This window comes from Pantherophis guttatus, chromosome 5 (genome assembly GCF_059756535.1).
Source record: "Pantherophis guttatus breed Tessera chromosome 5, ASM5975653v1, whole genome shotgun sequence".
NCBI classification, from domain to species: domain Eukaryota; kingdom Metazoa; phylum Chordata; class Lepidosauria; order Squamata; family Colubridae; genus Pantherophis; species Pantherophis guttatus.
The window spans coordinates 56838719-56982897 of NC_142067.1; the positions used below are offsets into that span (position 1 = coordinate 56838719).

General features: G+C 38.4%; 4 protein-coding genes and 3 long non-coding RNA genes across 9 annotated transcripts in view; 1 reads left to right on the plus strand and 6 right to left on the minus strand.

Annotated features, from left to right (window-relative positions):
- Positions 1 to 12154: 12154 nt before the first annotated feature.
- On the minus strand, positions 12155 to 14854 carry LOC148113387 (uncharacterized). Its single transcript, XR_015734482.1, has 2 exons — positions 14770 to 14854; positions 12155 to 12601 (listed from the first exon to the last, which is right to left on the minus strand). It is a non-coding gene; the product is annotated as an uncharacterized LOC148113387 (long non-coding RNA).
- Positions 14855 to 26794: 11940 nt separating this feature from the next.
- On the minus strand, positions 26795 to 44438 carry TFF2 (trefoil factor 2). The gene is made up of 4 exons (XM_087871544.1): positions 44325 to 44438; positions 43335 to 43481; positions 28205 to 28351; positions 26795 to 27287 (listed from the first exon to the last, which is right to left on the minus strand). The coding sequence occupies exons 1-4, from the start codon at positions 44407 to 44409 to the stop codon at positions 27115 to 27117; spliced, it is 552 nt and encodes a 183-aa protein (XP_087727670.1). The 5' UTR covers positions 44410 to 44438; the 3' UTR covers positions 26795 to 27114.
- Positions 44439 to 48822: 4384 nt separating this feature from the next.
- On the minus strand, positions 48823 to 52237 carry LOC148113389 (uncharacterized). The gene is made up of 4 exons (XR_015734481.1): positions 52170 to 52237; positions 50966 to 51162; positions 49755 to 49887; positions 48823 to 49285 (listed from the first exon to the last, which is right to left on the minus strand). It is a non-coding gene; the product is annotated as an uncharacterized LOC148113389 (long non-coding RNA).
- A 6519-nt stretch (positions 52238 to 58756) lies between these two features.
- On the minus strand, positions 58757 to 79538 carry LOC117669383 (integumentary mucin C.1-like). 3 transcript variants are annotated; one of them, XM_087895186.1, is made up of 9 exons: positions 75149 to 75281; positions 74911 to 75025; positions 72520 to 72672; positions 71320 to 71475; positions 70152 to 70298; positions 67248 to 67289; positions 65716 to 65862; positions 61426 to 61575; positions 58757 to 59203 (listed from the first exon to the last, which is right to left on the minus strand). In XM_087895186.1, exons 2-9 carry the CDS (start codon positions 74990 to 74992, stop codon positions 59196 to 59198), a joined length of 885 nt encoding a protein of 294 aa, XP_087751312.1. In that variant the 5' UTR covers positions 74993 to 75025; positions 75149 to 75281; the 3' UTR covers positions 58757 to 59195. The 3 variants fall into 3 exon arrangements, with proteins under 3 accessions (XP_087751312.1, XP_087751311.1, XP_087751310.1); XM_087895185.1 differs by lacking the exons at positions 58757 to 59203; positions 61426 to 61575; positions 65716 to 65862; positions 67248 to 67289; positions 75149 to 75281 and adding exons at positions 68725 to 69217; positions 79402 to 79538; XM_087895184.1 differs by lacking the exons at positions 58757 to 59203; positions 61426 to 61575; positions 65716 to 65862; positions 67248 to 67289 and adding an exon at positions 68725 to 69217 and having other exon boundaries at positions 75149 to 75408.
- A 489-nt stretch (positions 79539 to 80027) lies between these two features.
- LOC148113390 (uncharacterized) lies at positions 80028 to 83340 on the minus strand. The gene is made up of 3 exons (XR_015728302.1): positions 83113 to 83340; positions 82596 to 82742; positions 80028 to 80327 (listed from the first exon to the last, which is right to left on the minus strand). It is a non-coding gene; the product is annotated as an uncharacterized LOC148113390 (long non-coding RNA).
- Positions 83341 to 94713: 11373 nt separating this feature from the next.
- TMPRSS3 (transmembrane serine protease 3) lies at positions 94714 to 117433 on the minus strand. The gene is made up of 13 exons (XM_034423942.2): positions 117416 to 117433; positions 116235 to 116379; positions 114601 to 114708; positions 113255 to 113371; positions 112331 to 112454; positions 111630 to 111755; positions 110887 to 110930; positions 110304 to 110469; positions 108547 to 108716; positions 107448 to 107543; positions 105411 to 105553; positions 100980 to 101132; positions 94714 to 95101 (listed from the first exon to the last, which is right to left on the minus strand). Exons 1-13 carry the CDS (start codon positions 117431 to 117433, stop codon positions 95075 to 95077), a joined length of 1437 nt encoding a protein of 478 aa, XP_034279833.1. The 3' UTR covers positions 94714 to 95074.
- Positions 117434 to 121893: 4460 nt separating this feature from the next.
- Positions 121894 to 144179, plus strand: part of UBASH3A (ubiquitin associated and SH3 domain containing A) — a 28220-nt gene continuing 5934 nt past the window's right edge. The window contains exons 1-11 of the mRNA XM_034423941.3: positions 121894 to 122006; positions 128802 to 128855; positions 131546 to 131732; positions 132527 to 132725; positions 133056 to 133225; positions 134782 to 134990; positions 135986 to 136103; positions 140759 to 140867; positions 141221 to 141343; positions 142280 to 142372; positions 143043 to 143187. Of these exons, the coding sequence (XP_034279832.2) occupies positions 121894 to 122006; positions 128802 to 128855; positions 131546 to 131732; positions 132527 to 132725; positions 133056 to 133225; positions 134782 to 134990; positions 135986 to 136103; positions 140759 to 140867; positions 141221 to 141343; positions 142280 to 142372; positions 143043 to 143187 (1520 nt within the window). The remainder of the gene's footprint in view (positions 122007 to 128801; positions 128856 to 131545; positions 131733 to 132526; positions 132726 to 133055; positions 133226 to 134781; positions 134991 to 135985; positions 136104 to 140758; positions 140868 to 141220; positions 141344 to 142279; positions 142373 to 143042; positions 143188 to 144179) is intronic.

Consider the following 144179-nt stretch of genomic DNA (forward strand, 5'->3'; position numbering starts at 1 on the left):
TCTGCTGGTTCTAGGTGGTTCGGCCGAACCGTTTGTTAAATTGCTGGCTCGCCCCGCCCCTTGCCCCGCCCCTCCACACCACTATTTATTGCCAGTAAATAGTGGTGGGTGAGGGGCGGGCGAGCCAGCAATTTAACAAACGGTTCAGTGTATTTTTGTAATTTCATTGGCCCGCGGAGCTTCAGCATAAGCTAATTAGCCGGTTGATTAGATCGGCCTCCCAACTCTCAGCTGATTTGCTCTCAGCTGTTTTGCTCAGGGCTCTGCTGCTTGCTTGCAAAGAGTGCTGGAGAATATTTTTTTCCCCCTAGCTATGCTGAAAAGCGAAACTGAAAGTAAAGCAGGCTGTTGGCTTTGCTGTTGCTGCAACGTTGGAAAATTAGGCAGGCAGATTTGTTTTCTTTTTCCTCACCAAAAAAGGTAGGTGCAAACAATGGGAAATTTAGAGAAAAAGAGGAGAGTTCAAGATTTTAAAACACAAAAGAAAAAAAAGCTCTATTTAACTAGGGAATTGTAATAATTGAGATACTATTAATTGTATATTGTGTTGAAAGCAGAAATGATTTAAGTTGTGGTTTGGAGGAATATATGGGGGAAATTATTTGGTTTATTATTATTGGTAAATATAATTAATTGATTTATAAGAAATTGGATTGCATGGAAATAATTGGAATATTCATGTTCATATTGATTGATATACAAAAAAGGTAGTTATATAACTAATTGATTTATATTAAAATGTTGAATTTGTATTAAACAACTGTAATATTACATAATTAACCAATGTGAGGATGGATATAAAAATAGATGACAATGAGAAGGGGTATACTATAGAATAGAAGGGAAAAATTGAATTTGATTAAGATTAGAGATGAGGATGAAGAGTAATATTGGTTTTTTAAAAAAATAGATAAGCAATAAATATGGCAAAAAGGAAATATAGAAATTGTAAATTTAATTGAAATGACTAAACACTGTTTAAATTTGTGAACCGGCCAAATACTCTGTTCAAAGAAAATACATTGTATGTTTGTATGTGTGTTTCTAATTATTGCTATTTATTCATATTTGTTCTCTTTTATTCTTTAAAGTTTAACAATTCATTCTTTATCTTAATAGCTTTATATTTCTTTGGAGTTGCCTTTCTTCCATTTCATCTTTTTTACTGTAAGCAATCTTTCTCCTCAACCTACCCCCTCTCTCTTTTCTTTCCTTCTTACTTTCTCCCCCCCCGCTTCTTCTCCTCCCTACTTCCTCTTCCTTTCTCCTTCTCCTCGTCTCTTCCTCCCTCTCTTACCCTCACTGCTACTCTAATTTCCCTTCCCTTTCTTCCTCCCTTCTCTTCCTTCCCCCTCTCTCTTTCTTTCTTCCATCTCTCTTCTCCTTCCTTCATCCCTCTCTATTGCTGTATTCTTTTGTGCATATGGATTACTCAGAGGGCTGAAAAAGTTATTTTTGACTGATCCTCGCACTTTTGACCATTCCTCGAACTTACAACTGTCCTCACATTTTACGTTTTTTGCCCTATCTTGTCACCATGGTGAAGAGAAGCAGTTGTGAAATGAGTGACAGATTTGTTAAGAATGCTACAATGGGCATAAATGATGACCAGTCATAAGTGCAAGGACCGGTCAAAAATGTGAGGACCAGTCAGAAATGACTTTTTTCAGCCCTCTGAATAGTCCCTATGTGCATATGGACAAGTCAGAAGGCTGAAAAAGTTATTTTTGACCAGTCCTCACACTTTTGACCAATCCTTGAACTTACGACTGTCCTCACATTTTACGTTTTATGCCCAATCTTGTTACCGTGGTGAAGAGAAGTAGTGGTGAAATGATTGATACGGTTGTTAAGAATGCCGCAACGGGCATAAATGTGAGGATGGTCATAAGTGCGAGGACCAGTCAGAAATGACTTTTTTTAGCCCTCTGAGTAGTCCCTATGCACATAGCCACGCCTACCCGGTCACATGACCAGCTAGCCACTCTCACCCAGTCACATGACCACAAGCCACACCCCCAACTAAGCAACGCCCACAGAACCGGTTGTTAAAAAAATTGAATCCCACCACTGGACAATTCATATAGGCATATGGTAAGGTGACCAGATTTTAACATTGGTAAAGAGGGACACCATTATGGGCGTGACTTATTTTGTGGGTGTGGCTTATTTTGTGGGCGTGGCCTGGAGATCATGTGACCGGGTGGGCGTAGCTAGCTGGTCATGTGACCGGGTGGCCATGGCTATGTGTATAGGGACTACTCAGAGGGCTGAAAAAAGTCATTTCTGACAGGTCCTCGCACTTTTGACTGGTCCTCACACTTATGACCATCCTCACATTTATGCCCGTGCAGCATTCTTAACAACCATGTCACTCATTTCACAATTGCTTCTCTTCACCATGGTGACAAGATAGGGCAAAAATGTAAAATGTGAGGACAGTCGTAAGTTCGAAGACTGGTCAAAAGTGCGAGGACCAGTCAAAAATAACTTTTTCAGCCCTCTGAATAATCCATATGCATAAAAGGATACAGCAATAGAGAGGGATGAAGGAAGGGAAGGGAAATTAGAGTAGGAGTGAGGGTAAGAGAGGGAGGAAGGGAGGAGAAGGAGAAAGGAAGAGGAAGTAGGGAGGAGAGGAAGAGGGTGGGGGGAAGAGAAAGTAAGAAGGAAAGAAAAGAGAGAGGTGGTAGGTTTGAGGAGAAAGATTGCTGTACAATAAAAAAGATGAAAGGGAAGAAAGCCAACTCCAAACAAATATTAAGATATTAAGATAAAGAATGAATTGTTAAACTTTAAAGAATAAAAGAGAACAAATATGAATAAATAGCAATAATTAGAAACACACATACAAACATACAATGTATTTTCTTTGAACAGAATATTTGGCTGGTTCACAAATTTAAACAGTGTTTAGTCATTTCAATTAAATTTACAATTTCTATATTTCCTTTTTGCCATATTTATTCCTCATCTATTTTTTTAAAAAAACAATATTAGCCTTCATCCTCATCTCTAATCTTAATCAAATTCAATTTTTCCCTTCTATTCTATATTATACCCCTTCCCATTGTCATCTATTTTTATATCCATCCTCACATTGGTTAATTATGTAATTATGTAATACAGTTGTTTAATACAAATTCAACATTTTAATATAAATCAATTAGTTATATAACTATCTTTTTTGTATATTAATCAATATGAACATGAATATTCCAATTATTTCCATGCAATCCAATTTCTTACAAATCAATTAATTATATTTACCAATAATAATAAACCAAATAATTTCCCCCATATATTCCTCCAAACCACAACTTAACCATTTCTGCTTTCAACATAATATACAATTAATAGTATCTCAATTATTACAATTCCCTAGTTAAATAGAGCTTTTTTTCTTTTGTGTTTTAAAATCTTGAACTCTTCTCTTTTGCCCTAAATTTCCCATTGTTTCTACCTATCTTTTTTAGTGAGGAAAAAGAAAACAAATCTGCTGCCTAATTTTCCAACGTTGCACCAAATAAGCCAACAGCCTGTTTCACTTTCAGTTTCGTTTTGAGCTTGGTTTGCACAAGGAGAAAAAAAAATCTGCGCGAGCAATTTAGCAAGCAGAAGAGCCCTGCGCAAAACAGCTGAGAGCAAATCAGCTGAGAGTGGGGAAGCCGAGCTAATCAACGTGCTAATTAAGCTACACGGAAGCTGTAAGGGGCTGTTTTTTCTATTTTTGCAGGCATGGGTCTACTCATTTGTTTTCTTTTAACACAGAACAGCTGTAGGGCGGCCCTTTGAAGCCCTGCGGCGAGAGTTTAAACAGTTTTTTCCCTCTAGCCATCAGCTGGGACTCAGGAGGCAGAATGAAAAATCGGGACTTTTTAAAACCGCTGCGGGACGCGGGACAAATTGCTAAAAATCGGGACTGTCCCGCCAAAAGCGGGATGTCTGGTCACCTTAGCATATGGCTTTCAAATGTTATGAAAGAGGAACATAATTGCAGAATGAGCTATTGAGGTCACCTTAATAGTCTCAAAGCTATAAAAACATCTAGAATTGCTGGCTGGCTTATGTGCTGGTCTAGGACTGTGCAATGGCTCAGTGGTTAAGATACTGGTTTGAGATCCAAGTGTCATGCAATGGGGTGAGTTTCCAACCTTGCTCTAACTCCTACCAATCTAGCCATTTGAAAGCGTGTAAATGCAAGCAGATAAATAGGTGCCACTTCAGTGGGGAGGTAGCAGCGCTCTGTGATGTCATGCTCGACACATAACTGCAGAAACATCTTCGGAAAGTGCTGGCTCATTGGCTCTTGATGAGCCCCACCCCTAGAGTCAGCAACAACTAATGGGGTAAAATCTGCAGGGACTCCTTTACCTGTACGTGATGGTCTACTTGGTGGTGGTCTAGGTCTAAAGGGTATTCTAGCATCTGTCAGAGAGCTGAATCCGAATATCAGAGCAATGGCCAGGAACCAGAGCCATTTGCAGTTCATTTTGAATGTCAGTCTTCACTAAGAGTCAAGTTTATTGAAGAATTCAAGAGTATTGGTCTCTCTGTGTGTGATCCGATTCCTGCAAAGAAAGTTGCAAAATATTTAAGCACTTTTCTACTACTGGAATTCCAGAGGGAGGGAAGTGGTCTAATGCCCAAGTAGTTATTCTCAACAACACTTAAACACCTTAGAGTTAAAAGATTCCTCTATGTGTCCTCTAAATACACAAAGGAAACCATATGAAAATGTGCATATAAATGGGCTTTGGGATAATGTGGAAGTTGTGGTACGTAATGCGATTGCAATGAAGGAAAAGAGAGGGAGGGAAGAGCTGAGGGGTGCATCTTCTATGATTTAAATACCAAACATAGTAATTGCAGATAAAAATTTGCAAAGTAAATTTTGATCTAAGTTCAGCTGTCTTTATAAAGTATTAATTTTGCAGTGCTTCATACTCTCCTAACTGTAACCCTTGTAAGATTTCTATTTAAAAACTCAGTTACGTTATTCTCTGTATGGTTGATGGAAGAACTAAGAAAGAGATGATTGTCAGTGCAGAGATCAGAGTTAAACAATGGACCTCCTAATTCATTAGGGAGAAGATGAACAAGAAGAACATAGGATGACTGCAGAAGCACCAGAGCAAACCAATTTCTGAATTATACCCAAGAAAATTACTAGCACAAAAATACTAATACGTAAAAGTATACAAAAGTATTCAGCAAGGCCAAAGAATATACATTTTTTTCTTGGCACTTGAGCTTTCTTAATGGCAAGAATAAAAACTGGAAATAAAATAAAGTTCACAAGTATATAGTCTTTTAGGAATTCAAGACAAAAATATATCTGAAAGGAAGAACCAATTTGTGTTACAAATATATGAAAAATTATGCCACGCATACATTAAATATTTGAACAACAACATCAGGTCCTCACAAATGTCCTAGCCTATTTAAGATACCCATGATAACTTATTTCTTGATATAAAACTGATTGAGTTGGATTAATCTGTTTCTGCCAATGCAAATCAATCAAATGTGTTATAAAATGCTCACCTAATTCATTGTTGGATTGTATATAACTTACCTCTTTTGATGTGGGTATTCAGAAATTCAGGGAGAGCTTCATACCCCAGAAGGAAGGTAGACATGCTCCTTTATATGGTTCAGAAAGCCCTCCTTCTTCCTGGTCTAGTTCCACAAATTGGCCCCAAAAAAGAGACATAGATTACCAAAAAGAAAATCATATGTAACAGTTTATTGCAGCAACGTTTCTGTTGATATCTTATATAATTTCCAATATGTTTGTGGTCACGAGAACCCATTGTTCCCCTTATTTTGTTTCCCCCTGAACAATGCCTGAAAACTGCTCTTCACTTGCAGGTTCCTCAGGTGAGGAAGAACTAGCTGAAGAAATATGTTTGGAATTGCTTTCTCTTATTAGCTTTGCTTGTTTTAGTTTACATGGCAAATATTTTGAGCGCTTCTTGAGAAGGACTTGCTAAAATGCTACCAGTTCGGACCAGTTCGGCTGTACCTGTAGCGATGGCGGCAGGAGGTTTGGAGAACTGGTAGCGATGGCAAGGCGAGGCTCTGCCCATCCGTCCAGTCATCATTACTTCCTGGTTTTAACCAGGAAGTAACCTTTTTACCCTCTGCACATGTGCAGAAGGGTTTGTGCATATGCAGAGGGTCCGCTCACACCCATGACGTGCAGGCGTGCGCGGGGCATGTGCACTTCCGAGCCAGTAGGGAAGATAAGTAGATTTCACCCCTGGTCTTTATTCATCTCATCTTTTAAAGCAATGCTCTGTCTTGACAGCAAGAGGTGGGTTTCTAGAAATTCTGTACTTCATTCTTGCATAACTGCAAAATATTCAAACATGTTGCATAAATTGTCATTTTATCATTCATCCATTCTCTTTCTGTACTCTGGATGTGTCTATCACCATTTCACCTTTCAGGTTCTTCTTGTGGTAATTATTTTCCACAATCACATATATTCTAAGTGTTTCATTTACAAAATGAATATTTACAATAAGTAACTCTTACTACTACTTTATTAATACTTTGTATAAACAAATTGATCCAGACAATACACTGTTTATTAAGCATTTATGTATTTTAAAGAAGAAAAAATGTATAAATAAAAGGTTTTTTTAAAAAAGGAAAGGCCACCCAATCACTTTTGAAGATCATATCTAGCTTTCTACCAGGTTTCTCTCTTTTATATGGCCCTGTAAGAACTGAAATTGAAGGGGATTTTTTGGACCATTCTCGTGACAGCAAAATCAGTCCTTTATCTTTTAAACTGTAACTTCTGGTCATACTGACGAGGCACTAGTTCATTCATTCCTACTGCAAGAACATTATCCAGTCTCCCTACCCTATCCTCCCTTCTTGGTACAAGGTGGGAAAACATTTGAGCTAGAGCATGTAAGATAGGGGGCACAATGAAGAGGCAGGATGTGGACAGTCTTTCAGCACCTTTATTTGGTACTCATGATCAGACAGACTCGCCGGCAGGCTGCTTGGGCTTCCTTTTTAAAGAGCTTCATCAACCTTGCCTGTCACTGACAGCAGTTTATTTTTCCCGCCACTAGTTAGACCAATCAGTGGCGGGTATGCAAATACTGTACTTCGTAACACCCCTCCCCTCCTAGAAACTTTTTACCCAATCAGCGTTGCTCTAAGCCACTTAGTCACGCAGGTAGGCGGGGCGCTTGAGGGTGTGCCCGGACCTGCGTGGTTCACCTGCTCCAGCTGTGGCGGCTTGTGCAGTCAGGTCCGCTGCTTCTCATGAATCCTCAAAAGGAACCTCCTGGAACTTCTCCATGGGCATGGTGGACTCTGCCTCAGCCAATTCTTCTCTAGTTCCCAGATCTCGTCGCTGGACTCTTGCTTCCTCAGATAAGTGTGCGCGCGCCTCCCTCAATGGTAAGAATAGAGTCTCGGTGTTGATTGAAGATAGGGCCGGTTGTTCGTTTTGACTGTTGTTTGGTGTTGCTTTGTATGCTCCTCGGGGTGGAGTATCGCTTGGTTCTCTGACTGGGCTGGGGTCTATTTGGGACAAGGGATCATCTAACTGCCTTAGCCTCGACTCTTTTACTCTACTCCGGAGTTGGTCTATGTGCCTCCTCTATATCCTTCCATCCTCGAGTTCAACTTGCTATGACTTGGTGCTGGTAATTGTAACTATCTTTGCCCAAAGCCAAGTAGGGTAGCCTGCATAGTTATGGACATATACCAAGTCTCCCACCCCGAATGCTCTGGTCTGTATGGTTGACTCTAAAGGAGTATCTGGGTGATAGTGAGGGTGTAATCGATCTAACTGAGACCTCAGTTTCCATCCCATCAGTAACTCTGCTGGACTTCAATTTGTTATGTGCTGTGCTAAGAGAAATTGGTCTATTTTTTCTTGCCAATTCCTGGTGCCCATTTTGGTTAGGGCTTCTTTGGTTGATTGCACCATTTGTTCTGCTTGACCATTACTCGCCGGATTGAATGCTATGACTAATGCATGCCTGATCCCTTGTCCCACTAGAAATGATTCAAATGGTTTTGCTGTAAACTGAGCCCTATTGTCTGAGACCAGGATGTCCAGTAACCCATGGGTGGTGAAAATCCTTCACAGGGCTCTGATGGTTGCTTCTGAGGTTGAGGTGAGCATTGTAACTACCTCCAGCCACTTGGAGTATGCATCCACAACGGTTTGTCCGTCCGCATCAGGTTTGCGAAATCAATATGTATTCTTGACCATGTTCCCTTTGGATTCTTCCACTCCCTGATGAGTGCCCTGGGTGGTGCTGGCCTGGAGTCTTGGATGGTGTGCAGGTAGCCATATCCTTGTCCATATCTGGCCACCCTATATAGCTCCAGGCTAATGGACATTGTCATTCGGACAATGCCTGGGTGCCCCACATGCAATGTTTCCAATATTTGTTTCCTTAAGCAGTGAGGTACAATCACCCTATCCCCCCATTTTTCCTTGTGGCACCCTCTCAACACCCAGTTCAAAACTTGGGACAATGTTTTGTCTTTCGTCGTATATTCTGCTATTTCGTTTGTGGTGACTGGGCTGGCTGCACCGATATCTATGAGCAGAATGTGTGTGATGGGGGCAGGGTCTTTGACGAACTCAGAAAGGGGACACCTGCTGAGTGCGTCTGCATTGGTGATGCTTTTCCCGGGCTGATGAAAGAGTCTATAGTCATATGCTGTCAGGACAATTGACCACCTAGCAATTCTCGGGGACATAAAGTTTGATGTTTGTTGATCCTCAACAATGATACCTAGGAGTAGCTTGTGATCAGTAATGAGTTCAAAAGGCCTCCCATATAGATATTCATGGAAACGCTTTATTCCCGCCACAGCAGCCAATGCTTCCCTGTCCAAATAGCTGTAATTCTTCTCTGCGGGTGACAGTGTATTAGAGGAGAATGCAACGGGGGCCTCAGTTCCATTCAGTAGCCAGTGGCTGAAGACAGTCCCAACTCCAAAAGGTGAAGCATCACATGTCAGCAAGAGGGGAAGAGTCTTGTTATATTGAATGAGGACGCTATCTGGTGACAACAGGTCCTTAACATCTGCAAACGCATGAGCTTCCTTGTGTCCCCAGGTCCATGTGGCCATCTTGCCTACCAGACTATGTAAAGTTTCAGCAATGGTGGCCTTCTGTTTTTAAAAAATACTATAAAAGTTTAATAGCCTGAGGAATGCCTGGAATTCAGTTTTGTTCTTGGGGATGGGGGCTTCTTTGATTGCTTTGACTTTACTGTTGAAGAGGGGTGTCCCTGAACCATCAATTAAATAACCCAAGAATTTAACTCGTGGCATGTCTATTTTGAATTTCTCTTTTTTTGACTTTGAGGCCCCTTTTTTGGAACCACCCCAAAGTTTCTTTTAGCTGGCTGATCAGTTGTTCTTTGTTGTCTCCAAACATGAGGACATCATCAAAATATAGTATCACCCCCAGAATGTTTTGTAGGAGGCGTTCCATCATGCTCTGGAATAACCCTGGTGCCATGTTTAACCCAAATTGCAGACAGTGGCATTTAAATGTCCCACAGTGCATCACAATGGTTTGCACTTCCATGGTGGTGGCATCTACTGGCAGTTGCTGGTATGCCTGTGCTAAATCTAATTTAGCAAATATCTTTCCATTGCCTAGTGAGTGCAGCAGATGCTGTACGACAGGTACCGGGTAAGCGCTCTGTTGCAATGCTTTTTTCAGGGTACATTTGTAGTCCGCGCAGATGCGGATTGACCTGTCCGATTTAATTGGGGTGACTATTGGAGTCTCCCACTTGGCGTGGTCACCTGGTTCCAGTATACCTTGGGCAATTAGTTTCTCTAATTGCTCATCTATTTTAGGCCGGAGAGCAAAAGGAACCCTTCAGGGCTTGAGCCTGATCAGGGTAACATTGGGACCTAGGTTAAAAGATTTAGGTTTCCCTGTATACTTGTCTAGGCTTCCGTCAAAGATGTCCCCAAATTCTACGAGCAGTCTCTCAAACTTATTTCCTTGGACCTTGTGGATGCCAGTTACCCCTAAGCCCAGGGGTTTAAACCATTCGATACCGAGTAGACTAGGTCTGTTGTTTTTGACTACGGTCAATGGCAATTGTCCACAAAAGTTGTTGAATGCAACTTGCACTGCTGCTCTTCCCAGCACTGGGATGTTTTGTCCCTGAAAGTCATTCAAAGTGATCCTCTGTGGTTGGAGTTGTTTTTTTCTCCATTGTGCGGATGAACTCTTGTAGAGTTTGCCAGGACACGATGCTGAAGAATGATCCCATGTCCAACTCCATGCTGCATGGTGATCTCTCGATGTTGAGGGTGAGGTGTGAGACACATCTGAGTGTCCCACTGTCATTTGTTTTATTTCTCTCACTTCTGGTTATTGCTATTCCTGCCGTTTATTTCTTTGAAATCCTGGTCTTTGGTTGCTTTGCTTCCCTTGAGTAGCCAAATGCCTGAGTTGGTAGGGAATCAGTTGTGTAGCCCTGCAAGCCTCTGCTACATGTCCCTTCCACTGGCATCACCGACAAATGGCTTCTTTAAACTACAGACTGCTCTGGCATGGAAACCCATACACCGAGCACACCTGGACTGCTTAGGGTCAGCCTCTTTGTAGCTTACCCTTTTCTCAGTCTGGATGCAGTGCACTTCGTCTTCTCCACCAGACTCCCTCTCTGATTCTGGGTCCTCCAGTTGCTTCTCAGTTCTCCCTTGGGTGTGAGGGATGCTGCCTGACTTTTGGATGTTGGCTGCAGAGTTATCGGATGATTCTGTAGCCCAGGCTTCTTCGACTACATCTTTGAGCGTGGCTCCCCTCCTGATTAGCAATTTTTTCTGCAAGCTTAGGTCCTTCATTCCTAAAATTATTCGGTCCTTAATCATCTCCTCAGGGTTTATGAACTCGCATTTGGACTCTCAGTCCTGGAGGAATTAGCTTGAGAATTTGCTTCTTTGGAAAAGCTATTCACACACCAAAGATTCCAGGCAAAAAACTCAGGAGCCTGGTAGTACCTTTTCTAATAACTTTTATTAAAATATGGATGCTTTTATTAGAGGCAACCTACTTCATAAAGGGGCTGGACTGCTGTAGGATTTAAATTGGGTGGGATGGAGGAAAAGAAATGGGAAGATAAGTTGATTTTGTAAATGCCATTTACCTGTGAGACAGGTTGTTAGTATGCATCAATTAACATTTGTAGCATGTTTAAAAAATCATGTTGGGACCTTCTGAGATTGTCTGAACTGTAGTGATGCATGTGAGTTCAACAATTTCACAGTCTATGCTTAAAGCCATGCTTTCTAAAGCAGTAACTTGGAGGTTTGCTATAGAATATTCTGGGAGATTAGAGACCTCTGAAATTATTTTGTTTATATTTGAGTCCTGATGTCAAACTTATTTTCATTAATTATTTTGTGCAAATGTTACTCTTTTGTTCTATGTAGAATACAGAATGGCATTGCTGGCAGCTGATGACAGATATCACATTGGAGGAAAAACATGTAAAGGTGTTTGTAATCCTGAATATATATTATTGGGGCTTGTAATAGTGCTGTTGGTGTAGACATCTTGGTCTGTTGAAGACTCTGGTTTCCATCTTGGCATCATGGTCATGTTCTTTTTTGTTGCTTGTGAATGGTTGTCTGTATATAAATATGGGTCTGCTACTCAGTGCCTGATATATTCAGATCACTTCTTTCCCATTTCTCCTTTCAGCATCCTCACAAACCCACACTGCTTATATGGTTGCCCAATAAGTCTTCTGCAGATGGTAACAGAAAACACTGAGAAAAAGAGGAACTTGGCAGGTGGAAAAGAAGTTGCAGGTTGGGTAATTGAAGAAGTACAGGAGAAACTTCCTCCTTGCCTCTTGATTTCCAGATTGTGTAGAACTGCCACCTCAGAGCAGAGAGAGTTATGAAATCCATTCATTCATTCATTCATTCATTCATTCATTCATTCATTCATTCATTCATTCATTCATTCATTCTGTTATGTAAGATATAACCAGTGTGCCTACCATCCCTGTCCTAATGTTCTCTTTTATTCGTATCCATTTCATGTATTCATAATTATGTTTATACTTATGTCTGTTATCTAATACATGCCTGATGAACATAAATTTTAAAAAAGATGTCAGAAGCCTTTTATCATTGACAAGGATTTATACTAAAGCTTATAAAGCAAACTAGATGTTCTATTAGCACAAGCAGTTATGTTCAATTTATTTTGCATGATTTAATAGCATATTTTTCAGATGGTATATTTCTAATCACAGGAGCACCTCACAAATGAAATTTTCAGTTACAAAAAGCTAATATCTCATGTGTAGGCTATATCTGGATATCAGTACAAGAGGCAAATTTATAATGCATTCATAAACATAAATACATTGCTTTTTTATCATCACAATTGCCTTTAGCAGATGTAAAGAAGTGTCAAAATATGTAATTAACTGTTTACTATAAAGATGCATTAATGTATCATGGAAGCCAAAATTACTACACCACATGGGATAACGTTGTGCTTGAATAGTTCTGTCAAAAGCATGCTCTTTGTGAAAGTTCCTCCTTGACGCATCATTTTAATACTCTGAAAAGAAAGAAAAAGAAAAAAGTTTTTAAAAATCAGCTTTTCTCTTTTTTTCTATTTCTATCAACTCCTCCCAAAGTAACAAATATTCTACTAGGACCATAATTGCAAGTTTTTGTTTGAATTATTTATCACGCTAATTTCCTTCTTACTCTGGTGCTGGTTTCAGCCCTAGTAAGTTAGACCCTCTTTTGTCTGCAATATTCAGAATTGGCTTATATCAAATTTATTAACATCACAACTTAATGATGGTGCCTTCCAATTGGCTTTACATTACTCAGTGTTTTCCAGTATTGTGTCAGGCACTTACGTGGAAAGTCATCAGAGGTGGGTTTCAGCAGATTCTGACCAGTTCTGGAGAACTGGTAGTGGAAATTTTCAGTAGTTCGGAGAACCAGTAGTAAAAATTCTGTCTGACCCCTCTCCCATCTATTCTCTGCCTCCCAAGTCCCAGCTGATTGGGAGGAAATGGGGATTTTGCAGTAACCTTCCCCTGGAGTGGGGAGGGAAAGGAGATTTTACAGTATCCTTCCCCTGCCACGCCCACCAAGCCATGCCACGCCCACCAAGCCACACCCACAGAACCAGTAGTAAAAAATTTTGAAACCCACCACTGGAAGTCATGTATATATGTTCAAAAGTCAAATATGAATCCTGACATCATAACACAAACCCCATGATTTACTGATAGTCCTCAACATACAACCATTTGTGTAGTGACTGTTCAAAATGGCAATGGCAGTGAAAAAAGTGACTTATGATGGGTTTTCACACTTGCAATCATTGCAGCATCTATTTAGCACATGGTGATCACATGTATTTAGAAAATGGTGATTACATGACCCCAGAGAGTTGCACTTTCTCAGGATCCTGTGATCACCGTTTGCTTCCGACCAACAAAATCAATGGGGGAAGCCACATTCACTTAAGGATCACATGATTTACTTAACAACTGTGGCAAAAAGGTTATAAAATGGGGGAAATCACTTAACGTGCCTTGGAACTTGAATGGAAATTTTGGACTTCATTGTGGTTGTAAATTGAGGACAACCTGTACATAGTAGCCTATAAAGTTAAGATGCAAAAAGTTTGGGGTTCAGAACCTCCCATTGCAGTACACCTTGCATTACATTTTGTCATCAAAATTTGTCCCAGACACACATGCCACTCATCTGTAATGACCTGTAGCATTTGGAACACCAAAAGCATAATCAGAGATAGTGGTCTCATTGATATTTTACCACTACGATTCTTAGTCCAGGATCAGTTTTCCCATTCAATCCCACCCATAATTCCACTGTAGTAAGACATATATCATTGCCTGCAATTCTGGGGCTGTTCTCAAATGTAGGCATAAAATTGATGCTCTTAAGCGAATCTAGCTGCATTCAGAATCATCAACCATTGCTTTTTAATGAAAGCAACCAGTGGTATGTCAGGGGTCTCCAAACTTGGCAACTTTAAGACTTCTAGACTTCAGTTCCTAGAATTCCCCAGCCAGCTGGCTGAGGAATTCTGGGAGTTGAAGTCTACAAATCTCGAAGTTGTCAAGTTTGGAGATTCCTGGTCTACCATGTTTTAAGGAAATGGATCATATATTGCAGACCACATAGCAGTTTCTGAATAAAATGAAAATGAAAGAAAATATTTTTCCTCTTTTTTTTCCTTCCAGAATAATCTGAAACCTGTGTTTTGAGATGATAAAATGCCTGGGAATCCCATGCAGACTCTGTTTTTATTTTGTTTTGTTATTTTTTATGTGCAATTCCCAGGCTATAATGATTAAAATTGGTGACATTGTGTCCTGTCGTTTTGAGATGGGAATCTCTATCCAAACTGTAGCATAAGCTCTAAAACAGACTTAAGATAGTATAAAAATGATAATAAATAATAAAAATAATTTCCTTCCCCCAATAGTAAGACAAAACACCCCCCTCCCAAAAAAAAATTCTGAACAAATCATAAACTAGGAAAAAAGGGAAAAACATTGATCTAAAAATAAATGTACATGCATCATTTTAATTCTAAGCAACTGTAAGCAAATGCAATTAAATGAGGAATTCTACTCACAATGGAAAGCTACTCTATGCCAGAAAGTGTCTTAGCATGTGTCTCCTATAAAAGGTTGTTGCATTCATCAAAAGGACAAAACCAATACTTGTTCTTACCCTCATCCACATTGATACGAAAAAAACACCATGGGACACCAGGTGGTTTGCTCTTAAAACAGCACTTTCTCATTGCACATTCATTGGCAGAGATTTCTGGGTAGCCACAATCCTTCCGGAATTCCACATCTGCAGGACACATCTTTCTATCTGTTTTGAAAGTAAATTAAGTCAGGATTAGTAGGACAAGGCTAGCTGTAAATTGGTTCTGAATATGCTATATATAGTAGATTCTACATGCTATAGCTGTACATACTGTCTATCTTGATAACAACAATAGGGATGAAGCCATCAGGGTGTTGGGTGAAACCATCTGGAGGTGCTGTGTTTTCCATAGACAGATAAATGTTGCCCCCTATTTTATTAAAATTTGGATTCCATGAACATATTTACCATGGATTTCTCTGACCATAACAGAGACTGATTTAAAAACTCAATTTAATGTACCATTCAGAAGAGGAAATCTTCATTTGTTCTGAATGATCATTAAATCTGAAAAATAAATAATTTACATTATTTGTGTATTAGAATCATTTTGCAAATGAAAATTGTATCTTTTGTGTCAATGTATATTATTTACTATTATGACATAACTAAAATGACATAGATTGACTTCCAGCAGTGATGTCATTGTGCTTGGAATGATGAAAATGGAACTCCATTCTTGAAGTTCCAAAAGTCCTGATCTGGAAGCCGATTAAGGCGCTATTGATCCTGAAGAGATCAATAGAAAAAAGAGGAGTCTTCAAGGACCTTGGAGAGCAAAGCAATCTCTCCGAAGGTTCAGGAGAACCTCTTAATTCCGATCAGGAAAAAACCAGCCATTTTGGCTGGCCTGAAACACTGATACACCGAAGAGTGGGAAGCAAAAATTGAAGTATGAGAACACATTGGTAAAGGATTGAACGAGAGAACGAAAGATCTGAAAGAGGTACAGCTATAGTGTGGAAACAGTGAGCGGAGAAAGTGTGACTCCAAGCAAGCGGCAAATGACAGCCAGACGAGCGGCGAGCGATCAGTGCAAGGAGCAGGAAGTAACTCGAATACACAGTGACAGTGCAGAAAAAGAAGGTGGTGGAAAAGGAGAGATTTCAGAAGACATACCGGCAAAAGAATCATAAAATACAAAATAAACGGACTATATAGAAGAAACGATGGGATCCAGAGGGGTGAGCAACAAGAGTGAAACCGGAGAACAGGAGATCACTGAGTGCCAAGAAGGGGTGAAGAAGACGAACAGGCAGCGGTAGCGGAAGCGGTATTTGCAATTAGTGTATTTGGTTTTTTTACAACTAGTATTCAGATTTGAAAGAGAGCCAAACTGTAAAATCTTAAATAAACTTTAAAGTGACTGTGAAGGAGGACAGAATCTAAGAAAAGGAATCGGCGAGATCGACGATAGTCAAGAACATCGGAGACAGGAAACGGAGGACTAATTAACATCGGTGATTGGGAAGTGGGAGTTAAAATGAGAGACTCACAGACAACACCTTTGGTTTAACTATAAAAAAATTCTTTTTCCTACCTGTGGATATTTTGACTCTTGGATACTGGGATATTTGAAACAATTAAGAGCAGAGACTTTGAAAACAAATTGACAGTGACAAGAAGGTGATGCAAGAGTGAAAAAGATTGCAAAGCGGAAGGAGAGTGACCATTAACTAATGTAATATAATATATAACTGCTTAAATCAAACAGAGATATTTACTGATTATTAAGAACTATTAAGTGAGGGAATTTGGATCACTAGTCTCTATAAAAGTTGAGATATAACGCCTTAGTGTTGTAGATATTAACTATTAGTGTATATACTTAATTACCTACTATAAATGTCAAATTCTTATTTATTTAATTATAGATCTCAAATATAGACATTGTTTAGAAGGTAGAAATTTTATACTTCTGATATATTTTATACCAACTATACTTATTAACTTAATTTTCTTAGAGTGATTATATAGATCCATACATTTATATTTAGATACATAGATATAGTATTGAATATATTTAACATACTTGTTTGTATATTTAGTTATTGACCCCGTATATTGATACAGTTTAGAAAGTAGAACTTTGGACTAATTATAGTTACTATTCTAATGTGTTTAGAGTGATTATATATATTTTATTATCTAGATTAACTATTGATATCCACCTGTTTCAGCATCTTATATAGTAAGTACTAGGTACCTTATATATTAAATATTGATTTAGTAGTATAATTAATAATAATAAGAACAAATTAATGAATTGTTAAAATATTAGATTTCCCCCCCACTCCCTCAACTGATTCTCTTACCCCTTATATAACGATATCGAACACTGAAATAATTGTACAGAACTTTGAATAACGATATTAGAAACGACTTAGAAATAGTGATCCTGTGATAGAAAAGTAAATTATAGACTAACTTAGATATAGATTAACCAGGACACTTCACACATTGACTTTTAGCGTAATCTATACATACCAAATAAGTTAAATATCAATATAGAAGTAGAAATACAAAGACCTCATAGAACAGACAAGTGTATGAGAATTTGGGAAAGTGTGAAACAGAAAATAAAAATGACAACAACAGCTCCAACAATCATAACTAAGACAAGTAAAAAGTTAATTTCCAACCAGACATCATTAATAGCCTCACCAGCACAGCAAAAAACAATTGATACAATGCTAACTACAAAGAAAGAAAAGACTTCCTCCACGTTCAACATACAAAACGTTCAATCAGTTTTAGCTATGATTCAGGAAGGGATGAATAAAACTCAAGAGTCCATAGCAAACAATCATGAAGAAACTAGAAGGAATCACGAAGAATTGAAAACAGATGCAGGTGAAATAAAAGATAACATTAAAAAAATGGATGACAAGATTGAGAAAATACAACAGAATATTGTGAGAAATGAACAACGGATTCAGAACATGGAGGCAAAAATGGAACAAACAGATAAGAAAATGGACAACATAGAACAAAACCAAGCAATAGTAAATAAAGAACTGGAGAATTCAATTACATACCTAGAGATGGAAAAAGTTTCTTTTTATCTCAGGTTCCAAAATATAGTTGAAAACAAAGAGGAAGATTTAGGAGAATTGATGGCGGGAATTCTAGTGGAAGCCACCCAGAAAGAGAAAGAAGAGAGCAGAAGAGAGATGGACAAGATTTATTGAGTACACACAAACTATGCCCGCAGGCATAAGTTACCCAAGGAGGTCCACATCAGATTCGCAAAAAAAAAAAAAAAAACGTAAAAGAAGAGATCTATAAAACAATGAGAGAAGAATCAATTATGTACAAGGGGAAGGAAATAATAATGTTAAAGCAGATTCCAAGGAGGATAAGAGAACAGAGAAAAAATTACAACTTTTTGACATCACAATTAAATAAGTACAAAATAATGTTTTGCTGGTTGGTACCAGAAGGGATTCTGGTCTCCTGGCAAGATAAGAAATGTAAAATTGACACTTTAGAGAAAGCACAAGAATTTTTTGACCAGCACTTTGTACTAGAAGAAGAACAGGAAACCAGATCAGAACCAGACAACAAGACCCAGGAACATTCCACAGAAGAATTGGAAAGAGAGCAAGAAGAAAAGAGAAGATTGGAAAGAGAGAAGATTGAAAGAAAGGGAGCGAGGGAAAAAACACAAATCATAACAAGAAACACAAGAAGGCTTAGGATAACGAACAGATAAGAAAGAAGAATGGAGCAAGAGTTAAGGTTAATTTCAATTAATATAAATGGACTAAACATACCAACTAAAAGAACACATACATTCAAAAAATTACAAAAATTAGATATAGATATTATAAACCTGCGAGAAGTCCACATTAAAAAGCAACACCAAAAATTATTAGAAAACAAAAGATTAGGAACATTATACACTGCATTAGCAGAACAAAAAAGGAGAGGGATCGCAATATACATTAAAAACACTTACAAGCTAAACAAATATACACGGACCAAGATGGAAGGATCTTGATGATAGAAATTAAGACGGAAACAAAAAATATACTACTACTATCGATATACACAGCAAATGGAAATCAAAATGAATACTTTAAAAGAATACATAATACAATCAAAGATCTAGAGTACGAAAATATATGTATTATAGGAGACTACAATGCAATCACAGATACGGAAAAGGACTACAAGAGCAGTAAAAAGAATAAAACTAGAAAAAAAACACTCCCAGACACATTCAAAGACATGGCCCAGAAACTGCAACTACAAGATGTATGGAGGGAAATGAACAAAAACAAAAAACAATATACATTCTATTCTGACCCGCATCTTTTGTGGTCTAGAATAGATATGGCCTGGATGACCACAGAACTCAGGAAAGATATAAAAGAAATTGAAATAGCAGCAAATACATGGGCAGATCATAACCCAATAATAGTAACATGGAAGGGACACAGGAGACAAAAGAGGTGGATAATGGACAAAGAAATCATAAAAGATAAAGATTATGTAGAAATGATTGAGAAAGAAATGAATATATTTTTCCAAATTAATATGAAAGAACAAACTTCACTTCAAAATTTATGGGATACAACTAAAGCATATATAAGAGGCCTAACAATTGCCTATAAAGCAAAGAAAAATAAAGATAAACAACAAAGGAAGGACAATCTATTATCACAACTCAAAAAATATGAATCGGACCTACAAAAAGAGCCCCATAGTAAAATGATTAAAGAAGGAATAAAGCTTACAAAACATAAAATAAATCTAACTACAACAACAGAAATAGCAAGGAAGATCAAACTGGCAAAACAAAATCAATTTGAACATGCAAACAAAACAGGGCGTTTGGCTGGCTTACAAACTGAAAAAAGAAAAGAAGAAGAGAACAATACATCAGTTACAAGATGAGGAAGGGCAAATATACCATAGGAACGAAGACAAAAGGCAAATAGCAAAAAACTTTTTTCAGAGTCTATATAAACAAGAAGAAATACGAGAAGAAGATATTAAAATATCTTCAGCTGGTACCATCACTGACAATAGGGGATGAGATCTTGCTCCCCACAGAGAGGGCCCACAACTTGGGTGTCCTCCTGGATTCACGGTTATCTTTAGAAGATCATTTGACGGCCGTGGCCAGGGGTGCCTTTTATCAGGTTCGCCTGATCCACCAGTTGCGTCCCTTTCTGGATCGGGATGCCTTGCGCACGGTCACTCATGCCCTAGTTACCTCCCGTATGGACTACTGCAATGCTCTCTACATGGGGCTCCCCTTGAAAAGCACCCAGAGGCTCCAACTGGTCCAGAACGTAGCCGTGCGGGTGATTATGGGCGCAGCTCGTTATGCCCATGTAACACTTCTCCTACGTGAGCTGCACTGGCTCCCGGTGGTCTTCCGGGTGCGATTCAAGGTGTTAGTTATCACCTTTAAGGTGCTCCATGGCTTAGGACCTGGGTACCTATGAGACCGTCTTTTGCCACCAATAGCCTCCCACCGACCAGTTCGTTTTCACAAGGAGGGACTACTCAGGGTACCGTCAGTCAAATTATGTCGACTGGCGATTCCCAGGGGGAGGGCCTTCTCTGTGGGGGCTCCAACCCTTTGGAATGAACTGCCCCCGGAGATACGGAATATCCCTGATCTCTGTGCTTTCCGCCATGCCCTCAAGACCCTGATGTTCCAACAGGCAGGGCTAAACATACAAACATGCGAATGATTTTTTAAATGTTATCTAATTCTGGGTTTTATTTAATTGACCAAACTAAGTAACAATTTTAATTAGCAATTTTATGATGTTTGTGTGTCTATATTTTTCTTGACTGTACACCGCCTTGAGTCCTACGGGAGAAAGGCGGTATAGAAATATAATAAATAAATAAATAAATAAATAAATAAATAAATAAATAAATAAATAAATTTAAGTAAAATTAACATCCAAGAATTAAAAGAGACACAGAGAGAATTATTGAATAGTCCAATTACTATGTTTGAATTGACAGAAGCAAGAAAAAAACAGAAAAACAATAAAACTCTGGGACCAGATGGTATACCATCAGAATTTTATAAAATATGCCAACAGTCAATGGATGAAATTTTATTACAGGTGTTCAATGATGCACTTTTAGAAGCCAAAATCCCCCAATCATGGACCGAAGCAACCATCACACATATACCCAAGGAAGAATCAGATCCCTCACAAATCAAAAACTACAGGCCAATATCACTCCTAAATGTAGATTATAAATTATTCACACTAATCATTACACAGAGATTAAAAAAAATTATCAAAGAATACATTCACCCGGATCAGAATGGTTTTATTCCAAGAAGACAAATCAAAAACAACACGAGATTAATAATTGATGTCCTCGAATATTATGAACAAAAATCAGACAAACAACTGGCACTCATCTTTTTAGACGGGCAAAAAGCATTCGACAATCTAAATTGGCAATTTTTTATATTACATTTAGAAGCAATGGGATTTGGTGACAAATTTTTAAACATGATTAAGAGGATTTATTCTACCCAAACGGCGAAAGTATGGATGAATGGAGAGATGACAGACCAATTTGAAATATCCAAAGGAGTGAGACAGGGATGCCCCCTATCCCCTCTACTGTTTATATTGTCATTAGAAATATTATTAAATGAAGTTAGGAAAGATAAAGAAATAAAAGGACTAAAAATCAAGAATGAGGAATACAAACTACAAGCATTTGCCGACGATATTGTATTTATTATAGAACATCCAGGAATGAAATTTTTGGCAAAAATAGAACAATATGGGAAAGTAGCCGGACTTAAAATAATCAAACAAAAAACAAAAATACTAACGAAGAATCTCACAAATACACAAGGAAAAGAATTAGAGGAGAAATTGGGAATACAAATAGTCAAAAAAGTAAAATATTTAGAAATCTGGCTCACCAACAAAGGATCAACAGTTAAGGAAGACAATTACAACAAACTGGCAAAACAGATAAAAAAAAGACCTAGAAATATGGAGTAAACTGCAATTATCACTTTTAGGAAAGATCGCATCCATCAAGATGAATATATTACCAAGAATATTATACTTATTTCAAGTAATACCGATAAACCCAGGGAGAGCCTTTTTCAAGGATTTTAATAAAATGATCGTGGACTATATTTGGCAAGGGAAAAGGGCAAGAATTAAATTCTCCAGGACACACGAGAAAAAGGTGGACTAGGATTACCAGACTGGCAATTATACCATAAAGCAACATCACTCATCTGGATAAAAGACTGGATAGAACTTAAAAACAGACGGATACTGACAATAGAAGGGTTTGACTTACTGAAAGGGTGGCACACATTTTTATGGGAGGAGAGAGATAAACAGCATGAATACTTTTGGAGACAAATCATTAGAGAAGTGCTCTTAAAGACTTGGTCAGAGATAAGAAAAAAACATTATGACAAAATTCCAGAATCGCTCTGAACGATGGAAGCGCAAACATACCCCAATGCAATGGACATAAATAAAATGAGAACCTATAAAGAATTATTGAACAGTAAAGGAGAGCTAAGATCGTAAGAAGAATTGAAAGAACAGGTTACAGGCATTGATTGATGGCCGTATTTACAAATAAAATCTAGATATAAAATGGACTTGACACAATTTGGATTTCAAAAAGAACCGAATGATTTAGATAAAATTCTATTGGGAACAAATGACAAATTAATAACCAAAATTTATAATTATTTATTAAATTATAAATTAGAAGAGGAGGTGGTCAAGGAAAATATGATTACATGGGCAAAATTTTTTGGTTATAATATCGAATTGGATAAATGGGAAAAATTATGGAAAGTAAATAGTAAACTAACAATGTCTGTAGCCTATAAAGAAAACATTTACAAAATGTTTTACAGGTGGCACCTCCCTCCAGCGCGCCTAGCGAGAATGTTTCCCAACACCTCCCCAGACTGCTGGAAATGTAAAATAGAAAAAGGAACATATTACCACATGTGGTGGTCCTGCCACAAAGCGAAACAGTTCTGGAAAATGGTTAAAAAACAAATAGAAGAAATCACAAGTCGGAGAGTACCAATGAAACCAGAAACCTATTTATTAGCAATATTTACAACCCAATATGAAAAAGAAATACTATATTTAATTACTCATATTTTAACAGCAGCAAGAATCGTTTTTGCTCAGAGTTGGAAATTGGGAGATACACCACCAGAAGATAAAATAATTTTAAAAGTGATGGAGTGCGCAGAGATGGATAAACTTACGAAAGAAATGCAGGAGAAAGAAGATACTGAATATTACCTAGTATGGCAAAGATGGTACGACTGGCTGGAGAAAAGGAAAATAAAATAGAACCAAGAACATAAAAAAAAAAAGAAAGAAAGAAAGGAAAAAGATAGAAAGGAATTAAATATCAAATAAGAAAACAATAAATCAGAAAGGGAAATTAAGATATCATTATATAGGTAAAGGTGTAGAGATATATATAGAGGAATATAGTTTACTGATGTGAATATCTAAAATACAAATCGTAAGACTTAATATATGTTTATTTGTTGTGTATGTTGTATTGTCGTTTTTGTGTATGTTGTTTTTGTTTTGTCTTTTAATCAAAATAAAATAATAATAATAAAAAAAATAAAATGATGCAGATTAACAGAAATGATGTAAAAATTTAACAAAATGTTTATAAATGTGAGTACCTTGTTTAGATTATTCAAATCTAATTATTTCAGAGAGTTGCTTGGATGGAATTTTTGTCTGCTGCATTCAAAATCCATTAAAGAGAGCATCATGAAACTTATATTTTATTATGTTCCATCACAGTAATTCTCAACTCATCTGAGCAGAAGGAATAAGAACTAAAAATATTGTGGCAGTTAGAAGTAATAAGTTTAATGAAATATGTAACAAATCACTGAGAAATTCAAAACAAAACTTTATATTCTTCATAACATGTGTTGCAAACTACGCTGTGTTGTTTAGGAGATCATTTCAGAAATGTGTTGAAGTATTTAAATGTCCCACCTTAAGGAACCACTGATTAATAACTCATCTAACTGGGCTTGTATTGTAATGATTGTCAAAAGCAGTTTGGGTTCTGTTACTTCCCCAAAAAAACTTTATCATATAGCTGTGTTACTTTTAAGCAATGTTCTAAAAAATACCTCTTATCCAGAAATTACTAACAGCCAAGAAAATTATTTATTTAGCAGACTATAACCTCTAACGTACATGAAATGATAGGATAAGAACAAATACTGTATTCAGACAAAACCTAGTAAGCAATCTGTACTAATAATGAAAATTGTAATAAAAATTACAGTGGCCTGACATAATAAAGAATGCCAATAGTTCAAAATGCATTACAACACTTTTAAGATGCTGACTCAGATTTAAGTAGTAGAACTGCCCATGGCCTCCTGCTTCATTTCTCTTTCAAAAGGTAAAACCAGCTGTGCATGTTTCAGTAGCATTCAAAATGTAATGTATAGCTTTTAAGAGTTCTCTTGATGGATCCTGATTGTAACAATTCAATTTTAATTAAATTTTATTGTCCTGAACAGTGGTTGAGATTTATTCCAAATGAGAGCTTTAAAAATGAAAGTGTGAGAATGTAACCCTGTCTGTATCTCTTTAAAGCAGATATGTGGCAGCCACAACTGTACTATCCAAGAAAAGATGTGGCTACATTAAAGAGATATAACCAGGTGTTACATTTGTAGTCTTCCACTGAAACTCCTGGAGTTAAATCAGAAGTACTACACAGATCACATTTTTTGCTTAAGAGTTTTTGCTCAAGCAGCCATCTTTAATTATCACAAATTTGCTTAGATACTTTATATAGATCTATTTAGATCTATTTACCTTTCTGAACTTCAGCTGTCTCTATTTGTGACCTCACTTCTTGATAAACTACCAATTAAGAGTAGATTGGAATATTGATTTATATATACTGTATAATTTGGATAACCTTTCAGTACTCCAACTAGCTTTCAAATTTGCTTCTATCATTGAAGATAGATATTATTTTGAGATAATACCTTTCTGTAGATATAAAATATGAATTTGGGGGTTTGGGCCACACTGAGAGAAACTTTCTATGTTTGTTTTGATAAAATGAAACATCTCTCCAACTCTTATAGTTATAAGATGGTTATAAGATATAAAGAAACCTTCTCTCCAGGGTTCAGTACTTCTCTGTTTCTCTTGAGTCTGGGTTACTCTAATTGGGTACAATTAAAAAATAAAGAAACTGTGATATTGTCTCATTACTACCGCCAACAAGATATCTGTTACCTAGTTCTTCCTGATGAGAGGCCTTATCTATTCCATTAATTTGGATATCATTTAAGAACTGGAAAAGTCTTTTTTTTATCACAGAGATAAATTACATTTTGGAGGGGTTGGTTTGAAGCACCAGGGGACTCCTGGGACTGTTGAATTGAAGCAACATCCTGAATTTTCGCATTTCTGGGGAGTGATCCCAGGAGGTCCACAGTTGGATCGTTTTAAAGTCTTAAAGCTGCCAAGTTTGAAGACCTCTGTTCTAAAGTAAAGTACTTACATGGAGCTGTTACCCCTTCAAGCAGTACGCTGCAACCTAGAATTAAAATAACAAGACATAACCAGGCCCTTTTCTGATTCTTCATAGCATACAACCTTTGCATTTGGATCAAAGAGAGTATTATGTGGATCTTATCAAGCTTATTTTATATCATTATGTTTGTGTACTTCATTCAGATAACAAATTTCCTGTAAAGCTCCACCTCAAGTAATTAGAAAATGTAATTCAGGTTTTTACTAGATATGTGATGGAGGTATCTGGATAATATTTGCAAAGGGAAAATAATAAATGATGTCAGACAGATGTTTATATTAGCCAAGATTGGGCCATTAGCCAACTGTCAAATATTAAACAGTTTCAGAACAAATAAATTTTAGAAAATTAAGAAGGCATGCCTTTTTTTAAAAAAAAAATCCCTCTGCTTCATCACCAATACATATTTGCTAAAAAGAGCTTTTATTCCATTTGTGTTTCAATCCAGATGCTGCTTAACAAAATTTTCTACTCTGTACTTTCTGGTACTTTCTGCTGGCTAATACAAACTTCTCCCCAATATGGAAATTGCCTCTCAGGTATGAATGTAGATTGAGTAACATCCCATTTTTCATTTGTTTATTCAAAATACATTTTGCTCCTCAAATGCACTCACAAAAATTAGGAAACCTTTCTTTAAAAGTTAATTTAAATCTAAGAGGAAAAATATATATCCTTAAACACTAATCCCAAAATCAGAACCAATTAAAATTGAACTAAATAAAGCAACAGAAGTCATGGAAAGAGTCTGATTTCTTTAAGTCTGGATACTGAAAGAATTGGGACATGACAAGTTTCAGATGGTATGAAGTTCCCATGAAGACTTGCTTTTATGTTGATACTAATCTGGAAGAAAACCAGCTTTGATTTTCTTAAAAGCTAAGCATTCAGGCGTGGGTGACCTTTAAAATACGTAGAATTTAAGCTAATTACAGGTAGTCCTCATTTAGTGACCACAATTGCGACCAGCAACTCAGCTATTAAACAAAATGATTGCTAAGTGAAAACATGACTATGGTTTTAATTCAGCTTTCCTTTGTTTTAGAAATTTAGAATTTAGAAGTGTCATAAATGTGAGGATTAGTCACAGAGTTACTTTTTCCTCACTGTCATAACTGGAAACAGTCACTGTATGAGGCTAAATGAGGGCTACCCATATAGCTTTAAAGTATAGAGAATTGCACCTAGAATTGGAAAGATGTTCGAATGGGGTAAGCATGGTTGTATTTTCTCTGTTCTTATTTAAAAACCTTGTTCCCATATTTTGGGCCACCTATATGGCTAAGATATCCAAGGATACCTTTGTGTACATGGCTTTACAGCTATCTATCCAAGAAGTGGCAAGAGTCTATCATCAGTGTGTTATAGAAATGGCCCTATTTAATCCAACAACCAAAGCTGAAATAATGTCTTTAAATCTGTGCATTGAATACAAACCTTAATGTACTTTCAAATTGTTTATTTTGAATATTTAGTCCAAAGATGTACTACATTTAGTGAATTGTCTATTATTTATAATTCGGAATTGTGCAAAAATATGAAATTGCTGTTGATTTATTCCTTGATAATTCTAGTAATGATGCTACAGTTTTTCCTTCTGAAAAAGTGAGATAAGAAGCAGAATATTCTCAAAATATCAAACAGTAAACATTTACTATAATAATACAAAGAGTATGAGCACATCTACATACTAATGTTATGTCTGTTGGCCTTCACTCTGCAAGCATTTCTTTAAACAAGCCACATTTCTTTCAATGTTGTTCTTCAGAGAGAATAGTTTCCTTGTTTTTCATGTGGATGGAAACACCAGGGGACCATTTTGGCATACTGGTAATGTTCATAGCAGCATCCTTTCGCCATGCATTCATCAGCAGAGATGCCAGGAGCTCCACACGACACTCGTTTCTTGGGTGCCATTCCACATAGCCTTGCAGGTACTTAAAACAAAATTACAGTAAAGAAGTATGATCTTGATGTCTTGGAATATTTTCTCTTGGTGATAAAGCAGTATAAGAATAATGAATGTAGAATAACAATACAATTCATTTTAGTGGAAAGATCCCACACCTCAAACAAAGACTTATTGGTATTATTGGTATTATTATTATGATTATCATTACACTGTTGCTTTGCATGTACACCGAGAGCTTCTGTCAGGAAAGAAATTCCTTGTGTGTCTAATCATGCTTGGACTAATTCAGTATTCTATTATTCTATTATGAATTAATTTATATATTTATTTATAATATTTCTTTGCTCCCTTTAAGACAGAAGTCTGCTATGGCAGCTTTCAGGGATAAAACCATTCTATTACAGAATCATACTATAATACTATAATACTAGGCAAACAATACTGATAAGATAACAATTAAAATTATTAAACTTATCAGGGCTGCATAGCAAGCCACTACAACAATACTTCTTCCTCATGGAACTCAGCATGCTTCCAGGAAAGTCAAGACTCAGTTTGATTAGATAAGATATTTTATTGCAAATATGACTGACGTGAAGACAACAAAAATCCACTTCTGAACAGCCTAAAAAAGAAAAAGAAAAGAAACTTCTCTTCTCCCCTCCCCCCCCACATCTACATCTACCCCAAAGTATAATTGCTGAGTTTCTGTCATTCCTTGGTTGTAGCAAACGGCTTGCAGTCCATTCATCACACTCACTTGTTGATGGCATCTGGTTTTTGTTTACAAAATTGGTCCTCTCTGGTCCCAAGTGGTTTGTTCCCCACCGTCTCGACTCCATCTCTGACACGTTCTAGCCACTCCTAAATGTATTCTCACCTCAGATTGATTTTCTCTTTTTCAGTTTGAGGTAAATGTGGCTCCCATGGTTGGATACTTGCCTGTGTCCGACAGAGGATGAAAGCACCACCGGGTATTAATGTCATATGAATTGAAGCAACATCCCTTTGCTTGGCATTCCTCAGAGGTGATGCCTGTGTAACCACATTCTAGCCTTGCACTCCCTTCCATTATACAGTGTTGAGAAGCTATTCAGAAAAATGAATCACATTACATAAATAAAATCATTCTTCTTTATATTTTTCATTTAAAAATAAAATAAAATAAAATAAATCAAGGATAAGTGTAGAGTGGACAATCTTCGAAAACATTATATGAATAAATGCTTAGTGAGGAAACATAAGAAAACTTAAGCTTAAATAAACAAAACAAACCCCAAGAATTCAAGTAACAGAAGTCCTCTTCTGGATGGGCTGTAAATTCTGGTTTTTCTCCAGCATAACAAACTAAAGAGATGGCTGCTTTGGCTTTCACGATGAAGCTCTTATATACATGCAACTTCTTTGGGGGTGTCAGCATACTTTTACCAGAAATTGAAGTAATAGACTTGTGAGGTGGTTTTGCTTCTTTTTTTCCCTGTGTTTTATTATGTTAATATAAATCTTGACACCTTATTTTATTTCAGTGCAATGATATTTATATAATATGCTAACAGTATTAACATTGATTGTTCTCACTGTCAGAAAATTTCTCCTTATTTCTAGGTAGAATCTCTCCTTCATCAGTTTCCATCCATTATTCCTTGTCTGGCCTTCAGGTGCTTTGAAAATAGCTTGACTCCCTCCTCTCTGTGGCAGCCCCTCAAATATTGGAACACTGCTATGTCTCCCCTGGTCCTTCTCTTTACTAGACTAGCCAGGCCCAGTTCCTGTAACCGTTCTTCATATGTTTTAGTCTCCAGTCCCCTAATCGTCTTGGCTGCTCTTCCCTGCACTTTTTCTAGAGTCTTAACATCTTTTTTATACTGCATTAAAACTGAATGCAGTATCCTAGGTGTGGTCTTACTAAGGCTTTTTAAAGTGGTATTAGTACCTCACTTGATCTTGATTGTATCCCTCTGTTAATGCAACTTACTTCATTGGCTTTTTTGGCTGCCGCCACACACTACTGGCTCATATCTAACTGGTTGTCCACTAAGACTCCAAGATTCCTCTCACAGTTACTGCTATTAAGCCTGGTTTCACCAAATCTATATGTGTACTTTTGGTTTTTCTTCCCTAAGTGTAAGACTTTACTTTTCCACAAATCTGCTTGGCAGAAATGCTCCTTCTTTGCAAAGTGTGCCAGAAAAAGAAAATACTCTTGGAAAAATTCACCCTACAGTATTAGGAGAAAAGAAAAAATAATAATTAACATTCTAGGAAAACACTCTTCAAGTAAAATAAGTTTTCTTGTAAACTTTCACCAAAGTGTCATCCCAGGTATTTCCACAGTTCAGCTCCTATCATTATGAAGTTCTTTCTAATATTCAGGGGAAATTTATCCCCACCATCTATAATTTAGGCCTTTAAATTCTTTAAATGTCTTTAATTCAGGAACAGCAGAGAATATAGAAAGTTATTTAACTTCCATATGACAAGCTATTTAATATTTAAAGAGTGCTATCATGCCACTCCCCAACTTCCCTTCTCCAACCTAAATCTAGTCAGCTGTTTTAACCTTTGCCCAGGCATCCTTTGCCAAACGTCTTAGTATCTTTATTATCCATGCAATTTTGTCTATATTTTTCTTGAATTGGGGCCTTCTGATTGGAAATGTTTCCACTTTCCTCCATCCTAATCAATCTTATTTAGTGAGCTGACTAGTACAGCATAAAGTGAAACTATTGTTTCTGTAGCAAGTGGTTTATGAAATTGTATCACTACAGATTTCTATCTTGAGAATTAATACCTGTGGGAAAATCTTAATATTTCCATATCCACATATAAACTCACTGCACCTGCCCCCACCCTTTCCAAAACAAATTCATCTGACCCCGCCCTATCCCATAATTTAAAAACATATTTAAAAGCTTAATTATTTTAAAGTTCATTTGATACTACACGGCACTTCCAAAAAAGAAAACAGAATAAGTCAAAGAAACACATAAAGATTTTAATCTTACTTGAACTGTTGAGAAGCTAGAGATATCTGACTTGACTCTAGTGCCTGCAGATATGGATCCTGGAATAATACTGCATTTCCTGTCTACTTAGGGCCCAAGTATTAATTTTGCATAATGCCTCTTAGTCTGTGAAATCATACTTTAATGACTGTGAAGTTACATCATGCATTAACAGAGCCTGCAGTGCTTTATTTTTAAAAGAGCAAAGAACAAAGGGGTTGTTCATACATGACAGTTTAGGCTTTGGGCAGCAGGCTACACTTCCCAAATTATTTGTAAGATCTTCAGCTAGTTCACTGTTTTAGCACTCCCTGAGCTTTTGCTGCAATATATAGACAATTATGGTGGATGTTTTCCATATTTGGATATGCCATTATGCTGACATCAAGGATCTGCCCTGGAATTCAGACAGTTTAACTTGATCATGTTGTTTCTAAAAGATTATTAGAAAATTTGTTAACATGCCAGGATTGTCTAATATATCAAATTTAAAAATATAGCTGTCCTAGATACTGCAGTTCCATTCTTAAACCAAAATTATAATTGGCATGGTATTTCCACAATGAAGAAAATTCTGTTACAAATTGTAAATCTACATGAATTATTTTCATCAGTGGAAACTGGAAGAAATTACTGTGAGAAATTAGTAAGCAAAAATGGTTTCACATATAGCAAATGTAATATAAAAAATAAACTTTTTTTTTCTTGTTGACATCCCTGAAAATACCTTAAATATATTATGTGGTGAGAATCTACAACAGAATCCAGCAGACAAGAAAACAAAAGAGCAATTAACTTACTGCGAGGGCAATTTAATATGTTAATGACAGATCAGGTTGCAACTAACTTGCAATATGCTAAACACAATACTTTTTGCAATGCTAACAAACCAGGCAGATGGTTAGCATATCTGTTAAGGAAAAAACAAAAGTTACGGACTATAGAGAAAATAGAATATAAAGGTAAAGAGGTTTATCAGCAAAATATGATTAAAAAAGCATTTTTAGAATTTTATACAAGGTTGTATGCTAGTGATAAAATTCAAAATATAGATATAGATAGCTATTTACGGAAAGAGAATATTTCTATAATTACAAAAGAGCAAAGGGAGGGTTTAAATCAACCCCCTACTCAGCTGTACATCTCCACCCCAAACAACCCCAATGATGCCCTTGAAGTGATCTCCCAGTGTCTGGAGGCCGTGCGGGTCTGGATGGGGAGGAACAGGCTTCGACTCAACCCTTCCAAGACTGAATGGCTGTGGATGCCGGCATCCTGATATTGATCTGTCCCCGTCCACACACACACACAAACACAGCCAGCCGAGGGTTAAGGAAACACTTTGGAACACACCCAGTTTCTTTATCTCCAACTTGGCAGCGATAGACACACCGTCTGCCAAGTGCCTTTATTTTCACAGAAAAACAGAAAGATAAATACTCAGCTTCCAAATGTCCGACAACAATAAATATTTCTCTCAGCAGTTCCGAACGAGGCTTTAGTGACTATCCAAGGTTAGTTTTGTTCGTCACAAGGATCACTGACCACCACCCTCTATTATATAGTCTCTGGGGTGTGGTCCAGTGACTCAGTTCTAATCCCTAGCATGCCTCCTGAGCTGCTGCAATTGTTTATCACGCCTTCGGAGGCGTGCGTCCAGGAATGATGTTTCTCCGTCACTCTGATCCGAGCCACCTGTCTCCCTGCTAATCTCCTCTCCCTCGGCCGGCACCTGAGACAATGCCAGAGGGGAGGGGCCTGGAGAGGGAGGCCTGGCTGACTCCTCTTCCTCATGCTCGGAGCTTTCTTGCTCTGATGGGACAGGCTCAGAGGGCGGGGCCACAACAGATATAGCCAGCTGGTGCCATCGATGGCTATTGGGGGTGAGTCATTGACCCCCACAGAGGAGGCTCGCAACTTGGGCATCCTCCTGACACACGGCTGTCTTTAGAAGAGCATATGATGGCCGTGGCCAGGGGGGCTTTTTATCAGGTTTGCCTGATACGCCAGTTGTGCCCCTTTCTGGATTGGGATTCCTTATGCACTGAGCTGCACTGGCTCCTGGTGGTCTTCCGGGTGCGCTTCAAGGTGTTGGTTCTCACCTTTAAAGCGCTCCATGGCTTAGGGCCAGGGTATTTATGAGACCGCCTCTGCTACCGATAACCTCCCACTGGCCAATACGCTCTCACAGAGAGGGCCTCCTCAGGGTGCCATCGGTCAAGCAATGTCGGCTGGCAGCCCCCAGGGGGAGAGCCTTCTCTGTGGGGGCACCTGCCCTCTGGAATGAGCTTCCCCCTGGAATACGACTGATCCCAGATCTCTGCACTTTCCGTAAGGCCCTGAAGACATTTTTATTTCAGCAAGCCAGCCTAGCCTAATTAGGTTTTTTATGGGTTAGTTTTTAATTGTATAGCTTTGGGGTTTTAAATTGGGGGCCGATTGGTTTAATTTATTTTAGCTATCTTAACTTTTATATTGTATGTATTTTAATTTCAGCTGTTCACCGCCCTGAGTCCCTAGGGGGAGAAGGGCGGTATATAAATTCAAATATAAATAAATAAATAAAAATTTACTAATATACAATCTGGAGGAGATGTACCCCCATCCTGGAGGACAGCTTTTATTTCTCTGATTCCAAAGGAGGACCAAAACCACACCCAGCCAAAAAATTACAGCCCTATATCACTTTTAAATACAGATTATAAGATTTTTGCTAAAATACTAACAAATAGGTTAATGACAGTCATGCAACAAATGATTCATAATGATCAAACTGGTTTTATAAATGATAGACAAATGAAAAGTAATGTAAGGCAAGTTGTTAACCTCTTAGAGTATTTGGGGAAGAACAACCAAGTCCCTGCGGTGCTAATATTTCTTGATGCGGAGAAAGCATTCGATCAATTGAACTGGCATTTCTTATGGAAAATAATAGAAAAGATGCAGTTTGGAGAACATTTTACACAATCTATTAAGGCAATATATCAGAAACAAACAGCGCAAATAATAATTAATGGTAGTTTAACAGATATTTTTAATATAGAAAAAGGAGCAAGACAAGGATGTCCCTTGTCTCCATTATTGTTTATTTTGACCTTGGAATTTTTGTTGAGTAAAATACGTGGGTCGGATAAAATAAAGGGAATTAAAATTAGGCAGTATGATTACAGATTACGAGCATTTGCAGATGACTTGGTTGTTACTTTAACCCAACCATTACAGTTGGTTGTAGGTTTAATGGACATAATTAATCAATATGGACAAGTATCTGGATTTAAAATAAATGCAGGGAAAACGAAGATAATAACTAAAAACATGACTATAAATCAAAAAGAAGAATTAGAAAGACTAACAGGATTTGAAATAGTAAAAAAAGTTAAGTATTTAGGGGTTTATATTATGACATCAAATGTGAAATTATTTAAGCATAATTATGATCCGTTGTGGCAAAAAATACAGAGAGAGATGGAAAATTCGAAAAAATTACAATTGTCTTTGTTGGGAAAAATAGCAGCAGTAAAAATGAATGTTTTGCCTAAGTTTTTATTTCTTTTTCAAATGATACCAATACTTAAAAAAGATGAAAATTTGAAGATATGGCAGAAGGGTATTAATAATTTTGTCTGGGTAGGAAAGAGACTGAGAATAAAGCAAAAAATAATGCAGGATATACGTGAAAGAGGAGGTCTCAAAATGCCCAATTTAAGATTATAGTATGAGGCAGCTGCCCTATCAGCAATTAGTGACTGGATGAATTCAACAGAAGAAAGAATATTGAATATTGAGGGATATGATTTGGTTTATGGTTGGCATGCTTATTTATTATATGACAAGAAAGTGGATAAGACTTTTAACAATGTCGACTGGCGGCCCCTAGGGGGAGGGCCTTCTCTGTGGGGGCACCTACTATCTGGAACGAGCTCCCCCCGGAGATACGGAGGATCCCGGATCTGCACACTTTCCACCGTGCTTTGAAGACACTCCTATTCCAGCAGGCCGGCCTGGCCTAATTTTTTCCCCTTCTTTTAAATTTTTAAACTCAAATTTTAATTCGTTTTAAATTATTGGGAGTTTTAAATTGTCTCGGGCAAATAATTATTTAATTGGGTTTTAGTCATGTTTTAACTTTTGTATTTATGTGTTTTATTTCGTGCCTGTTCACCGCCCTGAGTCCTTCGGGAGTAGGGCGGTATACAAATTTAATAAAATGAAAAAAATGAAATAAAAGTCACATATTAAGGAATGCTTTACTGCGTGTCTGGAAAAAGTATCAGTATAAATTAAACGATAAGTTACCAATGTGGGCAATACCCAGACACGCGATAGAGAATATAAGTGTAGAGCAAATGCAAGATGTGACTACTTATAAAGAGCTTCTTAATAAGGAAAGAGGTATACTACAACTAAAATCTTTGAATCAATTAAGAGAAGGATAATTCAAACATGGTTTCAGTATGGACAGCTGCAAGCTAGATGGAGAGAAGACCAGAAAACTGGTATCTTGCAAAATGAGGAGAACTTGGTAAAACAAATTAGAGACCAAAGTCAAATGCATATAAAAAGTGTCAGGGCATTTATTAATCCCATGTTTGGCTCTGGGACTAATTACCCTGGTTTAAAGGAGGAGATGAATCGAGGCTTATTCCAAGTTGCACTATTCTGATAAAGAAACGCGAAGGAAGGTTTCTAATAAAACTCATTTATTTGTTATAAAGAAAATAAAACACCTCACTAACTAAGAAAAGTTAATTGTTACATTTTTGAAAGTAATTCGGGCCGGCTATCTTTCAGCCGGACCTTGCTGGAAAGAGAACAAAGAAAAGAGTGTGTGAAGGAATGGAATGTGGGTGGATGCGGAAACACGTAGCTTACTGATAAGAAGTTGGCAAAGCTACGGAGAGTCTGACAGTCCAGAAATAATGAGCTCAGCTGGTAAATAAAATAACGCAGTGACAAAAAGGTTGTCTAATGCATTGGTAGAAATAGATTCAGAAACGGAGCTAGTTAAGGACTGTATGATAAAATGGGCACAAAATATTGAAGAACCAATAATGATGGAAACGTGGGAAAAAATATGGGTTAGAAATGTAAAGTTTACGCAAGCCCAAAATTTAAGAGAGAATTTTTATAAAATGTTTTATAGATGGCATCTAGATCCTAAAAAGCTATCCTGTATGTATCCAAGTTTGCAACCTAAGTATTGGAGATGCGAATGTGATGATGCCACGTATTATCATATATGGTGGACATGTAAAAAAATTAAGGCATTTTGGATAAAAATATGGTGGATTATTTAAAATATTCTCAAGAAGAAGATAAAATTTACTCCACAATTCTTTTTGTTGGGTATAATTACAGATTGTACGGTTATAGAGACCAAATTGATTTTAAATTTAATAACAGCAGCCAGACTTTTGGTGGCTCAGTATTGGAAGAAGGAAGACTTACCTACTATTGAAGAATGGACATTAAAAATAGTGAATTTAGCAGAGATGGCAAAAATTTCAGCATACTTGAAGGACCATTCAAATGAAAGATATTTATCGGAATGGAGAAGATGGATTGACTATATTCAAAACAAATATCGGACTAAAAAGTTTCAAATAGCTTATGAATGAAAAAAAAAACAGAATTATTTTTTCTTTTTGAATTATGTTTTGTTAGTTGAAAGGGGAGTTAAAGAGCAAGAGGGTGTGTGGAGTCTATAGAAAGTTAGCATATCTTAGTTTATGTTTGTTAAATGATATACCCTGTATTTGTTCTGGGAAGTCCGGGGTGGGGGGGAGGGGGGAGGAGGAATGGGGGGCAGGTGGAGGAGGGATGGGGGGAGGAGGGACAGGAAAAATTGTTGTAATATTTGATAAAACTTTTTAATAAAAAAAAAGAATCTACAACAGACAAGCATTATTAGGAAGTCACATACAGCTATTATAACTGAGGTTGTTCAGGACCTCCCTTGCTTTTCAGTTAGAGTAGTGGGCAAGTCTGTTTCACACATTTTGGGAGTGCATTGCAGGAGGGAAGGATTCAGGATTGCTCCCTATGGTATTTCTGGCTTTTACAATATGTTTTAATCTGAAGACAAAAGACACTCATGGTATTGCGACAGACAAGCAGGAATCTTGTCCCTCGCCCACCTCAATAAAATTTATTAATTGCATATATATTTGCATATATCTGAGCTTGGCTTAGAACCCAACTAAATATGTGGGGAACCCCCTGGATGAGTTCATACCAGTAGTGGGTTTCAAATCCCGTCGCTACCAGTTTGCTTGTGGACGTGTGCTCATGTGTGCGCGCAACACATCTGCAGAAGCTTCTGCACATATGCAGAGATGTCCGGGCAAGTGGGCGGAGCCTCCCACCACTGCTACTGGTTTGCTCAATCCAGGGCGAACTGCTAGCAACCCACCACTGGTTCATACAACACACTAAACTACAAATTAGCAAATCACAATTTAGGTTAATGCATCATGAAATTCCAGTCTGTGCAGCTAGTTTATGATTCACTGTGTTATACGAATCCAGAAAATTGAATCAATGGGGTAAATTATTATTCTAATAAACAAGCTTAAGTATGTCATGCAAATATAGCCATTTGATTTATTGCATTTTTACGTGAAACTTGCTATTTTCAGAAATATCAGAACAATGATGTATAGAGATCATGAAACTTTTCAGTTAATGTGCATGTTCTAAGTTTCACGCTATACATATCCTGCTTTTCTTTTAGGAAGTATATTCTACTGAGCTCCATGCCTAAGCATGCTGAAATTTTGCTAAACCCCTACTCCAAAAACAGCCCAACAAAATTTCTTATTTGTAGTTTCAAAACCAATAATGGATTATTATTATTATTATTATCTGAGGCATTTTTAATGGTGAGAGAGGAATTACGGTATCACCTGTATGTGAGTATCAATGTGACAGTCAGGGCCGGATTTAGATGAAAAGAGGCCCTAGGCTATTCCACTTATGAGGCCCTTTCACCTATAGTGAAAGTGTAATTTTAATTTTGCTAACAATTTGAATGTAGGCCCCTCTTGATCTTGAGGCCCCCTCTTGATCTTGAGGCCCTAGGCTGAAGCCTAGTTAGCCTATAGGAAAATCCGGCCCTGGTGACAGTACTTTTGACATCTTTTGTTTTTAAATTATACCTTCTGTGCAATGTAGATTCCTAGTTGTGGTGAGTTGTTGCCCTAAAAACCTACATACTTATTTAAGACATATATGCATATGTGTAGTTTTCCTTTTTTTTCTTTTCTTTCTTTTTTTTAAGAAAAGCAAAAGTCAATGCAAGTAATTTCAAAACCTCAGCGTGCTAGAGTGCATTTACTGTATAATAACAGTTCTTCTGTCTTGGTTGTGTAATGCACACTGCATTACTTTGAATTCCTCTTGGTTTTGCTATTCTAGAGACTGCTGCTGCTTGCACGCTGTGATACATTTGCACTGTTGTAGATACATATAAACATTGTCTTTTTTCCAGGTGGCTTGTTTATCTTTTATAGTTCTGGATGATAATAACTAACTGAACTATGAGTACTTTGATTCATGTATTAGAAGATTTAGGATGTTGGGCATTCTAATTCTGTATTTTGCATAAACTAACAAAATGCTTTTTATATTTCTGACAGTATAGTTGATTTTCTGTAGAATATTTGTATGTGCATTATTTTCCAGGTTAGAGCTCATTTTCTGAAAATGGGGAACCCTTATGATAATGCAACAAAGGGATAATTAAATAAAAGCATTGATATTTTCAAACTGCTGTCCTTGTCCTGTTTCAGTGAGACTTCAGTTTTCAGCTTCTGAAGCTTTCTTTATCCCAGTATCAAATACGGATCCCTTTTAGAATTTTCTTTTATCTCTGCTTTGTCTTTTCCTTTGTTTCCTGTTTTTGCCTCTTATTTCTTCCTTTTTTCTTATTTCTTCCTTCCTTTAGAATTCATGAGGCATATAAACTAATGAAAACAAAATGTGAGTTCTAAACCATCCAATAAATGTAAGTTGGTCAGTAGGCAAAAAGAAGTTTTCTCTTTATGATGTTTTTTAGAATATAGCCAAGTTTATACACTAGAGGGTGCTGCATTCTTCAATAAACAATGAAATTAAGTCTTGCTCAAATTAAATTTCCCTCATAAAGTTTCTCTGTAGTGTATTCTGTATTTTCAGGGGAGAAAGAGATTAGAACTGTATACTCTTTATTTTTTAAAAAAAAATAAAATACATAAAAATGTGTACATTTTTATTTAGGTTACACTCTATTTAGTAAAACTTCAAGGGGAGCTTTTTAAATGAAAATGTTGTAGCTAAAGTGATTGGCAATAAAACATTGGGAATATGCAACAGGCTTCTGTTACAAAAGCCTCAAAAAAGTTTTCATAGATCCTCCTCGTGTTACTGATATGGCAGTGGGTAGAACTTTGGTAACACTATTCCTTGGGTAGAGTACATACATGCATGCATGCATGCATACATACATACATACGCAAAATCATATATATATATATATATATATATATATATATATATATATATATATATATATATATATATATATATATATATATATATATATATATATATATATATATATATATATATATATATATGAATTGTCCTAAAGATGCGAGTTCCAGGTATAGTTATAGAAGAGGCGATAGACATCACGATCTCCAGAACGTTTAATGGTTTAAAATTTTTTATTTTAAAACTTTTGCTAAGCTTTCGTCGGCCCCTACCGACTTCGTCAGAGTATAAAATCCCCATTGAGGAGCTGCTTGCTTTTATGTAATGCTGATCAATTTAGTTATTGCGCGTGTCATTGCATGACTAAGGCAGAAAAAAAGATAATTACAGGGGGAACGCAAGGGTGTGGGCCTGTTACACGTGCAATGAAACATTCCGGAGATCGTGATGTCTATCGCCTCTTCTATATATATATAGAAGAATAGCACTGAGACTTCTATACAGCTTCACAGTGCTTTACAGCCCTCTCTAAGCGATTTACAGAGTCAGCATATTGCTCCCAACAATCTGGGTCCTCAAATTACCATCCTCAGAAGGATGAAAGGCTGAGTCAACCTTGAGCGGGTTAGGATTGAACTCCTGGAGTCAGCAGTGAGTTAGCCTGCAGTACTGCATTCAAACTCAAATACTTTGGCCACCTAATGTGTTAGGTGTTTTGTGCCAGCCATGGCAGTTTCTTAAAAGGCCACCAGATGGGAGCAAAGAGGGACTTTTGATCCCACTGGTGGGTCAAGGGGCTCCGGCCCCTGCAGCCCCATTGGGGAGAGTTAATGGCCCTTCGGCCCCTCACACATTGGTAAGAGAGGGGTCAGGGACCCCTATAAGAACCCCTGCACAGGGGCTGCTCTTCCCTGCTCTTCTTCTAACTTCCTACAGGACTGAACCATGGGCTCAATCCAGGCATGGGTATCTCCATGCCAGGGAACTTATTTTACTCTACTTTTACTTCTAAATAAAGACTTAATTTGATTACATCCTTGTGTAATCTGTGTATCTGTATCTGTATATCTGTATATCTGTATATCTGTATATCTGTATATCTGTATCTGTATCTGTAATTGTATCTGTATCTGTATCTGTATCTGTATCTCTGTATCTGTATCTGTAATTGTATCTGTATCTGTATCTGTATCTGTATCTGTATCTGTATCTGTATCTGTATCTGTATCTGTATATGTATATGTATATGTATATGTATATGTATATGTACGGGGTTAGCACATGAACAACCTTGTCTAGGTTTGGAATCTAACCAGGGGTGAACTTAAATAATAACTTTGGTGTAAGAGCTCTAGGGGTTACCAGTACCATAGGCCCTTTTTCTTAACCATATTATACTGTGCCAACTTTTTAAGGCTATTGACTAGCGATTCCTACCTCTTCATAAAACTATAATTACTAGGATTTCAGAGAGAAAATAATAGTTCATGTTAATTCCATTAGTCTTATTCACTGTATCCCACAAACTTGACAAGTTCCAGATGTGTGAAATTCATTTCCCCAAATTTACAACAATGTTTATACTAGCTGGGGAATTCTGGGAATTGAAATCCATATAACTAAAAGTTGCCAAGATTTCTTGACATGATTGCTGCCAGGCTAATGGGTTGCTCTAACTATTTCTGGAAAAGGAAAGAGGTTGGAAAAGAATGTCTTCCTATAACTTCTTCAATATGCTACTCTGCCAAAGCTCAGAGTTTGGGCCAACAGAGTGTAATGCCCACCAAATAATGCACTAGGCTTGAAGAACAAATATAATGAATTTAGAATATTTGTAGTTAATACAACAGTGCTATGTTAACTATGGACTCTGATTTGAAGTATTAATATACATTTATTTTTGGGAAAACCAAAAGGATTTGTAGAACAAAACAGTACAAAGTAATATGAAAAATGACATAGATTTAAAAGTTATGACAGTTCAAGATTTGTATTTGACAGAACAATAGACTGGAAAAATCACATTTGTGTTTAAATAGTCTGTTTAATTTTTAAGATAAGGCTGACATGTTTTCAAAGACCAATATTTATTTTAACAGAAGAGAGCATATGTCTACAGATTCAAAAATAATTTTCTTTTAATTCCTCAGGAACTCTAGAAGGAGGAGACAGATTCTGGGATCCCATTTATTTTAGATGGAGCATCCTGGAAACAAAATACAATTAAAAACAATTAGTACTTTCATCCAAATTGCAGTGCCAAATATTCCCATTATAGTATAGGCCTATTGACCTCAACTAGATATCTGAAATGAGGAAAGTAGGTTTCTATTTATTTGTTTATTTGTTTATTTATTTATATTTCATGTTTCTAGACCTCCCATCCAAGGAGTTTAATGATAAAGTAAAATATTTACTAAACTACTAAATACTAAACTACTCCTAAAGATGGGGAAAACAGTTAAGAGAAATATTAATATGCAAATCATCACGGAAAGGTTGTAGGTAGTATGCTGTCTATTGCAAAGAATGAATGTTTGTCAAAACAAGCACAAATAGCTATGTATAAAACCTGGCCAAAGCAGGGGCATCTTCAAAGGGGGTCAAAAACATCAAAATGGTGGCCATAAGTGGGCTTTACATTTTTTTAATGTACATTGCATGGGGCAAAAAAAAAAAAGGAATAGAAGAATGAAGAGGTACTGAGTGAATGTAAACAAATACAGAACTGAGTGACGCTACAAAATAAATACTTTGAGATAGTTTGGTCATATAAAGAAAAGTTAATTGCCACAGAGATATTTAAAGGAATATTGAATAAGTTTGAAATGCAGGGGAAGACCAAGAGAGTCGTGATTAAGTGGAGCTGAAATTCTGAAAAAGGTAAAAGTTTAAAAAACAAATGGCAATGTATAAAATAGTTCATGATTGTGACAGAAACAAAGATGGTTCGTATAGTAGATGGTGTTGGTGAAAAGTACTTTTGCTATCTTTTATTTTACCCTCCTTTTTAAAAATTCTCCTGTCTGAAATTTCTTTGGCTTCTTATTTCTTCATCCTTTTCTGCACACTGTATGATGCTATCTATCTCCAAAGTAAATGAGTTGGCAGATGTGTTTTGTTGTTGCTTCCTCTGCTGCTGCTGATATTGTTGTTGCTATAAAAGGATAGAACTGAAATCTGTAGCTCTTTCTATAAAGTGTGTGGGGATGAGTTGATGCAGAATAAGTCCTTGCTTCAACATCATTCATGTTAATTTATATTACTTCATAACTATGTCAAATGACACATTTAGATCAGTGGTGAAATCCTTTTTTTTCCCCTACCGGTTCTGTGGGTGTGGCTTGGTGGGCATGGCAGGGGAAGGATACTGCAAAATCCCCACTCCTGGGGGAAGGATACTGCAAAATCTTTATTCCCACCCCACTCTGGGGCCAGAGGTGATATTTGCTGGTTCTCCGAACTACTCAAAATTTCTGCTACCCGTTCTCCAGAACCTGTCAGAACCTGCTGGATTTCACCCCTGATTTAGATGAAAATTAGTTAGGCCAATTCAGATTGAATGGGTATTCGGTTTGGGACCAGGTTATCTGAGGGACCGTTTCTTGCCAGTCACATCTATCCGATCCATCAGAACAGGGAGGGAGGGAATGTTACGGGTCCCATCCCCAAGGGAGATATACCTGGTGGGACCGAGAAGAAGGGTCTTCTCCGTGGTGGCTCCCTCTCATTCTCCCAGAGTTTAGAATGGCCCCCACTCTAATACTCCTCTGGAAGGTATTGAAGACCTGGTTCTGCCAGCAAGCTTGGGAAACCCAGAGTGGGATGGAGCCCATTAAATGGCTTGTGTGATCTGCTGTCACTGGGGTGGGGAGTGGGGGGTGATTTTATTATTATACTATATTCATTTATTTGATTCTTTTTATTAATTTTATTGTTTTAAATGTGGTTTTATATTCTGTAAGCTGCCTTGAGTCGCCATGGGCAATATAAATTCAATAAATAAATAAATAAATAAATAAATAAATAAATAAATAAATAAATAAATAAATAAATAAATAAAACAGGCACTCCTTTTCCCCAACAGTCCATTAAATCATGGGTTGATTCCATGTCATTTACTACTTTACTGTTATTGCGAGATTATAATGTTTTCTAATTATGGTTTTTTGGCTTTGAGGGGTGATAGTAGATGTCTATGACAACTCACCCCAGACAACTTGCCATGGCTAACCTGCCATGGGGCAACTTGCCACAGGAAAAGAGTTATACTAATATCAAAGAAATGGTGGAATAGAATCATTAAAGAAAGAATGCAAAAAGAGGGACAAAAATGTAAATGTGAATGACAAAAATTAAAATAAATTTTAAATTATTTTAAATAATTAAATTGAATTGTTGAATTGTCTTGTGGTGAGTTGTCCTATGGTGAGTTGGCTATGGTAAATTGGCCATGGCAAGTTGACTGCAACATGTTATCCCATTCCAGATGGTAGGTATCTTAGTGTTGGTATACGAGTTGCATTTATATGATTATGACAATCACTTTGTAAAGACTTTTCCTTAACCAGTAGCATCAGTCACTGAATCAATACCTGGATTATGTCGTGGAAAGAAACACCATATGACTCCAACAACACTTGAATCAAAACAGCATCCTCTATTGTAGCATTCCTTGGCACTGATGTAGGGGTATCCACAATTCACTCTGGCATTTGGTTGCACTTGGCATTGTTCTGGAACTGTTAAATACAGTCTAAATTAATCCAGTAGATTAATGTATTTATTATTTATTTATTTATTTATTAGTTAGACTTATATACCGCTTCATAGTGCTTTACAGCCCTCTCTAAGCGGTTTACAGAGAGTTAGCATATTGCATATTGCAAATTGCCCCCAACAATCTGGGTCCTCATTTTACCCACCTCGGAAGGATGGAAGGCTGAGTCAACCTTGAGCCGGAGAGATTTGATCTGCTGAACTGCTGAACTAGCAGTCAGCTGAAGTAGCCTGCAGTAGTACTGCATTCTAACCACTGCACCACCTCAGAAAGGTAAAGCCATTAGGGTATTTGATTTGTAAAAAAGATTCTATGCTCAAGTCTGAATGCTAAATATTCTTAAAAACAGGTAAGGAATATAAATCCTTCCATTCCCCACTATCCTGTCAAAGCTGAAGAAGCTTCTTGGATGAGAAGCAAAACGTCTTCAAAACAAAAAAACAAGAACATCCAGTTGCCTCCTGAAAAAGCACCTTTGGATTAAAAACAGATTGATCAAATCTAAAATTGTCCTCAGATATGTTGATGCTTTAGACAGGACAGCAAATGCCACCCCTTCCCTCAGATTCAAGGTACTATAAATCAAGAAGTTTGACCACTTGAGGATGAACAACTGTAAAAATATTGTAACAAAGATTATGTACTAGGAATCCCAGGAAGATTCTGTCTACCCTTCACATGTTATCAAATGCTGACAAAATTAATATTGATGGCAAAAGGCTGCTGCAGAAAGTATAGAATAGGCAGCCTTTATATAAACTGAATCAATAATTCCCCGTAAACATTTTTAAAAAGTTCCACTCACGTAATTTCAGGAAAAACCCATCAGCCAGGCTGCTGAATCCTAAGAAAAGGACCATCACCAGTAAACAGAACTTCTTCTGTTCCATGGCAGCTTGCTTTCCTCTGTCAGGAAGTTTTAGTGTTCCGCAAGAAATTAACTATGCAAGGTCTAGGCAAAAGATTTGCTGAAAATAATTTTTATACTAGCCTGTTTGTTCAATCTTTTTAGGTAATGTTTGTCTTTGGAGGGCTTTTTATATCCTCATAACTCCACCTTTGTTTTGATACAAAGATTTCTATGTATACCCAGATATAGTATCAAAATGTGGTAACGATGGATTTACTATTAGTAGGAAGATTATGTAGCAAGAGATATCAGCCTCTCTTCTGGTGGCAAATGCATAAATAATACTATTCTTTCTTATCTGCTGAGCTTGTGCTCTTTTCGGATCTTTTGAAAGGACCTGGGTAACCTTTGCCAAAGGCTAAACATTTCACTTAGTCATTCAAAATATTGCATAGCCCACCTATTTTCTCTTGACCCTATCTATTTCCTTTGATCTTTTCAATGTCTTGAATTTAGTTATTGGCATCTCCACTGGACTGTATACCTTTCTGGGCTCCCCCCAATGTAAGTCATCTTTCATTACTGAGATACTGTAGAAACCAAAGTTGTTATTCTTCACTATAACAGGAAACATGTTGAAAATAACAACAAAAAAGTGCTAATTGCAGATGGAAAACAATGTGGTGAAAAAGATTGTGGAGAACATTGGAAGGACTATATTAGCTTTTCAAATAGAGGGCCATAAATGGAAAAACAGAAGGAAGAACCAGAAGAAAAAAATTAAAACAAGTTTATTACGGCCTTTATTCAAGCTTACCCTAAAGATATAAAGCTAATTATTAATACTTATCTCTCTCTATAATTAAACTAAAGCAAGTCTAATTTTGTTCTAGCTGGTAAAATATACATTTGGGATTATCTGATGAGATAGTAATGAACACAGTTTAAATTATATACATTTATACTTAGTGGAAATATACACTGCTCAAAATAATAAAGGGAACACAAGCAGAAGACATCCGAGATCTGAATGAATGAAATAGCCTTATTAAATACTTTGTTCTTTACATACAGTAGTTTATACACTGCTCAAACAACTAAAGGGAATACAAAACTACTGTATGTAACGAACAAAGTATTTAATAAGGCTATTTCATTCATTCAGATCTCGGATGTCTTCTGCTTGTGTTCCCTTTATTTTTTTGAGCAGTATATATTTAAGATGGTGTAATAAGTAGCAAATATATTTGGGATGTTTAGTACAAACAAAATGGCAGTTGATGATTCATTATGATTAATCAATTGGCCAAAGGTGGAACTGAAATTATTGCAAAGTTCTTCCTGGTCATTATTTGAAGGGAACATTTTCTTGGTATCCAGAGCTATAGGCTGAACTATGAAATAATAATTTAAAAAATTTCCAGAAGAAAGCAGTAGTGAATCACTTCTATCATACTTCCAAGAAAATTGCATCAATCCAGACACCAGACACCACACATCTAGTAGAGACACCTCTACTAGAAAGGCTCTTGTTTTTTTATATATATATATTTTAAAAAATTACTTCTGATTTAGTCATGCTAAATAAAAAAACCAAATCCTAAATGAACTAATATTGGTGAATCTTTTGTGTCTGTTTCAGGTTACAACAATATTTTTGAGATATAGCAAACTTCCAGCTTCTAAAACCAAATCAAATTCAGCAAGACCAGATGTTATATCCAATAGTGGTCATTCAAGAAGAGCCCAGAATTCTGTCTTTCATTTCCCAGAATAATTTCTGTGATATTTTAATATTTGTTTCAAAATATCTTCTTTAGTATTTGAATTGTGTTTTTATTCTAATCAATTTAATTTGAATCATTGATTTAATTTGATTATAAGTTATCTGTACAAGTCTATACCGCCACCAAATTTTCTGATCTAAATTACATTTTTTAAGATAGTGAGCCAATTGTGAAAGTCCATTTGATTTAGATTTCATCCAATCTTCTTCAAATCTGAACTCACTTTTTGAACAACATTATTTATTAGTACTTCAATCACAACTGATCTTTTCTTCATCTTTTGGTAAGGTGAATGTGAGTAAATTTCTGAATCAGAAATTGTTTTGATTCAAGTTATTTCTTCAATTTATACTTGTACTGATTACAAAGATCTTGAGGCCTGAAAAAAATCAAAGGCACTTGAAAAAGTACTCCTGTCATGGCAGGATTTGGACTAGAAGACCTCCAAGGCCTCTTCCAGGCCTATGATTCTATGACTCAGATACATGAAACGTATATAGCTAGTTCCTGCTAGCTGCATGTTTAAAACAACATATAGGATGATGCCTAAATGGCAGTAAGAACCAAGAGTAGAACAAGCATTAGGAATATCAACAAGAGAAATGCAACCAATTATAGCAAAGCTTAACTGTGAAGATAGCAAACAGAAACTACAAGATAACTTGTGAGAAATGACCATGTCCCAGTCATATGGAAAATTACCACTGGGCTAAAAGAGCGAGGCTGAAGTTCCAAACTTTCCACGAATATTTGGTGGGCGTGGCCAACTCGACCTCACTCACTTTCATCAGTCACATGACAGCCCCCGAGCCACGCCTACCCAGCTGGTGATTAGGGCAGAGAACCGGTTGCTAAAAAACAATGGGAACCACAAAATCCTCCCTCTTTGTCTCCCCCTCTCTCTTTGTATCTCTCTATGTCTCTCTCTCTCCCCCCTCGGTATCTCTCTATGTGTCTCTCTCTCCTGCTCTCTCTGTATGTCTATGTCTTTCTCTCTCCCCCTCTCTCTGTATCTCTCTCTGTCTCTCTCTCTCCCCCCTCGGTATCTCTCTATGTGTCTCTCTCTCTCCCCCTCTGTATCTCTCTATGTGTCTCTCTCTCCCCCTCTCTCTGTATCTCTCTATGTCTCTCTCTCCCCCGTATCTCTCTATGTCTCTCTCCCCCCCTCTGTATCTCTCTATGTGTGTCTCTCTCTCCCCCTCTCTCTGTATCTCTATGTCTCTCTCTCCCCCCTCTCTCTGTATCTTTCTCTGTCTCTCTCTTCCCCCCTCTCTCTCTGTATCTCTGTATATGTCTCTCTCTTCCCCCCCGTCTCTCTGTATTTCTCTATGTCTCTCTCTCCCTCTCTCTCTGTTTATCTCTGTCTCTGGCCCAGCCTCTTCTGCACCCCCCGCCATCACCCTTACCTTTTCAGGCCAAGCCTTCACAGCTCTCCGCACCACAGCAGAAACTCGGGGGCCCCCTCTGTCCTCCCTACACAGATGTTCTCTGGGGGCTCGACGGGGAGACACATAGCAGGGAAGGTAAGGGAAGGGAGGGAGGGAGGGAGGGGGTGCAGCAGGGGTTCGAGGCTGGTTTGGGGCTTCCCGCCCGAAAGAAGAAAGTGGCAAAGCCAGGATTCACGCACACCCACTGGACCCCTGCTGCACAGTTCTCCTCCCCTGCCTGCCAAAGGTAGTGGAATGATTAAATCCCCCGTTCTTCCAGGCGAAATGAAGGAGGGCCGGCCATCCTCCCTCCTGCCCGTTTCTGCCCCACGAAGCCTCCCCGGAGCCCCTTTTCTGCCAGAGGCTGAAATTTTCGTGTAGGCTCTGTGAACTGCCAGAGCGCCCACCTGGTAATCAAAGGCGGCACTGGTCAAAGGCGACCCCGAGGCTCCAGTTGCCTCCATCTCTTGCTCACTGACCGGATTCGCATAGCGCCGGTTAGCAGCTGGTCTTTATGACCTCGGGGCCTGTGGTAGCACTGGGCCAGGCGTGATTCGGGCCAGGTGAGGGATGGAGGGTTCCCGCTCGGCAGATCCAGGCAGCCTCGTTGTCAGGTGTTCTTTGGAGGGAGCCCTGAGAGCGGCTGGCAAAGGGGATGGGCAGCAGCGGTGAGCAAGGCTAGTGGCTGGGGGAGCGGGAGGTCAGAGCCAGGCTTGGGTGGGCGCTGCCCAGCCCTAGAAGCGCCAGGTGTGAGGGCTTCCTGGCGGGGAGCCGGCTGCCTACCTGCCGAGCCTGGTGGCAGGATATGGCCCTCGGGCATCTCTGCCTTCCAAATGCGCAGTTTCTTGGAAGCAATATGGAGAGTCTAAATAAAAGGAGCAGAAATCTGTTGAGCATAATCAGGGCTGGGAGGCTGCCATGTTGGTTTTACGTCCAGCAGATGGTGCTGTTTTTCAATGTTTGTCAATGTCTTTCAATGTTTTCCAATGTTTTTCATGTTTTTACCTGTCACAGGTGTGACATGTATATAATATAGGTATATAAAAACATGCCCAGAGTCGAATGAAACGTTGTGTCAAAATTTGAAAGCAATCGGTGAAGAACTTTTGGAGATGTGCAGTTATGTACAAACGAACATTTACATTTTTATTTATCTAGATTTTTAAGCTAAATGGGGACAAAACCAGAGGAAAATTAAGAATAATTAGTAGTATGCTAAAAAAGATGGAAAAATGCAACTTATGACTTTTTAAAATCATGTTTTAATACCTTTCACATATATGTTTCATGCATATATTGCTGAAAAGACGAGCTGTGTATGACATTTTTCTAGATTTTACAGTGATAGCAAAGCTTAACAATAAGGGCGTGGAGCTGAGATTGTCAGAAATGCTTAGCCAGGCTGCAGTAAACAAATAGGTCTTCAGAATACTTTAAATATGGAAAATTACTGAAGCCGTATGAAAGTATCCATACTTCTTCAATATGTCCCCATCCAAATATTTTGGCAGGATAACTGAATTTCCTGATACATGATTTATTGAATAAGTGATGTCTACTATATCTCACCTCCTGCAAGAAAAGCTACAAGACATTAGATAAACAGCAGATAATATGTCATGCCGTTGACATGTCCATCTTGTTTCCATTTCCATTCCATTCAAATTATTTTTGATTCCAGGTTCCATTTTGTTATAATTATCTGAAGGAGAGGAACAAGCAAGAAATCTGTTAAGCTGTTGCATATCTATCTATCTATCTATCATCTATCTATCTATCTATCTATCTATCTATCTATCGATCGATCGATCGATCGATCGATCGATCTATCATCTATCTGTCTGTCTGTCTATCTAATCTGTTGTCTATCTCATTTCAGAATGGCTCTGGGTGGCTTACAGTTTATGCTGTTTCTTTGAAAAAAGAATGAAGCTACTTCTATGTACTTCTTCCATCTGCTTAAACATTTCAAGACAGACAAAGAGGATCCATGTCTAGTGAGCTGCATCAGCTCACTTAGCCTCGTGAAAACCAGGTGGCAGTAGCAGGAGATCACTCTAACAAAGTCTTTAATTGCACCCATTTTCATCCTTCTTGGTCTCCTCTCTTTGCAAATACTTTTTTTTTTTTGCAAGAAGGCTATAAATGTCCCATAGAAATGTATTACTTACCTGCGATAAAAACACCATTTTGCATTCGCGGGCCTGGTTCTGAAACAACATCCTTTTCTTAAACATGTTTGTCTGCTTATTCCAGGATATCCACAATCAACTCTACTTCTTGGAGGTACATTGCAATTCCCACCTAAGAAAAGTATAGAATTCAAGTATATAGAGATGGTTTAATTTGTATTTAGTACAAACTGATGTGGAACTATAAGTTAAAAAAAGCATGGGCAGGCAGTCATACCACTAAAATCTTCCAGGTGAAAATACTTTATAGGCGTATTCTAGAACTTGTGCAACCCAAGCCTAGAGCACTCTCCTCGAACCTAATGCCTCATCTGAATTGACACGCCTCAAGGGCATCAGGCTGGAGAAGGAATATTTAGGAATATTTAGACTTAAAGTTCAAATTAAACAATAATACAGCTAAAGCCACCATCACACACCCGGTCCCGATTCTACACATTTTTGGAGTGTGGTCCTCGACATCTGCTCTCTGAGACAGCTCTCGGTCAAATGAAGTTATGCTATTCTACCTTTTAAGCCCAAAGGAACTAATTCCCAAGTTGGCTTTAGGTTGTACTGTCATGAATGTTGAAATAACTAATCAGCAATTAGGATATTCAATGGGCCAAACCCCAAGTCCTCTGAGTTCCAGAAGTACCAATGTCACAAAGACTAATGTGACATAACTACCCTGCTTTCTTACTCTTCTATAAAGAATAACATTCAATCCTGTCACTACTGCTTTCTAGGCATATTTTTTCTCTGACTATAAGAGACAATATAGAGACAATTCATGTAGGCATATGGCTTTCAAATATTATGAAAGAGGAACATAATTGCAGAATGAGCTATTGAGGTCACCTTAATAGTCTCAAAGCTATAAAAACATCTAGAATTGCTGGCTGGCTTATGTGCTGGTCTAGGACTGTGCAATGGCTCAGTGGTTAAGATACTGGTTTGAGATCCAAGTGTCATGCAATGGGTTTCCAACCTTGCTCTAGCTCATACCAATCTAGCCATTTGAAAGCATGTAAATGCAAGCAGATAAATAGGTGCCACTTCAGTGGGGAGGTAGCAGCGCTCTGTGATGTCATGCTCGCCACATAACTGCAGAAACATCTTCGGACAGTGCTCGCTCATTGGTTCTTGATGAGCCCCACCCCTAGAGTCAGCAACACCTAGTGGGATAAAATCTGCAAGGACTCCTTTACCTTTACGTGGTGGTCTACGTGGTGGTGGTCTAGGTCTAAAGGGTATTCTAGCATCTGCCAGAGAGCTAAATCCGAATATCAGAGCAATGGCCAGGAACCAGAGCCATTTGCAGTTCATTTTGAATGTCAGTCTTCACTAAGAGTCAAGTTTATTGAAGAATTCAAGAGTATTGGTCTCTCTGTGTGTGATCCGATTCCTGCAAAGAAAGTTGCAAAATATTTAAGCACTTTTCTACTACTGGAACTCCAGAGGGAGGGAAGTGGTCTAATGCCCAAGTAGTTATTCTCAACAACACTTAAACACCTTAGAGTTAAAAGATTCCTCTATGTGTCCTCTAAATACACAAAGGAAACCATATGAAAATGTGCATATAAATAGGCTTTGGGATAATGTGGAAGTTGTGGTACGTAGTGTGATTGCAATGAAGGAAAAGAGAGGGAGGGAAGAGCTGAGGGGTGCATCTTCTATGATTTAAATACCAAACATAGTAATTGCAGATTAAATTTTGCAAAGTAAATTTTGATCTAAGTTCAGCTGTCTTAATAAAGTATTAATTTTGCAGTGCTTCATACTCTCCTAACTGTAACCTTTGTAAGATTTCTATTTAAAAACTCAGTTACGTTATTCTCTGTATGGTTGATGGAAGAACTAAGAAAGAGATGATTGTCAGTGCAGAGATCAGAGCTAAACAATGGACCTCCTAATTCATTAGGGAGACGATGAACAAGAAGAACATAGGATGACTGCAGAAGCACCAGAGCAAACCAATTTCTGAATTATACCCAAGAAAATTACTAGCACAAAAATACTAGTAAGTAAAAGTATACAAAAGTATTCAGCAAGGCCAAAGAATATACAAATTTTTCTTGGCACTTGAGCTTTCTTAATGGCAAGAATAAAAACTGGAAATAGAATAAAGTTCACAAGTATATAGTCTTTTAGGAATTCAAGACAAACATATATCTGAAAGGAAGAACCAATTTGTGTTACAAATATATGAAAAATTATGCCACGCATACATTAAATATTTGAACAACAACATCAGGTCCTCACAAATGTCATAACCTATTTAAGATACCCATGATAACTTATTTCTTGATATAAAACTGATTGAGTTGGATTAATCTGTTTCTGCCAATGCAAATCAATCAAATGTGTTATAAAATGCTCACCTAATTCATTGTTGGATTGCATATAACTTACCTCTCTTGATGTAGGTATTCAGAAATTCAGGGAGAGCTTCATACCCCAGAAGGAAGGTAGACATGCTCCTTTATATGGTTCAGAAAGCCCTCCTTCTTCCTGGTCTAGTTCCACAAATTGGCCCCAAAAAAGAGACATAGATTACCAAAAAGAAAATCATATGTAACAGTTTATTGCAACAATGTTTCTGTTGATATCTTACATAATTTCCAATATGTTTGTGGTCACAAGAACCCATTGTTCCCCTTATTTTGTTTCCCCCTGAACAATGCCTGAAAACTGCTCTTCACTTGCAGGTTCCTCAGGTGAGGAAGAACTAGCTGAAGAAATATGTTTGGAATTGCTTTCTCTAATTAGCTTTGCTTGTTTTAGTTTACATGGCAAATATTTTGAGTGCTTCTTGAGAAGGACTTGCTAAAATGCTACCAGTTCGGACCAGTTCGGCTGTACTTGTAGCGATGGCAGTGGGTGGTTCGGAGAACCGCTAGCGATGGCAGGGCGAGGCTCCGCCCATCCGTCCAGTCGTCATTACTTCCTGGTTTTAACCAGCAAGTAACCTGTTTTTTACCCTCTGCGCATGTGCAGAAGGGTTTGTGTATGTGCAGAGGGCCCGCGCACACACATGACGTGCACGCGTGCGCGGGGCATGTGCACTTCCGAGCTAGTAGGGAAGATAAGTAGATTTCACCCCTGGTCTTTATTTATCTCATCTTTTAAAGCAATGCTCTGTCTTGACAGCAAGAGGCGGGTTTCTAGAAATTCTGTACTTCATTCTTGCATAACTGCAAAATATTCAAACATATTACATAAATTGTCATTTTATCATTCATCCATTCTCTTTCTGTAGCTCTGGATGTGTCTATCACCATTTCACCTTTCAGGTTCTTCTTGTGGTAATTATTTTCCACAATCACATATATTCTAAGTGTTTCATTTACAAAATGAATATTTACAATAAGTAACTCTTACTACTACTTTATTAATACTTTGTATAAACAAATTGATCCAGACAATACACTGTTTATTAAGCATTTATGTATTTTAAAGAAGAAAAAATGTATAAATAAAGTTTTTTTTTTTAAAGGAAAGGCCACCCAATCACTTTTGAAGATCATATCTAGCTTTCTACCAGGTTTCTCTCTTTTATATGGCCCTGTAAGAACTGAAATTGAAGGGGATTTTTTGGATCATTCTCGTGACAGCAAAATCAGTCCTTTATCTTTTAAACTGTAACTTCTGGTCATACTGACGAGGCACTAGTTCATTCATTCCTACTGCAAGAACATTATCCAGTCTCCCTACCCTATCCTCCCTTCTTGGTACAAGGTGGGAAAACATTTGAGCTAGAGCATGTAAGATAGGGGGCACAATGAAGAGGCAGGATGTGGACAGTCTTTCAGCACCTTTATTTGGTACTCATGATCAGACAGACTCGCCGGCAGGCTGCTTGGGCTTCCTTTTTAAAGAGCTTCATCAACCTTGCCTGTCACTGACAGCAGTTTATTTTTCCCGCCACTAGTTAGACCAATCAGTGGCGGGTATGCAAATACCGTACTTCGTACATGCATACGTAACACCCCTCCCCTCCTAGAAACTTTTTACCCAATCAGCGTTGCTCTAAGCCACTTAGTCATGCAGGTAGGCGGGGCGCTTGAGGGTGTGCCCAGACCTGCGTGGTTCACCTGTTCCAGCTGCGGCGGCTTGTGCAGTCAGGTCCGCTGCTTCTCATGAGTCCTCAAAAGGAACCTCCTGGAACTTCTCCATGGGCGTGGTGGACTCTGCCCCAGCCGATTCTTCTCTAGTTCCCAGATCTCGTCGCTGGACTCTTGCTTCTTCAGATAAGTGTGCGTGCGCCTCCCTCAGTGGTAAGAATAGGGTCTCGGTGTTGATTGAAGATAGGGCTGGTTGTTCATTTTGACTGTTGTTTGGTGTTGCTTTGTATGCTCCTCGGGGTGGAGTATCGCTTGGTTCTCTGACTGGGCTGGGGTCTATTTGGGACAAGGGATCATCTAACTGCCTTAGCCTCGACTCTTTTACTCTACTCTGGAGTTGGTCTATGTGCCTCCTCTATACCCTTCCATCCTCAAGTTCAACTTGCTATGACTTGGTGCCGGTAATTGTAACTATCTTTGCCCAAAGCCAAGTGGGGTAGCCTGCATAGTTATGGGCATATACCAAGTCTCCCACCCCGAATGCTCTGGTCTGTATGGTTGACTCTAAAGGGGTATTTGGGTGATAGTGAGGGTGTAATCGATCTAACTGTGACCTAAGTTTCTATCCCATCAGTAACTCTGCTGGACTTCAATTTGTTATGTGCTGGGCTAAGAGAAATTGGTCTATTTTTTCTTGCCAATTCCCGGGGCCCATTTTGGTTAGGGCTTCTTTGGTTGATCGCACCATTTGTTCTGCTTGACCATTACTTGCCGGATTGAATACTATGACTAATGCATGCCTGATCCCTTGTCCCACTAGAAATGATTCAAATGGTTTTGCTGTAAACTGAGCCCTATTGTCTGAGACCAGGATGTACGGTAACCCATGGGTGGTGAAAATCCTTCACAGGGCTCTGATGGTTGCTTCTGAGGTTGAGGTGAGCATTGTAACTACCTCCAGCCACTTGGAGTATGCATCCACAACAATTAAGGTTTGTCCCTCCCCATCAGGTTTGCAAAATCGATATGTATTTTTGACCGTGTTCCCTTTGGATTCTTCCACTCCCTGATGAGTGCCCTGGGTGGTGCTGGCCTGGAGTCTTGGCATGGTGTGCAGGTAGCCATATCCTTGTCCATATCTGGCCACCATATATAGCTCCAGGCTAATGGACATTGTCATTCGGACAATGCCTGGGTGCCCCACATGCAATGTTTCCAATATTTGTTTCCTTAAGCAGTGAGGTACAATCACCCTATCCCCCCATTTTCCCTTGTGGCACCCCCTCAACACCCAGTTCAAAACTTGGGACAATGTTTTGTCTTTCGTCATATATTCTGCTATCTCGTTTGTGGTGACTGGGCTGGCTGCACTGATATCTATGAGCAGAATGTTTGTGATGGGGGCAGGGTCTTTGACGAACTCAGAAAGGGGACACCTGCTGAGTGCGTCTGCATTGGTGATGCTTTTCCCGGGCTGATGCGAGAGTCTATAGTCATATGCTGTCAGGACAATTGACCACCTAGCAATTCTCGGGGACATAAAGTTTGATGTTTGTTGATCCTCAACAATGATACCTAGGAGTAGCTTGTGATCATTAATGAGTTCAAAAGGCCTCCCATATAGATATTCATGGAAACGCTTTATTCCCGCCACAGCAGCCAATGCTTCCCTGTCCAAATAGCTGTAGTTCTTCTCTGCAGGTGACAGTGTATTAGAGGAGAATGCAACGGGGGCCTCAGTTCCATTCAGTAGCCAGTGGCTGAGGACAGCCCCAACTCCAAAAGGTGAAGCATCACATGTCAGCAAGAGGGGAAGAGTCTCGTTATATTGAATGAGGACGCTATCTGGTGACAACAGGTCCTTAACATCTGCAAACGCATGAGCTTCCTTGTGTCCCCAGGTCCATGTGGCCATCTTGCCTACCAGCCTATGTAAAGTTTCAGCAATGGTGGCCTTCTGTTTTAAAAAAATACTATAAAAGTTTAATAGCCCGAGGAATGCCTGGAATTCAGTTTTGTTCTTGGGGGTGGGGGCTTCTTTGATTGCTTTGACTTTACTGTTGTGGGGTGGGTCCCTGAACCATCAATTAAATAACCCAAGAATTCAATTCGTGGCATGCCTATTTTGCATTTCTCTTTTTTTGACTTTGAGGCCCCTTTTTTGGAACCACCCCAAAGTTTCTTTTAGCTGGCTGATCAGTTGTTCTTTGTTGTCTCTAAACATGAGGACATCATCAAAATACAGTACCACTCCCAGAATGTTCTGTAGGAGGCATTCCATCATGCTCTGGAATAACCCTGGTGCCATGTTTACCACAAATTGCAGACAGTGGCATTTAAATGTCCCACAGTACATCACAATGGTTTGCGCTTCCATGGTGGTGGCATCTACTGGCAGTTGCTGGTATGCCTGTGCTAAATCTAATTTAGCAAATATCTTTCCATTGCCTAGTGAGTGCAGCAGATGCTGTACGACTGGTACCAGGTAAGCGCTCTGTTGCAACGCTTTTTCAGGGTACATTTGTAGCCCGTGCAGATGCGGATTGACTCATCCGATTTAATTGGGGTGACTATTGAAGTCTCCCACTTGGTGTGGTCAACTGGTTCCAGTATACCTTGGGCAATTAGTTTCTCTAATTGCTCATCTATTTTAGGCCGGAGAGCAAAAGGAACCCTTCAGGGCTTGAGCCTGATCAGGGTAACATTGGGACCTAGGTTAAAAGATTTAGGTTTCCCTGTATACTTGTCTAGGCTTCCGTCAAAGATGTCCCCAAATTCTACGAGCAGTCTCTCAAACTTATTTCCTTGGACCTTGTGGATGCCAGTTACCCCTAAGCCCAGGGGTTTAAACCATTCGATACCCAGTAGACTAGGTCTGTTGTTTTTGACTACAGTCAATGGCAATTGTCCACAAAAGTTGTTGAATGCAACTTGCACTGCTGCTCTTCCCAGCACTGGGATGTTTTGTCCCTGAAAGTCATTCAAAGTGATCCTCTGTGGTTGGAGTTGTTTTTTCTCCATTGTGTGGATGAACTCTTGTAGTGTTTGCCAGGACACGATGCTGAAGAATGATCCCATGTCCAACTCCATGCTGCATGGTGATCTCTCGATGTTGAGGGTGAGGTTTGAGACACATCTGAGTGTCCCACTGTCATTTGTTTTATTTCTCTCGCTTCTGGTTATTGCTATTCCTGCCGTTTATTTCTTTGAAATCCTGGTCTTTGGTTGCTTTGCTTCCCTTGAGTAGCCAAATGCCTGAGTTGGTAGGGAATCAGTTGTGTAGCCCTGCAAGCCTCTGCTACATGTCCCTTCCACTGGCTTCACCGACAAATGGCTTCTTTAAACTACAGACTGCTCTGGCATGGAAACCCATACACCCAGCACACCTGGACTGCTTAGGGTCAGCCTCTTTGTAGCTTGCCCTTTTCTCAGTCTGGATGCGGTGCACTTCGTCTTCTCCACCAGACTCCCTCTCTGATTCTGGGTCCTCCAGTTGCTTCTCGGTTCTCCCTTGAGTGTGAGGGATGCTGCCTGACTTTCGGATATTGGCTGCAGAGTTATCGGATGATTCTGCAGCCCAGGCTTCTTCGACTACATCTTTGAGCGTGGCTCCCCTCCTGATTAGCAATTTTTTCTGCAAGCTTAGGTCCTTCATTCCTAAAATTATTCGGTCCTTAATCATCTCCTCAGGGTTTATGAACTCGCATTTGGACTCTCAGTCCTGGAGGAATTAGTTTGAGAATTTGCTTCTTTGGAAAAGCTATTCACACACCAAAGATTCCAGGCAAAAAACTCAGGAGCCTGGTAGTACCTTTTCTAATAACTTTTATTAAAATATGGATGCTTTTATTAGAGGCAACCTACTTCATTAAGGGGCTGGACTGCTGTAGGATTTAAATTGGGTGGGATGGAGGAAAAGAAATGGGAAGATAAGTTGATTTTGTAAATGCCATTTACCTGTGAGACAGGTTGTTAGTATGCATCAATTAACATTTGTAGCATGTTTAAAAAATCATGTTGGGACCTTCTGAGATTGTCTGAACTGTAGTGATGCATGTGAGTTCAACAATTTCACAGTCTGTGCTTAAAGCCATGCTTTCTAAAGCAGTAACTTGGAGGTTTGCTATAGAATATTCTGGGAGATTAGAGACCTCTGAAATTATTTTGTTTATATTTGAGTCCTGATGTCAAACTTATTTTCATTAATTATTTTGTGCAAATGTTACTCTTTTGTTCTATGTAGAATACAGAATGGCATTGCTGGCAGCTGATGACAGATATCACATTGGAGGAAAAACATGTAAAGGTGTTTGTAATCCTGAATATATATTATTGGGGCTTGTAATAGTGCTGTTGGTGTAGACATCTTGGTCTGTTGAAGAATCTGGTTTCCATCTTGGCATCATGGTCATGTTCTTTTTTGTTGCTTGTGAATGGTTGTCTGTATATAAGTATGGGTCTGCTACTCAGTGCCTGATATATTCAGATCACTTCTTTCCCATTTCTCCTGTCAGCATCCTCCCAAACCCACACTGCTTATATGGTTGCCCAATAAGTCTTCTGCAGATGGTAACAGAAAACACTGAGAAAAAGAGGAACTTGGCAGGTGGAAAAGAAGTTGCAGGTTGGGTAATTGAAGAAGTACAGGAGAAACTTCCTCCTTGCCTCTTGATTTCCAGATTGTGTAGAACTGCCACCTCAGAGCAGAGAGAGTTATGAAATCCATTCATTCATTCATTCATTCATTCATTCATTCATTCATTCATTCATTCATTCATTCTGTTATGTAAGATATAACCAGTGTGCCTACCATCCCTGTCCTAATGTTCTCTTTTATTCGTATCCATTTCATGTATTCATAATTATGTTTATACTTATGTCTGTTATCTAATACATGCCTGATGAACATAAATTTTAAAAAAGATGTCAGAAGCCTTTTATCATTGACAAGGATTTATACTAAAGCTTATAAAGCAAACTAGATGTTCTATTAGCACAAGCAGTTATGTTCAATTTATTTTGCATGATTTAATAGCATATTTTTCAGATGGTATATTTCTAATCACAGGAGCACCTCACAAATGAAATTTTCAGTTACAAAAAGCTAATATCTCATGTGTAGGCTATATCTGGATATCAGTACAAGAGGCAAATTTATAATGCATTCATAAACATAAATACATTGCTTTTTTATCATCACAATTGCCTTTAGCAGATGTAAAGAAGTGTCAAAATATGTAATTAACTGTTTACTATAAAGATGCATTAATGTATCATGGAAGCCAAAATTACTACACCACATGGGATAACGTTGTGCTTGAATAGTTCTGTCAAAAGCATGCTCTTTGTGAAAGTTCCTCCTTGACGCATCATTTTAATACTCTGAAAAAAAAGAAAAAGAAAAAAGTTTTAAAAAATCAGCTTTTCTCTTTTTTCTATTTCTATCAACTCCCCTCAAAGTAACAAATATTCTACTAGGACCATAATTGCAAGTTTTTGTCTGAATTATTTATCACGCTAATTTCCTTCTTACTCTGATGCTGGTTTCAGCCCTAGTAAGTTAGACCCTCTTTTGTCTGCAATATTCAGAATTGGCTTATATCAAATTTATTAACATCACAACTTAATGATGGTGCCTTCCAATTGGCTTTACATTACTCAGTGTTTTCCAGTATTGTGTCAGGCACTTACATGGAAAGTCATCAGAGGTGGGTTTTCAGCAGGTAGTGGAAATTTTCAGTAGTTCGGAGAACCAGTAGTAAAAAATCTGACTGGTCCCTCCCCCATCTATTCTCTGCCTCTCAAGTCCCAGCTGATTGGGAGGAAATGGGGATTTTGCAGTAACCTTCCCCTGGAGTGGGGAGGGAATGGAGATTTTACAATATCCTTCCCCTGCCACGCCCACCAAGCCATGCCACGCCCACCAACCACGCCCACAGAACTGATAGTAAAAAAATTTGAAACCCACCACTGGAAGTCATGTATATATGTTCAAAAGTCAAATATGAATCCTGACATCATAACACAAACCCCATGATTTACTGATAGTCTTCAACATACAACCATTTGTGTAGTGACTGTTCAAAATGGCAATGGCAGTGAAAAAAGTGACTTATGATGGGTTTTCACACTTGCAATCATTGCAACATCTATTTAGTACATGGTGATCACATGTATTTAGAAAATGGTGATTACATGACCCCAGAGAGTTGCACTTTCTCAGGATCCTGTGATCACCATTTGCTTCCGACAAACAAAGTCAATGGGGGAAGCCACATTCACTTAAGGATCACATGATTCACTTAACAACTGTGGCAAAAAAGTCATAAAATTGCTTAGCGCATTGTAAGCCGCCCTGAGTCTCCGGAGAAGGGCGGCATATAAATCAAATTAAAAAAAAAAATGGGGGAAATCACTTAACGTGCCTTGGAACTTGAATGGAAATTTTGGACTTCATTGTGGTTGTAAATTGAGGACAATCTGTACATAGTAGCCTATAAAGTTAAGATGCAAATACAAAAGTTTGGGGTTCAGAACCTCCCATTGCAATACACCTTGCATTACATTTTGTCATCAAAATTTGTTCCTGACACACATGCCACTCATTTGTAATGACCTGTAGCATTTGGAACACCAAAAGCATAATCAGAGATAGTGGTCTTATTGATATTTTACCACTACGATTCTTAGCCCAGAATCAGTTTCCCCATGCAATCCCACCAATAATTCCATCCTAGTAAGACATATATCACTGCCTGCAATTCTGGGGCTGCTCTCAAAATGTAGGCATAAAATTGATGCTCTTAAGTGAATCTAGCTGCATTCAGAATCATCAACCATTGCTTTTTAATGAAAGCAACCAGTGGTATGTCAGGGGTCTCCAAACTTGGCAACTTTAAGACTTCTAGACTTCAGTTCCTAGAATTCCCCAGCCAGCTGGCTGAGGAATTCTGGGAGTTGAAGTCTACAAATCTCGAAGTTGTCAAGTTTGGAGATTCCTAGTCTACCATGTTATAAGGAAATGGATCATATATTGCGGACTACATAGCAGTTTCTGAATAAAATGAAAACGAAACAAAATGTTTTTCCTCTTTTTTTCCCTTCTAGAATAATCTGAAACCTGTGTTTTAAGAAGACAAAATGCCTGGAAATTCCATGCAGACCCTGCTTTTATTTTGTTTTATTATTTTTTATGTGCAATTCCCAGGCTACAATGATTAAAATTGGTGACATTGTGTCCTGTCGTTTTGAGATGGGAATCTCTATCCAAACTGTAGCATAAGCTCTAAAACAGACTTAAGATAGTATAAAAATGATAATAAATAATAAAAATAATTTCCCTTTCCCCAATAGTAAGACAAAACACCCCCCTCCCAAAAAAAAATTCCTAACAAATCATAAACTAGGAAACAGGGAAAAACATTGATCTAAAAAATAAATGTACATGCATCATTTTAATTCTAAGCTACTGTAAACAAATGGAATTAAATGAGGAATTCTACTCACAATGGAAAGCTACTCTATGCCAGAAAGTATCTTAGCATGTGTCTCCTATAAAAGGTTGTTGCATTCATCAAAAGGACAAAACCAATACTTGTTCTTACCCTCTTCCACACTGATACGAAAAAAGCACCATGGAACACCAGGTGGTTTGCTCTTAAAACAGCACTTTCTCTTTGCACATTCATTGGCAGAGATTCCTGGATAGCCACAATCCTTCCGGAATTCCACATCTGTAGGACACATCTTTCTATCTGTTTTGAAAGTAAATTAAGTCAGGATTAGTAGGACAAGGCTAGCTGTAAATTGGTTCTGAATATGCTATATATAGTAAATTCTATATGCTATAGCTGTACATGCTGTCTATCTTGATAACAACAATAGGGATGAAGCCATCAGGGTGTTGGGTGAAACCATCTGGAGGTGCTGTGTTTTCCATAGACAGATAAGTGTTGGCCCCTATTTTATTAAAATTCGGATTCCAAGAACATATTTACCATGGATTTCTCTGACCATAACAGAGACTGATTTAAAAACTCAATTTAATGTACCATTCAGAAGGATAATTCTTCATTTGTTCTGAATGTCCATTAAATCTGAAAAATAAATAATTTACATTATTTGTGTATTAGAGTCATTTTGCAAATGAAAATTATATCTTTTGTGTCAATGTATATTATTTACCTAATATGACATAACTAAAATGATGTAGATTGACAGAAATGATGTAAAAATTTAACAAAATGTTTATAAATGTGAGTACCTTGTTTAGATTATTCAGATATAATGGACTATCCATTATTTCAGAGAGTTGCCTGGATGGAATTTTTGTCTGCTGCATTCAAAATCCATTAAAGAGAGCATCATTAAACTTATATTTTATTATGTTCCATCACAGTAATTCTCAACTCATCTGAGCAGAAGGAATAAGAACTAAAAATATTGTGGCAGTTAGAAGTAATAAGTTTAATGAAATATGTAACAAATCACTGAGAAATTCAAAACAAAACTTTATATTCTTCATAACATGTGTTGCAAACTATGCTGTGTTGTTTAGGAGATCATTTCAGAAATGTGTTGAAGCATTTAAATGTCCCACCTTAAGGAACTACTGATTAATAACTCATCTAACTGGGCTTGCATTGTAATGATTGTCAAAAGCAGTTTGGGTTCTGTTACTTCCCCAAAAAAACTTTATCTTATAGCTGTGTTACTTTTAAGCAATGTTCCAAAAGAATACCTCTTATCCAGAAATTACTAACAGCCAATTATTTAGTTAGCAGACTATAACCCCTAACGTACATGAAATAATAGGGTAACATCACTGGTCCCAAGCATCTTCCAACACTTTAAACTAATATATAATATACTAATGATAATAATATATTCCTTACACCTTATATGTTATTTAAACATAGTATTATTAATAATATAATAATAGTAATTTATACCTTATTCCTATACAATTATACATATCTATACCTACATATACCTATCTATACAATTCACATACATATTTATCTACAATAATGTATATAATTCTAGTCTAACACTACACATTTGTCTCGGCTATCCTCCTTTTAACTAACCTTATCTATGTCTAATGTTTTTAATTTTGAACTACTAATAAAAACCTTTTTAAAAGTTTTGGCTAATTTTGGCTAATTTGGCTAATTATTGGCTAATTATCGTCCAGTCTCCAACCTTCGCTTTGTGGCGAAGGTTGTTGAGAGTGTGGTTGCGCGACAGCTCCCCCAGTACCTGGATGAAATGAAGTATCTAGATCCATTCCAGTCAGGTTTCAGGTCTGGGTACAGCATGGAATCGGCATTGGTCGCGTTGGTGGATGATCTCTGGAGGGCTCGGGACAGGGGGTACTCCTCTGTCCTGGTCCTGTTAGATCTCTCAGCGGCTTTTGATACCATCGACCATGGTATCATGCTGCACCGGTTGGAAGAGTTGGGGGTGGGAGGCACCGTATTACGGTGGTTCTCCTCCTTTCTCTCCAACCGGTCGCAGTCTGTGTTGACAGGAGGGCAGAGGTCGACCCCGAGGCCCCTTATATGTGGGGTGCCACATGGATCGGTCCTCTTGCCCCTTTTGTTCAACATTTATGTAAAGCCGCTGGGCGAGATCATCCGTGGTTTCGGAGTGAAGTACCACCAGTACGCTGATGACACCCAGCTGTACATCTCCACCCCAGACCACCCCAACGATGCCCTTGAAGTGATGTCCTGGTGCCTGGAGGCCGTACGGATCTGGATGGGGAGAAACAGGCTCAGGCTCAACCCATCCAAGACCGAGTGGCTGTGGTTTCCGACATCCCGATATAATCAGCTGGTGCCATTGCTGACTATTGGGGGCGAATCATTGGCCCCCATGGAAAGGGCTCGCAACTTGGGTGTCCTCCTGGATTCACGGCTGTCTTTAGAAGAGCACTTGACGGCCGTGACCGGGAGGATTTTTCATCAGGTTCGCCTGATTCGCCAGTTGCGTCCCTTTCTAGATCGGGACTCCTTACGCACAGTCACTCATGCCCTCGTCACCTCCCGTCTGGACTATTGTAACACTCTCTACATGGGGCTCCCCTTGAGGAGCACTCGGAGGCTCCAACTGGCACAGAGTGTGGCCGCGCGGGTGGTGATGGGAGCGACATAGCACTCCCATGTAACACCTCTCCTGCGCGAGTTGCACTGGCTCCCGGTGGTCTTCCGAATGCACTTCAAGATTTTGGTTATCACCTTTAGAGCGCTCCATGGCTTAGGACCTGGTTATCTACGGGACCACCTGCTACCACCAATAGCCTCCCACCGACCAGTACGCTCCCATAGAGAGGGCCTCCTCTGGGTGCCGTCGGAGGCTCAAACAATGTCGACTGGTGGCCCCCAGGGGGAGAGCCTTCTCTGTGGGGGCACCTACTATCTGGAACGAGCTCCCCCGGAGATACGGAGGATCCCGGATCTGCGTACCTTCCGTCGCGCGCTCAAGACTTTCTTATTTCATCAAGCTGGCCTGACCTAACTCTTTCGCTTTTTAAATGGAAATTTTAAATTTGTTTTTAAATTATTGGGGTTTTAAATTTGTTCAGCCAAATTATTTAATTTGTTTTATTTTATTTTAAATTTTGTATTTATATGTTTTATTCTATGGCTGTTCACCGCCCTGAGTCCTTCAGGAGTAGGGCAGTATATAAATTCAATAAAATACAAATACAAATACAAAATAAAAAAAGAAATAATAGGGTAAGAACAAATACTATATTCAGACAAAACCTAGTAATCAATGTGTTCTAATAATGAAAATTGTAATGAAAATTACAGTGGCCTGACATAATAAAGAATGCCAATAGTTCAAAATGCACTACAACAATCACTTTTAAGATGCTGACTCAGATTTAAGTAGTAGAACTGCCCATGGCCTCCTGCTTCATTTCTCTTTCAAAAGGTAAAACCAGCTGTGCATGTTTCAGTAGCATTCAAAATGTAATGTATAGCTTTTAAGAGTTCTCTTGATGGATCTTGATTGTAACAATTCAATTTTAACTAAATTTTATTGCCCTGAACAGTGGTTGAGATTTATTCCAAATGAGAGCTTTGAAAATGAAAGTGTGGGAATGTAACACCTGTCTGTATCTCTTTAAAGCAGATATGTGGCAGCCACAACTGTACCATCCAAGAAAAGCTATGGCTTCATTAAAAAGTTATAACCAGGTGTTACATTTGTAGTCTTCCACTGAAAATCCTGGAGTTAAATCAGAAGTACTACACAGATCACATTTTTTGCTTAAGAGTTTTTGCTCAAGCAGCCATCTTTAATTATCACAAATTTGCTTAGATACTTTATATAGATCTATTTAGATCTATTTACCTTTCTGAACTTCAGCTGTCTCTATTTGTGACCTCAATACTTGATAAACTACCAATTAAGAGTAGATTGGAATATTGATTTATATACTGTATAATTTGGATAACCTTTCAGTACTCCAACTAGCTTTCAAATTTGCCTCTACTATCATTGAAAATAGATATTATTTTGAGATAATACCTTTCTATAGATATAAAACATGAATTTGGGGGTTTGGGCCACATTGAGAGAAACTTTCTATGTTTGTTTTGATAGAAATGAAACATGTCTCCAACTCTTATAGTTATAAGATGGTTATAAGATATAAAGAAACCTTCTCTCCAGGGTCCAGTACTTCTCTGTTTCTCTTGAGTCTGGGTTACTCTAATTGGGTACAATTAAAAAAAAGAACCTGTGATATTGTCTCACTACTACCGCCAGCAAGATACCTGTTACCTAGTTCTTCCTGATGAGAGGCCTTATCTATTCCATTAATTTGGATATCATTTAAGAACTGGAAAAGTCTTTTTTTTATCACAGAGATAAATTACATTTTGGAGGGGTTGGTTTGAAGCACCAAGGGACTCCTGGGACTGTTGAATTGAAGCAACATCCTGAATTTTCGCATTTCTGGGGAGTGATCCCAGGAGGTCCACAGTTGGATCGTTTGTGGGGATCAACGTCACATCGGCATTTCGCTGTCAAAAGACAAAACTCCTGGTTATCCCATATTAACAATGTATGGCAAATGATTTTTTTAGCTACCACTATGGAAGCCAGCATCATGTGTATCACAAAAAGAACATTGGAGCCCTATTTTTATAAAGATGCAGAACTTTATAAATACAGAAAAAGTGTCTCCTCACTTAAACCTTTGACAAGTGAGCAAGTATGCTGCTCACAATTCCCATTTTTAAACACTGCTGTGAAAGATTAATATAATAATTGGCTACTTCATGGTTAGTTTCTTTTAAAAGACACCTTGTGAATGGCACATTGCTCCAGTCTGTTAGCAGAATCAATCCAAACCAAGTTACTGAGCTAATTCCTTGTTGCTGAAATAGTTTAATAATTGGGTGCTATTTTGAATGTTTTGCCATTGACATACTTATCCAAAGATGTACGTTTTAAGAACATCGGTGTTGCCTCTTCAGCTTCATCTTTTTGGATTCAGTCGTGCTGGAAAGCTTTTAAACCAAAAGCAATATTACACCAAACCACATGGCTGTTAAGTTTTAATGTAGCCTTCCTAACCTACTGTCATCTCCATGTATTGAGCCTTCATGCTGTCTAAACAGCATGGTCTTTGAGACCAACCTATGAGACCAAACCTATGAGTCCAAATTAGAAGAGATGTTGGGTCATAAGAAGTTCTCTGTGGAGGAAGCAACAACTCAAAGGATCAAGTGCTGGAATCTCTGCTGCCAAGTTTGGAGACCTCTGGGCTAGAGACTCATCAGTTGGAGATGCTTTAATATGAATTCCTGGACTAAGAATGGCTGGACAGCCCTTGGTAACTTATGTTTAAATTTTTTATACTGTAAAGCATGCACACATAATTTAATCCTTAAGTCAGCCTTCCCCAACCTTTCTGGCTCAACGGTCTGCAGCAGCAGAGGCAATGGCAGGAGCGGGGAGGGCATGGTTTCACATGTGCAATCTAGCTCCTTTGCCTGCACAAATGAAGCTTTGCTCACCCGCCTGTCACTTGCTCAGCCTGGTTCCCCACAGACCGCGGACTGGTAGCAGTCTGCAACCCAGGGGTTGGGACCCCTTCCTAACTGATTAATGACTGTCTAATCTATAAGGCTTAGCAATAGCAGAAATAAAATTATCTAGAAGATTCAAAATATCAGCAATGAGTTAAAACCGTCTAAATATTAGGTGAGCTAAATATCATATTTAGTGTCTTCCATGTACTGAAACATTGCAGCAAAATGAAAGTTCTAAAGCAGAGGTCTTCAAACTTGGCAGCTTTAAGACTAACTTTAAGCTATGCTGGTTGCAGAATTCTGGGAGTTGAAGTCCACAAGTCTTAAAGCTGCCAAGTTTGAAGACCTCTGTTCTAAAGTAAAGTACTTACATGGAGCTGTTACCCCTTCAAGCAGTACGCTGCAACCTAGAATTAAAATAACAAGACATAACCAGGCCCTTTTCTGATTCTTCATAGCATACAACCTTTGCATTTGGATCAAAGAGAGTATTATGTGGAGCTTATGGAGCTTATTTTATATCATTATGTTTGTGTACTTCATTCAGATAACAAATTTCCTGTAAAGCTCCACCTCAAGTAATTAGAAAATGTAATTCAGATTTTTACTAGATATGTGGTGGAGGTATCTGGATAATATTTGCAAAGGGAAAATAATAAATGATGTCAGACAGATGTTTATATTAGCCAAGATTGGGCCATTAGCCAACTGTCAAATATTAAACAGTTTCAGAACAAATAAATTTTAGAAAATTAAGAAGGCATGCCTTTTTTTAAAAAAAAAATCCCTCTGCTTCATCACCAATACATATTTGCTAAAAAGAGCTTTTATTCCATTTGTGTTTCAATCCAGATGCTGCTTAACAAAATTTTCTACTCTGTACTTTCTGGTGCTTTCTGCTGGCTAATACAAACTTCTCCCCAATATGGAAATTGCCTCTCAGGTATGAATGTAGATTGAGTAACCTCCCATTTTTCATTTGTTTATTCAAAATACATTTTCCTCCTCAAATGCACTCACAAAAATTAGGAAACCTTTCTTTAAAAGTTAATTTAAATCTAAGAGGAAAAATATATATCCTTAAACACTAATCCCAATATCAGAACCAATTAAAATTGAACTAAATAAAGCAACAAAAGTCATGGGAAGAGTCTGGTTTCTTTAAGTCTGGATACTGAAAGAATTGGGACATGACAAGTTTCAGATGGTATGAAGTTCCCATGAAGACTTGCTTTTATGTTGATACTAATCTGGAAGAAAACCAGCTTTGATTTTCTTAAAAGCTAAGCATTCAGGCGTGGGTGACCTTTAAAATACGTAGAATTTAAGCTAATTACAGGTAGTCCTCATTTAGTGACCACAATTGCGACCAGCAACTCAGCTGTTAAACAAAATGATTGCTAAGTGAAAACATGACTATGGTTTTAATTCAGCTTTCCTTTGTTTTAGAAATTTAGAATTTAGAAGTGTCATAAATGTGAGGATTAGTCACAGAGTTACTTTTTCCTCACTGTCATAACTGGAAACAGTCACTGTATGAGGCTAAATGAGGACTACCCATATAGCTTTAAAGTATAGAGAATTGCACCTAGAATTGGAAAGATGTTCGAATGGGGTAAGCATGGTTGTATTTTCTCTGTTCTTATTTAAAAACCTCGTTCCCATATTTTGGGCCACCTATATGGCTAAGATATCCAAGGATACCTTTGTGTACATGGCTTTACAGCTATCTATCCAAGAAGTGGCAAGAGTCTATCATCAGTGTGTTATAGAAATGGCCCTATTTAATCCAACAACCAAAGCTGAAATAATGTCTTTAAATCTGTGCATTGAATACAAACCTTAATGTACTTTCAAATTGTTTATTTTGAATATTTAGTCCAAAGATGTACTACATTTAGTGAATTGTCTATTATTTATAATTCGGAATTGTGCAAAAATATGAAATTGCTGTTGATTTATTCCTTGATAATTCTAGTAAAGATGCTACAGTTCTTCCTTCTGAAAAAGTGAGATGAGAAGCAGAATATTCTCAAAATATTGAACAGTAAACATTTACTATAATAATACAAAGAGTATGAGCACATCTACATACTAATGTTATGTCTGTTGGCCTTCACTCTGCAAGCATTTCTTTAAACAAGCCACATTTCTTTCAATGTTGTTCTTCAGAGAGAATAGTTTCCTTGTTTTTCATGTGGATGGAAACACCAGGGGACCATTTTGGCATACTGGTAATGTTCATAGCAGCATCCTTTCGCCATGCATTCATCAGCAGAGATGCCAGGAGCTCCACACGACACTCGTTTCTTGGGTGCCATTCCACATAGCCTTGCAGGTACTTAAAACAAAATTACAGTAAAGAAGTATGATCTTGATGTCTTGGAATATTTTCTCTTGGTGATAAAGCAGTATAAGAATAATGAATGTAGAATAACAATACAATTCATTTTAGTGGAAAGATCCCACACCTCAAACAAAGGCTTATTGGTATTATTGGTATTATTATTATGATTATCATTACACTGTTGCTTTGCATGTACACCGAGAGCTTCTGCACAGGAAAGAAATTCCTTGTGTGTCTAATCATGCTTGGACTAATTCAGTATTCTATTATTCTATTATGAATTAATTTATATATTTATTTATAATATTTCTTTGCTCCCTTTAAGACAGAAGTCTGCTATGGCAGCTTTCAGGGATAAAACCATTCTATTACAGAGTCATACTATAATACTATAATAATAGGCAAACAATGCTGATAAGATAACAATTAAAATTATTAAACTTATCAGGGCTGCTTAGCGAGCTACTACAACAATACTTCTTCCTCATGGAACTCAGCATGCTTCCAGGAAAGTCAAGACTCAGTTTGATTAGATAAGATGTTTTATTGCAAATATGACTGATGCTAAGACAACAGAAATCCACTTCTGAACAGCCTAAAAAACTAAAAAAAGAAAAAAGAAAAGAAACTTCTCTTCTCCCCTCCCCTCCCCCCCCCACATCTACATCTACCCCAAAGTATAATTGCTGAGTTTCTGTCATTCCTTGGTTGTAGCAAACTGCTTGCAGTCCATTTATCACACTCACTTGTTGATGGCATCTGGTTTTTGTTTACAAAATTGGTCCTCTCTGGTCCCAAGTGGTTTGTTCCCCACCGTCTCGACTCCATCTCTCACACGTTCTAGCCACTCCTAAATGTATTCTCACCTCAGATTGATTTTCTCTTTTTCAGTTTGAGGTAAATGTGGCTCCCATGGTTGGATACTTGCCTGTGTCCGACAGAGGATGAAAGCACCACCGGGTATTAATGTCATATGAATTGAAGCAACATCCCTTTGCTTGGCATTCCTCAGCGGTGATGCCTGGGTAACCACATTCTAGCCTTGCACTCCCTTCCATTATACAGTGCTGAGAAGCTATTCAGAAAAATGAATCACGTTACATAAATAAAATCATTCTTCTTTATATTTTTCATTTAAAAATAAAATAAAATAAAATAAATCAAGGATAAGTGTAGAGTGGACAATCTTTGAAAACATTATACGAATAAATGCTTAGTGAGGAAACTTAAGAAAACTTAAGTTTAAATAAACAAAACAAAACCCAAGAATTCAAGTAACAGAAGTCCTCTTCTGGATGGGCTGTAAATTCTGGTTTTTCTCCAGCCAACATAACAAACTAAAGAGATGGCTGCTTTGGCTTTCATGATGAAGCTCTTATATACATGCAACTTCTTTGAGGGTGTCAGCATACTTTTACCAGAAATTGAAGTAATAGACTTGTGAGGTGGTTTTGCTTCTTTTTTTTCTGTATTTTATTATGTTAATATAAATCCTTTATTTATTTATTTATTTATTTATTTATTTATTTATTTATTTGTTTGTTTGTTTGTTTGTTTGTTTATTATTTACATTTTTATACCGCCCTTCTCCCAAGGGACTCAGGGCGGTGTACAGCCATACTAAAACATGTATATCTATAAAATTTAAAAAAAACAATTTAAAAAAGATGAAATGATTTAGCCTATACTAAAACACCCATTAAAATCGTTTTTAAGCCAGCCCAGCCTGTTGAAACAGTAGAATCTTAAGGGCACCTTATTTTATTTCAGTGCAATGATATTTATATAATATGCTAACAGTATTAATGTTATTTATTTAGATACTTTAAAGAAGGGGATGTTTCAACCTTGGCAATTTTAAGACCCATGGACTTCAATTTCCAAAATTCCTCAGCCAGTCATGCTGGCTGGGGAATTCTAGAAGTTGAAATATGCAAGTCTTAAAATTGCCAAGATTAGATATATCTGCTTTAGAATATTGGATAAAATAAGAGGGGGAAAGAATGGATTTTAAAGAAAATGGGGGAAAGTGGATATACATTTTATTGTTTTTCTTTCTTTGTTTAGCTCTTAAAGAATTCAAAAAAATTACCTACCATCATTTACTGGAGGATGAAAACAAGTTGGTGCACCAGATGCCTTTGGATCAAAGCAGCATCCAATTCGTTTGCACCTTTTGCGTGTGATCCCTTGATAGCCACACTCCTTTCTTTCTTGAGATGGAATCATTTTCCTTGCATAAGTTACTGAAGCTGTTATTGTAAACAATATTCAGGTCACTGTATTTTCCAGATAATAAGCTTGGCTATGGCTTAAAAAATAAAGTTGCATGCTGCCTGAATTAATGTTTATTATTAATGGCTTGAATTTGACTAGTGTCTGGTCTAAGGTTTTAGGTTTGTTTCATTAGTAAGTCTGACAGTGTGGCTCCACTATCATAACAGTTTAATGGCAGAAAAGCTGATCAGACAGATTTTATTTAATTATTCATTCATTTTTTTACTCCTTATAGGCTGATCCAATCTGATCCAAAAGAGCTTTGAGTGCCTTTTATTTCTCTCTTAGAGTAAAAATGAGAATAGATTAATTCTAAACAAATGGTAAACAAATGGGTTATGAAAACAGCCTTTCCCACTCCCTTGGAGGCCCTCCGGAGGCCTGAAACGGCCGATTTCCCAACTCCCGGTGGGACAGGAAGTGACGTTTTTTGCTGTCCCCAGCCTCCAGAGACTCCTAGAGAGGATCTGGAGCCAGGTAAGAAAGAAAAATGGGCCTACCAGGCCATCATGTGCCAGGAATGGGAGGGGGAAGGGGGATTGCATGCGTATGTGCAGGGCAGGGCATATAGAATTATGGGTGTGGGCACGTGCACGCGCGAACCTCCCCCGCCCCCCCTCTCCTGGCCTGCGATGGCAAAAAGGTTAGCCATCACTGGTGTAGGGTCCTGCTTTGGGCGGGGGGTTGGACTAGATGACTTACAAGGTCCCTTCCAACTCTGTTAATCTAATCTAATCTAAAAAAAAAATCCAAGTTTTACAATCTCTCTTTCTCCCCAAAGTGCTTTTCAAAAGACCACTGGGATTTATTTTTTTTTGCTCCTCATCCAAGAAGCTTCTTCAGTTTTGGAAAGGTAAAGGAGAACCAAGGAAGCTTCTTGGATGAAAAGCAAAACGTCTTCAAGGAAAAAACAAAGATAGTCCAGTTGCCTTTTGAAAAGCACCTTTGGGACAACCATGACCTGGATGACTGAGAATCTCCATAGATAATCTCCCTTTCTGCTGCCCACCTGTCATTACCTCTTTCACCTGATGGTTTGAAGCACCAGGGGACATCAGGCACCGATGCATCAAAGCAGCACCCATTTTCTGTGCACTGCTCTGCAGTAATGTTTTCTGAAGAAAATTCACATTCCTCTCTTTCACTGGTTTCCATTAGACACTGGCAGGCATCTGTTTGGAAGAAAGGAATTGGGCAGTTGCCTGCAATCTTTTCTTCTTTGTGAATACATTTTTCTCTAATTCAGTAGTCAGTATTTCTGACTAAATATTATTTAGCAGGGCTCTTTTTCTGATATGCCCTTCTCTTACTCATTTCATTTTTTTAAAAAAATGGAAAATACAAGACTCACAATACTGAAGGTAATAACCAATTATTTAAAGGTAAGAATCATTATGTACTAATATTTATTAATAATACATTTGGAACAATCACAGTTGTTACTTCTCTGCAGATAGGGTGGATCGTAGAATCTTAATTATGAGTTGTATTCAAACCATCCGGTGATTATTAATAACAGCTCCTTCTCTGTATGGTTTTACACTTTCTTAACATATGTAGAAGATTGATTTAAATATTCTCTTTTATATTAACTACTGATGCTTTCAGTGAGACTATAAATAAATAAATCCATTCTATTGCACACATAGATTGTTTAATATACTAAGAAATAAAAAAATTCTATCATATAGCCATAATTTCAATATAAATTGGCAGGTTCCCTACATACATATACAATGTCTGAACACCTGAATCCCGCATTGATTCCCTTAGACTTTTAACAGAATGTATAAAATCTAGATTCAAGATTCTCTAAAATGATTTTCTGGTTCTAGGAAATACTCAAGGATTATATTTTTTTATGGCCTAGAATTCTGATGGCCTGTGTTCTGGGATAGCACATACTAAATCTCAGCATTCCAATCTGCAATAGCCTCTTGTTGAGAAAAAGACAACACAAAAAATAATGTACACTCAATGAAGTGTTTACACAAATGCTGTGACTTACATAGTTGCATTAGATATCCTAACAAAAATTCATAATCACAACACTCTGGTGGTGTCTGGGAGGGGAGGGGAGGGGTGCCAACATCCCTGCTTGTAATTTCCCCTGAGTACCACTGGGACAAATCCTTGACCTATTTGCCTGGCTACTTCAGCTCAGAAATCAAGTTTTCTGGTTCAAGTACTTTGGATCAGGGGTGAAATGCTCCCGGTTCAGACTGGATCGCCCGAGCCAGTAGCGATGGCGGCGGGTGGTTCAGAGAACCGGTAGCAAAAATCCCTGCGCCCCCTCACCCTACCCCACCATGCCCAGCTGAGCCGCACGATCATCACAGGCTTTTTTTTTTACTTTTAAAAGCATTTTTTCTACAACCTCTTCTGACGAAAAAATGCTTTTAAAAGTAAAAAAAAAAGCCTCTGATGATCGCACGGCTCAGCTGGGATCATCAGAGGCTTTTCAAAGCATTTTTTCCTGCAACCTCTTGGCCAAAGAGGTGGTAAAAAAAATACTTTGAAAAGTCTGACAATCCCAGCTGAGTTGCCTGATCAGCAGAGGCTTTTCAAAGCATTAGAAAAAATGCTTTGATCTTTTCCCAATTTCCCATTATCTATTCAGATATCTGATAATGCACCCAGTACTCCAATGCTTTTGGATGGTTCTATAATGCCTGAAAATATATAATAAGAGAGCCAGACCCAAAAGCAAAAATACCGGAGAACAATCATATGTATGTCTCCTCAAAATATATGCTAATGAGGCCTATTGACTTTAGAATTCCCACATTCTTTAATTGGGGCAAACATATATTTAGGTTATGAACTATGTCACCTAGACATAGAGTCATATAGGTAAAAATAAAGCTTTGCCCTTTCCAGCTGTCAGATCCCCATAGGTTTCTATCTTTAACTTTAGGGGGATATGCTCATCTCATGGGTTAGCCAAGGGAACCAACATTATCCAGACATTTCCTTGGTCACATAGCCAGCATGACTATACGCCAAGGCACATAGAATGCTGTTACCTTCCCACCAAAGTGGTACCTATTTATCTACTCTCATTTGCCTGATTTAGAACTGCTAGGTTGGCAGGAGCTGGGGCAACTAATGGTAGCTCACCCCATCGCATGGCACTCGGGCCTCAAACCCAGGCTGTCCAACTTTCCAGTTGACAAGCTCAGTGTCTTTAACTCCTGAGCCATCACTCTACACTCTTATATATTCATATAATTATAATGTATTCATATGAATATACAGTACATATCTATACATATGAATATATTATAATATAGCAAATAAAAACAAGTCTCTTAATCATTTTTGCTTGCTTATTAACCCATTAATAGTTAACCCATGACTTTATCATCCATTCGCCTTGCATAAGTTATTAATAAATATTATATACTTACATGGTGGGTGACTATCCTTTTGAGGGCAAACAAATCCAAAACACAAGGCAATAGCAAGTACTAAACAGGTCTTATACTCCATTCCTTAATCCTGTATTTGTGCTCTTCAGTGTTCCTTAAATATACAAATACACATGATCATAATTTATAATTGTAAGTTACTATAATATAAATATTAAACCAGTCTTTCTCTTTCAAAAATGTTGCAGCACAGTTAAGATTAATTTTAAATACTCACTTGTGGTTGTGATTCTATAACAACTATCCAACTGTACAAACCATAAAACACTTCAGTCCTTTAAATAATATAAGCCTTTTTAATCACATGGCAAAATAACGCCGACTAGATTCATAACAATAACAGGAAAACATTTTGCAACCAAGAGTTTCATTTCTCCTGCCAATATTTTTTGCCCTTTCCCTACCCTGGAGAATGTAGTAGTGATTTTACTTCCGTTGAAGACCCTGGGCTCTTCTGACAGTTTCAATCTTTTGGGTGAGCTTTAGAGAGGTTAGGATTATATTTTGTTCACATTGAAGTTGCATTTTTGGCTGCTTTCAGGACAAGATCTTGTATTTTATAGGCTACAGCCTGACTTTAAGCCTGACCCTTAAAAAGAAATTAAATAATAGTGCACTACTTCTGATTTTTACTTTCCTTCTCCTTAACGTGGAGATACTAAACAATTATCTTTTAAAAGTATTTGTGCAATGTATCTACAATGTATCTCATAAGTTCTTTTAACTATTTGTTGTGACAAAATAGTCCTTTTGGGCTTTGTTTTTGAAGAAGGCAGATCAAGCTGTGTAAGATAGAGGAATTGCCACAGTTCCTTGCTCTGCCTGTGGTGTATACCAATACTTTCAGTCACTGGCTTTGTGCACCGAAGTCTGAAGAGAGCTGCTGTCTTGAACACAAATAGCTTTTGTATGATTCGCAACATGAAATTCAACAAACTGGAAATTAGTTTGCTTGTATATAATTCATACCATTCCTGAATCTAGTCAGCTGTTTTAACCTTTACCCAGGCATCCTTTGCCAAACGTCTTAGTATCTTTATTGTCCTGTGGAACCATTCAATTTTGTCTATATTTTTCTTGAATTGGGGCCTTCTGATTGGAAATGTTTCCACTTTTCTCCATCCTAATCTATTTTATCTAGTGAGCTGACTAGTACAGCATAAAGTGAAACTATTGTTTCTGTAGCAAGTGGTTTATGAAATTGTATAGCTACAGATTTCCGTCTTGAGAATTAATACCTGTGGGAAAATCTTAATATTTCCATATCCACATATAAACTCACTGCACCTGCCCCCACCCTTTCCAAAACAAATTCACCAGACCCTGCCCTATCCCATAATTGAAAAACATATTTAAAAGCTTAATTATTTTAAAGATCATTTTAAAGTGCTACACGGCACTTACAAAAAAGAAAACAGAATAAGGCTTTGTGCAGCAGGCTACACTTCCCAAATTATTTGTAAGATCTTCAGCTAGTTCACTGTTTTAGCACTCCCTGAGCTGTTGCTGCAATATATAGGGAATTATGGTGGATGTTTTCCATATTTGGATATGCCATTATGCTGACATCAAGGATCTGCCCTGGAATTCAGACAGATTTGCTTGGAAATCTTTATCTTTTGTGACAACCCTTGTTTTTAAGTCTTCCTGAAAGTAATGCAAACTATATTGTACATCTACATTTTTAATAAGAAACATTGAAAAGGCAAGATAAATTGGAAGATAACATTTCCCTATATATTTCTGCACAGCTGACTATGATACAAATTGCAAAAAAAAAACCATTCTGTATTTCAATAATATGAATAGAATGCATTTTTCATCAGTAATAACTCCCTTCTTCTAATCAAATTCCTTAGTTAGTAATTTTCACACAGAGGTAAATGGGGAGATTTCAACACTGCACTAATACATTGTGAAAATATACTGTAAGTGCAAGTTGGGACTAATATTTCTAACACCATTTTCTTGAGCACAGGTTCTCCTCAGGGCTGTGTCCTAAGTCTGCTGTTGTTCACCCTGTTGACCCATGACTGTTGTGCTAGGTTTACCACCAACCATATTGTGAAGTATGCAGACAATACAACAGTAGTGGGCCTTATTCAAGATGACAACGAGGGTGCTTACTGCAAGGAGGTAGAGCGTTTAGTGAACTGGTGTAACAAAAAGAGCCTCATCTTAAATGTAGGAAAAACTATTATTGTTGATTTCACAAAAGGCAGGTGGTCACACACCTCTGCATTAATGATTCACCTGTGAGGTGGTTAGCAGCATCACTTTCCTAGGTGTGCAGCTACTGAGTAGGCTAGCTTGGTCGCTCAGCAGTGAGACGCTGGTGAAGTGCGCTCAGCAGCACCTACATTTTCTGTGTCCCATGAGAAAAGTCCATCTTCCTTCCCTGGTCCTTACCACTTTCTATAGATCAAGAGCATCCTGTCATATTGCATTACTGTTTGGAAGCATTAATGCTTCGGACAGGAAGGCGGCGCAAAGAGTGGTGAGGATGGCAGAAAAGATCATTGGTAGTTCAATTCCTTCTATCCAGGACGTAGCACATAAGCGATGCTTGAACAGAGTCTGCAGGATTGTCTGGGACACAACACATCCTCTTCATGACCCATTTTCCTTGTTACCTTCTGGGGGGAGGCTTTGTGTTATCTGAAGTAGAACGTCTAGACTGAGTCACAGTTTTGTTCCATATAGCATTAACCTTGTGAACTCTTAAATTACCTCTTTCTGCTACGTATTCTAAATGGACAGTGATTAATATACAGTATATGTGTGTGTGTGTATATATATGTATATGTATTGGTGCAGATATATATATATATATATGTATGTATGTTTTTCTTCTAGCCAGGTTTTCCCTACGTAGCCAAGGTTTTTTTGTAGCTCCAGCTCAGTAGAATCTCATCTGCTCGGTTCTGGGCTTTTTTCTTTTCTAACACCTAGCAAGCTCTCACTGCTAGGTGGGAGACCTAAATAGATCCATTTCTAGCTCGTTAGCTGTCATCAGTAGGCTATGGAACTGGTAGTAAAACCGGTGGGAGGGTCCGCCCACTTACCCCGACGTCATCAAAATGCTTCTGCGCATGTGCAGAAAAGCACGCACGCGTGAACAAAGCAAGCGCACATGTGCGGCCCCCATTGCAAACCGGTAGTAAAGGTAAGTAGAACCCACCCCTGATGTGTATATGTGTGTTATGAGTATGATTGGGTAAGATATACACTTTCTCTTGAGAGCAAACAACAAAATTTCATTTTTAATGTGGACCAGTGTGCTCACAGCAAAAAACTGACAATAAAGTTATCTTATCTATCTTATCTTATATATATAATATTTGGTAAAACCTTTGAAATACAAAATGTCACACAAATTATATCTTCAGGAAATAACTCTACAAGTGAGGGATATGTTTTTCAGCTAGAGAGAAATTGCTTCTGCACTAGGCTGATTTGTATGATATGGTCATATTCAGATCTGACTCAACTAGAGATAGAGAGCATTTTCATATATGAAGTTAAAATCTGCCTTTAAATATTTCTTCTGCTACTTATAGAGGTTGACAAAGGGTGTCTAAAGGTAGGCAACAAAGATAGTAAAGAGATCAGTCAATATGGATTTGATATTCAGTTTGCAGGCTAGCTGGGTAATTCCAAGAGCTGAATTCCTTGCATCTTAAAATTGCCAGGTTTGAGAAACACTGGTTTAAGGTAATAGACATCAATCAAGAATGCTGCAGCAATAAATTTCCTTCATTACCTGAGGGTTAGGCAAGAAGATTTTTGAAGTAACAATAATTCTGATTTGATTACACTATCGTTCTTTTATACATAGGTGGGAATTAAATGAAGAAAAAGTATAAAAGAGAATATTGTAATATGAATAAGCATTAGGCTGTTATATTCAGTCAACTGAGTCAAACTATCACATGTGAATGTCCAGATTTTTTTCAGATATATTTTGTCTTAGAAAAATTTGGCTGAATCAGTTGCCCTTAGAAAAATGTATGAATTTCTTTCCCTCTTTATGTTTCTGGAAAGCAGAGAGAGGCCAGCTAATTTTGTCTCTATCTGAACTTTTACCACTTTCAGTTCCTCTTACAAATGTCTATTATATCATGTACATATGTGAAATGGAATCTAGATACATTTTGGGAAGACAGAAGCACTATATGCATATACCTGGACATATAGAAAATTATGTCCAGTTAATAGATGCTCACCAGGGACCAGTGCTTTCTATTAATGATGGGCACTGCTCTTTAGGTGGCCTCGTGAACCCCTTCAAGCATTTGTTGAATGTTGAAAGGAAAGAATTATACCTACCTATATTCTAAAGGTTTACATATGGAATTGCAAATGATGCGCTACATGGTTAAATATTGCTTAGGCAGAAATTCTGATACTTTTAAATAGTAACTATTGGAAAGAATTTTAGTATCATTAAATATTTAATATATTAAATACCTTTGGCAGTAGTTTGAATTCTGTAGTCTTTCTCAATTGGAGGAAGCATGTTGATCTAGGAGGACTTAATTGTACCTGCAGAATCCCCAGCTGGTTAATCTTCCAGATGCATGGACCTGGGCTTTTTCCAATTCTGTGGAATTCAAACTCCCAAAATTTTCAACAATGGCCTTAAAGACTAGGGAATTCTGGAGGTTGTCCAGAATTCCCCAGCCTGCAAGGCCATTGTTGAGAATTTTGAGAGTTTACGCTTCATACAATTGGGAAAAGCCTGGGGTTAAGTAGGACCATTTTAAAGGTATAACTAATAATCTCGGTCCTGCCAATAGGTCTCTTGAATATGAGACTGAAGTAGAGTCAGATTATTGAACTAAAATCTCTTTGAATTGCTGAAGAAACAGAGCAAACACAAAGATTCATGCAGGATTAAATAAAGGGAGACCCCCCCTCCCCACCACACACATACACAACCACACACTTGAATAGAAAGGCAGGATGTTCCCAAATAAATACTTTGCATTGCCTGGGGCTGGAGTTGTTCTCCATAAGGTGGCAGTGGCAGAATTTGTTGATTTCCAGGGAGAAAAAGGGAGAGATAGATTTAAAATTAAGTTAAACACATTACATGGTTTGCTTTGCTTTATTTTTCAGAGTGTGCAAATATTGTTGGGCACCAGGATTCGGAAAAGTAACATTCAACAGTCATAGTTTGTTAGTACTTCCCCGTAGATCAGGGGAAATGAATTTAATTAGTTTATTCAGCAGGATTTTTCTGCAGGATTTCATAAAGTATAGAGTCATAATGAAATGCACAGTCATGAAAGAAATTGGGTGAACAGCTCTTTATGCAGAGAAGTACCTCCTATCACTGAATTATTTCCTGTTAAAAGTGTCGGTTTGGTGGAAAACATCTTATAAGGCACACGCTAGAATAAAAACAAAAATGGATAATGCTGAATAGAATGAAAAACAACAATAAAACTACAATTTAGTAGATTCATCATAGCACTTCTCACCACAAATTATGAAAAAAGAAGCAGACTTTAAATAGACTGATGCAATTTGCAGTACATGATACTTGTCTTGTAAGGGTCTGTCTCCAGCAATTCCCAATCTGTCTTGTGATGTTATTGAAATGTCTTCCTTTGTGAAATTGTCATTATAACAATATTACCTTACCCACTTGGTTCTGAAAGAGCATAGTGATCAAACCAATATTTGCTGTTTGCTTCTGATATGATATACTGCTAGAAATCATTTATTAGGAATTAAATTTTGTTATTGGCTTCTGCTTATATTATTGTATACTGTCAAAAATTAGTTGTTAGGAACTAGTTCTAGCTTAGTAAATTGCGACCTTAATACTGGTTGGCATTAGTGCAAAGTTTTTTATCTTGCTTCTGTTCTTGGCTTCAAAGCTAGGCACATCCTTGAAAATATAGAAGAAACTGTTACCCAGAAATATCAGGCCCCATAGATAACTAGAGTAGGGAGTTTGCCTCATAGATTCTGAATCCTGAAAGCATTCTGCTGAATAAACAACTTGGCCAGGGAAGGAAACCGCCCCTACACAAGGCTATAGGAATGCTCCATAGATAAAATGGACAGAGACAGGGGCCTGAACAAGAACCCTTTAAATTGGTAATGAATCTTTGCTTTGATTGGGTAAACTTTGTTTCTAACGGTATAAAATGTATATAATACTCTGAGCCACTCTCACAGAGGTGTGGCTATTCCTTACATGCATTTTGTCTGTATGTTTTGGATATAGTTTTGTCACCCAGCTTTTTTAATTTGGCTATAAATAAAAAAGTTGTTATTTTTTGCAAGCCTAGTCTCAAGTCTTACTCTTTTTGGCATCTCTGTGGCTCGGGGAAACTTCTGGGAACTTACAACAAGATTCTATATTTTTAAAGAACAGCAGTTGAAACATATTCTGAAAAACAAGATTGAGAAAAATTCATTGTATATGAAAGAGCACCAGGCTGCGGAGTTTCTATCCATTCAGTACTAGAAACAAAGGCCTATTTTTAACAGTGGGAAGAGATAATATGAAAGCACAACCTATTTTTTACTACTTCTGTTATTGTGAGTTACCTAAAAGCACCAGTGCTAATGGGGAAACATATAATATAATAGATAATAAAGGATGTGAAATTTGGCAAAAAACAAAAAGGGAGCAGCTTGCTTCCCAGAGTTGTGGGTGCTCCATCACTGGAAGTTTTCAAGAAAGGATTGGACATACATTTGTCTTGGATGGTATAAGGATTCCTGTCTGCAGGGGGTTGGACTTGAAGACCTGCCCCCCAAGTCCCTTCCAGCCCTATGTAAAGTATAAAAAAGTGAAATCCCTCCCTTCCTTTCATCCTCTTCTTTGCCAATCCTAGCTATTGCTAGACCTGCCATTAGGGAGAGTAAGTTAACTGGTTCAGATAGCAGGTACTGTGACATTCCTGTTGCAACATAAATTGGATTTACACATGGCCATTACTAGAATGAATGGAAAGGAGAGATGGCTACTACCTTAGCAGCACTAAATGAAATTTCAACTGTCTTCAGTACATAGAATGGAAAGTGTGAATCTTATGTTCCAGTAGCCAAAAATGTGGGACAGTGTTGCTCTCTTATATGAGTGGGGTTTCTGTCTCTAAACTGATAAAGTTGCATCTTATTGCTTGCAAAAGAACAGTTTTCAGCCCCTGATTATTAAACTTTGAAGTTACCAGGTTTTGATTTGGATATCAGTTTGGTTCAGGCAGAGCTGTAAGCCTTCATCAGGCATTTCCCAGTGAAGGGGATGTGCAAATATTAAGAGATTTCAGACTGTAGCAATGCTTTCAAGTTGAATGAGAATTTTTTTAAAAAAAATCATGCTCACGCTTGCAAGTGAAGGATGACTTTCTCTATGCATGGACAGCATTGGATGGATGGAACACAGTGATTTCTGCAGCAATATGAGTGTTGAGTTTCATGTTTTTACAGTTTGGCACTCTCCATGTCAAAAGATCATAGCATAACATGAAGAGTTCATGGCACCTCAAGCAGGCTCACAGAATATATAAATGATTTAGGCTCCAATTTAGCAAGACCCTGAAATTATTCATTTTCACACACACGTCATACAGATAAAGTCACTTCGATGAAACTGAAAGAAACTTGTAGCCCAGCAGTGACTTAGAGGGAAAGATACAAACCTTCTAATGAAGCAGGCTTGAAACACCAGGGGACATTATGTACATTTGAATCAAAACAACAATGTTTGGCTTTGCACTCAGCTTCAGTGATGCCGCCATGGCCACAATTTATTCTTGCTGTTGCTGGAACATTACATTGCTCCATAACTATTTGAAACAGAGCACAATATTAACAGGCTGTTTTAACAGGCTGCTTTATTTATCATATGTCATTGTCTCTACAAATAACAAATACATAATTATTTAACATTGTGGCATTAACTCTATTAATTATAATCTTAGCTGCAATATAAAAAAAAAACCCTAAAAGAATTACTGTCTAGTGAACTATTTCTTACATATTCTAATATTTCTTCTCTTGTTCTATTTTCATTTTCCAAATTCTCATTACCTCTTTTTGGGCTTACTATTGAGCAATTTTGCCTATGCTTTTATTATTCATATATTTTAATCTCTCACTGTTTGATCTTTCGCATTACACACACTATAGAGAAATAATGAAAATGTGTACACTTACAAGAATGGACATTGCTGAAACCTATGGTTAGGCAAATAGTCAAAACCCAGAACATTTTAGTTTCTGTTGCAGTTTCTATGCATGCTCTCTCCCAGAAAGAAGATGGTGATTCTGTTGGAGAAAGCTGGTCAGGACAATGACCCAAAGCTGGTTTTTTCAAACGGTAACTAGACTTTCTTGATTTTTCTTGAACTTCTTTCACTTCTCATCCACGAAACTGCTTCAATACTAACTAAGTGGTGGGGAATGGAAAGGATTTATACTCTTTGCATCAGCCAGTCATTAACATTTTGAGAGTTATTTAAACCACCTGGGAGCTAATCTGTATCCTCAAAATCACCTGAAAGAGTGCAAACTGCTGTTGAACTGTCTTGGGACTGCTGAAAGGATTGCATTGTAAACAGGAAATAAGTAATGTTGAATCCCTCTCTTTCTGTTGGGAAAGGTCTGATCAATTTTAATACAGATAGCCTCTTTGATTATAAATATATTTCTTACTTCTTCGTAGGGTTCCAGCTCAGTAGAATCACATCTACTCGGTTCTGGGCTTTTTTCTTTTCTAACACCTAGCAAGCTCTCACTGCTAGGTGGGAGACCTAAATAGATCCATTTCTAGCTCGTTAGCTGTCATCAGTAGGCCACACCCATATCCTCCCTGTAAAGGCACAGTATCAATTTTCTTACTTCTTCGTAGGGTTTATGTGAAATCACAATCCACTAGTTTCTAGGCTTTTTTTCTGGCAGCCAGCAAACACTCTGCTGCCCATTGGGAGACTAAGGAGGCTAAAATAGACTAAGTCCGAAATAGATCTATCTTAGTCTCCTTAGTCTCCCAATGGGCAGCAGAGTGTTTGCTGGCTGCCAGAAAAAAAGCGTAGAAACCAGTGGATTGTGATTTCACTGAACTAGGGCTGCATAAAAATCTTGGTTTACATAGGAAGAACCTGGCTAAAGAGAAATACACACACACACACGTGTGTGTGTGTGTGTGTATGCGTGTGCGTAATTTTTTTTTTACAACCTATTCAGCCAAATAGGTTGTAAAAAAAATGCTTTTAAAAGTAAAGAAAGGTTCTGACGATCAGGCAGCTCAGCTGGGATCGTCAGAGCCTTTTTTTTCCTCTTAAAAGCATTTTTTAAAAGAAGCGGCAAGCGAGTGACCTGGTGATTGGGTGGGTATGGACGGGGGAGCAGGGATTTTTGCTTCTGGGTGCAATTCAATGTGTTGGTGATTTCCTTTAAAACCCTTCATGATATGGACCCAGGTTACTTGAGGGACTATGTCACCCCACTGGCATTGACCCGTACCACTTGTGTCGGCAGAGGAGGCATGCTGCGGGCCCATCAGCCTGATTATTCTGGCTGGCAGGATCCAGGAGGAAGGTTTCTCCGTGGTTGCTCTTGCCCTCTGGAACATCTTGCTCCCTCTATGTGAGGTTGACCCCCCAACCTTCCTATCTTTTCATAAGGGCTAAATGGTGACCAGGAATCTGGAGAAAGCATTGAAGGCATGTACATGCAGATTGCTCCATTATCTTGGCACACCTTCAAGGCCATGAAAAACTCCTTGGGAAACACCCAATATCTCTAGGGTGACACCCAATGTCCTTGGAACACCTCCAAGGGCAGCAGATGACTATTTCTTTTCTTCTTTCTATTATCTATCATGTGCTAGCCTTGCTGGGTGACTTCAGTATCTCGTGTGCCAGTTTTGCTGGGTGGATTACATATGTACTATAAGAGTATAAATGCAAGCATTTCTTCCTTTCTTTTAAAGGGGCCCATTTTTGTTCAGCCGAATAAACATGTAAACTTAAAGGCAACTTCTGGTTTTTTTGTCTATATTTTACCAAGCCACACCTCAGAACCAGCATAACATAAGGATGTGGCTCTGCCAGTAGGCTTGGGGCCCCAGTGTGGGATAGCACAATGGAGGTGGTTGATTGAGTAATAACAGATCCCATCTTCTCCCACTCTGCCCCAATCTTCCCCAGGTTTTAATGTTGATTTTAATTATTTATGTTTTAATTGTACATATATAGACATATTTTTTATGACTGTAGGCTGCCTAGGGTTATCCGGTGGAAAGATGGGCAGTCAATAAAACAAATAAACAGATAAACAGATAAGTCAACTAGTTCTGTATGCATCTAATGCAACTCCAGCCCAAAGCTTTGCATCTACTTTGAATGCTTTATTGAATTTGCTGAAATCAAAGTATGTATTCCCTATAGGGTAGACAGACTAAGAAACCAATGCCATTATAGGGCTAAACCTACTTTTATTGGCACAGCTGTACTGTTGGGAAACGCCCAGCCATCAGAGAGGAAGAATCAAGTGGGGAGTTAACTTTGAATTGTTAAGAGATTGAGGACTGATGCTGCCCCTGCCGCCACCACCACCCACCCCCCCACACCCCGTATTCTAGGCAGAATTTCAGTAGTCAATCTGAACTTTTCACATGTTGGTCTGTTGCTTGGGCCTGATATATAATAACAGAATCTTCTGATTGTGCTGCTCCTGTCCCTCATTGTATTTTCATACGAATGACAGAGGGATCTGTCTGAGAATGTTTTCTCAAATTAGTTTCTTGGAAAGTACTCGAGCTATGCTTTAGTAGGATCATTGCTCTAGTAGGAGATCTTCTTCCTGTCCTTCAAGACTATTTGCTTTCTACAAGGTATTCTACAGGATATGCTACATCCACCACATTCCCATAGTCAGCTAAGCGGATGGGTCTTAATTACCTTGGAATTCTCTTTGAAGATAAAAGCATTTGACCTTCTCCAATTTTCTAGCACTATGGCTATTCTTTGTGATTCCACAAGGAATAGAAAAAAGGACTTTATTAATGACATCTGCAAGCTCATTTGAAATTCAGAGATCTAATTGGGCTGACCCTGGAGACTTGTCTATACTTTATTGCAGAATCCCTCTTAGCTCTCCATAGAATTTCTTGTCTTCTATTTTTGCTTTTGTTTATTTTGTTTTACAGTATAAGCCGTTATTATACAATTCTTGCAATACTTTTCAAAAGTTAAGGCAGGCAGGGTTAAACAATACAGAACCAATTATAAATATTTCATCCAGAAGCATATTTTAAAGTAATGAAATTATCATGAGGAAACACTGCATATATGTATATAATTTATACATCAAATTTGTGAGATATATATATATATAATGTGGGGTTGCCTCTGAAGATTATTTAGAAATTATAATGAAGTTTCCTTCTAATATGGGAGCAGAGCTTATCATTCATGAGTTATTTCACAAATAGAGGTTTCTGATTTAAGTCACGAAGTATTCATTATGCTCAATCTATGTACATTAATAACATTACGTATACTTATGGTGCAGAATAGTTTTGAGAATTTGACTGATCCCCATTTAGCGTATTGTTTAATTCAAAGTATTCATTTTGAGTTTTAAAAAACTTCACAATTCAGGACCAGATGTTTGAATGATCAGCTAGATCCATTTTGTACCTAACCATGCATATACTTTCAATGGAGTGTCCTTCTGATGACCCTTCAGGACAGTAGAGTAGTTACCAGAGACAAGTTGTTTCTCTATTGCCAGGCAGTGATAGTTCACTTCCTGACACTTATGATCTTATGTTCTTAAGAACAAACATTTTCCACTGTCTTATATCCTGTTTTTTAAGATATACTCCTTTTTTTGTCTCTTCAAGTCCATTTTGACTGCTGGTGACTGCCTGGACAAGTCTCTGCAGTTTTCTTGGCAAGGTTTTTCGGAAGTGCCTTGCCATCATTTTCTTCTTCCTAGGGGTGAGAGAGAATGTCATCCAGTTTATGCCTAAAATGGAACTTCTGCTTTCATGAACTGTTCTTCTTGAAGCACTAAGGTTTGCTAAGCTTGAGATACTTTTTCTAGAAGCCACAAAATATTATGTTCATTGTTATTTAAAGCACTTTTCTTATGGAACTTCACCAGTGATGAAATTTACCACATACAGTATTCTCCTTTTTCTAGACAGGCCAAGAAATTATTATTAGAAGTAGTATTGGACATTCCTAAATATCATTAAATATATTGAGTAGGGTTTAGTCTTAAGCAAAGATTACTTCATGTTCTCAATGTGCAACCATGGTATAAAATTGTTATTGTCCTTTTCTTTGTATTAGGATTCTTTAAAAGGAACACGTTACTACTTGTGAAATCTAGTTCTCTTAAATACTAGATGAAAGCAAGTTTCCTATTTCTAAATACTGTATGTCTTGTGGTTATAATGCAATCTGTGGCAATACAGGTGTTTTACTCGGTTGGCCATTCTTAAATTGCTTGTTATCCATTTCTCAACAGGGAATGCATGCAGACCTCAGTGTGACCATACCATGACAAAGGACTAATTGTAACATCCTCTGTTTTCAAATCTCATTAAGACTGTTCCAAGAAAAGAAGAAAACCTTGTGTGTGACATCTGTGTAAGTTATGTTTGGGTCTGCAGTTGCCATGTTGGCTATGAACTCTCAAGCCACCTCCAGTTCAGTGCTGCAGGACACCAGACTGAAGTCTCACAGACCCAACAGTCTAGGACAGTGGTTCTCAACCTGAGATCCATGGACCCCTGGGAGGCTGGGATGTTGTCACAGGGGGTCCACAAAGGCTTGAAGAACTGTTATGATTTAAATCGTGAGTTAAATCTTGGGGATCCATGGTCATGGTCCATAGCCACAAAAGAAAAGGTTGAGAACTACTGGTCTAGGAGATTCCACTATCAACTCCACAACAAAGTATGACAACTCAAGTAAGAAGGCTGGTATAGCAGCAATAAATCTAACTGCTTCCTAGGACCCAACTTCAATCAAGATACTTCATATTTGGCTAATATATGGCAAAGTGTCTCTAAAAGTCATTAGGCTTTCTCAGAAGATGGCATTACCCTCCCTGGCCCAAGACTGCAATTGGTGTCAGACTCAAACCCCAGGTAGGTATATTTCAGAGATGGAAACATCCCCCACTGGACCCAACCTATTATACATCCCTGATAGGATAGGATAGGATAGGATAGGATAGGATAGGATAGGATAGGATAGAATAGAATAGAATAGAATAGAATAGAATAGAATAGAATAGAATAGAATAGAATAGAATAGAATAGAATAGAATAGAATAGAACAGAATTTTTTATTAGCTGATTAGCTGCCTCATACACTATCAAATCACGGATGAGGGAGGCCTTACTATACACCAAACTAACATTTAACAACAACAACCAGAGACCAGGACTACTGAGGATCTAATCAATATTGAGGACCAGAAGATGAGATCATCCCAGAGATTGATATTCCCTTCTCCAGAAGAGGATTACTTCTGTTCCCTATTGTAGGACAGAATAGACTTTCTCTTTATAAGCTGCTTTTAAAAGGATTGTTTGCTTTTTTTCCTCCAGCAACATTTCATTTTGCAGCTTTCTCTACTTTCCCTTGAATGCAGATCTTAATTAATTAAATGCATTCCACTGTGATGTAATAGTTAAGCCTCTGGATCAACATTGGGAATAATAGCTTCAAGTCTATCAGCAGCCATAGTAGCCCATTGGGTGGTTTATACCATCAAACATCCACATCTGTTTATCCCAGGTCCTTGGAAATGACTTGATTGGCAAACAAAAATGCCAAATCCAGTCTGAACATCTCTCTGACTATGTGGCAATCATATAATAATATTGATTTGAACACAGCTTGACTCTCATGCTTCCTAGCAGGGAGAACACAATCTGTGTTCTCTGACCAATTATGGTCTACCTTAACACTCACTGAGGCACTGTTTTGACATGGTTATGGACCTTGTGTGCTCTGAGTAAGGTGAGAGGTTCAATCAGATCTCATGAGAGGAGTCAGACAAAGCGAGTCTCTCCCATAAAATTTATGGTGAGACATAAATTATTGAAACCCATACTGACTTGGTCATCGCCCAGGTCAACAAGAACCATGTTAGGCGTTGGAGTTCCTGGACATTTGGTGAAAAATGGGCTACAGGACTCAGGACTGTTGGCTGAGCAACCAGGGCCAGCAGCTGCAGAACTACTGGGGGAAAAGAAATAATAATCTGCTATTTCAAATTATTACAGATCAAGTCCAACAAGAAGAGAAATTTGAAATTAATGCATCAAGTCTGGAAAAACAACATCCAGAATCAGAAATAACAGAACAAAGACTAACAGATCAATGATTTATAATACAAAATAAAGTATTGACAGAAGCAGCATTGGAAGAGCTACAAAAATCTACACAAGGCAAAGAAATCAAAGCCTTGCCATAAGTCCCTCAGACTGTAGAGGCAAACCAGAGGGACTTGGCAGTAGCAGAAGCCAGCATAGATCGATAGGATAGGATAGGATAGGATAGGATAGGATAGGATAGGATAGGATTTTATGTTATTTTATTTTATTTTATTTTATTTTATTTTATTTTATTTTATTTTATTTTATTTTATTTTATTTTATTTTATTTTATTTTATTTTATTTTATTTTATTTTATTTTATTTTATTTTTATTTTTATTTTGAATTTGTATACCGCCCTTCTCCCTGAGGACTCAGGGCGGTGAACAGCCAAATAAAAACATCAAATACAATATTAAAATACAGTTTAAAAATATATATAAATTTGGCCCCATTAATTAAAAACAATAAACAAAACAATTAAAAACACTTAAAAAAAAAATTAGGCCAGCCCGGCTTGCTGGAAAAAGAAGGTTTTAAGGGCACGGCAGAAGGCGCTGAGGTCATGGATTCTCCTTATCTCTGGGGGCAACTGATTCCAGAGGGTAGGTGCCCCCACAGAGAAGGCCCTCCCCCTGGGGGTCACCAGCCTGCACTGTTTGGCTGATGGCACCCTGAGGAGGCCCTCTCTGTGGGAGCGCACGGGTCGATGGGAGGTCGTCGGTGGCAGCAGGCGGTCTCGAAGATAGCTAGGCCCTATGCCATGGATAGGACAGGACAGGACAGACAGGACAGGACAGGACAGAATAGAATAGAATAACAGAGTTGGAAGGAACCTTGGAGGTCTTCTAGTCTAACCCCCTGCTTAGACAGGAAACCCTACACCACTTTAGACAAATGGTTATCCAATCTCTTCTTTAAAATTTCCAGTGTTGGAGCATTCACAACTTCTGGAGGCAAGTTGTTCCACTGATTAATTGTTCTGTCAGGAAATTTCTCATTAGTTCTAAGTTGCTTCTCTCCTTGAATATAGAATTGTTTTCATTCAGAAACCAGCTCTATCACCAAAGAAGTAGAAAAATTGAAAGAAAGTATAACTGAACTTCTAGAACAGTACAAAAATAACAGAATAAGATTGCCTGCATTGAAGCTTATTCCAAAGAAACAGCTAGCACAAGACCAAAAAAAAAAAAAAAACATAATCAAGAAATACTACTTAGAAAAGAGGAAGATTAAGAAAGCACTGGAAATAATAAAACTGCAAATAACAGCTATAGCCAAGATCAGCAGATACAAAGCTTGAATTTATAGGCAGAATCTCCAATTTCAATCTAATCAGAAATGTTTCTACCAATCCATTAATGAAGAAACTGCAGTGAATAACAATACCTGACAAGGAAGAAACAGGGACATTCTGGACACAGATATGGAATAACCCAAAGAAATGCAAGAAGAATGGAGCTTGGCTAAAGGAGGTGGATAAGATAAAAAAAAGAAATGGAAATAAAAGAATTTGTAATAACAGCAGAAATGATGGAGAAAAGGGCAAGGAAAATCAAGAATTGATTAGCACTGGGTGAAGATGAACTGCATGGTTTTTAGTTGAAACATCTGATTGCTCTTCACTTATTCATTGCCAAGCAGTTTAAAAACATACTGCAAAGAGGTGAAATTGAAGAATGGCTAACATCTGGCAAAACGTACCTGATAATGAAAGATCCAACAAAAGGGGCTGCATCAGGTACCTACAGGCCAATTACTTGCTCAGAAACAACTTTTAAATTGCTAACTGGTGTGGTAGTTGATGCAGTCTAACAACATCTAGTGGAAAACAAGCTCTTTCCACCTGAGCAGAAGGGAAACCACCCAAACAGCAGAAAAACAAAAGATCAACAACTAATTGACAAGTTGATTCTGAAAAACAGCCAGAGAAGCAAGACCAAGTTGTATGTAGCATGGAGTGATTACAAGAAGGCATTTGACTCTCTTCCATATGATTGGATAATCAAGTGACTATAAATAACTTATAAATAATTTAATTTAATTTAATTAATTCAATTTATATGCCGCCCCTCTCCGAAGACTCAGGGCGGCTCACAATACATTTTTAAAAATCATTATAAAAAAACATTTAAAAATTAAAAACATTAAAAACATTAAAAACTCATTCATGCCATTCATGGCTGGATCTCGCCAGATCACAAGAGTGAGATCAACGGCCCCAGGCCTGCCAGAAAAGCCAGGTCTTCACCGCTTTTTGGAAGGCCAATAGGGTGGGGATGGTCCGGACCTCTCTGGTTCCAGAGAGCTGGGGCAGCCACAGAGAAGGCCCTGCCCCGCGGGCCCGCCAGGCAGCATTGTTTAGCTGACGGGACCCGGAGGAGACCAACTCTGTGGGATCTTACTGGTCGCTGGGAGCTATGCAGCAGAAGGCGGTCTCGAAGATAACCTGGCCCTGAGCCATGTAGGGCTTTAAAAGTAATAACCAACACCTTGAATTGTGACCAGAGACCAATAGGGAGCCAGTGCAGCTCGCAGAGAATTGGTGTACTGTGGATATATCTAGGTGTACCCACGACAGCTCGCGCGGCTGTGTTCTGGACCAACTATAGTCTCCGAACACTTTTCAAGGGTAGCCCCATGTAGAGCGTGTTGCAATAATCTAACCCTGAGGTGACAAGGGCATGAATGACCGTGAGGAGAGTCTCCTGATCCAAGTAGAGCCGCAATTGGTGCACCAGGCGAACCTGTGCAAAGGTCCCCCTAGCCACAGCTGTCAGATGTTGCTCTACTCTTAGCTGTGAGTCTAGGAGGACACCCAAATTGCAAGCCCGTTCTGAGGGGGACAATTTCCCCCTCAGAAGAAATATCAGACGTTTTGTGCAAAGATCAATGGTACAATGGAAGACACAGTTGCTGGTCAATGGTGATAGACTGGGAGAAGTTAATATCAAGAGAGGAATCTTTCAAGGAGACTCGCTTTCATCATTACTCTTTGTCATTGCACTGATTCCTCTGTCAACAATACTGAATAACTCTGATCCTGGCTATTAAACATCAAAAACATCTACCAGGCTCTCCCATCTCTTTTTTATGGATGATCTGAAGCTGTCTGGAAAAACACCATCTGAAACAGAATCATTGCTCAACTGTATATGTCTGTATATGTGGTCCAGATATAACAATGGAGTTGGGACTGGATAAATGTGCCACACTCAGCATCAAACAGGGGAAAAGAGTGAAAACTGAAAGAATCAAGATTCCAAGAGTCTGGATGGAGATGATCACTGCAAATACCTGAGCATCTTTCAAGCTGACAACATTAAACATACTGAAGTCAAGAAAAAGGTTAGAAGTGAATACATCAAGACAGTGAAGAAAATCTTAAAGTCCAAACTCAGTGGAGGAAACACCATCAAGGCAATTTAAATATGGGCAATTTCAATCATTAGATACACTGCTAGAAGAGTGGACTGGACTCAAAAGGAACTAAAGGCCCTGGATAAGAAGACCAGAAGAAATAATGACAATGAATCATGATCTTCATCCTTACAGCTGTGTTGGCAGACTATATTTATCAAGGAAATTGGTGAGCATGGAATATTGCAAGTAAATCAGACAGTTGAAGAAGGCCACTGGAGGAATATCTGAAACATAGAGAATAAGATGTACTGAAACTAGTGTATCAGGAAGGCTTACTGACTACCGAGGAGGCCAAACTTACCTACAAGAAAGAACAAATAAAGAACAGAAAAAAGACATTGGAAGACAAATTATTACAGGGCCAGTGCATTTAAAAGAATAGCAGGCAAAGCAGATAATACGAACACCTGGCAATGGTGAAAAGCAGGAAAATTGAAGAGACGGGGTTAATTCTGGCTTTACAACACCAAGCCTTAAGAACAAATGCATACAAAATCAGAATTGAGAAGACAGCAACAAGTGCCACCTCTGTAAAGAAGCTTGAGAAACAGTTGATCATCTGATTAGCTGCTGCAGAAAGATCACACAAACTGATGACAAACAAAGGCACAACAAAGTAGCAATAATGGTGCATTGGAAGATCTGCAAGAAATGCCATTTGCCTGCAAGCAAGAACTGGTGGGATTATAAAATACAGAAAGTAATAAAAAATGAAGAAGTTAAAGTGCTTTGGGACTTTAGAATTCAAATAGATAAGCATCTGACACAAAACACCCCAGACTTAACAATTATTGATAAAAAGATAAAAAAGTCTGGATAGTGGATATGGCAGTACCTGGAGAAGTAGACTAGAAGAGAAAGAACTGGAGAAGATAACAACATATGATGACCTGCAAATAGAAATAGAATGACTGTGGCAAAAGAAAGCAAAGATAATACCCATGGTCATGGATACCTTAGGTGCAATCCCAAAACAATTGGAGCACCACTTGAATACCATTGACATTAACAAATTCACCATCAGTCAGTTGCAAAAGGCAGCTTACATCCTGTGATGATATCTTTAAACACCATCAAAAATCCACCCCTGTCTATCCCAGATCCTTGGGAAGGACTCAATAGGTAGATAAAAATGCCAAATCCAGTCTGGACATCTATCTGACTGTGCAACAAGCAACTGATCTGAACACAGTTTGACTTCGGTGTTTGTTATCAGGGACTACATAATCTGTGTTCTCTAATTAAGGTTGGTCGCACAGTACCTGGATGTTTTGACTGGTTTGGCATTTTTATCCACTTAGCAAGTCCTTCTAAATAAGGGTGGGGTTGAAAAATTTCAGCAACCAGTTCGCTGTATGGTTGCTGGGTGGGTGTGGCCATGGCATGCCCTACTCGGCTTCCTGCATCACGGCAGGTGGGGGTGGGACACATGTTTTTGCCCTCCCCAGGCTCCAGAGGCTTTCCTTGAGTTTCCAGGAGAGCAAAAACAGCCTCCCCCGGGCACTGGAGGCCCTCCGGAGGCCAGAAACAGGTCTGTTTCCGGACTTCCGGTAGGCCCGTTTTTCACCCTCCCAGAGTCTCCGCACACACCCTGCACTTACCTGGTATCCAAAGTGGGCCACATGGAGACTTCTGGGAGGGGTGGGGCAGCGTGGGCAGGGGCAGCCAGTCCTTGGAACAACCGGTTCGGCTAACCAGATTAAAATTAACATCCGGTTTTCCCAAACTGATCCAAATCGGCTGAATCATACCCCTGCATCTAAAGGACCTGGGATGGGCATATGTTGATGGTGTTAAACGAGGTCCTTGGGAAGGACTCTATAGGTGGATAATAATGATGAGCTCAATTGAAGTATCTGAGTAACTGCATGACCAAAGTCAAGCTGTGTTCAAATCAGTAAATAAGTGAATTTATACATTTAAATAAGTTCAACATTCAGCTGGTATCTAACTGTATTTCTATCAGAATTCCATATATAAAACATTCGGTAGTCTCCTCTCCCCTTTTATATGTATTCCTTCCATTCTTGGTGTAGGACCTTAGCTCATTCTTTAAACATGTCTTTAATTTGTTCTGCTTGTTTGGCCAGATCTTACATTCTGGTTTCATTTTAAAGCAATCAGATTATGGATGGGATTTTTTAAAAAAGGACCAATGGTTTACAAATAAGCTTTCATTTCCAGACTGGACAAAGTCATCCAAAGAAGGTAAAAATTCTCCATTGTAAAAGTATATTGTGTAGTTATAGGAAACAGGAAAAGTTGCAGCACCTTTCTTAAAAAGTACAAAAATTATCGAAGCTGAAAATGAATTGTAGAGCATTTCGATGAATGAATGACGACGATGATGCTAATCGTCTCCCTTCCACTCTTCTCTCTATGGATAAAAATCAAGATTGCATTAGGAGTGCATTTTGGGATACTGAACAAAGTCAAAAGGAAATTAAGTGCTTTCATAAGCCCTTAGTTTGTATATGGACCATGTTGCATCCCACATGAAATCTGTGGAACTATTTTGGCCATAAACAGCTTGACTGATGCTGGAATGTAATTTGCCCCGTTTCCTATAAAATTTAGTTTATAGTATGCTCTTTTGGGCAGTAGAAGTGCCAGAATTTACTTGGATGGTTAATTTCCTAGAGGCGTGAAAAACTTTGTCCAAGTACTTAAAATATTTCATTTACTCTAAATGTAATTCATGGGAATAAATTGACCACTTGTGCCTTTCTTCGTCTGTTGTTGAAAAAGCTTAAAGGTATAATTCCTCTTAGTTGATAACTATGTTCTTCATTACAGAAGAGTGCTGTTATTGTTAATGCAGTTTACTGTAAAACGCATGTGGAGATACTACTAGTGAACATATCCACATAGATCTGCAAAATCAGCATCTCCAAAGTTTATGGAAAGGTAATGACTCAGAATCAGAAGATCCATACATAGACAAACCATGGGAAAGATTCTAGGCTAAGCTTTCATGTATATCAAATGTTCTTCCTAAATTGTCATTACATTCTAAACTTCTTTCAATGAACTTATTAAAATTGTAACTGTTTATTCATCTATAATTCACTGATAAGAGCCTAACAGCTGTTATGTAACAGCTGTTATGTAGGGATCACAGTTTTCATGGGCACATTAATCATGATACCCACATTTGGTCTTTACATTGTTTTATTACACCTCCATATAATTTTTGATTCTGTTTCATTTACAATAGAGCTTGTTTATTCCTTTACTTCACCCATTGTATAGTTTAAGTGCAATGCCAGGTCCGTAGTAAATAAAGCCCCCCTCATCTGTGATCTTGTTCAGGATGGGGGTGCGGACCTGGCAGGTATTACGGAGACCTGGTTGGGCCAGGAGGGGGGGGTTCCCCTCGTTGAAATGTGCCCGCCAGGTTTCCAAGCATTCCATCAGCCGAGGTCACAGGGGAGGGGCGGGGGGGTAGCGGTTATCATTAAAGAAGGTCTGAGACCGAGGGAGGCCACTGTTCCTCAGACGGCCGGCTGTGAATCCCTTTTTGTGAAATGGGGTCATGGGGTTCAGATGGGTTTGCTGATCACGTACCTGGCTCCCTGCCACGTGGCAACAGCCCTGCCCGAGCTACTCAACGTCATCGCCGCGGTGGCGGTTGATACCCCTAAGCTTATGGTTATGGGGGATTTCAACCTGCCGTCCGTGGGTGAGACGTCAGAGATGGCTCGGGAGTTCATGGCTTCCATGACAGCTATGGACCTGACCCAGTTAATTCATGGCCCTACCCACACAGGGGGAAACACGCTGGATCTGGTTTTTGTCTCTGGACAGTGGTTGAGGGATCTTGATATAGGGGATATAGTTACTGAACCCTTGTCATGGTCAGATCACTCTCTCCTTCGTCTCGACTTTCAAACCGCTGCACCCCGCCGCAGGGAGGCGGAGCCGGTCAGATGGTTCCGCCCCAGGCGCCTGATGGAACCTGACAGATTCCAGACGGAGCTTGGGCCATTTCCTGAGGTTCTGGCACATGCCTCGACTGGAGACCTGGTGGCCGCCTGGGATAGGGCGGCTGCTGGTGCTCTGGATCGGGTCGTGCCTTTGCGGCCTCTGACCCGGCGCCGATCTCAATTGGCTCCTTGGTTTACCAAGGAGCTGAGGGAGTTGAAGCGCCGGAAAAGACGCCTAGAGAGTAGTTGGAGGGCCAGTCTTCTTGAATCTGACCGGACACTAGTAAGATCCCACATTAGGAATTACTTAGTGGCGATAAAAGCAGCGAAATGTAGTTATTTTGCTGCTCTTATTGCGTCATCAGATAATCGCCCGGCCGCCCTCTTTAGGGTGACCCGCTCCCTGCTCCACCAGGAGCAGGGAGGACCCCTTGGAGGGTAGAGCCGAGGATTTTGTTCAGTATCTGTATGACAAAATCACTCAGATTCGGGAAGATTTGGACTCCGACTGGGTAGTCTCAGGGGGAGAGACAGGGGAAGGTCTTGAGAATGTTATCTGGGATGAGTTTGATCCTGTGACCCCTGAGGACGTGGACAGGATTCTGGGTAGACTGAACGCGACCACTTGTTTATTGGACCCGTGTCCTTCCTGGTTAGTACTGGCTTCCCGGGAAGTGACACGAGGCTGGCTCCAGGGGATTATAAACGCTTCGCTGAGTGAGGGTGACTTTCCCGCCGCCTTGAAAGAGGCGGTGGTGAGGCCTCTCCTCAAGAAGCCTTCCCTGGACCCGGCAATGTTGGTAAATTATCGTCCGGTCTCCAATCTTCGCTTTGTTGCGAAGGTTGTTGAGAGTGTGGTCGCGCAACAGCTCCCCCAGCACCTGGATGAAACGACGTATCTGGATCCGTTCCAGTCGGGCTTCAGGCCCGGGTACAGCACGGAAACGGCATTGGTCGCGTTGGTTGATGATCTCTGGAGGGCTCGGGACAGGGGGTGCTCCTCTGTCCTGGTCCTGTTAGATCTCTCAGCGGCTTTTGATACCATCGACCATGGTATCATGCTGCACCGGTTGGAAGAGTTGGGGGTGGGAGGCACTGTGTTGCGGTGGTTCTCCTCCTTTCTCTCTGACCGGTCGCAGTCTGTGTTGACAGGGGGACAGAGGTCGACCCCGAGGCCCCTCATATGTGGGGTGCCGCAAGGGTCGGTCCTCTCGCCTCTCCTGTTCAACATTTATGTGAAGCCGCTGGGCGAGATCATCCGTGGTTTCGGGGTGGAGTACCATCAGTACGCTGACGACACCCAGCTGTACATCTCCACCCCGGATCACCCCAACGATGCCCTTGAAGTGATGTCCCAGTGCCTGGAGGCCGTACGGATCTGGATGGGGAGGAACAGGCTCAGGCTCAACCCATCCAAGACTGAGTGGCTGTGGTTTCCGACGTCCCGATATAGTCAGTTGACGCCATCACTGACTATTGGGGGCGAATCATTGGCCCCCACGGAGAGGGCTCGCAACTTGGGCGTCCTCCTGGACTCACGGCTGTCTTTAGAAGAGCACTTGACGGCCGTGACCGGGAGGATTTTTCATCAGGTTCGCCTGATTCGCCAGTTGCGTCCCTTTCTGGATCGGGACTCTTTACGCACGGTCACTCATGCCCTTGTCACCTCCCGCCTGGACTATTGCAACGCTCTCTACATGGGGCTCCCCTTGAGGAGCACCCGGAGGCTCCAACTGGCGCAGAGTGCGGCCGCGCGGGTGGTAATGGGAGCGACATGGCGTTCCCATGTAACACCTCTCCTGCGCGAGCTGCACTGGCTCCCGGTGGTCTTCCGGGTGCGCTTCAAGGTTTTGGTTACCACCTTTAAAGCGCTCCATGGCTTAGGACCCGGGTACTTGCGGGACCGCCTACTACCACCAATAGCCTCCCACCGGCCGGTACGCTCCCATAGAGAGGGGCTCCTCCGGGTGCCGTCAGCCAAACAATGCCGACTGGCGGCCCCCAGGGGGAGAGCCTTCTCTGTGGGGGCACCTACTATCTGGAACGAGCTCCCCCCAGAGATACGGAGGATCCCGGATCTGCGCACCTTCCGCCGCGCCTTAAAGACCTTACTATTTCACCAGGCCGGCCTGGCCTAATTTTCCCCCTCTTTTATAAAAGATTTTTAAAATTTTAAATATTTTTTAGTATTTATATATTCAATTTTAAATTGGTTTTAAAAGTTTGGGGTTTTAAATTTGTCGGGGCCAAAATTATTTAATTTGATTTTATTCTATTTTTTAAATTTTGTATTGTATGTGTTTTTATTGTTTGGCTGTGCACCGCCCTGAGTCCTTCGGGAGTAGGGCGGTATAGAAATCTAATAAATAAATAAATAAAATAAAAATAAGTCTGTGGTGGTGAACATACGGCACGTGTGCCAGAGGTGGCACACAAAGCCTTCTCTGTGGGCACGTGTGCCATCGCCCCAGCACAGTATGCCATAGGGCGGGTTTTGGCAAGCCGCGGGATCTTTTGTCCCTCCACTGTGGCTCCCTGTCATGTGATCCCACCACTGGCTGGCCCCGCCCCTCACCGTCCCCTCCCAGTCACCCCAAAGGAGTCTTTGAGGGCTGAACGCCAAGAAGCATGGATTTCCTCCACCTTCTGTGTTCCCACACAGCGCTGAAGCAAACCAAACAGGCTGGGGTCTCCCAACGAGCCCACTTGCAAACTCCACCAAGCACGCCTCCAAACACCATGGTGGCGGTGGGCAAGGTGCACGCCCTGCCTGATCCACTCTTGCCAGCCGGAGGTGGGGCTCCATATTGCTGCCTCCCAGCCAGAGCACCATGTTTGTTTGCTTGCTGGTCACCTCTGAGGAGGGAGCTGCACTCAGGCCACCACCACCACCCCAGTGGGGGGAAGAGAGAGGGAGAGGCAAGCGGGGGGGTGTCTCCCCGACAGGATCCAGGTTGGAATTGCCTTATTTTGCGTGGATCTCCAACGCTTGGCTTTGCCTGCCATCCTCCACTCGCCCTCCACAGCCCAAGTGGTTGGATTCACACGACACATGAAGCTGGGCAGGAGAGCACGGATGGATGGATGGGTGGATGGGTGGATGGATGGATGGATAGATAGATAGATAGATAGATAGATAGATAGATAGATAGATAAGACAGAGAGAAAAAGAGAGAGACAAAGAAACAGAGAGGGGGAGGGAAAGAGAGAGAGAGAGGGAAAGAGAGAGAGAGGGAGGGAAAGAGAGAGAGAAAGAGAGAGGGGGAAAAGAGAGGGGGGAAAGAGAAATGATATTACAAAAGTTTTTTTATTGTTGTTAAACATAATATTTCAAATGCAGAAAAAAATTAAGGGGCATAAAAATTCTTTTTATCACTTTTTTCTTAGAACAATTAACTGAACTCTGCCTTGTTTATCATTATTTTAGGTAGTAAAACCTCATTATTAAGGTTAAATTGCCATGTTGACACTTTGCGATAAATAAGTGGGTTTTGGGTTGCAGTTTGGGCACTCGGTCTCTGAAAGGTTTGGCATCACTGGTCTAAGGATTGAGCAAGGTCTGCTGAGAAAGAGTGATAAAAGAGTGATAACATCAATCTGATGACTTGATCACTCAAGTTGTTTGTCATTCTGCAGATAAGTGAACTATTACATTGGGAGGTGCCCTGCATGAAGCCTGCTACTCTGTTAGGAATATTTACTCATATTTCTGAAATAATTGCCTCTAATTAGCAATGCAAAACCAAGCAGGAAATGATTAAGCATAACTCTGCAAATCTAATCTTTCTCATGTTTTATCCCTGGATAAATAGAAGCCTACTAGGGTGCGGCAGGATTATCATACTATCAAAGTTCAATTGGCACTCAGCCTTGTGGCATAAATCTTTGCACTTTATCAGTCTCTCCTCCTGCTCATAGAAATGAAGCATTGGGCTTGGTTTCTTCCCACCCACATAATAAACACTGGATTTCAACAATTGCTCTTACAATTGCAAACTTAATATGGTATCAAATCAGCTACAGATGAAGCAAAATCCTTTTCTGTTGTGCCATTCACATACTTGCAACAGAGAAAAACATGAACATCTGCAGGGAGGAAGGAATTAAGATGGCGAACACAACCACATAATTGAAGTCCATTTCCTTTTACATTGGTGGATACCAAAAAGGGTTGGGATCTGAGTACACAGTAGTGGCTGCCATATTGACTATTTTATCCCCCACTACTGATGCCCCGGGGGGGTGGGGAGGGAGGAAACATAATTGCCTGCCTGCTCCCACTGGATAAAATACGCTTAAGCCCAGAAAAGAAACTATCAGAGAGTAAACCTCCATTTGTTCATGTATCCAATCCAGAAATGAGGTGATGCGACTGTAGACTCCAGGTTTGTTTTCTTCTGCGCAGCCCACCCCAAAGCTGGTTGTTCCCACCAACTTCCAAGTATTCATATCTTTGCATGCCAATGGCCCCCCGCTGTCTCCCTGAAAGAGAGAAAGAGAAAAACATAATGTGCCCATGTCTGAAAAATATTGTTGATAATTATCTGAGCACTCATAGTCTTGAGAACATTTGCTATCCTACACCATACTTGCACTACCATCTTAGAAATCAGTAGAGCAATTAATTAAGCAAGCAAGCGTCAGCTTTTATTCAAGCTGCTTAGCAACTGCAAATGAAGAGGAAGACTGTCTCTGTGATGAGTTCACAGCATGACTTTTCTGAGAATCTGACAAATGTTTTATGAAAAAAGAAACGTCTTTTTGTCATTGTCATGCGGCTCAGTATTTCTCAACCTTGACCACTTGAAGATGAATGAAATTTTGGGAGTTGAAATCCATACGTCTTCATGCAGACAAGGTTGAGAAACATTGATACAGCTTATTATAACCTATCAGCTTATCATGGTTATTCTCTACTGTCTCCCTCAACTTGGGCTTCTCCATAGAAGAGTAGGAAGTGATGCCCAGAATCCCAAACCACCATCTCCAGAGGCAACACATATAAAGAGGGATATTTCTGTAAGAAGCAGGAGCAGATCTTTGCCAAAAACTGAAACTGAGTTCTTTTATATTTAACGGCTAAGCTTTGGATTCTTGCCATCCTTCCTTTTCTTACGTTCTCCTAAACAAAACATGGTGGGTGAATTTCTTAATTTACAATATTTCCAGTGATGTTTCCTTACATCTCCTATATTCCTGGTGGTGAACCTATGGCAGGCATGCCAGAGGTGGCACGCACAGCCCTATCTGTGAGCACATGTGCCGTCGTCCCAGCACAGTATGCCATAGGGTAAGTGTTGGCAAGCCGCGGGCTCTTTCGTCACTCCACTGTGGCTCCCTGTCATGTGATCCCACCACTGGCTGGCCCCATCCCTCACCCTCCCCTCCCAGTCACCCAAAAGGAGTCTTTGAGGGCTGAATGCCGAGAGGCATGGATTTCTTCCAACTTCTGTGTTCCCACCCCATGCTGAAGCAAACCAAATGGACTGGGGTCTCCCCCACTGTTAAGCGGCCCCACTGAGCCTGCCTGCAAACTCCACCAAATGTGGCTCTATATGCCACAGTGGCAGCGGGCAAGGTGTGTGCCCTGCCTGCTCCGCTCTCATCGGCCAGAGGTGGGACTCCACATCGCCACCTCCCAGCCGGAGCACCATGTTTGTTTGCTTGCTGGTTGCCTCCAAGGAGGAAGCAGTGCTCAGGCCTCCCACGCCCCCACCGGGGAGAGAGGGAGAGGCAAGTGGGGGTGTCTCCCCGACAGGATCCAGGTTGGAGTTGCCTTATTTTGCATGGATCACTAATGCTTGGCTTTGCCTGCCATCCTCCACTCCCCCTCCACAGCCCAAGTGATTGGATTCACATGACACGTGAAATTGGGCAGGAGAGCACCGATGCATAGATAGATAGATAGATAGATAGATAGATAGATAGATAGATAGATAGATAGATAGACAGACAGACAGACAGACAGACAGACAGACAGACAGACAGACAGACAGACAGACAGACAGACAGGAGAAAGAGAGAGAAAGAGAGGGAGGGAGGGAAAGAGAGAGGGAGGGAAAGAGAGAAAGAGAGAGAGGGAAAGAGGGAGGGAGAGAAAGAGAGAGGGGGAGGGAAAGAGAGAAAGAGGGGGAGAGAGAGGGAGGGAAAGAGAAATGATATTACAAAAGTTTTTCTTTTTTATTGTTGCTAAACATAATATTTCAAAAGCAGAAAAAAATTAAGGGGCATAAAAGTGCATTTATCATGTTTTTCTTAGAACAATTAACTGAACTCTGTCTTGTTTATCATTATTTTAGTAAAACCTCATTATTCAGGTTAAATTGCCGTGATGGCACTTTGCGATAAATAACCGGGTTTTGGCTTGCAGTTTGGGCCTTTGATTTCTAAAAAGTTTGCCATCTCTGTCCTATATCATTTCTATTTGCATGCATTTATAATTTGATCACAGGCTGATGTGACCCATGGACTTTTTTCTATGGCTGAGGTGAAGAAAATTTGTCATCAAATGCCATTTAGAGGTTTTCTTTAAAAGGTAATATGTTTGCATAAGACTGACAGCAGAGGACTTTTTAAAAAAGTTTTATTGGATTTTTATTTTTAAACATACATCAATATCCTTACATGAACAGTGTGGCCTCTGGGTATAATTCATTTTGATACAAGTAGCGATAATAATATTAATAATATTTGTTATATTAATCAAATTTATGTAATCCTAGTAGTAATATACATGTTTGTTTTAAAATAGTCATTCAATATTTCAATGTTCCATTTTAATGCCAATGATATTATTTGAGCATGCCATCTTCCAGCCTCTAGTATTTCTATCTAGTTATTGCTTATTATATAAACATTATATATGCTAATATTCCCCCTGTTTCTTATTTCTACCTCTATTCTGGCTTCTAGTCAGGCCATCATTACTAATCCTAGTGTTAATACACATGTTTATATTAAGACATAGTCCTTCATTATTTGGTTGTTCAATGTTTCAATATACCATTCTAGTACCGATCATCATATTATTTAAACATACATAATAATACCATCTTTCAACCTCCAATCTTTCCATCTAACTATTGCTTTATATAAAAGTGTACATTCTTATTTCTATCTCTATTCTAGTTTTTAACCGGGCCATCATTATATTAGAAAAAAAAATCCTTTCTATCCATCATCTCTTGCCCATTTTAATACTTCAATTCTTATTAGTTTTTTAGCTTGCCTCCCATACTCCTCTCTTAGATCTTTGTCTTTATCAACATCTGCTTCCTCACCATTCAGTTTGAATATTTCTCCCATCTCTATCCCCTTAAGCTGCCAGGTCTCCAGAGTGTTCACCCAAGCCCCTATCTCCCTTTCAAAAGTATCTTCCAGCTTATCCTATTCCATTTTTAAATCTCTTAAAGTACTTTTCCCTTGGTTTATTTCATCAGTCATTATTAACTTTGTTGTCTTCTTCTCATCTCCTTGCTTTATTTGCTGATTTGTCTGTTCTATCTTTTCCTCCATTCTTTCTGTTGTCTCATCTCTTTCCTGGACTCTTTGATCTTCATTCATTATCAGTTGTAAGATATTTTCTATTTTTCCATTTATGCCTTGTACTAGGTTCTTCATCTCTCTGTGATTCTTTGTCATAGTATCCCTAATGCTTTGAAACATCAACACCATTTCTTTTGAAATCTCACTCATTTTCCCCTGAAGGAGCATCTTGTCTTATTTTGGTAAGTCCCGCTCTTAGTCAATAGTCCAAAAACAATATATTCAGTTCCAATGTTGCTCCACAGAAAGTTCAATAACCATAGTTCTTTACACCTCAGGATTATTAATTAAGTAGTCCAGGCAGCTTTCCAAAAATCAAAAGTCACTTTACTTTACTTAAAGGTCTTCCTTATTCTCACAATAACGTCCAGTAATCATAAAGTAGATAGTTATAGTACAGTGTGTATCACCACAGTCCTCTAGATGGATGTTGTTTATTTCTCTTATCTAAAATTTTGCAGGCTTGTAGAGGTATGGAATATTTTCCATTCACCAGTAGATGGCAACCTTAGTTTAGGTTTCAGCGTTGTTTTGAGTGTAACAAATTGATTAATCTAAATTTAATTCAATTTATGGGAGCAAAGTCAGCTATTCAAGTAGATAGTTCCAACATTTTATAATGCCTTTCCAGAACACCTACCCAGTTAAAAGTCCAATTTTCTATGTTTTAAAAGATCTTTAGATTTTCTCACCTTAGTTCCTTTCTTTCAGATCTAGAATTTTTCTCTCTATGGTTATTCGCCGCTTTAAAAAATAGTTTTAAGAGTCTCTTTTCCTGGATTTTCTTCTTCTTTTTTCTTTTAAAGTTAGGGTCTAAATAAAAAAGGAATCTTCTTACCCAGCTCCAGTCATTGTTCATCTACACCACTCCTGCACATTTCTTTGTTGCCTCGTCTGTCCCAGCTTCATGGGAGCCATGATGGCTGCCTTTTCTCCTTGTCATGGATGAGAGGGAAGAAGCCCTGGGTCAAACAGGAGAATTGAAGCTTTCTGCGACCTGCAGGGCGCCTCTCTTTACTTCACCACCCCTACAGGATGGCTTTATCTCCTTTTGGAGCCCTCCAATAGGGACAACTCTGCATGGGAGCACGGAGACCCACTCCTCATATCCGATCTCGCTGTGACATCAGTCGGACGTCAGCAGAGGAGCTTTTTTTTAATGAACATTTAATCAACAATAAAATTTAGACATGTAGCAATAAGAAATGTTCTTACCTGACACGTGTCTATGCCTCCTTTTAAATAACCTGCACAGAGCATTGATGATGCTACAATTCCTCCATAGACCTCTCCATGATTGCACACTTTGTTAGAAATTAGAGGAACACCTGCATATTTCATGGTTTCTGAAGTATCACCTGATATCCCAAGACAATAATTAGTTTTTCCATTTCTGTGATAAGATGGCTTTGTAAAAAAAAAAAAAAGCTAGAAGCAATAATAAAATATAACTATATCCTAAGAAGATTTCCTACAATTTAATATATTTTATTAGTCTTATATTCATAAATAAATGTAAATATATTTATTTATTCATTAACTATGTATATGTATTGCTGCTTTATAAGATAGATGATACAAAAGATGGGTGGATCTTTTGTAGATGATACAAAAGATGGGTGGATCTTTTGTAGATGATACAAAAGATGGGTCCTTTGTATCAACTATTTTTGTTTGTTTGTTTGTTTAGAAGGAATTTTGACATTCAACCAGACATTCAACGAAAAAAACATTAAATTATGAATCTCAACTAGGGGTGAAATTAATCCCCACTACATTCCAGTGGATGTAAATTAGGATCAGAAATGGAGCAGTCTTCCCAATCTGACTTATTTTGTATAAGGTCAATTATAGTCATTACTCAGTGGTGAGTTGCCCCCGGTTTGGTCTGGTTCTTGCAAACCGGTAGTAAAACCGGGGGGGAGCTCTGCCCACCCATCCGGATGCCGTCATAGACGATCTGCGCATGCCAGAAGCGCAATCCTGTTGTGAACCAGTAGTAAAGGTAAGTAGAACACACCCCTGTCATTACTGTATAATTTTTGCAATTAAAAACAAAAAAGATTGGATTTATTTTCATGTTGTGTATGTTTTTCATGATATGCATTTTTTGTACACAGCATTTTCTACTATGCACATTTTGTGACTTGTCCTAATATAATGCAATTTTGAGCTAGTTTGGTTTAGTTGTTAAAGTGTGGCCTTAGAAACCAAGATATTGTGAGTTCTAGTCCTGCCTTAGGCATGAGCCATTCACTCTCCCTTAACCCAATTCACTCCACAGGGCTGTTGTGCGGAAAAGAGGAGGAGAAGGGAGTATTTATATTTGCTACCTTGGCAACATAAAATGACAGGATGAAAATATTTTTTAAAAAAAATTAAATATTTTTTTTAAAATGTGTGTAATTTTTAAGCAGGAATTGTAATGTAAAATTCAGAGGAGTGCAAAATCAAAAATTAATTGTATTCAGATCAACCTATAGAATAGACTAATCAAATTTCCACACATTGCAAAAGTGATGTGTGGTATTTATATTTTAGGAAGTAGACAATTTGGTATTGTCAGATGCTTGGAACATCTCCTGCAGTCTTTTACCTTAGATAAAGTAGGAGATAGGAGATGATCTTCATATTTCTAATCATTTATTTATTTTGTTGGTACAAAATGGTTGGTAAGTTGGTAGTCCTCAATTTACAGCAGTTCACTTAGTGACCATACAAAATTACAACAGCACTGAAAAAATGACATGACAATTTTTCACATTATGACCATTGCAGCATCCCCATGGTCATGTGATTTACATTTGGATGCCTGACAACTGACTCATATTTATGACAGTTGTAGTGTTCCAGAGTCTTACAATCCCCTTTTGCGACCTTCTGACAAGCAAAATCAATAGGGAAACCAGATTCACTTAACAACTGTGTTACTAATTTAAGAATGCAATGATTCACTTAACAAAAGTAGGAAGAAAAGTCATACAAGGGGACAAAACTCACTTAACAGATTTCTCTCTTAGCAACATAAATTTTGGGATCAATTATGGTTGTAAGTTGAGGACTACTTGTACATAAAGCAATAATTAACACCTCATAGTAATTTTACTTCCATTTTGTGTTTATGAATTTATTTTCTGTTTTAGAAATAAAGGGTTAGGGTTTATTGAGAAGTTTATTTATGGGAATGTCTTGAATTAATTTTTTTACATGTGACAGTTTGGTTGAGAAAATTTCAAAGACTTAAATGAATACCTCCTTCTTCTGTCGCTCCCCATCCTGATATCCAACACATTTTCCCTTCTGGAAAATGTTCTCCAAAATTAGGAAGGCAAATTGGCTCTACAAGACCTGTTTAAGCAAACAACACTCACTGTGAGATCACATCCCTCATCTTTTTTCTAAAGATTCAGAACTTTTAAACATATAAATACAGTTTTTTTGAATACTTCTTTTGTAGAACTACAGCATTGGGAGATTATAGAGGGTAGGGAAAGTGACAAGAGACTTCCTATTATTGAATTGAACATCTAGTTTTTAAATTATTTGAATTAAAAATCCAATTCTACGCAATTGGAATCTATTCAAATCCACGAACCCGTAAAATAATAAGAATGATATCTTTAACCATTAAACAACATCTGCCTAGCACTTGGGAAACACTTGAAGGTAGAATAAAAATGCCAAATCCATTCTAAACAGCATAACTTAATAAAATAAAACCATTTCACTGAAAATGATGAAAAGAGTAAAATATAAAATGATACTATTAGTGGGGGGGAAATGAGCCTGCATACTTTGTATAACTTCTAAAATCTAGATTTTATTTTGAAAATATAACTCTCATTCACCGAAAAGTTATCAGAAAAGGAAGAACAAAAGGCATGTTTCTTGGTCTTCTTGGCTTGTCTTCAACTACTCTTAACATTGTACAGATTACGAAACAGTCTCTCTCTGCAAATTGGGTTTTGGTTGTCTCTCCCAGAGGACAGTTGTACTGAGATAAGAATCATAACCCACACCTTTCCTTCCTTCCTCTCCATCATAACTGCTTCTGCAAAATGAGCATCAGATCACACATCATCAGAAACCTGCACAGAAGCCTTCTGGAAATGGTTTCCATGGCAAATACACAGTATTTAAGAGAAATGAAAAGCATAAAAAGAATATTCCAACTTCCTACAGGTCTCACTTTCTCATGGTCATATAATATTCTTTCCATAAGTGAATACTTTACAAAAGTGAATGTTATCACTGTAGCAAATAATACACGTGAGAAATCTAGGTTACCCTTCTCAATATGAATTTTAAATACAAAACAAGACAAAAAGAAAATCAAGGGAGTCAAAATTACCATTTAGTGCAAGTGGAGTAGCCAGTTTAATCAATGCTATATCATTCTTCATTGTTTTAGGCTTATAATTTTTATGGTATATAATTTTGTCCACTAAGTATGGGTTAACAGGACTTTCTTCCAGGATTACTAAACCCACATGAACAGTCCAAGCTCCTGGTAGGTACAAACTGTTTTAGTGAAAAAGTTACAAATAAAAAGAAATTAATATCTTTCAACATTTAAAATTGGCTATGTGTAAAGTTTTGAACTTTATGTTCAATAAGTTTTGATGTATAAGATTTCATTTCCAAAAATATAGAATCATATGAATCATATATTTTATATCATATCATATCACCGCAGCATTCTCTTAATCACCATGGCATTTGCTTAAGCAATACCACAAAAAAAAAAAAAAAACCCGATGAAAAATAGGGTCTGGTCATTTGATGCCTCATCTTACAACTGCAATGACTTATGACCATAATTCCAAATTCCATTACAGTTGTAAGTCAAGGACTACTTGTATAAACATCTGCAAGTAGTGTCAGCAGAAGTCTTATACTGTATTTCCCACCATCACCACCTTTTCACAGCAACATTCAGGGACATTTTGGCAAATACTTCCATCCTCCTGATTAATTCCAGAATTCAAATTAAAACATCAAAACCAGGCTTGAAAATCATCCCAAATGTGCTTTTTCAAGAGGCAACTGGATTTTCTTTGTTTTTCCTTGAAGATGTTTCATTTCTGATCCAAGAAGCTTCTTCAGTTCTGATGTCTTCGAAATGTGTTCAAGGAAAAATAAAGCACATTGCCTCTTGAAAAAGCACCTTTGGGGAAAACCATAACCTGGATGACTGAGAATCTCCACAGACATTGTGCTTGAAGATAGCCATTGAAATATAACTCAGAGTGATTCTGTAAGAAAAGTAGAAAGAAAATATAAGGTTTCCATTGACGCTGTTGCAGAAGTTTACAGCACAAGCACAAAACCAAATTGATGTCTCCTGTGTAATATGAAATTATAACTGCATCATTTTGGTAAGTGAAAATGACTTTGTATCACATCTATTCACTTTTTAAAAGTTGCTTATAGCCTACATCCAGCCATTCAGGCTCAACCAGGATAAGATGGCAATAATTAGTTGCCTCTCTATATCACACCAATATTTTGAAAAACAATCAAGGAAAGTTGATTCCCATGTCATTGCTGTAATGAAAAGTACTTATAACTAAAATATACAGATGACAAATCTTAGTGCTTTTCTGCTGTTGTGAAGCAAAATGTGAAGCAGCATGGTAAGGTTAAAAAAACAACAGAGAGACCACCTTTTCAGAAGATGGCAAACGTGTATGTAGGCTGAACCCATGAAGACCAGAAAGATTTATTTATTTATTTATTTATTTATTTATTTATTTATTTATTTATTTATTTATTTATTTATTGTCAGATTTATATGCCATCCTTCTCCCGCAGGACTCGGGGTGGCTCACAACAATAAAAACAACCCAACAATAAGTAAGAGTTAAACAATATTAAAACCAATTTAAAATCCCCAGTCCCCAAGTTAAAATCCACAACAGATCAGGGAAGTTGGTGAAAAAGTCATGTCTTTAGGTCGGCGTGGAAGGTGCGGAGGTCGATAAAACTCAGATAATATCCAGTGTGAGAATTCATATGGATGCATTTTAGAACAATGAAATTGGAACAGGAAACTGGAGATAACATCACAAAATGTCTAGAAAATAGTATTCTAGATGGGATGCTTACTCATAAACACAGTGGGCTGCTGTAACAATCCACCATGGGGTGATGACTGACCCCCCACACAAATGATATCCTTGAAACTGCAGGCTGGCTTGCCATGGCCATTGCTGGAGCAGGGACACATTTCCACCGACAATACGTGGGGAGTACCAGATCCTGGTACCACATGCTGGCAGAATGAAAAAATAAAATCACTGGCATATACCGGTCACTATAAAATGCCCATTCTTAATTTATCTAACAGAAAAGATTTAATCTTTCTAGTTCTGAATAATCCTGAATTGGGATATTATTCATCCAAATGATTGTTGTTGCTGTTATCCTTATTTTGTCCTTATCATTTTAGGGGACTGCAGTTATACCAAACATGCTAATAACTGAGGCATCACCACCAGAAAGTTCCCCTCCATAAGATTCGCAGAAATTAATTGAAACTGACAATCTTGTTTTGTATAGCTGCCCTTCATTAAAACTAAACTTGTACACAATGATTTTTTCCAGTCTTTATACTTGGACATCTGCATTCTTCCCTAGTTCATGTGAGGAAATTGGGTTAATATTCTATACCATTTCCCAAATCACTTACCTAAACATTTTAAGACAATTACATTGCCTGAAATACATTCTTCTCTGAAACAGAAAAAAGTAAAGTCTATTAAAGATTATTGGCTCAATCTTGTAAGTATTTTGTCAGCATAGTCTTTACCAACACCAATATGAGTTCATCACTGGAAGTCTGAATTTCCATATTTAATACATATTTCCACATAGATATATGGAAAGAGTTACTTAATTGAATATATGAGCACTTCCTTTCCATATTAAAGACCAAACAGGGTAAAATGGAATCTCCCAGATGTAAATTCTTTGGTGTTCTGATCCCAAGAATATCCAGATCATGAATAATGATATACATGATTTTGGATATGAGCGAGGTCACATTACTTACACAAAGCCTTTACATGGACACGTGTTAAAATTAACTCCAGGAAGAGACTGGCCACTTTAATTAATTCATTGCTACTTGTTCCCTGCAAAGACTTAGGAATGAGAATTGAAATGAATAATGACTTTTATTTTAGTTGTTCTATTCAATTGAAGATGGGAAAACATTTTAAATCAATGAATATTTCCTTTAGAACGGAATCAATGCATATTACGAATTTGCCAATTGAGAAATGGTAAAACCCAGTAACACAGGGCATCTTATCTAACAGCATTATGTGATAGTTCATGCATGCAGATAATATAGGTTTAGATTCTGCAGTTCCATGGAAGCCCATGGACCCCATTTGCATGTCTTTCTGAAGCTAAGCATCTGAAACATACCGTAAATCAGTAGCATTCTGTGGTGATGTTAGTTGATCAGCTGATAACCAACGATTTGCAGTTACAAAATATTTCTGGAACTCATTCTCAATGGCAGCCACTGGGAAGCCAGATGAGCTTACAAAACTGTAGAAGGTAAGAATTAACCAGTATGTTAAAGTAAAATGTTCATCTTTAACTCTTATATTTAAGATTTCTTATATTACTGGCTTTTGAAATCTGGGATAGACTATAATAGTAAAACAAATCTAATGCAGGATAGCAAATCTACAACCTTCTCAGAATGCTGGAGTTTCATTCTCATCAGCATCCCCAGCATCTTCTCCATATATTACAGCACCAGCATCTCATTTTCCCTTTTGCAGCAGAAAGACTATTTTATAGTGTGCTCTGTTCTGCCCAGTTGTAAACATTGCAAAGAGAAGGCCTACGTCTCCAGTGCTGCACTGTGTCAAAAATTCCTGGCAGGTTTAACATAATTGTCAGCAACACCAAGCCTATTGCATTTTGGCAAAGTTTTTCTAACATTTTGAATATCTTCAGAAACTGTGTCGTTGCTTATCAAAATCAGTAATTAAAAAAGAAACACCAAACGCAAAAGCTAATTCAACAAAGATGTTCACTGTATATCAAAAATTTTCAAAATTACATTTTGACTCATTTTGTTTCCATTGTAACTTGACAAAATTGCTAAGTAATACCTTGAAAATCCTAAGTATTTACATGTAACATTCCCATAGTTGTCTTTCCAGCCATCGGAACACACAGTCCGCCAGGTTCCAAAACTGAACACCTGCAGCACAGCCCTTTTGCCGCTCAGTCTGACTAGGGAGACACAAAAAAAGTCAGCAGGTGTTTAATAATCATTATTGTAAAGACAGGACAACTGCAGCAGCTAAGTCCTTCTTGCTTTTCTCTCTTTACGCTATTTGGGTAAGACCTCTAGTAGACTAGTTCAGGAAGTAAAATATAATATTGTGCATAACTTTGTTATGTGATTTTTTAAAAGAAGTTTTTGCAATCAATGCTGCTTCTGGAATAAATGAACCCTCTTAACCTTTGCCACCTCTTTATGGCAAGCTCAAGGAAACAGGCTCCACAACTAATATCAGAGCACTACTTTACTAATAAATAACAGAAACTTGAAAATATAGCTACTTTATTCTTCCCTTCCTTTTATACTCAAGAGAGTAAAGACAGAGCTGGACTGAGTTCTTTATAATGTTTTCTTCCTAAATCACTTTGCCTTCACATAATTTCTGCAAGGTCATCTCTACAGCTCTTTTCACTATTGTATAAAATGGTAGCTTTTCTGCACATGTTCAGTTAAAATTGTAGTTCCTGATGAGTGCACAATAAAGAAATTGTATTCATATTGGCAGGAATTTTAAATTCTCAAAATTAAAAAAATGCTCCACTGAGAAGGAAAAATTATATGTATTTTATTATTTCCTCCTCAAAAGGATCTCCTGGAGCAAATATTTTTCTCCTTTTAGTAATGTGGAATATTATCTACAGCGCGAAACTTAATGTGGAAATTGCCACAGATTAGTCTTTCTTTTTCACTTCAAAACAAGCCTTGAGGGGAAATAGCACATAACATCCATAATAAAACTGAATGTTACCACATCTGTACTCATCTTCTCCATCTTTGCAATTGAAGACGCCATCACACCTTGCTGTTTGATCAATACATTTAAAGGAAGATCTGCACTGAAACCTCCCACTGCAATTGAAATAAACTGAAAAAAGCATATTGTATTAAATCACCACAAGGTCCAGATTTATTAAAAAATGTACACGTGAAGAAAAGAGATGCATAAGGAAGAAATGAAAAAGGGTACATTGAAGAATCATCTGTGGTTACAAATGTTATTATGCTGTTCATTCAAAATACCATCTACAATGAAACAGCAACATTTTGATATTTGATTGACTCTCACAAATTGGAACAGGAATTATGTGTGCAACCTTCCTCTGTCTGAACATTGGAAAGAAGGAAATGTTATAATTGTTTTGTGATGGAAGCTAAAATAAAAACCCATTCCTTTCTCTAACTTTCTCCATCCAGATTCTCCTTCCTTCCCATTTGCTTTTCCTCCACACTCTCATATGGCAACAAAAATCAGCTGTACAATGTGAAATGGCTAACACTCATTCACTGTCAATAAAAAATGTTTACATAGATATTTGTGAGTCTGTCTATTCCCCGTCTATTTTATAACCCAATCCTTCTATACTGACAGCTTTGTGTGAACTATAAAGCTTGGTTAATTATTTTCCCCTGGTTTTTCTTAGTTTATGATGGCTCTTAAAATAAGACACCATTCCATAATAAAATAGAGACTGGGGAAAATCCAGTGCCACTTCAAGATTGCTGATACTTAGATGAATAAACTAAGGTGGTATTATGTGTGGTCAATGTGACTGCATGCCCCAAGAAAGATAATCTATGTATGTTGACATTTGCATAGCAATAGAAATGTTGAAAGTTTGGCAAACTTTCAGGTGCTTGACCTTGTGAAAGAAAGCTAGCAGATACCTGAAATACTTAGGAAAAAGTGGGAGTACAACAAAATTGAAATCATATAATGGGTCTCAAGAAGGATTTGACTCTCTGCAATAACCTGTTTCCCAGGGCTGAGGTTGCCTTCAGAGTAGCTGAACTTCAGTTTCCATGATCTCCCAGGCAATTTGTACTTTGGCCAGGTTTCCTGGGAATCATTGAGGACTAAAATCCAACATCTCTGGAGCACATCAAGTTGGGGGAAGACCAGACTAGACTTGTTAATGACTATCTTACTTTACAAAGCTCATGAGAGTTTTTTTATTAGCAATATTAGCAATATTTCAACAGCAATAATTCAAGATGCAACTTTTAGTATCCAATTAATATTCTTGCCGGGAGATTCATGAAAAATGCAAACTGTTTGATGGTTAACTGAGAACCTAATAAATAATTTGTACTCACCACTCAAGGCAATGGCTGTTGCTATGATTAAAGTGAGAAATAAGGCAAGGATAAAAGGAAGCAGCCTTAGTGGGATTAAAAAATGGCACCGAGGCGCTGCAATCTCTTCTGGGAATCAAACAGAAAAGTGAGAAATAAAAATGTCTAAAAAGGCATGCAATTATAAGATTTTACTGTATACCAAAATAACATTTTAAAAGACCCCAGATTCCTTCATATGAATTTACATACAAAGGCTTGAAACATATTTCTAAAAGGAACACTTTTTGTTGATGATGAGAAGGAGCCTGATGGCATCTTTTAACAGTAAATTTTATTAAAAGGCATGCATGGAGTTGTTAAATTAGTATAGGATTTAAAGTTGGGATAAGAATTATTCAGATTACAAATACCTCTTCAAATAGCATTTGTAATATGTTGAAAAAGCTTTTCTTAAGGCCTTTTAAAGTAGCCTTTTTTGATGTATGTGAGCTCCACAGCCTCTCACTCTGTGGTATGGCTTCTATCTTCCAAAACAGTTACCCTGAGATCTTTAACCTAGAGTGTCCTGGATTACCTTTGTCCTTATTTGAATCCTGATATCAAATTTTTGTCCATTAGTTCTTTGACACAAGATCTGTCTATTGTAGAATCAGAAAGGCATTGCTAGTAGATAGTGGCATATATCCCATTAGAGAAAGAGCATGTGAAGCTAGTGTGTAAAGTCGTTGGAGTTCATGATGTTGGTATAAATGTGTAGGGAAAGTAGATGCTTGGTTTTGTTGCAAGGTTTAATGTAGCAGGATTATATCTTCACAGGCACCCTCTGACTTTTGGATACTATACACTGACATGGGTTTCTTTCTATAGTATTTTTAACAGTATTTCATTCTCACCTCCCATCAATACTTTATTTCTAAACAAAGTATGTATGATTTAATTTTGAAAAGTTGCAACAGAAAACAGACCACAGTGAATTGTACAATCGAGAACATTATCAGAAACAAGAACAAAAAAATGAATTTGCATATGATGGGACTTTTGAATATTCATAAATGGCTATCATGAATTTCAAAATATTCATTTATTAAAAGAAAGTAAGAGAAAAGAAAAAAATCACTTATATAATCTTAAAACAACCAAGAGCTTAAGTACAAAACAAGGGTGGAGAGAGAACCCCAAATCTACATCATGGTTGTGTCCCCAAAACAAATGTTATGCTTGTTTTGTAGAAGACTTATTCCAACAAAGATGCTACTATCTGTTTTTATTCTGAAAGGTTTGAAAACTGTCTATATACAATTCATAAACAGAACTCAAGGCACAGATATTCAAGGCAGAGCTGTCAATAATTTTCAGAATTGTATTACTATTACTATTATTTCCATTCTTTCATTCAAATTCAGGAAGAAGGCTCCTGAATAGTAATGAATGTGTTCACTGATACCATTCTCTTTTTAATTCTACCATGACTTTTCAGTTTTCCTGGTATCTATCCTTCTAAAACCAGTCGAGCTAAAATATTTCAGACATGTTTGCTCGAAGAAAGAAAAAAAACAAATATTAGTATAAAAAGGAAGAGTACAGGGCTTAAAGAAGATTTGGAGAGGCAACAACCTATACTGTATTACATCAAAGAATTCTATGCTTCTTACCATTTTCATTTTCACTGTGATCTACTTTTGCTTGCTGTATACAGAGTATCCTTTCGTAGCAGAAACAAATATTAGAATCTGGCAGTTCATCTTCTGCAGCAGAAGCAATTTCAGTGGCATCAAGACTGGAATCTGTTCTTGGGGCCTAGATCAGGATAGGTACATATGTCTTGTGAGTCCCATAATCAACTGTGGCATAGTAAGTCTATCTTATGTTTCAGGATTGTTGGAAGGATTCTGGCTAAGTAATGCATATGAAAACCGAGCATAAGCATTAAGTATATGTACATGATAAATCAAATCTCACCCCTAGTGTAGATTAATTATGTGCAAATATTTTAAATATGACCTACTTAAATGCATACCATTTCTTTTCAAAGTGTTTCTTGAACAAATAATGTTTCAGTTTAATATTGTCTGTAAAAACTATAATAGAAATCATGGAAATAGCTGATGCAAAGATATATCTGAAATGGGAAGACAAAGGATTTTTTATTCATTTCCCCTGTAACTTCTCTTCCTCCTGAAGAAGGTTACATCCTTCACACCTTGTCCTGCTCATAGCATGATTATGATTATGCAAAAAAAAAAAAGTTAAATAAAACAAGTCCTTAGCACTAACATTATTTCCATTACTCTGAACTAGTTCTTTTGGTGTGTACATGAAATTTTCTTGGGGAAAATTCTTCCATTGTGCACATAGAGTTGATACCTGTTCCTAAATAAATTCATACTCTACCCACAATCCTCACTGATTTGAAAATGGCATTGCCCAATGGTAGAACCTATTCAACTATTGGTTGAAGAAATCCAGTGGAGAGCTGAATATGAAGCTGGGTTAACAGGTGATAATTTTCCTGCAACAGTCTGGTACTATGGAAATGAATGAATGTGCTCTTATACCCGTCTCATTTAGCGCATTTGGATTTCAAAGACTTGTCTACAATCAGAAATAACCGGGTACACAATCTATTGTATGCTAGACTGAAGCTTTCTACACCATCATATGAGTTCAAAAAGAGTTGCCCTCATCTGGCTCCTGTCTACTTCTCTCTACGGGGACTTTGTGGAGAGAACCAGCAATAGTCAAAGAAACAAGTTTCCAAATTGTGACACGCAATGGAAAATAGAAAAAAAAAAGACATTTTAACCCTCTTTTTTCTTTCCTGGGTTTCACTTACCTGTTCCACTGAACTCATCCTGAAAAGCCTGAATGTTCCCTCTTTTCATTATAAAGGTTATTTAGCCAAAACTCCCACAGTATTCTTTGCAAATAGGTTCACCGACCCTTCAGGAATTGATAATGGACTCTTTGCACAGATGATCCTATGACTGGTGTTAATGTAATTCAATCAGACCAAAGATATCAGGTGGCCTAGAATGGCTTTGTTCCAAAGGTCAGGAAGGTAAAAAGGTGCCAGTCCTATTAATTAATTGTAACCAAGGGAAGGGAACATTTGAGGTAGATGCAAATATGTTCAAAAATCTTGGAAACTACAGCCTTTACTTTTCAGGCAAAACAGTTTAAATGGATTATTATCACCTTTAAAGTTAGTTATCACCTTTAAAGCGCTCCATGGCTTAGGACCTGGGTACCTACGAGACCGTCTTTTGCCACCAATAGCCTCCCACCGACCAGTTCGTTCTCACAGGGAGGGACTACTCAGGATACTGTCAGTCAAATTATGTCGACTGGCGACTCCCAGGGGGAGGGCCTTCTCTGTGGGGGCTCCAACCCTTTGGAATGAACTGCCCCCGGAAATACGGAATATCCCTGATCTCCATGCTTTCCGCTGTGCCTCAAGACCCTGATGTTCCAACAGGCAGGGCTAAACATACAAACATGCAAATGATTTTTTAAATATTATCTAATTCTGGGTTTTATTTAATTGACCAAACTAAGTAACAATTTTAATTAGCAATTTTATGATGTTTGTGTGTCTATATTTTTCTTGACTGTACACCGCCTTGAGTCCTACGGGAGAAAGGCGGTATAGAAATATAATAAATAAATAAATAAATAAATAAATAAATAAATTTGGTTGGTCAGATAGTCTTTAGTAGAAATTCCACTGAGATGATAGCTAATAACACCTAATACATTATTTGTCTCTAGCCTCTCATACAACAGAGAGGAGAGGTAGTTTCAGAGATACTGAACAGTCAATAAAAAAAACCCTGCCTGTCATAAACCTATAACCAGATCCAGGATCTTTTGCAATGCATGTAAATCCTGCGTCTGGGCAGGAAATTAAAGAATTATGAAGTGTGTATGAAAAGCTTCACACCAATTAAAATATTTAGATAAATGGACAATTGGAGTACTGCCAGTGACTGTATGTTTTTGTTTTTGTTTTTTGTCTTATGTAAAAAAAAAAACCTTTAAGACAATGGGTCTTGCAGAGAAGGACATTTATTGTTTACCTCAGTGGGTGCCAGCAGAAATGTTCAATGATTAAACCGGGCAATAAAGAGTGATAAGTTTTCTGTTTGTACTACATCAACAAAAGTTGCAAATTGGCAAGTTGGACAAGTGTTCTATTTTATAGGATAATTATTACATTACCTCACAAGTATGAAAGACATAAAGAGATTCTGGCAACCGAAGATGTAGTTTGTTATCTATCTATCTATCTATCTATCTATCTATCTATCTATCTATCTATCTATCTATCTATCTATCTATCTATCTAAAACATTTATATAGTCACCCATCTTTCAGCCACTCTGGGTGGCTCCCAATAAAAGACCAAAAGACAAATAAAATCAAAGTAAAACTATAAAGCTAAACACATTAAAACATTAAAAACAATAAAAATATTGCACCAAGTCAGACTTCTAATGTGCTGTCATCCAATCTTATCCCAGCACTTTGGGGGAAAGCCAGGACTTTAAAGCTTTACCAAAAGCTAGGAAGGTCCCTGCCAAATTTCAGGAGGCAGAGTGTTCCAGAGGGCAAGGGCTGCCATGGAAAAGGCACACTTCCAAGCTCCAGTCAGATGGCAATATTTAGGGGAAAGGAGCAGGAGCATGGCCACCCTAACTGACCTGATAAAATGGGTAGGTATCCTTAGAAAAAGCCAATCCCACAGTTAGCCTGGCCCTTACCATATAGGGATTTAAAGGTGATGACCAGCACTTTTAATTGCACCAAATGAAAAAAGAAAAAAAAACCCTGGAAGCCAGTGCACCTCATACAACAGAAGTGTTACATGGGCAAATGTTGGGACCCCCATTACTGTGCGTGCTGCAGTTGAAGTGTCTGGGTGGTCTTCAAGGACAGCCCTTGTAGAGCACATTGCAGTAATCCAAACAGGAAGTGACCAAGGAATGAGTGACTGTGGCCAAGGTCTCATGGTCCAGAAAAGAGTGCAATTGAATACTCATATACTAATTAAAAGTTATGCACATCAGCAGGGATGAATTAGTATTTTTTCTGAAATTCATAAGTAGGATTTTGACCCAGCATTTTCAGAAGAACTTTTGCTCAGCAATAGAATGCAAGCAGGAAGTCCTGTCTCCTTTTTAAAACCCTGGACAGCAGTTTGTCATATCAGAGAATATTAAACTTTTCCAACCTGGGTTTATCCATATGTCTTGGCCAACAACTTCCATTAGTGGCTATCAGCAAAATTAGTGGTCAGAGATTATGGGGAATCTACTGTACTCCAGAACATCTGGAGATTCTATGTGCAGATTCCCATCTACCATAAATCAACTTCCTGAGTTTAATTACAAATGATGATTGAACATAGAATATACAGTGTGAAAGAGTGGGAAGAGAACAAAAAACAAACAAACAAACCAAATAAGATTATGACTCAAGGAACACAGCATTTATCTACTTTGGAAAGGGGACATAATGTTTTGGATGAAGTTATATTTTTCCTGAAAGATCATTGACTTAATTCTAATTTTACTAGGAAGCCTTGTCATTAGCTTTGATGAGTACACCTATTGTATATTTTCCAAGAATTGTCAGAAGGGTGTTTTATGTCTTAAATAATCTCAGAACAACAGTGGTTCTTAATTATAGTGTCATTACTAAAAATTCAGCAAGAATACTTGGAAGATAGCAATACATATCTTCCAAGTATTCTATTCTACCTTAAGTCATTTAGGAGCTCTTGGAGAAAAGTTTTATGTCAGAGCATATTCATCAACTGGAATAGGACATGGTAACAAGGTCAGCCATGTTACCATGTCCTATAGGCATAGCAACTAAGCCAGCCAATGAGGACTGTTTGGGAGCTGAGACAGACTGGAGTCAGGGCTGTCTTAGTCTGTAGCTTCTGAGTCTGTGCAGAGAAACTGAAACTAGCCTGCTCTGCTGAAATGCAACTAACTGTTCTCTCCTGCCTTGCGTTTTGCTTGTAAGAAGAATCTTTATTGGTATTGTACATTTATCTTCATGTATTATTATATATATAAAGAAGTTAATGAATCCTACTGCATCAGTCTGCCTGTGTGTGCTTTCTGGATTTGATTTTGCAAGAAACTCTGACACTTTAGGATCACAAATAGGAGGAAGACTAAGTGGGACCTAACCCATAAGGAACTTACAGCATTATCCTTCAACGTATTCAGAAAAAAGCTCCACTGATTTTAGTAAGACTCGTTATGAGCTGCCTATCTGTAAGACTGCAGTCACACATGCTTTGTTTTCTGTAAGGTGATTTTTTTGCAGGGTTCCCTTATTGGTTGGGTTTTTGTCGCATTTAAATTGCCAATATTTTATTTCACTTTAATATAAGTTATGTATTTTGTCTTTATTTTTTAAAGAAGAGAGTATAATAATAAAAAATCAAAATAAATCCATCTCTCATTATATTGTTTAATAGGAACAAACAATATATAATTCCTGTTGTTTTAAACTGCTTTTGAATAAATGAATAGGACTCCATAGTAATTTGGATTTGATTTGAAAAATATGATGCAGAACATACAGGGATGAGAATGTAGTACCTTCCTGCAGCTCTTTGAAGCAATCACGCCTTTTCCAAGGATAATCTGGCTGTGCTCTGCAAATGCCACATGGCTCCAGGAAAAGGGGCAGGTATTTTAAATCCTTGCAGACAGACAATGCATTGTATTTGTGTTTCTGAACATCTTTGGGGGAATTGAAACTGGACTGCCATAGAGTTCAGTAAAAAGAATTACAAATCAGGAAACACTGACATGTAGTAATATGGAATGTAGCTAATTCATTGGTAATTCCTGCTGAAAGAGAGCTAGTTGGGTGCAGACACCAAAGATACCACCAACCACATCCTCTAATTTTGTCTTAGGTGCAAGAGAGTGACTTTGGGCCAGTCACTCTCTCTAAGCCCTAGGAAGGAGGCAATGGCAAACCATTCCAAAATGTTGCCAAGGAACATGCAGATATTAATCCAGGCTATCTCCAGGACCCAAGACTAACTCAAAGGCAATATAAGTCATACCGAATCTGCTGCCTAGCCGCGTATATAAAAATTCTACTTTCCTTTTCCCCCTCTTTGTAGTCTGCCTACTGTAATAATTGTAAGAACCACAGCATTCTGTAAAAACAGGATATCAGCTTGTGTCAAAAAGACTGAAGGAGGTTTTGAGGGTTTGATTTTATCTTAGCAGACTCTGCCTCTCTTTCTCTATACACACATTTACAGAAGGAAAGGAAGAGATGGCGGCAGCTGAGACTCAGCTCTATTCAAAGGTCTTAAACAAGAGAAAAAACAGAAGTACCAATTCCTTACTGGAGCCTCTCTTGACCACTGGTTTCTCTGTACATACAGCGTAAGTACAGTTATTGTCACAGTCACAGAAATCCACCCTTTTATGTTTAGAAGAGCTCATGAAAAGAGCTTATAAGAAGAACATCTCACCCCCACCCTGTTTATGTGTTGGTTCCCAGTTTACCCAATTTCTGTTAATTTTAACATGTTATTGTTTCTCAATGTTTTAATGTTTATATATTTTTGTTTTTATTGTGTTGTAAGCCACCCAGAATTACTCAATCATGAAATGGTCGGTATATTGTTGTTTTAACCATTCTGTCGTGACCGACTCTTGGCAATTTTATATGCAAGTGCTCTCCATGCTACCCAGCACAGCTTCTTTCAGTTGTTGGATGTTCATCTTTGTATCAGCTTTGATGATATCAGGACAGCAAGTTCTTTGCTTGCCCCTTCTTCTTGGTCTATTAACCATTCCTAGCATCACTGATTTCTGCAAGGAATTTGCACACATGTCATTGCCAAAGTAAATCAGATGTAGTCTTGTGATTTTGGCTTCTAGTGATTTGTCTGATTTTATACAGTTCAGTACCTCTCTGTTGGTTGTCCTGGCTGTCCATGGTATATGCAGCACCAAAGTTCAAATGCAGTATATAAATTTAATAAATAAATAAATAAACAAAGGCCACATGGAGTCATCAATTATTCATTTGTAGCATAGCATCTCCTTTGGGAACAAAGCAAATTCAGTTCTTGGATATGACAAAGGATATGCCTACATTTTTCAGGTTAATCTACTGGAGAATATTATTTGGCAGTGTTGTAAAATTCAATCACAATATAATCATCTAAAGTAAACCTGGACCAAAGCAAAACAAATAAAATATTAAAACTGGAAATTGCTTGGGATTTATTGAAGTTAAATTCTTAAAGGAGACAAAATTCTGAAAGTTCTTAAAACTCTACAATAGTAAGCAAATGAATTATTGAATGTGTCATTTTGTGAGGACACTTAGGAGGCAAGGTAAAGACTAAGCAACCACTTGTTTTGGGTGCTTTGAATTTCCCATAGCAAGCAGGCAACTAACTAAGTTAAATGAGCTACTGTATAATGTCCCTTCCAGCGTTCTGATTTTAGTATTCTAGGGGTGCTTTGAATGATTTCCTTTTGTTCTTGGGTAGCCAATTTCTATAATTTGAATCCAAAAGTGCTAGCTTTTATATTGCTATTTGGCATATGAATAATTTTTACCAGCTGCTTTCAAATGAGTTTGCTCTGATGAATTACTTCTTACAATGCAAATAACATTTTAGGAATAATTTAAGTTCAAGGGTTTAGTAGCAGGCTTGGGAAAAAAACATTTACATTTCTCTCACCCTCTGGAATCAATTGCCTCCAGAGATAAGGAGAATCCAAGACCTCGGTGCCTTCCGCCGTGCCCTTAAAACCTTCCTTTTCCAGCAAGCCGGGCTGGCCTAATTTTTTTAAGTGTTTTTAAGTGTTTTGTTTATTGTTTTTAATCAATGGGGCCAAATTTATATATGTATATTTTAACTGTATTTTAATATTTGTATTTGATGTTTTTACTTGGCTGTTCACCGCCCTGAATCCTCAGGGAGAAGGGCAGTATACAAATTCAAAATAAAATAAAATAAAATAAATTCACTTAAATATACTAAGGACCTCATGGACTCAAATCTGTTCTGAGTAGGGACACAAAAATATTTCCTGATTATTTCCCCTGGCAGGGAGAGATTTTTTTAGTTAGCAGGTAAATTAGTTTAGTTAGCTTATAGTTAACTACAACTTAAATTAGCTTGTAGCATTTATTTGTCCATTATCTATGTCTATTGTTTCTTTAAAAATCAATATATGTTTAATTGTTGGGTTTCTATGATTATTTTTGTATAGGGTCTAACAGCTTGCTTATTAATGCAGTTGCTACTAGTCACCTTCAGCTTTTTGGAGTAGAATGGCAGGATACACCGTGATTCTAAATAAATACAATTCAAGAAGGCTGCAGTATTTGGATGACAACCGATGTAGGCCACAACCTTAATATTCCTGGAAAGGTATCTGAGGAATAAAAGCTTCTTTGGTTTTTCTCTTCTGAAGGTGGGGAAAGAGCTCCAACTTCAGAGGGACAAACTCAGCTGCATGAAAGCCTCTAAAGCAGGTTCATTCTGACATTGGACCCAACATCAAACAAGGGCTAAAGAGGCATATCAATGGACATACTAATACTGATGGATCCATTGCATCCTTCTCTCTCCCAGTCACACCTACAAATGAGCTGCTAATCTATATCAGCTAAGGAGTGAGTCTAAATCCATGATGACGAACCTATGGCACCTGTGCCAGAGGTGGCACACAGAGCCCTTTCTGTGGGCATATGCACCATCGCCCCAGCTCAGCTAGCTAGTCGTCAGGTTTCTGAGGCACGCATACATGGTGGCCAGCTGGCCGTCAGGTTTCCAAGGCGCACATGCACACAGGCCAGCTGGTCGTCGGGTTTCTGGTGCTCTGGTGCGCGCGCGCACATGCGCACACCTTTTGATTTGGGCACTCTGTGCCTAAAAGGCTCCCCATCACTGGTCTAAACTAATAATAGCTTAATTTTGCTCAAAAGTAAAAGGTAAATAATTCCCTGAGGATTTTACTCCGTTAATTGTTGCTGACCATAGCGGCAGTGCTCATCTCCATTCAAAGCCTTTGAGCCAGCACTATCCAAAGACATTTCAATGGTCATGTGACCAGCATGATGTCATGGAGCACTGTTACCTGCCGACCATTAGTGATACCTATTTATCTACTCACATTTGCATGCTTTCGAACTGGTAGTTTGGCAGCAGCTGGGGCGAGGATGCGAGCTCACCTCATCTGATGGCACTCAGGCCTCAAACCTTTCCAGTCAACAAGCCCAGCTTCTTAACCACTGAGCCACTGCACTATCCTGTTTTTCCTAATTAATAGAGCTTTTTAAAATAAAAAATCTTACCAGGAAGGAGGAAATATTTTTTTTAAATGCCTAACTTTATGCTATTGTAGAATTTTGGCAGCAGGTATGGGTGGTCGTGGTCCACGATGTATGACCACAATTAAGCTCAAAATTTCTATTGCTAAGTGAGATAGTTGTTAAGTGAATTTTGCCCTATTTTACAATCTTTCTTACCACAGTTATTAAATGATTCACCACAGTTATTAAGTTAGTAACAGCATTGTTAAGTGAATCTGGCTTCCCCGTTGACTTTGCTTGTCAGAAGGTCACAAAAGATTATCATTTGACCCCAGGGCACTGCAACCGTCATAAATGTGACTCAGTTGCCAAGCATCTGAATTTTGATCATGTGCCCATGGAGATGCTGCAACAGTCATAAATGTGAAAAATGGTCATAAGTCACTTTTTTCAGGGCCACTGTAACTTTGAAGAGTCATTAAATGAACTATTGTAACTCAAGAACTACCTAAGTTTCATCAATCTTTACCTTTACCTTTTAAATGTCAAACATTTGTAAAATCACAGATAGGATTGCTTTATTCAATATTTCTTAAGAAGAAGTAATCTAATTCTCCAATTAATCAGAGCACAATTTTCTAAAATTCAAGTATTCTGTAATTTTTGCATGCCGATGATTACAAATGTCCAAGTGGTGGTTACTATCATGTGTAAAAACCATCTTTAAACTTAGAGGACAGGAACTGGAGAATTACTGCTGATTCACTGAGAATTATATGCACATTAACTTTGTTATAACTAACAAGACAGTTTCCATCCTTATACCAGATCAGCTGAAAAGACAGAAAAAGGTAATGCCTTATTGAAATGCTTGCGTGCACAAGAATATTTTTAGCACCAAGGTTTGAATTTAGTGATTTTTCTGTTTTTTTAATCCTGCCTTTATTATTTTTATAAATAATCCAAGGCAGTAAACAATCTTCCTAATCTCCCTCCTCCTATTTTCCCCACAACAATAACCCTATGAGGTGAATTGGGCTGAGAGTACAGGTAGTCCTCAACTTCCGACCACAACGGAGCCCAAAATTTATGTTTGAGAAGCGAGAAATTTGTTAAGTGAGTTTTGCCCCATTTTACGACTTTTCTTATCACATTTGTAAACTGAATCATTGCAGTTGTTAATTAGTAACAGAGTCTGGCTTCCCCATTGACTTTGCTTGTCAGAAGGTCACAGAAGGGATCATGTGACCCTCACGACACTCCAACCATCATAAATGTGAATGAATTGTCAAGCATCCGAATATATGGTAAATCATGTGACCATAGGGATGCTGCAATGGTCATAAGGATGAAAAGTGGTCACAAGTCACTTTTTTTCATGCTGCTGTAACTTTGAATGGTCTTTAAGTGAATTGTTATAAGTTGAGGACTACCTGTATAGGGTTTTAGCCCAATGTCCCCCAGTCAGGTTTCATACTTAACTGGAAAGGGATTAGAACTCTTGATCTCCTGATTACAAGCCTGGTGCCTTAACAACTAGAACAATAGCTATACATATGGCAAAGCCAAATCTTTAATCACACTGCTTAAACCAGCGGTTCTCAACCTGGGGGTTGCGACCCCTTTGGGGGTTGAAAGGCCATTTCACAGGGGTCGCCAAAGCCCTCTCTCGCCCCCCTCCCATGCCTTCACTCACCCTCACCCTCTGCCTCTGTTGGATCGCCGGTCGCCGGTCGCTTACCCCGCCCACTCCCAATCTATTACTGCCTCCTGAGTCCCAGCTGATGGCTAGAGGGAAACAAACCATTTAAATTCTTGCTGCGGGGCTTCAAAGAGCCGCCCTACAGCTGATCAGTGTTAAAAGAAAACAAATGAGAAGACCAGTGCCTGCAAAAATAGAAAAAAACAGCCCCTTTCAACTTCAGCATAGGTTAATTACCATAAGTTGATTTGATCAGCCTCCGGACTCTCAGCTGATTTGCTCTCAGCTGTTTTGCGGAGGGCTCTGTTGCTAGCTGCAAAGAGAGGAACAGATTTTTTTTTCCCCTAGCTATGCTGAAAAAACGAAACTGAAAGTAAAGCAGGGTCTTTGCTGCAACGTGACAAAATGAGGCAGAGAGAGATTTCTTTTTCTTTTTCCTCACCAAAAAAGGTAGGTGCAAAACTGCAAACAATGGGAAATTTAGGGCAGAAGAGGAGGTTCAAGATTTTAAAACACAAAAGAAAAAAAGCTCTATTTAACTAGGGAATTGTAATAATTGAGATACTATTAATTGTATATTGTGTTGAAAGCAGAAATGGTTAAGTTGTGGTTTGGAGGAATATATGGGGGAAATTATTTGGTTTATTATTATTGGTAAATATAATTAATTGATTTGTAAGAAATTGGATTGCATGGAAATAATTGGAATATTCATGTTCATATTGATTGATATACAAAAAAGATAGTTATATAACTAATTGATTTATATTAAAATGTTGAATTTGTATTAAACAACTGTATTATATAATTACATAATTAACCAATGTGAGGATGGATATAAAAATAGATGACAATGGGAAGGGGTATAATATAGAATAGAAGGGAAAAATTGAATTTGATTAAGATTAGAGATGAGGATGAAGGGTAATATTGGTTTTTTTAAAAAATAGATGAGGAATAAATATGGCAAAAAGAAAATATAGAAATTGTAAATTTAATTGAAATGACTAAACACTATTTAAATTTGTGAACCGGCCAAATACTCTGTTCAAAGAAAATACATTGTATGTTTGTATGTGTATTTCTAATTATTGCTATTTATTCATGTTTGTTCTCTTTTATTCTTTAAAGTTTAACAATTCATTCTTTATCTTAATATCTTTATATTTGTTTGGGGTTGGTTTTCTTCCCTTTCATCTTTTTTATTGTACAGCAATCTTTCTCCTCAAACCTACCCCCTCTCTCTTTTCTTTCCTTCTTACTTTCTCTTTCCCCCCCCCTCTTCTTCTCCTCCCTACTTCCTCTTCCTTTCTCCTTCTCTCTTCCTCCCTCTCTTACCCTCACTCCTACTCTAATTTCCCTTCCCTTCCTTCATCCCTCTCTATTGCTGTATCCTTTTATGCATATGGATTACTCAGAGGGCTGAAAAAGTTGTTTTTGACTGGTCCTCGCACTTTTGACCAGTTCTCGAACTTACGACTGTCCTCACATTTTACGTTTTTGCCCTATCTTGTCACCATGGTAAAGAGAAGCAATTGTGAAATGAGTGACACGGTTGTTAAGAATGCTACAATGGGCATGATGACCAGTCATAAGTGCGAAGACCGGTCAAAAGTGCGAGGACCTGTCAGAAATCACTTTTTTCAGCCCTCTGGGTAGTCCTTTTGTGCACATGGACTACTCAGAGGGCTGAAAAAGTTATTTTTGACTGGTCCTCACACTTTTGACCAGTCCTCGAATTTATGACTGTCCTCACATTTTACGTTTTTTGCCCTATCTTATCACCATGGTGAAGAGAAGCAGTTTTGAAATGAGTGACATGGTTGTTAAGAATGCTGCACTGGCATAAATGTGAGGATGGTCATAAGTGTGAGGACCAGTCAAAAGTGCGAGGATCTGTCCGAAATGACTTTTTTCAGTCCTCTGAGTAGTCCCTATACAAATAGCCATGGCCACCCAGTCATGCGACCAGCTAGCCACGCCCACCCAGTCACATGACCTCCAAGCCACGCCCACAAAACAAGCCACGCCCTCAGAACCGATAGTAAAAAATTTTAGAACCCACCCCTGGTTGCGGGTCACCACAACATGAGGAACTGTATTAATGGGTCGCGGCATTAGGAAGGTTGAGAACCACTGACTTAAACATTATCTATCACATTTTTTGCACAAAATGAATATATTGTTCTTTCCTTAGATTAAAGGCATTGGCAGCTACTGGACAAAAGACAGCAGAAGCAGCGATACAATGGTAAATTTTGATGTGGTTTTAATTACTGATTGGGAGCTGCTCAGAATTTGATATAAAATGGATAACTATTTAAATGTTTTAAATAAAGTTGTATGGCATGTTGCTGCAAAGAAATTTATTTTGAATGTTTTTTTCTGGTTCAATAGAGCCCTGATTTTCATTTATGTTATCTAAATCAATGTTTTCAACCTTGAACCTAAGAACTGCCAACTTCAACTCCCAGAATTCTCCAGTCAGCTATGTTATGCTGGCTAGGGAATTCTGGGCATTGAAGTCCATATATCTTAAAGTAGCCAAGGTTGAGAAACACTGATCTAGAGAATAGAGCTGCATACACTCAAAAAATGATATGAAAGAAGAGCTTTGGATCTGGATATTTATTAAAGTTGCCTCAGGGAGCTATGGCTGGTAAAGAGGTTCTCAGTGTGTTGTTGTCATGACTATATGCAAGGAGTACAGTGTTTTTTCAACACCCGGCCTACCTACCTTGGAGCCTTTCCCACTAATATCTAATCAAGGTATGAAGTCCCCTGATAATCTGTTTGCTCTTTTGGTCCTTGAGAATTGTCTTCTCATCCTTGGCCCAAGTTTGAAGCATTATTCAGTCATTCTTAGTTGTTCCTGCTTTGTTTCTTCTCCAAAAATGACAGCAACCACTAACAATTTCAAAATGGCATGTTTCACTGCCCATGCTGTTGACATGGCTCAGTCGAGTTATCCAAAAGGGGTGGATCAATTCAGTTTCTATTGGCTAACTTCAAGGTGGTGTGGACATAACTTTTCTTTCCACTTCCTTGGCAATCTTCTCTGTTGTCATTTTTCTCCTCCCCATTTAAAAAAAGGTGAAGAAATATATGGATTTGAAAGAACAGTACCTACTTGAAAAAAAGAGGAAAAGTATATACCTCTTTCAAAAGCAGCCAGTATGACATATCTAATGTGATATTTCAAAACTGCAGTTTTTGGCAAGTCAACTTCTATGGTTTTGAATGGACATTCTTTCAAAATCTTTCAGCAAGCCTTCTAGTAGCTGTTAGGTGGGCTTCCTAAATTAAGATGTAATCTCATCTCCTCTCGCGTTGCTGTGCAGGGTAAAGCAGGAAAGGAGGGTCATCTCCCCAAACCCCCTCCTCGGTGATGGGATTCAAGTAATTTAACAACCGGTTCTCTGCCCTAATGATTTCTTCCAACAACCAGTTTGCCAAACTGCTCAGAAAGTTAACAACTGGTTCTCCCGAAATGGTGCGAACTGGCTGAATCCCACCACTGCCCCTTCTGTCCCACTGCGGTATTATTATTGGAATTGGTGACTGTTTCCCACTAGCTTGGAATTCCTCAGAAATAACAGAGGGCAACACACACTCAAAAAATGGACGCGGCCATTCAGAATAGAAACAAAAGAGGTGGGGTAGGAATCTGCAAAGGAAAAAGCAAACATTATGCTAGCCCTATTTTCTACTGATTCATGGACAATTATTTAACATGGCAGTGGAGAAAGACTGCTTTGTCATCAGAACTACCAGAAACTGACATGATCAGATTCTTTAAAAATGTGATTATTAAATGTGTAAAAGTTATAACATTTACAGTTCTGGGAACAAATATTTATTTATTATTTATTTCATAATCTCAGAGACAAATGATTGTGAGCAGCACATAACCAAAATATGCTACCGAAATTGGGTCTCATTTAAGAAAAATTATCCTAAATATCTTATTGTTGGCTTAGCTGTTATTTAATCTTGAGAAGGATGAACCTAGGGTAGTTTTAAACTAGAATAAGCTCAGTGGACTTTTTGTAACAAGAATTGTTTTAACAATTCCATTCTGGAGATGTGTTTAGTTTTGATATCATAGTTTGAAGGAACATTGACCAATTGGCACAAGTAAAAGACAAGGGCTACTTAGTTAGTAAGAGACCTGGAAACCAATTCCTATGAGGAACAATGGAGGAGATGGGCATGTGTTTTACTGAGAAGAAGACTATGATATGACAGCAGAAGTCTAAATGGTTGCCATGCAGAGGAGTGAGTTGGCTTTTCTCTATTGTTCCATAAGGCAGGAACAGAACCAATGATAGATTTAAATTAGGTATTAGGAGAATTTTCATGACAATAAAAAAACATCTTTGAAAAAGTACCTTTGGGACAACCATGACCTGGATGATAGAGAATATCCATAAACATGACAATAAATTATCAACTAGTGAATTTGTCTTACAAAGTGGTTTGTTTTCCTTCAGTGGAGGTCATCAGATAATCATCTGTCTGAAAAGCTTTAGCACAACTTGCCCTAAATAAAAAAAAAAGTATTATATTACCACTTTTCCCATTCTACATTTCTATGGGCAATTTCGGACAAATTGAGAGATTAACTAGGCTTTAATGCAACATGTGAAGGGCCAAACCTTAAAATAGGTGGCAGTAGCATACATTCTGAGATAATTAGTCAGTTTTTAAGTGGGTGCTTTAAGGATCTACAAGGCTTAAAACAGCTGTTTTCTCCTTTAAAAGTATTCTAAAATGCAAGAAAGAGTTGCCTAATTTTTCACCTTATCCCTTCTCAGAAGGGAAGCCAGTAGACCTTATTGACTGCTAGATCACTCTTCTATGCATTCTTTCTATTCATGTGGTGCCTTAGCTGAAAAATGCAAAAAACAATAACTGATCCATTCTCCTTTTTAATTGCAGGTTGCATTCTCACGGCAATGATCCTTCTTTAGAAGATCCCATCCCTCAAGAATATGCCCTCTATTTGTGTCCAATGGGTCCCTTGAATGACATTCTGCTGGAGTTTTGGAGAGAAAGCAAATGCCAGTGTGGAAAAAACAAAGCCCATGAAAATTTCCCACACATTACACTTTCTGACTTCTTCACAGTAAGTTACTTTTGTGTGTGAGATGACAAAAGGCTTAAATAACATTCTGGTATCTCTTATTGTTGCAATCTTCCCTTGCTGTGTAAAGTTTAATGCACTATTTGGGTTAAGCTAAAGATTAAACTCAGAGGTAATTTCATTCTGCATGTGTGCTAATCTGGGATTTATGTCACACTTACTATTCTTACAACAGTGACGCTTTTCCATAGCTGAGCTCATTAGCTTCATTCTCATCTGTGATACAGGAAGAAATATTATGAAGTTTATTTTTCAGTGTTGGCCCTGGAGATGTTGGGAAGGTGATTTAATAGGCAAGCATTTTGCCTTCTTAATATTTTCTGCTGAGTGACTCCACATAGCCCCTGCAAGACACCATTGCCATTATTTCCCTGTGCTTTTTCAACTGAGTGGCTTTTTTCTCTTGCTGCAAGAAGAAATGCTGCAAGAGAAACAGAGAAAGTGGGATAGAGTAGAATAGAGTGGAATGCTGACAGGATGCTGGTTTTTGTACAACCTTGGTGTCCCGCTGGAAGAATTCCAATTTGTTCATGAGAAGAACTGAGCAATTGCCAGCAAGAAAATAGTCAGGAGACTTGTGGCAGCATGAAATATGTCTTGGATTTCAGAAGTGAAGCCAGTACTAGATGAAATGACCTATACTTATTTCAGTTGTTATTGATCATATCCTTGTCATCTTTACTTTAAAGGTTTTAGTTTTATATATTATACTACATTCAATGGTTAACACAGCTCTTTGTCTGTAACTCTAATTTAAGAGCTTTTTTTCCCCCCAGTGTGAAGACCAAAAAGTTGATGGCTTATATGAAGCTCTAGAAAAAGCCGGTAGCCATTTTTCCAGCAGTTTTCCTGTGATGATTTCCCTATCACTACATTCTTCCAGCACCTACATTGGCTTCTTTCTTAGTGATGGCCCTGCAAATGTCATCCAATCATTTGCTGCTGCTTTTGCTGCAGAGGCCACAGTCTTAGCAGGTAACAATAACCCAGAAATCATAATGTACAAGTAGAGAAGCAGGTTTGTGAGAGGGGAAGCTATCCTTTACATTCCTCTTCTATATAACAGCCCCTTCTGTGTAGCTTTGTGGGTATTGGAATATGTTCTAACAGTTGCCTGTATGTATTTAACTTCTAATAATACGTATACCACTGAAAGCAAGGGAGCTATTTTCTGAAGAGTTGGTCATATGATTTCTCTGTGCATCAGTTCAATGCTGCAACACTTTTTCGAATGCAAATCTGAGAATAATAGAGTAATACCTGATACAGCCTTGTAGATACTGTTTGGTTATGTTTTGTCTGTAGATTGCTGTGTGAAGCCTTCAACAAAGCAACTCCACCTCACTTTAGCTCACAAATTTTATCCTCCTCATCAAAAGACATTGGAACAACTGGCCAAATCAATCAACCCTAAACAAAGTTGTCAGTGGGTGGCAGTTCTCTATTCTAGGGATATGCGCTTTGTCCATTATCAGGTAGGTGTATTACCTGGAATCTGTCCACTTCAGGCTTGCTCTGTTTCTAAGTTCACTCATCTTTTTATGGATTTTTAGAATGGCACTCAAAAAGATATATTAATTTTCATACATACAGTATACTCATATATGTATGAATAACTACTCTGAACCTGTTAAAGAATTATTCAAAGCAATATTCTTGAATGCCATTTTCTATTGTTTCATTAACATATGAATCTTGTACACTTTTTGCCCAAATCGTTATAATTCATGCATAGTTTTGATGGGAATACTGCATCATACAATTTTGAATATGTTGAACTTATAGTAGGAGTTTTACTTCACAAAATATAAACTTGATAAGTTTTCACTAAAATGTAAACCAAAGTAATTTTCCATCATACTTGCATGCTCTGTTTGTTAAATCTCTTAAAATTAAAATCTGTGAATGTTTGATCAGTGCTTAAAAGTTTGTGAAACCTTAAAAGTATTATATAATGTGATATTAATTTGGATTTCATCTTGGAGAAGCCATGGGAGGAGGGGAGGGGGAGGGGGGTTAGGGAGGGGGGGAAAGGGGGGGGAAATTGTATTTGAAAAACTTTTTCAATAAAAAAAAAGTTTGTGAAACCTTTTAAATTTTCAATATTTCTGCATAAATATGATCACCATTCACCACACAAATGTGAAAAGTAGATAAAAAGAATCCAATTAAACAAATGAATCAAAAACATTATACTTGTCAATTTATTTATTGAAGAATTTCTTACTGAATTAAAATTTGAATCTTATACATAAAAATAAGTATACTGCAAAATACTAAGAGCCTTGGTAGTACAGGGGTTTAAGGCACTCTGTTATTAAGCTGGTTATTAAGACCAGCTGCCTGCAATTACTGCAGGGTTCGAATCTCGCCAAGGCTCAAGGTTGACTCAGCCTTCCATCCTTTCTAAGGTAGGTAAATTGAGGACCCAGTTGTGGGGGCAATAAGCTGACTTTGTATAAATATACAAAAGGATGAAGGCTATTGCTGAGCACATTGTAAGCCGCCCTGAGTCTTCGGAGAAGGGCGGCATATAAATCAAATTAAAATAAAAAATAAAAAAAATTGTAGAGATCTGAAAAGGGTTTGATTTAACCATAATAACTATGCATTACTGAGCAACTATTTTGACTGTCATTGATAATTGTGTTGCAAAAGACAAGTGTTCCTTCCATGATAATATTTCACACAATCAGATTATCACATTCTTGAAAGTCCAAGAGCATCACCTAGTACACCCTATATTTTCTCCTATTATTGATATAATGTAGCTGATTTTCCAGCAGTCAAATCCCATCTCCTTTTTGTTAAATTCTATTGAAATCAATGGGATTTAATTCTGAAGTGAATTTTAGAAATATTCTTAATCAAGTGAAGGACATGCTTAATGATGTAAGGTTATGGTTACAATTGCATGTCAACATTATGAATCAGGTTAATGGCTCAAAAAAACATATGCAAATGTAACTTTTCTTGGATTTGATCAAATATTTTTCAATTTAATACTGACTTTTTACTGGCTTCTGTTAAGGTTTTGAGGGCCTTATTCCAGTACAAGCCTCAAAATATTGATGAATTAATGTTGAATTCAGGGGATCTTATATATGTTGATCGGTCACAGCAACATGAAATATGTGATGGATGGATAATTGGTATATCTCATCAAACTGGATGCCGGGGATTTCTTCCTGAAAATTACACAGAAAAAGCCAATGAGTCAGATACCTGGGTTAAACACAGGTTAGTATTAGTTGGTTGAAAATTTCTTAACTTGTCATTTTAGAGACAGAACCTCACTTGCAGCAACACAAGCTAGATCAGCCTGGTGATTAGCTCATAGGCTGAAGGCTTCCCCATCCTAAATTAAGAGCTTTGTGTGCAATTGTGTGCATGCTTGTGTGTTTGTGTGTGTGTGTGTGTGTGAGAGAGAGAGAGAGAGAGAGAGAGAGACCTTTACCAATGCTATCCTTATCTAAAGGCAGATTAGATTAAATACAGCTTAAAAATATAGCCCATTCCACTTCAAGGAATATGAGTAACCCAGCCAATGAATGGAATTGGGTCTTTCTATCTGTTATTTTAGCATTGCAAGGCAGACTCATGAAATCAAAATGAAAATGAATATATTGTCGTGGCCATTAAATTGAGAGATAATCTTATAACTGTTTCTGTGTCTTTGACAGCTAAGGATTTTTTTTTTAATGGTTTTGCTTAAAATAGCTATGGAGGCATTTTTGGTTGTAGATGCTAGAAAGCATCAGAAATAGATGTGCTCTGAAGGGGAAATATATCATTTACTCTGCATAAAATGCAGATTTAATTATACCAGTAAGGAATACAAAGAAAATGGGGTACTGCTTCTGAACTTTCTGTCATTTGTCACTAAAGGGTTCAGTTTCGCTGATTAGCACATTGAGCCCATAATTCTCCTTCTTCTTATTTCCCTATTGCCAACACCAAGATATTTTCAGATGCAACTCCCATCATCACAGGCCATTCACTATATACTGAGTGAGTTTATGAACATTGTAATTATCTGGAGAGTACTAGAATTCCTACTTCCCACTTTAGTCACAGAAGAGAGTCTTGTGTAGGCTCAGGTTTCTTGGTAAGAACACTGTGTTCCATTTATGAGGGAAATTACTCGTGTGTTGTCTTACATTCAGTTCAAAGATATATGTAATTCCAAATGTTCTCACTGTTTTCTGTTTTGTTCTTTGCTATTTATGTTTCAGAGAATATATTTTCTCTGCAGATGCAGGCCAACTTTCTAAGAACCAAATCAAAACTTGCTTTAAAACAAAGATTCAAAATCCAGTGCTAAGGAATGTAGCCAAAATGCTTACTCATCAGGTAACTGAAATTCATGGATCTTGATCTATGGAATATGTGTGAGAATGAAGATGAAGACAAGTTTAGGTATTAAACATTTAGATACAGGAAACATTTATCCAGTTTTCAAATTTTAGTTCAGGATTTCTAGATGAAAGAGTAACATTATCAAAATTGCCAAAGGGCAAGGACATCTATTTTCAGAAGTCAACCAACTTTTTAAAAAGTTATTCTAAAGATTTCATTCTATGTAAATCTAGAGCATGCACATAAGTAAATTCTTCCTTCAATTCTTTTGAGAAAGTTTTTTTTTTTTTTGGCTATATAAAGAAAGAGCAACAATTTCAACATTTATCTAGACAGTGTGTTGTCTGGTTAAAATTAGTTTGAGCAATAAACAACATCATGATAGTAATAATGTTCTTTAGTAGTGGTCATATAATAACAGTGTTTTCTCATCATAATATTAATACTTATTAATTATTAATACTAATTCATATTAATAATAAACATATTGTAATAAGCCCTCATAGTAAAATTAGTCCTTCTCTTATAATTTTAAAAGTTCTAACTTCTGTTTCTGTTAGTTAACCATTGATAAAACGAATCCCATATTTCAAAATATTCCATGTCTTCCTTCTCTTTAATTTCAAGTGTTAATCTATCAATTTCTGCACATTCTAGTATCTTTTTTATTACCTTCTCTTCTGTAGGGATCTCCACACTTTTCCAATGTTGTGCAAATACTAGCCGCTGTTAATACATGTAGTATTAGATACATAGTCCCTTTATTATATTTTTCTGATATACTACCCAACAGAAATATTTCTGGTTTTAGATTTATATGTTCCTTTATCATTTTTGAGAAAGTACTGTATTTTCCGGCGTATAAGACGACTGGGCGTATAAGACGACCCCCGAATTTTCCTGTTAAAATATAGGGTTTGGGCTATATTCGCCGTATAAGACTACCCCTCTTCCAACGCACACCAAATAAAAATTAAAAAAACATCAACTGGCTCACCCACAATGTAAAAGCAGCTGTGCTAGACCCAAAATGGTCCCTGCAACAAGCAGGAACCTCACACAGCCACAAAAAGCCCAAAAACCCAACTTTTACACTTTACACACACAAAATTCCACATACAGCTTTGTGAGATTTTGTGTGTTTGTGTAGTTAGAGTGAAACACTACAGAAATACACTAAATCTCAGAAAGCTGCACAAATATTATTTTATTTTATTTTTATTTTTATATGAAAGCTAAATTTAAAACTTCCTAAACTTTAAATGGCTAGGTCTAAAAAAGAACAACTAAAAAAAACCCCAATTAACTATTTTTTTTAAAGATCCCAAAGGGGAAAAAAACTTACCCAATAGAACAGGGGTCTCCAACCTTGGCAACTTTAAGACTTGTAGACTTCAACTCCCAGAATTCCTCAGCCAGCTTTGTTTTGCTGGCTGAGGAATTCTGGGAGTTGAAGTCCACAACTCCCTGCCTGCTTGATTGCAGGCAGGGAGTTGCTTGCTGATGGAATGGATTCAGGCAAGCGAAGCAAGGCAAGCAGCTTAGGCAGTGGTTCTCAACCTTCCTAATGCCGCGACCCTTTAATACAGTTCCTCATGTTGTGGTGACCCCCAACGATAAAGTTATTCCTAAAACCATCAAAAATATGTGTTTTCTGATGGTCTTAGGCCAGGGGTCCCCAACCTTTTGGACCTCAGGGACCACCAACTTCATAATTTTAAATTTCGTGGACCACTAATACGAATCCAGTGCGCCGCTTGCTGAAGCACCTGGACTCCCAGTACGGGATGGGGTCCTTCAGGCACTCTCCCTCCTCTCTGTCTCTCTCTCTCTCTGTCTCCCACTCTTTCTCTCTCATTCTCTCTTTCTCTCTCTCTCATTTTTGCTTTCTCTCTCTCTCTCCCTCTCTTTCTTTCTCTCCCACTCTTTCTCATTCTCTCTTTCTCTCTCCCCCCTCTCTCCCCCACTCTCTCATTCTCTTTCTCTCTCCCCCTCTCTTTCTCATTCTTTCTTTCCCCCACTCTTTCTCTTTCTCTCCCCCTCTCTCTCATTCTCTTTCTCCCCCCTTTCTCATTCTCTCTTTCTCTCTCTCTCCCACTCTTTCTCTCTCATTCTCTTTCTCCCCCCTCTCTCTCTCTTTCTCCCACTCTCTCTTTCTCTCTTTCTCTCTCCCCCTTTCTCTCTCCCCCCACTCTCTCTCATTCTCTCTTTCTCTCTGTCCCCCTTTCTCTCCCCCCCCACTCTCTCTCTTTCTCTCTGTCCCCCTTTCTCTCTGTCCCCCCACTCTCTCTCTCATTCTGGTTCTCTCAGTCTGATTCTCTTTCATTTTGTCTCTCTCTCTCTCTCATTCTCTCTCTGATTCTTTGATTCTCTTTCATTCTCTGTCTCTTTCTCTGTCTCTCATTCTCTCTCTCTCACTCTCTCTCTGATTCTCTCTGTCTCTTTCTCTCATTCTCTTTCATTCTGTCTTTCTCTCTCTTTCATTCTTTGTCTCTTTCTCTCTCTGTCTCATTCTGATTCTCTCTCTTTCTCTCTCATTCTCTCTCTCTCTCATCTCATGGGCCAGCCAGTGTCTTGGGGCTGAGAGGAAGTCAAGCATCTCCCTGAGAGACTGAGGGCCGGAAGAAGTGTGGGAGCGAAGCACTACTTGAACTTGTGTGGCATGAGCATTCGCCTTGGTATATTTGCACTAGCCAATGGCCAAGGCAGCCCTCACCTCTCTGCTGAAAGTGCAGCATCAGGATTCTGCCTTGGTATATTTGCGGCGCAAGGCAGCCTTCGTTTCCTGCTGCTTGGGACTCAGAGCGGTAAATGGTGACTGGTCCGGGGAGCAGCTGGATTTTGCTCTCCATTGCGGACGCCAGATCAGCCCCCTGCAAGATCTCATCTTTCGAGGAGCGCTCCCTGAAGTGGCACTGGAAACTTTGGTCGGGCTCCTCGAGAGACGAGAGCTTGCAGGGGGCCAATCTGGCATCCGCAATGGAGAGCAAAATCCGACTGCTCCCCAGACCAGTCACCATTTACCGCTCCGAGTCCCAAGCATCAGGAAATGAGGGCTGCCTTGTGCCGCAAATATACCACGGCGGAATCCTGATGCCGCTCTTACAGCAGAGAGAAGAAGCCGGATTTTGCTCTCCATTGCAGACACCAGATCGCCCCCCTGCAAGCTCTCCTCTCTCAAGAAGCCCAACCAAAGTTTCCAGCCTCGCTTCAGGGAGCGCTCCTCGAGAGATGAGAGTTTGCAGGGGGCCGATCTGGCATCCAGATTAGAGATCAAAATCCAGCTGCTCTCCGGATCAGACGCCATTTACCACTCTGAGTCCCAGGCAGCAGGAGAGGAGGGCTGCCTTGTGCCACTGGCTGGCACAAATATACCAAGGCGGAATGCTGTTGCCGTACAAATGAAAGTAGTGCTTCACTCCCACAGCTTCCAGCCATCGCAAACACCGCTTCTTCCCGCTTCTGCCGCCCCCTCCCCCACCGCCACAACAGCACCATTCATTCCGGATGGCGAGGGCTGCGCTCATTTTTCTGTATTGCACCACCTGCAAAAATGCAAAAATACAAAAATTTCTCCGCGGACCACCAAAGGACCACCAGTTGGTGACCACTGTCTTAGGCAACCCCTGTGAAAGGGTTGTTTGACCCCCAACCACTGAGCTAAGGTAAGCAAGCTAGAGGGGGGAAAGTTTTTCCCTTCTCCATGGCTCTGGCGATCCCAGCTGAGTTGCCTGATTAGCAGATCGCCAGAGCTTGGATCGCCAGAGCCATTTAAGGCTCGTCAGAGCCTTTTGGGCTGGTCTGCCTGGTTACAGGAGAATGACACCAGGCGTATAAGACGACCCCCGACTTTTGAGAAGATTTTCATGTGTTAAAAAGTCGTCTTATACGCCGGAAAATACGGTATTTTAATTGACTAAGTTAAACCTGGTGCTTTCTCAGAGACATTTGCCTTTAATTCTCATCATTTCCACATAGCACAGTACTTTGTTTGAAAATGATGGATACTGTAATCTAATATTTTGAGGAGACAGCATTTTGGAAAAGATAGTCTAGACTGTATTCTTAACAGCTTAATTATATTGAATGAATGTTTAAATATTCAATAACTATGTAACATATTATCTAAATCTTCAGTGTATCCACAGAAGGTCTGTAGCAAAGGATAGTTGCCCTTTGCAACCAAATATTGCAATGCCATGTTGCTTACTTCTTCACGTGCTCTCCTTTGTAGCCTGCTGTAGATGCTCCTGCGTAGAGGCTACAACCAAACATCACATCCTACTCATGAGTTTCTCATAACAACATTTTTTTCTTCATACAGAAAGCTATTATTGACAGACTTTATTCAAGCAAATGTTTTTGCTTCATGAAACATGCTACATTATCCACACTGTTCTGAGTATCATAAGTTCGCTGCATAAATATAAAACTGATAGTACAATTGAATGCAGTATTCTTCAACCTTGGTAACTTTAAGATGTGTGAATTTCAACCCCCCAAATTCCCCAACCAGCAAAGTTGCGAAGGTTGAAAAAGGCTGATCAGATCTCATCAATTTAGTTGCTATATGAATTTGCTTTTGTTCATCTGAACTATTAATCTTTCAATTATTTCAATAAGCAGAGTTGTAACATAATTTCTTTCAGTTGTCAGCACAAACCACAACCCAGAGAGACATGTTGGTAATTTGCCATGGAGAAAGAGTAGACCAGGTGTTTGGGAAATCTTGGGTACAGCAATGTTTTGGACCAGATGGTAAGTAAAGGTTTAGAAATCCGATATTGCAGGTGTGATCTAAAGCAGTGGATTATGTGAACAGAAATGAACAAAAGAACAATGACTCATCTATTTTGTATTACATTGAAAGAAGAGACATGAACTTCCCATCAGTTCCCAAATGTACTGGGGTTTAAAATCATTTTCATGTAAATTAATAAAACATCCACTCATCAGGAGGCTTTCACAATAGTTTACATTTGGAGAAAAGATTGGGATTATAATTCTGAGGAAAAACTAAGCAATAATCTTACGAGCCAGAGCAGCATGTTAAGATCATCTGGGTAATTAACAAAATTAAATTAAATAAGGCTAATGTTATCTTGTTTCAGGAAAATATTATCGACGAGACCTCAATTTCCCTTCCAGTTTACCAAATCAAGATGATTATATTAAACGCTATAAATATGATCCTCCTTTATCGTGCTGTGGCACATTTCAATCTAGACTGACTGGTAAGCTTTTTAGTATATTAATCAGCAGCTGAGGAAAAAAAATGAGGAGTTTTAAAATCTCAGAAATTATTATTTGGCTTTTCTTGATATAACACCCATACAAATTTACATACAAATTTATTTTTTAAACACGTACATCATAATTGTAAGCCTCTTTAAACAGGATGCACCTGACATTAAGTCTTAGAGAAAAGTCTTGGTCATAAAAGTTAATATTTTGGGGAAATGTATTTTAATACTATATTTAGTTAGCTATGGGAGAATAATGCCTGAACAGCATTAGGAGCATCGTTAGAAACAATGTAAAGGAATCCTAATTTTATATCAAGCTCATATTGCACAGATATAAGTATGAATTAATACTCCTTTTTTACATTGTAAGACATTTTAATGATCTACTTATTAAAGGCAAATTATCATGAAGACTCTAATAGCTTCTTTTCATCTTGAAAGGGGTTATGGGTATCAGAGATGGTATTCAGCAGATTCTGACCAGTTCAGGAGAACCGGTAGTGGAAATTTTGAGTAGTTCAGAGAACCGGTAAATACCACCTGTGACTAGCCCCACCCCCATCTATTCTCTGCCTCCTGAGTCCCAACTGATCGGGAGGAAATGGGGATTTTGCAGTATCCTTCCCCTGGAGTGGGGAGGGAATGGAGATTTTACAGTATCCTTCCCCTGCCGCGCCCACCAAGCCGTGCCACGCCCACCAAGCCACGCCCACAGAACCAGTAGTAAAAAAGATTGAATCCCACCACTGGTGGGTATGTGTTGGTGGGAATCAGGGAGTTTGTATATAAGGAGAGGATGGAATCCACTAAGAGACCGCATTAAAACTGTACAGAACTCAATTAAATGTTCCCAGTTTGATTGTTTAAAACAATTTCAACTGAGATTCATGAAAATGTATTCATTTGCACCCATTCTCTTTTTAGGAGAAGCCTTGCTAGAAAAAGAGGTGATTGTTGGCTGTGTATACTCTTCTCCAGCATTACACTGTATTCAAACTGCTTATCATCTATTAGAAGGTAAGGCTTTCCAATATGAGCAGTTGCTTTATTGAGTAGCCCAGGTTTACTGCTCTACCAATTTTCTGTTCCTGTTACTACAAGATAACTTCCTTTTTTCCTACCTATCATAATTTAAGTACCACCATCCCAGCCATCTCCAAAGGTACAGTGATGTTGGGATTCAAAGGTTTGGAATTCAAGGAAATTTTTCCTCTGGTTTGGACAAGAATTCACATTACTCTTTCAATAATATGGCTGCCAATAAAAGCAGTTTATAAAAGAGCATTCTTGATACATCGTTTAAACATTTCTCCTAATCATTGTAATTGAAGCTCTGCCTTTAAACTATGCCTTCTCCTTTCCCTTTCCCCTTTTTCCTTTTATTGGAGGAGGGGAAGGGGACAGAAGTATATCCTTTTTAACTAGTTATTTCTCATTTTCTCTGCCCTTCTGAGTAAAAGGGAACTTTCAAAACCATCTTGCTTTATCTTCCATTTTACATCAAGTCTACACCTTTTAAGTATCATACTCACCTATGATTTTCTTTCCTTCTTAGATTTTATCTGTTTACTTTGGTGTGTTTTTTTTTTAATTTATAAGCTAAAAAACTCTAGATATTTATTGAGTGAAGGAATAAGATCTGAAGAGTGGTCTTCATTATTTTTTTTTTAATGTTTTCCAATTACAGGGCTTCGGATAGAACAGAAAGCTAAAATTCGGATAGAACCTGGACTGTTTGAATGGACTAAGTGGGAGGCAAGCACAACTGCTCCCTCTTTTACGTCAGAGGAAGAACTGAATAAGCTTGGTTACAGCATAGATACCACTTACAAGTAGGTGTTTCTCATATGTTTCTCATATGAATATGAGAATATATTTCAGAATATGTTTCTCATATGCTGACTATGTCAATGTAATAGGGAGTAACTAAAGGGAAATTACCCACCCAAAGTTATGGAAGTCTTGTCAAATGAAACTAATCAGGGTGGGGTCACTTTACTTGTGATGTGTTACAAATCCAAATAGCTAAATCTTACATTTAACTTTAAATGCAATCTCTTGGCTTATCCTCACCACCCTCTAGCACAATGATGCCCTGCTAATCTTCTGATCAGCTGCCACTCATGGTCACTAACTGGGAGACGCCTTCGTAGATTTTCCTGGTTTTATGCCCTGACCAGTCATAGTTACAACATTGATTAGAAGCTGAATCCAGTCGTGTTTTAGTACACACAGAATGACAGAATTATCCCTAGTTTCTATGCAATTGAGGATTAGGGATAAACTGTTAAACAAGAAAGCGGTTGGCCTTATAGCTTACTTACATGTTTCTTGAAAGCATTGCACTGGTTATAGCTAGAAACAGATGATGCCATGTGAAAAACGCATTTGATCTGAACTCTCAAAATCTTAGATTCTGGAGCTTATATACACTACTCCTATGCATACAGTTTTTATTCTAATAGCCAATGCAATCAGTGGTGGGATTCAAGTAATTTAACAACTGGTTCTCTGCCCTAATGATTTCTTCCAACAACCAATTTGCCAAACTGTTCAGAAAGTTAACAACAGGTTCTCACGAAGTGGTGCGAACTGGCTGAATCCCACCACTGAATGCAATACCTTCCCGGTGAAGCAGCAATACCAATTATTTGTATAAGCAAGCAGTTGCTTTGTGCAAGGGAATGAATGGCATTATTCATAAATCAAAGTTCAATTTGAAAATGGCATGTGCCAATAATTCTCATTGGGGCATACAAAGCTATTATGGGATTTTGGGTAGTCTTTCTGAGGATTTAAAAAAAAAACAATTAAGATGCAATTT

What these genes read in the sequence shown, in the direction of transcription:
- TFF2 (XM_087871544.1), bottom strand. Translation starts at nt 44,409, where the DNA reads ATGGAACAGAAGAAGTTCTGTTTACTGGTGATGGTCCTTTTCTTAGGA. An exon ending in TGGGTTTTTCCTGAAATTAC is followed by an intron (nt 43,482 to 44,324) that starts GTGAGTGGAACT and finishes TGTATTTAACAG; the next exon opens with TTCCAGAACAATGCCAAGTG. An exon ending in CTTTCCACGACATAATCCAG is followed by an intron (nt 28,352 to 43,334) that starts GTATTGATTCAG and finishes TTTTCTGAATAG; the next exon opens with CTTCTCAACACTGTATAATG.
- LOC117669383 (XM_087895186.1), bottom strand. Translation starts at nt 74,992, where the DNA reads ATGGAGTATAAGACCTGTTTAGTACTTGCTATTGCCTTGTGTTTTGGA. An exon ending in TCATCCTCCAGTAAATGATG is followed by an intron (nt 70,299 to 71,319) that starts GTAGGTAATTTT and finishes TTTTCTGAATAG; the next exon opens with CTTCTCAGCACTGTATAATG. An exon ending in TCATCCTCTGTCGGACACAG is followed by an intron (nt 67,290 to 70,151) that starts GCAAGTATCCAA and finishes TTGTTATTTTAA; the next exon opens with TTCTAGGTTGCAGCGTACTG.
- TMPRSS3 (XM_034423942.2), bottom strand. An exon ending in AGAAGATGAGTACAGATGTG is followed by an intron (nt 112,455 to 113,254) that starts GTAACATTCAGT and finishes GTGTCTCCCTAG; the next exon opens with TCAGACTGAGCGGCAAAAGG. An exon ending in GCAGCCCACTGTGTTTATGA is followed by an intron (nt 108,717 to 110,303) that starts GTAAGCATCCCA and finishes TCACTAAAACAG; the next exon opens with TTTGTACCTACCAGGAGCTT.